This window comes from Aethalodelphis obliquidens, unplaced genomic scaffold, assembly GCF_003676395.1.
Source record: "Aethalodelphis obliquidens isolate GAN/ISIS:26980383/991018 unplaced genomic scaffold, ASM367639v1 scaffold55, whole genome shotgun sequence".
NCBI lineage: Eukaryota > Metazoa > Chordata > Mammalia > Artiodactyla > Delphinidae > Aethalodelphis > Aethalodelphis obliquidens.
This window is the reverse complement of record NW_020837999.1, coordinates 10436614-10580792: the sequence shown is the minus strand read 5'-3', so window position 1 is coordinate 10580792 and position 144179 is coordinate 10436614. Positions and strand designations below refer to the sequence as shown.

Below are 144179 nucleotides of genomic sequence, written 5' to 3'. Positions count from 1 at the left end.
TTTACTAGAATACATTGAACCTTCCCAACAAATTCTAGGAAGTTATAACCTTCCTATCAAAACTGGACAGTGCAAGCGCAAAAGTAAGAAACCAGTCTTTTGACATGTAGAAAAAAGAGTCCCAATTTGGAAACCCCACCTGAGTTAGCCACCCTGGCATTGCCTCTCTGTGTCTCGTCTAAACACGACAGTCATCTGTGTAAGACACAGGAGTCAGGGTAATAAGCCACATCTCCTTCATCTTGTTTGACGGTGTTACAGACTGAAAAGTTAATGTTTATGTGGGGCAGAGCAGCCATGGTGATGAAATGATAGATGGGGAGCTTGCATGCATTGTCCAGAAAAGAGACTGGAAGAAGAGTTGGGGCTGACTTTCAAAACGGAATTTCCTTGCTCTCTGGGTGTTGTCTTCCTTGGCCTTTGATGTTTAGAGATTCCTTTCGTTGTTCAACAATGTTGATTTTGGAGAGAAAACGGAGTTCAAAACCCCAGGGGTCACGTTCTAGGGAGTGTTACAGGAATACAGAGGGCAGTTTCACGAAGCCGACAAGGCTTCATCTCTGCTTTTAATAGATAGAAAGAGAGGAAGAGATGAGCAATACATTTTTAAGAAGCTCAGCTTTATCTCATGAAAAGATGCCTCCAGTCAGTCTGGATACAGGTAATTTGCATAGGCGCGTCTTTATGATTCTAAAGAGTGGAATGTTTCCCTTAATTAAGAGAGCCTTGTCTGACTCAAGGAAAATGAAACACTTTCTCAGATATGGGTGGACCATAATCCCCACTAATAAAACACAAATAAGGCGATTGTCTGGAATGTCAGAAATGAGCCATTTCCCCCTCTTGAAATATTCAGAAAATTGAAGCAAAGCTATTTTTGGATTTTCTTTGTCTAACAGATAATGTTTTTGGTTTATAAAATATAATTTAATTTTATGTTACTCTGCTGTTACATAGGGCATAACATTTTCACAAGGCTTTTTTGGAACTACCGTCAATGATTAGCAACACACAGTAGTGGTCCAACTCTCTAAACAATAATCACTAGACCACTGGACAACCTCTCACATGTGTACAAATCTGCATGGAAAAGTACTAAAGTTTTAGACTCAGACTTGCGTACTTTAGCTTATTTCCCCCTTTTAGTGTATTAGGAAATGACATGCACTTTAATTTGCCAAAAGCAATGCTTGTATTCTGACAGCAACACGTTACTTCTGTTATATGGTACAGTGAATACCAGGACTCCAAAGGCAGCAGGTGTAAGTGAATTTTTCTTGGGAAGGGAAGCCGTCAACTTAAACAGCAGCAAATGAAGAGCAAATAAGGAAACTCTCTGTTGTTATAGATACACAAGACCTCCATCATATATGATACAAGAGGCATCTCAGTTTGTGACTCTCAGCCCAGAAATGTCAAATGCTTTTTCATTCAATCAATACTTCTGGATTCCTACCAAAAAGGAATACATTAAGGGCATGGAAAGTTGCTTACTGAAAGGAAACCCTTGAAGAAGAGTAAGGGAAGGAATGTAGAAATTAAGAAGTTATGTAGAAAACACTTTACATTGTAGTTAATTACATTTTCATATCTTCACAGTAATGCAAAACACAGTCACTTACAGAACTGGTTCAGATTACTTAAATACCAGATACATTTTTAGTCCTCTACATAAGCGTTCGGAAGTTATATTTATATGAAATGAAGCTATTAATACTTTCTACAGCAGTAACTGCACACCAGGAAGGCCAAGACAAACACAAATCAAAGAGTTTTCCCAAAGCTGCGATGTGAAAAGACTACAGACAATTGATTCCACACACATGTATGGGCTTCTTTGCTATAGGAAATCCAAATGAAGTAAGGAGATGAGTACATTAAGTCCCCTACATACGAATGAGTTCCGTTCCAAGAGCGCATTCATTAGTCCAGTTATAAGTCCAACAAAGTTAGCCTAGGTACCCAACTAACACAATCGGCTCTATAGTACTGTACTATAATAGGTTTGTAATACTTTTCACACAAATAATACATAAAAAGCAAACACAAAAAATAAAGAAAGCATTTTTAATCTTACAGTACAGTACCTTGAAAAGTACAGTAGTTCAGTACAACAGCTAGCATACAAGGGCTGGCATCAAGTGACCAGGCAAGAAGAGTTACTGACTGGAGGAGGGAGAAGAGGTGGGAGATGGTAGAGGTGAAGGATCGTCAGCAACAGGAGATGCCGGGCAAGCTGCAATTTCACTCACACCTGACGCTGATGGCACAGGTTCTGGTTCCTTGCTGGATTCAATTCTATCTACCCTCTTGAAAAAGTGATCCAGTGATGTCTGGGTAGTAGCTCTTTTTTTCTCATCATAGATGACACAGTAGCACTGGATTGCACTCTGAACGGCTGCTGTAACCTTCGTGTACCATTCTACATCGGGGTCCTGTGCCTCAAAAACTAACAGTGCCTCCTCACATAAAGAAAACCCCCTTGCCATTTCCTGCGTCGTGAATCTCTTCGCTTCTTCACTTACTTCTTCCTCTTGTCTCTCCTCATCCTTCCTCTGGGCCTCCAATTCCACCAGGTCTTCATTAGTAAGCTCCTCATGTTGCACAGCAAGGAAGTTCAATGAAGTTGTCCTTTTGCAGATCTAGCTCTAGCGATGTTTCCATCGTTATCACTTGGCTCTTCTCAGCAGTACCAGCTACAATAACCACTGCTTTTACACTTGCTTCCAGACATCCTGGGCTTGAAATAAAGATACTGTACTACTGTACTCTATACAGTACTATACAGTAGAGTACAAAAAAGCACAACCACTTGTAGAGGATGCAGGCACGTCACAATGTACGCCAGACACGTGAACTAACTTACGCGACTGGACGTGCAAACCATGTGCGCATCTTTGAAGGCTCGCAACTTGAAGGTTCCTATGTAAGGGACTTACTGTAAAACGGTTTCTTGAGAGGAAGAAGGATGACACCCTACATGTACTTAGTTTTCTTCCCCTTCTGCCACATCACATTCTTCTCCTGCACTGTCTGGTGTCCATAAAATTGTCTCTTAAGAAACTGCATGTTGAAGGCACCGTCTTTACACGCCTCTCCTTCGTTCAGTGTATCAAGTTCTTCAGTGACCGCATCAAAAGCCATTTTAGCCAGTGTGCAGGCAAGTTCTGGGTTATTAAGGATCTCATAGTAAAATACAGAAAAGTTAAGAGCCAGCCCCAGGCAGATGGGGTGTGTGGGACGCATCTCTTTCTTGCTTAAGCCTCTTGGTAAGCTCCTAGGGAATTATCTATCATTTATTTCTGATCATCACCACATGAAACTTCAGCAAGGCACCGGAAGTAATCTCCCTTCATTTTCAGATGGAAGATCTTACTCTCTGGATTAGGTGCAATGGCTATTAAATGCTTGTCCAGCAAATCCAGTACCGTGGCACAGACGGACCTCAGTTTGGACTCCACCATCCCTCGACGGTTCTTAATCAGCTGCAACTTCTGGTCAGAGGTGTAAGTTTTCTGTTGGATGTTCAAGATGACCCTCCAGGCGGACCTGCAGCCCCTGACCACGTTCGTGTAGGCCAGGGATGGGAGGTTGCGCTCCGGCTTGAACAGCTCGGCGCCGCCGGTCCCTCATGGCCTTCAGTGCTGGTGACCATATCGTCATAGCGCTCGGCCAGCTCTGCCTTCTGGATCAGATCTGTCTTCTCCATGGGGCGGGGGAGAGGAGAGCTAGGGCGAGCACCCACCCACCTGGATCAGGAGGAAGCTGAGGAGGGCCTTCACGTCTCAGTGGCGTGAGTCTCACCACTTTGACCTGCTTTGGCTTCAGCCGAGGACCCTCTGGTCTCAGCTCAGCCCACCCCACTCTGGTACCTGCAGAGGGAAGGTCTGCCACTCCAATAGATAATTGGCTAAGGTCTCCGCTTTGCTAAATAACTGGGAAGCAGCATGAAATAAAATAAAAATTTGGTCAAATCAACAAAACAGACAGTTCTGGGTATTGCCACACACTGGCTGTGTGAACTTGAGTAAGGCATGTCTCTCTGAACTTCAGGTTCATCATCTGTAAAGCAGGATGGTATCTATAAGATGGGAATTCTTTCTATACTGTAAAGCTGTGGGTTTCTTTTTTTTTAAGTAAAAATTGATGACATAAAAGGAATAAAACGCTTGGCAGATATAGTCACTCAATAAATAGTACCATGTAAAATACTATTAAGAAATGCTAATTTTAGACTTAGCTATTCAGAGATGATCAGCCAAAGCTGGCTATGACAGATGGCGACTAAGAATTGGCCTGGTCTTTAGAATGGAAATAAATAATTGTTAGCAATGCCTCAATCCTAAAAAAGAGCCTATCAGCCTGGACAGGTGGGAAATTTCCAGGCTAGTGTCATGAAACCCATTCCTTGAGAAATAGATCCTGGATTGAGTGAAGGAAAATAAATAGGAAATGCTGCCCATAGCAAAGCACTAAGGCCCTCCAGAGGCTCTGGAGTAGGTAGATTACATTCTGGAAAATGAAGAAGAGCGGACACTTGACCTTCCCCTGAAATGGGTACCAAGATTTTACAGAGTTCCTAATTGTATAAATGCCACCACAGCAGTGGTTTACAAAATATGTTCTATGGAACACTACTTTCCAGAGATGTGAAAAGAATATCATAAATACGTTTGAAAACACTGCATAATATAGTTCTCTTCTTAAAGAATCTTAATGCAGGTTAGCATGTTAAAGGCTCTGAGAAGTCCTTCAGAGTAGAGCTGTGTTCCACATCTGTCTAAGTTGGTATTTTCCCAGTCTACTTGATTATGGATACCTTTTTACCCTACAATACCATTCTCTGATATATCTCTAAGAGTATGAAAATAATATATGCACAAGGTTATTCATTATGGTATAATTTTTAATAGCAAATATTGGGAACAATCTAAATATAAATGCACAGCGTTTACCTTTTCTCCATAAACTATGTGTGCATAATTAATACTTACAGAGTCCTAGAGAAAATGACTCCTTCACTCCCTGGGGAGCATTCTAACCAACATATATTTGCCTTTCTGTGTGCTGTGTATACAAGTTAAATTTCAGTCTCAGAAAAACTGCAAATTACAAAACGTGTGCCAAGGGCTCACTGTGTAGACAAGTGTTTCTATAAGCATTGGTTCTCCTCTAATAAAAATAGTCCTGTTGATAAAAATAAGGAAAACATTTTGTGCAAGTATAAGTTTCTCCCAGCCTCCTACCCATATAAGCAGAAATGTAAGCTGTTTTCCTGTCATCTTTTACATCTATCTTCCAAACTTTGGTGCTGGCTTGGACCTTCATTTTCCCTTTTGCAAGTAATCTTGTAAAAGTTCAAGGTAGGAAGAAATTGTATTGAGATTTGTTTTGCTGAGTGATTGGTTCCAAAAGAAATTTGGCTTTGCTTTTGTGAAGTTCAACATGATATAGTGTGACTGTTTCATAGCTCACTATTTTTAGGAATGTTTTTATTTGTTTAGGTGTTCTAAGAATATGAAGCAGAACCTCCCTGTCTTAGAATAGACTCATTGCAAATAAGCAGCCTCTCCAAAAATGTTGTAAATGTAAAAATTCCGAGGCAAATATGATATACTCCTAGTCTGCTCTATTTCTGGAGACTTAACGGAATCAAAGAAAGTCCTGACAAGGCAAAATAAACTATAAAGTTTATGAGAGGTGGGAGCAAGGAAGACAATAGAGACCATACGAGGATAAACCATGTAAAAGGGGGTCTCTTCAAAAGCTTGACAGCATACTCTTTTGGTGAGGCTGAAGGGAAGCATTCACTTCCATACATTGCTGGTGTGGATGTGAAGCAGTACCCCACTTATAGAAAGGAATTCAGCAATATCTAGCAAAACTACACATGCATTTATTCTTTGACCAAGCAATCCAATTTCTAGGAATTTGTGGTGAAGATACACTCCAACAATATAAATATATATATGCACAAGATTATTCATTATACTCTAATTTTAGTAACAAAATATTGGGAACAATCTAAATGGACAAAATAGGAGACGTTGAATAAACTATGGACCCTCTATATAGTGGAGTGCTATTCAATTACATTGTTAATTTTAAAAAAATCAAGGTGCTTATTTTAAAATAAACAGATGCATACCTTATTTATCTTATTTCCCTTTTTTTAATACTAAAGGAAGCGTACTATATACTCCTTGAGTATGCTACCTTCAGTATAAAAATAGGGAAATTAAGTAACTATGTATGCATCTGCTTATTTTGCAATAATAAGCACAAGAAGGATAAATCAGAAATTAATGAATTTGATTTTCTCCTGGTGTTAGGGAATAGGGTGGAAGAGAATGCGGCTTCTTTGGCTATATAATTATATATTGTTTTGACTTTTGAGCTATATTCGTGTTTACACATTAAAATAAAAATAAAATAAAAAATAAAAATAAACTAACATGAGTAGAAAAAACAAAAACGTAAAATTGAATGCAAACAGGAAATAATTGACCCTAACGGTATTGACAACATAAACTCAGAGGAGGAAAAAAAGAGCCAATCCAAGTACCAGTGGAGCATTGTACTCTAACTGTACATGCTCAGCAGATATATTCTAAGGACAAAAAGAAATGCAAAAAATTTCTTGAACTTTAGCCTGTAGGGTTTTATTGGTAGTGAAATTGATATACTAATCCTGAAATTGTTTTTCATGTGTTATAGGATTGAGTAAATGAATAAATATATTGATGTTATTGGGAACTAAGATCATCAGTATGGGAAAAGGGAAAATTAAAATATGGATTTGACAACCCTTATATGGTGAGATATCCATATAAGCTCATTACTTAATAAAATATATCTCCTAGCTCTGTCTGACAGGACCTAGATTCAGTGGCAATCCTAGTAGAAATATGCACACCTATTGTCAGAACTTAATTTCTCATTACTATTCTCCACTAAAAGGACCAAGGTCTCCTTGGGGAAATGACTGACCCCAGGTCTGGAGCAGGAAAAGCACAAAGTGAGCCTGGAATTTGTTGCTGTGCCAGAAGTAAGCAAATGCTCAAAAACTTATGGGAACATATCTAAAGGACATATGAGGCAGCTTGAAATAATCCTTGCTGGCCAAATATGGGGCAATTTGAACATGAGAAAGAATATTAAGAATAATGAATTATAGCATGTTGATTACAAAAGAATCCATGAGCCCATAGAGAAAGAAGGAAGATGAAGCCCTTGTTTACAGAAGAATATCAAAATAAATAAAGAGGAAGTGACAGAACAGGAGAAAAATTGTTTTCCAAACAATGATTGTAATAGTCAGTTCAGGCAAGTATTATTTTTAAGCATTTTGAATACATATAAAAAACTTTTTTTTCATAAAAAATAGGTTATACTACATACCAGGGTTTTTTTTGTTTGTTTGTTTGTTTGTTTTTGATGAGGAACCTTATTGTTATATCTATTGATAGATCCGGTTGACCACATTTTTACCTATTGATTGACAATCAGACATTATGTGCCTCTTGACGTGATACAGTAGGAAATATACAGCATCACGTACGAAATATCCTTGCCTAAATAAATGAACCTGAATCTAGAGTAAGTGTCTAAATCTGTCAGTTTATAGGAAATACAATCCCATACTCATTAAAATGATAAAACTTGGTAAGTCTGACCTTAGCAAGTTTGGTGAAGATGTGGATCATTGGAAATTCACACCTAGCTGGTGGGAGTGCAAATTGGCTCAAGCAGTTTGAATTTGACAGTACTTAAATGATGGGAAAAAAATCACCTTCTTTCAGGCAAGTGTTATTAATGGATGTATAATACTACTATTGGGTAAAGATGGTTGGAGAACAAGGTATTTATACAGTTTCAAGGTAACACCCTAAAGATAACTTATTCATTACAAGTGGGTAAAGGTGCCTTTACAATGGAGAAATCTGACAGATACCACCTTACTCTAGTGATCAAACTTAATGTCACCAATAATGTATCGAATTGAATCATGTGTTTCTTAATATGATACAAGTATCATACAAAGGAAGGATACAAATCATCAATGTGGTATTCTTCTGTGTTGAGCAGTACCCAAGGTAAAGGAGAGCTTTAGTACTTACTTTCCAGGGTTATTGGTTTTAATCCATTTTGAGGATCTTAGATTCTGTATTTTCTTGTCAGTTCAGTAATTAATTTAAGAAAATGGCTTTTATATTTTATTCAATATCTTGGTTGTTTTAATGTGGAGAGTCTTTCAAGGTTCCTAACTCATCAAGTGGCCAGGAATGGAAAACAGCATGGTTTCTTTTGAAAATATCTAACTCTGCACTTACTTATGTGTGTCACTTAGATTAATAGAGTCCTTTTGCCTAGTAATGTGGTACCATGTGGGAAGAGCTATAAAAAATGTTTATACCCTTTTATTCAATAATATGGCTCTTGAGAATTTATTCTAAGGAAATAATTTAACAGTAACAAAACGCTTAGCACAAAACATAATTTGATTTGGACAACCAAATACTGGAAACAACCTAAATGTCCATGGGGAAAATCATTTACTCTGCAACCACTAAAATGCTCATTATGAAGATAGTGGTAACATGGAAGATGGTTCTGAGGCTAAATTTTATAAGTGAACATAAAATTTGCATATATGTCGATTGCAAATTCTAGAAAAATGTATGCACGTAATAAGACAGTACACAAAAGATAGTTGTGTTAGATTGGTGGAATTATCTTTGATTTTGCTGTTTTAATTTTTTCTTTAGCATTTGATGCATCGTTTTAGTTTTAATATGCAAAAGAATCTGCCACTCGTCTTTGTCACTTCAAGATGAAAAGAGACATGTTTGACTATTCTGTTCTTACTGGAGTCTTGACAGTTTCCTGACATGTAAAATGGGCATACGAATCCCAGTTTAGGTGAGATAATATTAAAGAATCTAGCCCAGTAATTGGCACGTAGAAGGTAGTTAATAAACGGTCATTGAGGTTTTTCTCTCATACTTAATCATGGTCAGGTGAGGGGTGGGAGGGATCAGTGCCCCCCTAGAGGTTCAGTGTTGAGGTGGCAACATCAATCCCTGTGAGAGAAGATCTTGGGAAGGATGGTGGTTCCAGAGCAGACAGCAAGGTGAGAATTCAGGAGCAGATACCTATGTAAGAAATAACTGTTTACCAATTTCTTCCCATGCAAGGTACCCCTTTCCACTGTACTTTGCTTACTCTTACATGAATGAAGGCAGAGGAAAGGAAGCCAAGTTTACTCTTAGCTATTCACCGTGCTGTTTAATCTGCCTCAGTCTTTCTTGTCAGCTCAAACTGGAATGTAGGTCTGAGTTTAAGTCCCTGCTTGGCCACTTACAATGTGACCCTGGGCAAGACACTTGTGTTCTCTGAAACTCAGTTTCTTCATTTTTAAAATGGGGATATTAATCCACACCCCACTTGTCTTTCAAGTGTTTTGTAAGGTCTCTAATCTAAACATAGACAAGTTTTTATTATCATTATGTTGGTAAACTATTTTGAGATATGATACCAGAAGTGTTTGGTTTAGCTCCACTGGCATGTTTCAGTTCAGAATATGGAATTAAAAGGCTTTATCCTCAAAAATGACTTCCATCCTACTTTTATATCCCCATTCTCTACCACCAAGCCCTCAGGAAATGGAAAACTTTTCATGGTTAAAAATAAATCTTGTTGAGTGTTTGACATCCATGTGTTCAAACCATATATTGAAAAACTGGATATATTTCTGTTGTCTATATAGAAATTGGGGACATATTGTTGAAGAGAGAGAGGACAACACATTTATCAGCAAATATTGCATCTTTTACAGAATGTCCCAGACAGTAGACAATCCCCAGGGATTGGTGTCTACAAAGAGTATTAAGATGTGGATGAATGAGGCAGTCAAAATGGAGCTCCTACAAGTTTGCATGAGGACAGGTGGATGGTCCAAATGAAAAGATAGGAGGTTGTGAAAAATTGGTGGGTGTAAAAATTGTTACAACATATTCTGGAGGAAATTTTGTCAATAGTTATCAGCCTTTAACCCATTGACCCAGCAATGCCATTTCTTTCTTCAGAAATATCCATGTAACTCCCTCTTGCGAGAGCACTGGAATCACAACTAACTGCAGAACAATCATTGACAGGAAGACACTGGAACTCACCAAAAAAGATACCCCACATCCAAAGACAAAGGAGAGGCCACAATGAGATGGTAGGAGGGGCGCAATCACAATAAAATCAAATCCCATAACTGCTAGGTGGGTGACTCACAAACTGGAGAACACTTATACCACAGAAGTCCACCCACTGGAGTGAAGGTTCTGAGCCCCATGTCAGGCTTCCCAACCCGGGGGTCCGGCAATGGGAGGAGGAATTCCTAGAGAATCAGACTTTGAAGGTAGTGAGATTTGACTGCAGGACTTTGACAGGACTGGGGGAAACAGAGACTCCACTCTTGGCAGCACACACAAAGTAGTGTGCACATCAGGACCCAGGGGAAGGAGCAGTGACCCCAGGGGAGACTGAACCAGACCTACCTGCTAGTGTCGGAGGGTCTCCTGCAGAGGCAGGGGGTGGCTGTGGCTCACCGTGAGGACAAGGACACTGGTGGCAGAAGTTCTGGAAAGTACTCCTTTGCATGAGCCCTCCCAGAGTCTGCTATTAGCCCCACCAAAGAGCCAGGTAGGCTCCACTGTTGGGTCGCCTCAACCAAACAACAAACAGGGAGGGGACACAGCCCCATCTATCAGTAGACAAGTGGATTAAAGTTTTACTGAGCTCTGCCCACCAGAGAAACACCCAGCTCTACCCACCACCAGTCCCTCCCATCAGTGCACAATCCTCTTGGATAACCTCATCCACCAGAGGGCAGACAGCAGAAGCAAGAAGAGCTACAGTCCTGCAGCCTGTGGAACAAAAAACACATTCACATAAAGATAGAGAAGATGAAAAGGCAGAGGGCTATGTACCAGATGAAGGAACAAGACAAAACCCCAGAAAAAAAACTAAATGAAGTGGAGATAGGCAACCTTCCAGAAAAAGAATTCAGAATAATGATAGTGAAGATGATACAGGACCTCAAAAAAGAATGGAGGCAAAGATTGAGAAGATGCAAGAAATGTTTAACAAACACCTAGAAGAATTCAAGAACAAACACCTAGAAGAATTCAAGAACAAACAAACAGATAAATAATACAATAACTGAAATGAAAAATACACTAGAAGGAAGCAATAGCAGAATAACTGAGGCAGAAGAACGGATAAGTGACCTGGAAGACAGAATGGTGGAATTCACTGCCACAGAACAGAATGAAGAAAAAATAATGAAAAGAAATGAAGACAGCCTAAGAGAACTCTGGGACAACATTAAACATAACAACATTTGCATTATAGGGGTCCCAGAAGGAGAAGAGAGAGAGAAAGGACCAGAGAAAATATTTGAAGAGATTAGAGTCGAAAAATTCCCTAACATGGGAAAGGAAATAGCCACCCAGTCCAGGAAACGCAGAGAGTCCCAGGCAGTATAAACTCAAGGAGAAACACACCGAGACACATAGTAATCAAACTGACAAAAATTAAAGACAAAGAAAAATTATTGAAAGCAACAAGGGAAAAATGACAAATAACATACAAGGGAACTCCCATACGGTTAACAGCTGATTTCTCAGCAGAAACTCTACAAGACAGAAGGGAGTGGCATGACATATTTAAAGTGATGAAATGGAAGAACCTACAATGAAGATTACTCTCCCTGACAAGGATCTCATTCAGATTCGATGGAGAAATCAAAAGCTTTACAGATAAGCAAAAGCTAAGAGAATTCAGCACCACCAAACCAGCTCTACAACAAATGCTAAAGGATCTTCTCTAAGTGTGAAACACAAGAGGAGAAAAGGACCTACAAAAACAAACCCAAAACAATTAAGAAAATGGTCACAGGAACATACATATCCATAATTATCTTAAATGTGAATGGATTAAATGGTCCAACCAAAAGACACAGGCTTGCTGAATGGATACAAAAACAAGACCCATATATATGCTATCTACAAGAGACCCACTTCAGACCTAGGGACACATACAGACTGAAAGTGAAGGGATGGAAAAAGATATTCCATGAAAATGGAAATCAAAAGAAAACTGGAGTAGCAATACACATATCAGACAAATTAGACTTTAAAATAGACTATTACAAGAGACAAAGAAGGACACTACATAAAGGATCAATCCAAGAAGAAGATATAACAATTGTAAATATATATGCACCCAACATAGGAGCACCTCAATACATAAGGCAGCTGCTAACAGCTATAAAAGAGGAAATCTACAGTAACACAATAATAGTGGGGGACTTTAACACCTCTCTTACACCAATGGACAGATCATCCAGACAGAAAATTAATAGGGAAACACAAGCTTTAAATGACACAATAGACCAGATAGATTTAATTGATATCTATAGGACATTCCATTCAAAAACAGCAGAATACACTTTCTTCTCAAGTGCTCATGGAACATTTTCCAGGATAGATCATATCTTGGGTCACAAATCAAGCCTTGGTAAATTTAAGAAAATTGAAATCGTATCAAGTATCTTCTCCAACCACAACGCTATGAGACTAGATATCAATTACAGGAAAAAAAATCTGTAAAAAATACAAACACATGGAGGCTAAACAATACATTACTAAATAACCAAGAGATCACTGAAGAAATCAAAGAGGAAATTTAAAAATACCTAGAGAAAAATGCCAACAAAAACACGATGATCCAAAAACCTATGGGATTCAGCAAAAGCAGTTCTAAGAGGGAAGTTTATAGCAAGACAAGCCTACCTCAAGAAACAAGAAAAATTTCAAATAAACAATCTTACCTTACACCTAAAGGAACTAGAGAAAGAAGAACAAACAAAACCCAAAGTTAGTAGAAGGAAAGAAAGCATAAAGATCAGAAGAGAAATAAATGAAATAGAAACAAAGAAAACAATAGCAAAGATAAATAAAACTAAAAGCTAGTTCTTTGAGAAGATAAACAAATTGATAAACCATTAGCCACACTCATCAAGAAAAAGTGGGAGAGGACTCAAATCAATAGAAGTAGAAATGAAAATGGAGAAGTTACAACAGACACAGCAGAAATACAAAGCATCCTAAGAGACTACTACAAGCAACTGTATGCCAATAAAATGGACAACCTGGAAGAAACAGATAAATTCTGAGAAAGGTATAACATTCCAAGACTGAACCAGCAAGATATACAAAGTATGAACAGACCAATCACAAGTAATGAAATTGAAACTGTGATTAAAAATCTTCCAACAAAATAAAGTCCAGGACTGGATGGCTTCACAGGTGAACTCTATCAAACATTTAGAGAAGAGCTAACACCCATCCTTCTCAAACTCTTCCAAAAATTGCAGAGGAAGGAACACTCCCAAACTCATTCTATGAGGCCACCATCACCCTGATACCAAAACCAGACAAAGATACTACAAAAAAAGAAAATTACAGACCAATATCACTGATGAATATAGTTGCAGAAAAGCTCAACAAAATACCAGCAAACAGAATCCAACAACACATTAAAAGGATCATACACCATGATCAAGTGGGATTTATCCCAGGGATGCAAGGATTCTTCAATATACACAAACAAATCAATGTGATACACCATATTAACAAATTGAAGAATAGAAAACATATGATCATCTCAATAGATGCAGCAAAGGATTTTGACAAAATTCAACACCCATTTATGATAAAAACTCTCCAGAAAGTTGGCATAGAGGGATCCTACCTCAACATAATAAAGGCCATATACAACAAACACACAGCAAACATCATTCTCAATAGTGAAAAACTGAAACCATTTCCTCTAAGATCAGGAACAAGACAAGGATGTCCACTCTCACCACTATTATTCAACATAGTTTTGGAAGTCCTAGCTATGGCAATCAGAGAAGGAAAAGAAATAAAAGGAATACAAATTGGAAAAGAAGAAATAAAACTGTCACTGTTTGCAGATGTCATGATACCATACACAGAGAATCCTAAATGCCACCAGAAAACTACTAGAGCTAATCAATGAATTTGGTAAAGTTGCAGAATACAAAAGTAATGCACAGAAATCTCTTGCATTCCTATACATTAATGATGAAAAATCTGAAAGAGAAATTAAGGAAACACTCCCATTTACCATTGCAACAAAAAGAATAAAATACCTAGGAATAACCCTACCTAGGGAGAAAAAAGACCTGTATGCAGAAAACTATAAACCACTGATGAAAGAAATTAAAGATGATACAAGCAAATGGAGAGAAATACCATGTTCTTGGATTGGAAGAATCGATATTGTGAAAGTGACTATACTACCCAAAGCAATCTACAGATTCAATGCAATCCCTATCAAATTACCAATGGCATTTTTTACAGAACTAGAACAAAAAATCTTAAAAGTTGTATGGAGACACAAAAGGCCCTGAATAGCCAAAGCTGTCTTGAGGGAAAAAAACAGAGCTGGAGGAATCAGACTCCCGGACTTCAGACTATACTACAAAGCTACAGTAATCAAGACAGTATGGTACTGACACAAAAACAGAAATATAGATCAATGGAACAGGATAGAAAGCCGAGAGATAAACCCACGCACCTATGGAGATAAACCCACGCACCTATGGTCAACTAATCTGTGACAAAGGAGTCAAGGATATACAGTGGAGAAAAGTCTGTCTCTTCAATAAGTGGTGCTGAGAAAACTGGCCAGCTACGTGTAAAAGAATGAAATTAGAACACTCCCTAACACCATACACAAAAATAAATGCAAAATGGATTAGAGACCTAAATGTAAGACCAGACAGTATAAAACTCTTAGAGGAAAACATAGGAAGAACACTCTGACATAAATCACAGCAAGATCTTTTTTGAACCACCTCCTAGAGTAATGGAAATAAAAACAAAAATAAACAAATGGGACCTAATGAAACTTCAAAGCTTTCGCACAGCAAAGGAAACCATAAACAAGATGAAAAGACGACCCTCAGTCTGGGAGAAAATATTTGCAAACGAATCAACGGACAGAGGATTAATCTCCAAACTATATAAACAGCTCATGCAGCTCAATATTAAAAAAAACAAACAACCCAATCAAAAATGGGCAGAAGACCTAAATAGACATTTCTTCAAAGAAGACATACAGATGACCAAGAAGCACATGAAAAGCTGTTCAACATCACTAATTATTAAAGAAATGCAAATCAAACCTACAATGAGGTATCACCTTACACCAGTTAGAATGGGCATCATCAGAAAATCTACAAACAACAAATGCTGCAGAGGATGTGGAGAAAAGGGAACCCTCTTGCACTGTTCATGGGAATGTAAATTGATACAGCACTATGGAGAACAGTATGGATGTTCCTTAAAAAACTAAAAATAGAATTACCATATGACCCAGCAATCCCACTACTTGGCATATACCCAGAGAAAACCATAATTCAAAAAGACACATGCACCCCAATATTCATTGCAGCACTATTTGCAATAGCCAGGACATGGGAGCAACCTAAATGCCCATCAACAAATGAATTGATAAAGAAGATATGGTACATATATACAATGGAATATTGCTCTGCCATAAAAAGGAATGAAACTGGGTCATTTGTAGAGACATGGATGGATCTAGAGACTGTTATACAGAGTGAAGGAAGTCAGAAAGAGAAAAACAAATATCATATATTAAGGCATATATGTGGAACCTAGATAAATGGTACAGCTGAACAGGTTTGCAGTGCAGAAATAGAGACACAGATGTAGAGATCAAATATATGACACCAAGGGGGGAAAGCGTCCAGGGGAAGTGGTGGTGTGATGAATTGGGAGATTGGGATTAACATATATACACTAACATTTATAAAATGGGTAACTAATAAGAACCTGCTGTATAAAAAAAATAAAATTTAAAACTTCCAAAAACTAAAAAAGATATACATACAAAAATTTGCTCATTGCAGTACTATTAGTAACAGCAAAAAGAAAAAATCAGAAACAACCTAAACTATGGTACATATAGGTCATCAAAATACTACACCACCACTAAGAATGTTAATATAGACATACAATTTGGTGAACTTGGCTTAGGTCTTAAGCAACTGACTTCTTAACATTGCACCTAGAACTGGACTTACCCACTTCATCTCTGACCTCACATGTCAAACACAAGTCTTCTCCTGAAGGACAACACCTTATACCACATAGCACAGAGTAGGACACAAGTTCTCTGTGGGCAAGCAGATCCCAAAGAGAAGGGAGGGAGGGACTGAAACACTGTGGGATCAACTCCTTCTCCTGATCTCTCCAGTGTAAGGAGGTGGACAGTTGCTGAAAGAATTACTCCAGTGAACCTCTCATCATAATAATACAATAGCCTTTTGCCTGCATCTCTAGTGTAGCACTCATTTCATGCCCTTTCAAGAATAATATCCATTTCATCTATTTTCTACAGCAATTAGCACAGTGGCTGATACAAGGAAAAAAGGCTCCATAACAGCTGGGTGAATTAACTAATAAAAACCATTGAAGATGGGAATAGCAGGCCTCATAGAAAGAAAACTATAGCAGGCCTCATAGAAAAATATTGACATCATCCTGAAATCAGATTTAGTATATGCAAATAGCATGTATTTAGAATGTGGGTTTTATGGTCAGTAAGAAAACATCTTTGTATTATCTTACCCAACCACATTATCAGTTCCACATGTCACTGAACCTTTTTTTCTTTTTCTTTCTTCTTTTTTTTTGCTGTATGCAATCTTTCTGTTCTTCAGATTCAGTAATGCTTATTTAGCTAACTTGAAGTTCAATAATTCTATTTGGTCATCGCCAATCTACTGTTAAGTCCACCCAGTGAATTTAAAAACTTTAGACACTATATTTTTTAGTTCTAGAATTTTCACACTTTTTTGTAATTTCCATTTCTCTGCTGAGATTTCCTATTTGTTCATTAATTATGACCATATTTTCATTTACATTTTTGAGCATAATTATAATAGCTGATCTAAAATCTTTGTCTCAGTTTCCAACACCTGAGTTATTTTGGGGTCAGTCTCTATTACATTGCCTTTTTTAAAAGTGTGGGTCACATTTTCTTGTTTATTTATATGTATAATAATTTTTTTGTTGCCACCCGGACATTTTGAACTGCTAATTGTGGAGATGCTGGATTCCCTGAAGATTATGGAATATTTTTTCTACCAGGCAGGTAACTCAACTGAACTCAAACTCTAAACTCTAACTCCTTCATAATGGACAGCAGCAGAAATCTTTGTTCAATTCTTTGAGGCTTAGCCATATGCTTGACCTCTACCATCCACACAGCAGTTCATGAGCAGCTAGAGATTTGGGCACATTATATACAGAATTTGGGACTCTCTTTCTCTGGAGTTCTCCTTTTCTAGATTTTTTCCCTCTAGCTGCTATGGTTGCCCTGAACTTTGCCTTCTGATTCTTCAGGTCAGTAAGATTTTGGATTTTCTATCTAAGTTTTAGCCTTGTCTGAGGCAAAAATTTGACAAAAATGGGAAAAATTTTCATCTTGGTGCTATTCCCTTCTTCCAAGTATAGATGACCTCCCTCCCCAATGTCTACCTGCTTTGGGTTGCTCTCTGGAGTCCAGAGTTTATGGTTGTTTTCTCTTGGAGAGTTGGTTTGTTAGGGACTACTTCCCTGTAGCTGGAATTTGGAATCTTCCAGATATAATTGGCCTTTGAACAGCATTCTTCTCTGGAAAGGACTTTTAGCTACTTACTGTGTACCTCCTTATTTTCCATTTTTCTCAGCCATAATCTTTTTATTTCCTTACTTCTTAGTCAGGTATTTTTTCTGCTTGAAGATTCAGTGATTGTTATCATGTCCTCCATATTGTTAAATATAATGCCCCCCTTGTATTTATAAAAAGGAATATATAGTGTTGTTTATTAGTGAAAATGATATAATGAAAAAAAGTACAGGTCTTTGCAGCCAGGGAATCAAGGTTAACATCTCAGATTCTCACTTATTAGCTGAATGACCTTGACAAACTCATTTATTCTGGACAAAAAACAGTTTTCTAATTTGTAGAATAAAGTTAATAACACCTATTTTATGGATTGCTGTGAGGACAAGAAATAGCTAACATAGCCCGGCCTGGTATCTGGCACAGAATAGGTGCTCAAAATATAGTAGCAATAGCATTTTTAAAAATAGGGTTTATTTTTAGAGCAGTTTTAGGTTCATAGGAAATTTGAGCAGCATGTACAGAGCTCCCATATAACTCCTTACCGCTCCCCATGCATAGCCTACCCCATTATCCACAGGCCTCACCACTCTGGGGTACATATGTTACAATTGATGACCCTGCATTGACACATCATTATTACCCAAAGTCCATAATTTACCTTAGAGTTTGCTCTTGGTGTCATACATTCTATGGGTTTGGATAAATTTCTAATGAGAATGGACTTGAGGATACAGGGAGGGGGAAGGATAAGCTGTGACAAAGCGAGAGAGTGGCATGGACATATATACACTACCAAACATAAAATAGATAGCTAGTGGGAAGCAGCCGCATAACACAGGGAGATCAGCTCGGTGCTCTGTGACCACCTAGAGGGGTGGGATAGGGAGGGTGGGAGGGAGGGAGACACAAGAGGGAAGAGATATGGGGACATATGTATATGTATAACTGATTCACTTTGTTATATTACAGAAACTAACACACCATTGTAAAGCAATTATACTCCAATAAAGATGTTAAAAATTTTTTTTTAATTTCTAATGATATATATCCACCTTTGTAGTATTATACACAATAGTTTCACTGCCCCGAAAAGCCTCTGTGCCTCCAAACCCATGACAACCACTGAACTTTTTTCTGTCTCCATAGCTGTGATTTTTCCAGAATGTCATGTGGTTGGAATCATAAAATATGTAATTTTTTTATTAATTAATTTATTTTTGGCTGTGTTGGGTCTTCGTTTCTGTGCGAGGGCTTTCTCCAGTTGCGGCGAGTGGGGGCCACTCTTCATCGCGGTGCGTGGGCCTCTCACTGTCGCGGCCTCTCCCGTTTGCGGAGCACAGGCTCCAGACGCGCAAGCTCAGCAGTTGTGGCTCACGGGCTTAGTTGCTCCGCGGCATGTGGGATCTTCCCAGATCAGGGCTCGAACCCGTGTCCCCTGCATTGGCAGGCAGACTCCCAACCACTGTGCCACCAGGGAAGCCCCACAATATGTAATATTTTAAGGGAATTTTATTATTTTTTATTTATTTATTCTTGGCTGCGTTCGGTCCTCATTGCTGTGTGGGTTTTCTCTAGTTGCTGCGAGCGCGGGCTGCTCTTCGTTGCAGAGCATGGGCTTCTCACTGCGGTGGCTTCTCTTGTTGTGGAGCACGGGCTCTAGGCACCCAGGCTTCAGTAGTTGTGGCATGTGGGCTCAGTAGTTGTGGCTTGCTGGCTCCAGAGCACAGGCTCAGTAGTTGTGGTGCACAGGTTTAGTTGCTCCGCAGCATGTGGGATCTTTCTGGACCTGGGATCGAACCCGTGTCCCCAACATTGGCAGACGGATTCTTGACCACTGCGCCACCAGGGAAGTCCCGGTCCCTGATTTCTTGTTTTCTGTCAGCTGAGGGCTTTTCCCAGTTTCTTGAGGTTACTCACATTCCTAGGTTTGTGACCCCCTTCCTCCATCTTCAAAGCCAGCAATAGTGGGTAAACTCATTCTCTCACTTTGAATCTTTTCTCTTTTTTCCTCTATCTCATCCTTTTATAACCTAACCAGGAAAGGTTTTCTGCCTTTAAGGTCTCATGTGATTAGACTGGGCCCACATGGGTAATCCAGGATAATCTCACAATCTCAAGGTCTGTACCCTTAATTACATCAGGAAATTCCTTCTTGCCATGTCATGCAACATAATCACAAGTTCCAGGAATTAGAGTCTGGGCATTTTGGGAGGTCCATTACTGTGCCTACTAAATTATCTAAAGGTAAAAATTCATTCATTGACTTATTCATTTTTTTCAACAAATATTTATTTAGTGCCTACTATATACCAGAAAATTTACGAGGCATTGGATGTTCTGTCCTATTTCACTTGTGAACTGTGAGAGGCGATAAAGAATTTGTGCATTGAGCAAATTTATCTGCTGAATTTTCTCTTGTGCCACATATTGTCTACAAGGAGAAGAGGCCTGGGAGGGAACTGACAATATAGGAGACTCTCAGACAACCGTAACTGTGGGGCGTGGTCATCTGTCTCTAACTCCTATGCTGATTCAGTTCACTTTTCACAGATCAGGGGCTGGGTGTGAAATGAGGAATTAATGATGTGGATGTACTACTGTGAGAGTTATCTTTAATTCAGAAAGAATCAATTCCTGTAACAATACATAAAGGCTTATGATGTGTGCTATGGTGTCACGCTAGCATTCATAAATACAGGTTTTTCCCTACAAGAGCTTACAATTTAATTCGGGAGATATGGCACTTCAAATAGTTTGATAACAATGCAATATTGCATTTCATTAAAGCAAAAGTCATGCTTCACTTACAGGGAGCTTAAGAAGGGCACAATCAGTGAAGGTTTGAGATGTAGGAAAACTTCCTTTCCTTCTTGTGTATGTCACCAGCAGGGGTGGTGCTGGAGGTGGGAGAGAAGGATCAGAGTTCTCAATACCAACTGTGGCCAGAGCATCTCATTAATTGATGGACTACAAATAAAAGATAGCATTGTCATTATATATCCTTTCTCTGTTATCTGTTATCTTCCTTGAAAAAGAAAATCTAGGAAAAATTACACAAAATATGATACTCAAACACTGACAATACCAAATGCTGGTGAGGACGTAAGAGGGACTCATTCATTGCTGGTGGGAATGCAAAATGGTACAACCACTTTGGAAGACAGTTTGGTAGTTCCTTACAAAACTAAATATACCCTTATGATATGATCCAGCAATGCTGCTTGTTGGTGTTTACCGAAATGAATTGAAAACTTATGTCCACCTAAAAACCTGCACACAGATGTTTATAGCAGCTTTATTCATATTTGTCAAAACCTGGAAATGATCAACGTGTTCTTCAGTAGGTGGATGGATAAATAAACTATGGTACACTTGGAAAATGGAAAAGTGCTTAAAAGATAGGAGCTATCAAACCATGAAAAGATATGAAGAAAACTTGAATGTATATTACTAAGGGAAAGAAGCCATCTTTCAAAAATACATATTGTGGGCTTCCCTGGTGGCACAGTGGTTAAGCATCCGCCTGCCAGTGCAGGGGACACGGGTTCAAGTCCTGGTCTGGGAAAATCCCACGTGCCGCGGAGCAACTAAGCCCGTGTGCCATAACTACTGAGCCTGCGCTCTAGAGCCCGTGAGCCACAACTACTGAGCCTGCGCTCTAGAGCCTGCCTGCCACAACTATTGAAGCCCATGTGCCTAGAGCCCGTGCTCCACAACAAGAGAAGCCACCGCAATGAGAAGCCCACGCACCGCAACGAAGAGTAACCCCCGCTCACCACAACTAGAGAAAGCCCGCATGCAGCAACGAAGACTCCAACTCAGGCAAAAATTAATCAATTAATTAATTAATTATAAAAAGAAATCAGGGACCTTAGTCCTAAAACCACAAGGAGCTGCATTCTGTCAACAGCTCAGATGATGGACTTCCCTGGTGGTGCAGTGGGTAAGACTCTGCGCTCCCAATGCAGGAGGCCTGGGTTTGATCCTTGGTCAGGGAATTAGATCCCACACGCGTGCCACAACTAAGAGTTCACATGCCACAACTAAGGAGCCCGCCTGCCACAACTAAGGAGCCCACGTGCTGCAACCAAGACCCGGCACAACCAAATAAATAAATAAATATTTTAAAAACTAATAATAATACTCAAATGAGCAAGGAAGTGAATCTTCCCCTAGAGCCTTCAGAAAGGAATGCAGCCCTATGACACCTTGATTTTAGCCGGGTGAGACCTGTGTCAGACTTCTGACCTACAGAATTGTAAGATAATACATTTGTGATAATTTATTACTGCATCAATGAAAAGCTAATACAGAAAGACTTAAGCAAGAGAGAGTGAGCTCTTCCCTGAAAACTTTGCAGTTATATGGGCCTACACTGGACAAACTTCTCAGAAGATTAGCTGATTCTATGGTAAACTATTATGTCTAGTCCTCCAGCCTCACTTTCTTAGACTCACTGTATGTCCGGTATATCCACAGGGAAGTCCAAGCTGGACCCTGAAGAAAAGATGGGGATTGGAAATGAGCTGTGCTCCAAGAGACAAGACAAATGGTCAGAGTCTGGCCTCTCTTTCTCATGTCTAAGGCTGAAGTCTTGTGAGTGTTTCCCCTTCACGACTGCTGTTGACAGTCCAGTAACCTGATGGAACTTGGATCACATGAAGGATATGACAGTGATAATGGCTCTGACTTCCAGGGATTCCAATGTCCCATAGCACTCGTTGAACAAATCTGGTTGGAAATGAGCTTAAATGGGGAATTTCCTGAACATACTCCCTATTGTTACAAAGCCAGGTTGGCTTCCTCACCTACAGTTATACCAAGCAGTCACTACACAGTCTCTAGGGACATGGTATTAGTGATTCCTTTCAAACTACCAACTTCTTAATAGACATTTATACTAAATGCAAAAAGAGTCGATGGCTTTTCCACCAGAAGTGGAATTGGCTACCCAACTGGAAAAGAAGACAGGGTAATCTCCAAGAAGCCACTAAATGAATTGGCACCTGACTCTGCATTGTACATTTCCTTATTTTACTTCTCAGCACTGACAGGGCCTTTATTTCAGAATATCAATTTGATGAGTATTAAGTCATGTCTCTGAGAATTTGATCCAAGGAAAATTTGTTCCTTGGACAAGAAAGACCTAGTTTGGGGTCTGGAGTCATGTGGTTGACCTAACTAGATAAGTATAGTTAGTAACAACTAGATAAGTATAGTTAGGTTGACCTAACTAGATAAGTATAGTTAGTTAGTATAGTTAGTATAGTCATGTGGTTGACCTAACTAGATAAGTATAGTTAGTAACCACAGTGAGTTATGACTCTCAAATTCTGTTGAACAGCCAGAGTGCTGACCAGAAACAAGTGTGCTCTGGCCCATCTCACAAACAACTTGAAAATTTCCTTCAAAAATTTTAGATGTAGACACTTAGTAGCTAAGTCATCAAGGCACAGTTATGATTAACTAGACCCCTTGGTGACTTTAACAGACTTTTACACATTATTATAACTAACAGTGGATCCAAGCCAGCAGACTATGCCATATATGATTGACAGTCTCCACACTGCTAAAATCCTTGTTTCATAAATACAGTAGAACTCATTTGCAGTTTTGACCCAGATGTTGGGCTAGAACTCTGCCCCCAATAAATCTGTTTTCTAATCTGCTACTACATAGAGGGATTTGAGTTCACTTGTCAATTTAGACCTGCTTCTATGTGACCGGCTAATCTATTTCACTTCTCCATGCCTTAAGCATGAATGTACCAACCAACTCTAAAATACCTGCTCTTAACTTGACAAAAAATACCCCGAGCTAGGACATCATTATGCGAATGCTTAGATAGTTATAATTCTTGGTGGATGACAAGGATCTGTCTTCTCTGGTTGAGAGATACGAGATAAAATGGGCCTATCCAAGTGATGGATTTAATGTGGGAACAGGTGAGAGAGAGGAATCTAAGGTGGCTCTCAGTGTCTGGATTGGGTAATAAATGGTTATATTAGTGAAGACAGAAAATAAAGGAGGATGACTGGTGTGTAGGGGAAGATAATGAACTCACATTTTAGCATACTGAGTTCCAGGATGTGAGACATCCAGGGCAACTCACCCAGCAAACCATTGGAATCAAAGGTCTGAAGCATAACCTAAAGCTGGTGGGATTGTAAATGGAATATAGTTTGGCAGCTTCTTAAACTAAACATCTACTCGCCATACAACCCAGGAATTGAAGTCTTGAGAGCTTATTTATTCGCTGAGCATTTTTTATTCATAAAAAACTGGAAGAAATCCAAATGTCTTTTAGCAGGTGAATAGTTAAGCACATATGGTATATCCATTCGATATATACCATGGAATATTTACTCAACCTTACTTAAAATAAGGAATGAAATTTTGCCACTTGCAACAACATGGATGGACGTGGAGGGCATTACACTCAGTGAAATAAGTCAGACAGAGAAAGACGAATGCTCTATGTTATCACTTACCTGTGGAATCTAAAAAATAAAACAATTGGATGGATATAACAAAACAGAAACAGTGTACCTGTACACAGGTACAGTGGGGAGAGGGAAGGAGGAGGGGAAGATAGGGGTAAGGAATTAAGAGGTACAAACTATTATGTATAAAATAAATAAGTTACAAGGATATATTGTACAGCACAGGGAATATAGCCAATATTTTTTAATAACTTTAAATGGAGTTTAAAGTTCTTTCACAGATGAAGAAACGGAGGCACCAAAAGGTTAGGTAATTTGCCCAAGATCACACAACCAGTAACTGGTAGAGTTGGGTTTCTCAGGAGCCAGGAAAAACTGGACTCAGCCCCTCTTCCTGTCTACCAGCTGTGTGACTCGGAGAGTCCTCAGTTTGCTCATTTGTCACATGGGGACAATAATCCCCCTGTGAGCACTAATGACAGACTGGCAACAAAAGCTATGAGTGCTGTACCAGGGTGCCCAGGACTGCTGCTCCTAAAACCCCTCTTGATGATATATGTGTGGGCTGTCCCCCATACTCCCTCAGAATGCTGTGGAAATGTCTCTTGGCCTCTTTTCTGTACTGTGGATGTTTGGGTGCCCATTCTCATCCCCATCTCCTAGAGCCAACAGCAAAAAACATTTATCGAGTGCCCACTTATGTGCCAGGCACTGTGCTGGGTCCTTTACTCATATTATCTCAACTTGATCCTCACAACAACTCTATGGGGTCTTGTCTGACTATAGACCTGGTACCAAGGTTGAGCCCCTTTGGGCTCCTTGGCTCTCAGCAGAACCTTGTGTCTTTCCACATGTGGAGTAACAGACCCAGCAAAAGGAAATGACCTGCCCAAGGACACCTAGCAGGTAATGGCAGAACCAGAATTCTGCAGATCTTCCGACTCAGTCTGCTGACTTTTCCACAGCACTAGCTCGCCGTTTTCCTTCCTTGGCTCACAAAACTTGCCAAGGATGAGCAGAGGGAAGTGGTGCCTGAGAGGCTGCCTTCTCCATCTTCCTCTCCAGTGCCTGGAACCTCCCCCTCCCCAGACCACCCCATTCCACTCCCACTCTCCTCCCAAATGTGAATAAAAGGAAGTCACAAAGTGTCAAAAAACAAACTATAAAAATATTGAATCACTATGTTGTATACCTGAAACTAATATAATATGTAAATCAACTGTACTTCAATTTTTTTAAAAAAAGGAAATGAATTGTAGTTATGAACTATAATTTGATTAATACACGCAAGAACATGGATGATCTTAAGGTCATTCTCAAAATGGTACATGTTGTATGAGTTCACTTATATAAAATTTTCAAATAACAAAATCATGGAAATAGAGAACAGATTGGTGGTTACCTGTGATTCAGGATGGGGAGTGGGAAAAGTGTGGGTGTAACTGTAAAGAGGTAGCAAAAGAGAGCCTTGTGGTTGAAGAGTTCTGTATCTTGATTGAGGTGGTAGTTTCATGAATCTACACTAGAACAAAATTACATAGAACTACTCACACACACAAGCAGGTAAAACTGGTGACATCTGAATAAGCTCTGTGTATTACACCAATGTCAACATCCCAGTTTTGATATTGGACTATAGTTATACAAAATCAGTTGATTTTAAGTAAAGGAGATTACTTTCATTAATGTGAATGAACCACATCCAATAAGTTGAAGGTCTAACTTAAGAGGAAAAACTGTGGTTTCCCAGAGAGGAAGAAGTTCTGCCTCAAGAACAATATCAAGTCCTGCCTGAGTTTCCAGTCCACTGGCCTCTGCCCTACAGATTTCAGACTTGCCAGTCCCCGTGGACACATGAGCCAATTCCTTAACATAAATCTCTTTGTACATGCTGGTACAATGAGGATTATAACAGCTTCATTCGTAAGAGCCACAAACTGGAAACAACCCAAATGTCCACCAATAAGTGAATGCATAAACAAATTATGGTTATCCGTAGAATGAAATGCTACTCAGTAATAAAAAGAATTAAATTATTGATACACAGCAAGGATGGATCTCAAAACAATAACAAAGGTAAATGAGAAAGAATACCTACTGTATGATTCCATTAATATGAAACTCTAGAAAATGGAAACTAATCGATAGCGACAAAAAGCAAAACTGTTGTTGTCTAGGTGGGGATAGGGGTGAGGTTTGCAGAATTTGTGAGGAGGGAAGATGGATTAAAAAGGGGGCACAAGAAACTTTGGGGGTGATGGATGTGCTCATGATCTTGTTTGTGATGAGGTTTCGTGGCTGTACACATGTGAAAACTCACCAAATTGCAGACTTTACATTAAAATATTCAGTTTGTCATATATCTATTCTTCCGTAAAGTGGTTGGAAGGAAGGAAAGAAGGCAGGAAAGAAGGAAGGGAGGGAGGAAGGGAGGAAATTCCTAATCTTAAGAATTTTAGAGTCTTGATTTAGAATTGATGAAGGGCGTTGAGACTTGGTACGTATAAAGCATATAGGGAGAAGAGTCCACAAAGGCACCAGAAGTCCAGCACATGTACTCTTTTAAGGAAAGGACTTATGGACCGTCTCCTCCCTAATGTGTTGCATCACCACCACTGGTGGCTGTCCTTCTCCTCTGAATACTTTTTTCCAAGCTACTTGCCTAATCTAAGCCTTCCCCTTACTACTACATGAGAGACTCCCAGCTAGTTTCTTTCTTTTTTTTTTTTTTTTTTGGTACGCGGGGCTCTCACTGCTGTGGCCTCTCCCGTTGTGGAGCACAGGCTCCGGACGCGCAGGCTCAGCGGCCATGGCTCACGGGCCCAGCCGCTCCGCGGCATGTGGGATCCTCCCGGACCGGGGCACGAACCCGTGTCCCCTGCATCGGCAGGCGGACTCTCAACCACTGCGACACCAGGAAAGCCCAATCAGCTAGTTTCTCTACCTCCAGTTCCTCCTCCTTCCAATACACCCTGCATTCCATGACAAGATAAATTTACCTTAAATTGAATTTGCAGTATATTACTTGTACAGTTAAAGATTTTTAACATTTTCCCACTATCTGTGGGTAAAAGGCTCTGACCCCTTAGCCTGGGCATCAGAGCTCTCCCTAAGCAGATCTCAAGCTGATTTCATGGCCCTCATTCCACTGCAGTACTTATCCACTCACTGGTCCTGTGCCTCTTGCTTAAGTTTGCTCTGCCACTGACTTTCTAGAGTAGTGTCCTTTCTCCATCTGGGTTACTCAACTGTATTCAACCTCCAAAGCCATTTTCTTACCCCACCTCCTACAAAGCCTCCCTTGACTACTTCTGCCTACAGTGATTTTTACCTGAGCTTTGGGACATTCTTCTGACTCTTTGATTCACATTTGCCCACAGATGATCTTATGATATTCCATGTTGACCTGTTTAGTTTCAATTTTCATTCAATAACCCATACATTCAACAAATTCAACAAGTATGTATTAAATTCCAAGTCAGAATAAGATTACTGCCTTTAAGTAGATTACAGACATGTTTGAGATTTTATTTGCCGACAAGTAGAAAAATAATTATAACGTAGTAAGTTTTGTGATAGAAGTATTAATGCACAGAGCAGGGGAAACAGTTCAGTCTGGAAGCTGAAGATACTTGTAAGATTAGAGTGCACTGGTGTATATGATGATATTTGCTTGTTTTTTTTCCTCCTCAGTTGTCTTCCCTGAAGAGATGTCCCATTCTTAAGTTCAAGGATATTTCCTGGTTTAAATTAATCATATGTCTGACTTTGACTTAGAAATATGCTCATGAAACTTGGCAATTAAAGACCAATTCCTGAAAACGACCACTCCTTAGAAAACATGCAGTGAACAGCAAAGGGGCCCAAGGGCAGAGGGCTAAGGAATTAAAACCCATCAATTTGCATAGGAAACAACTTGCTCAACCTAACCTTCAAAACTTTTATTACTATATTAGTCACTACAACTATTTTCTGATTGCTATGGTAATAGACTATTTAAAACAAGCCTTCATTAAGAATTGTTACAACGGACTTCCCTGGTGGTGCAGTGGTTAAGAATCCGCCTGCCAATGCAGAGGACACGGGTTCGAGCCCTGGTCCAGGAAGATCCCACATGCTGCAGAGCAACTAAGCCCGTGTGCCACAACTACTGAGCCTGTGCTCTAGAGCCTGTGAGCCACAACTACTGAGTCCACGTGCCACAACTACGGAAGCCCATGTGCCTAGAGCCCATGCTTCACAACAAGAGAAGCCACAGCAATGAGAAGACCACGCACTGCAATGAAGAGCAGCCCCCACTCGCCACAACTAGAGAAAGCCCACGTGCAGCAACAAAGACCCAACACAGCCAAAAATAAATAAATTTATATATAAAAAAAGAAAGAATTGTCACATCATTGTCTCAGTCAAAACTATCAACATTTTTCTTGTTATTGACATTTATGGAAACATTCATTTCCAAGAAGACAAGGAGACCTCTGAACTTTCTAAATGAGGACTCCAAGCTTTCTGGTCTGAATAGGAAGCAGTTTGGCAAGATTATCAACCACCATCACCAAGGAAATGAACTCTAAGCTAAGACTTAAAAGGTAAGTAGAAAGGAGTCAGGCAAAGATGAATATAGAGGGGGTAGAGCATCCAAGGAAAGAGAACAACATACGTGAAAGTCCAGGATTGGTGAATAGTTGACAGTACATGGTCAAAGTCAAGAAGAGTTCAGGGAATCTGGGTAGTGAAAGATAAGACTAGATAAGGAAGCAGGGACCAGCTTGTAAACTCTGTGAAGTACCCTCAACATAATCCTAAATGCCATAAGCAGCAGCTGAAGAGTTTCAATCAGTTGCTCAACAAATATTGATTGAAAGCCTTTTATGTGCAGGCACACTCCTAAGCACTGAGGATACAGCCATGAATAGGACAGATAAAGTCCCAGATCTCACGAAACTGACATTCTGAAGAGGGAGAGGAAGACAACAGATAAGTAAACATATAATTGAACAAGGTGATTTCAGGCAGTGATATCTATTGTGAAGAATATAAAACAAGGCTATGGACAATGAGAAGGTGAGGGAAGGAAAGCTACCTCTCTTTGGATAGTTAGAATAGGTCTCTCTGAGAGGGTGACCACATTTGAACTGAGACCCGAAGGATATCAAGAAGCTATGTGCAAAGATGTGCGACAGACATTTAGAGTGAATAGTAAGTGCAAATGCCCTGAGGTGGGAGCAAACTTGGCCTGCTCAAGGAATAAAAAGAAGGTCAGTGTGCCTATAGTGTAGTGAGCTAGGAGGGAAAAAATTGGATGCAATTATTTGCTTAGAATTTCAAAAAGTGATCATTGATATTAACATGTTTCTGGTGGAAAAGTTTTGGTGTTTCATTGGTTGTGGTTAATATCTTTCAAAGTTGTTTCCTGTTCAGGATAAAAAGCTGGAAGTACCATTTGGAAAGTCCCAAGGTTCACCCGGGTCCTTAGGATTAACTGTTTCCAAAACTCTGTCAGTAACAAGAAAATCGTTGATATTCTTGACTAGTTTAGACAATGGACAGATAATTCTCAAACAAGATTTGTTTTAAGAAGACATTTTCCATAGCAATCAGACAATAGTCCTCAGTGACTAATATGGTAAGACAAAGGGTGTTAGCTGTTTCCCCCAACCTCTTGGCTTGCTATATCTTACTTTTCCACCCTTTGTTCCTGAAATTGTCAAATCCATAAACTTACCAAAGGTTGACTAGCCTCTGGGGAACTGCTGTACACTCAGCAAACTGACAATGGACAGATTTATACACCATGGATAACTAATAGGAAATAGCTTGAATGGAAAATAAGAGTTTTTCATTTGCAAATGGGTTCCTTTTCTAAGAGCAACTACTGGAGAAACTGTCATGCAAGCAAAATTAATCTTTGGAGTCCCCTTTCCCTTTTTTTGTGTGTGTCTTCTCTTTCTATAGGCGTCAGAAGTATTGTGGTCACTGAATCTCACCTTTACAGAAAAAAAAGTGATTTGATAAAATAATTTACATGAAAGTATTATTGTTCTAATGTAATTGTATTTTCAAAGGGATCCCAAGGAGAGAGACAATCTAAGTGTCCATCAATAGATGAATAGATAAAGAAAATGTGGTACACACGTGCACGCATGTGCGCGTGCGCGCGCGCACGCACACACACACACACACTCACACTGGAATACTACACAGCCATGAAAAAGAAAGGAAATCCTGCCATTTGAGACAACATAGATAAACTATGAAGGAATTTTACTAAGTAAAGTAAGTCAGGCAGAGAGAGAAAAATACTGTATGATCTCACTTATATGTGGAGTCTTAAAAAAAAAATCTCATAGAAAAAGAGATCAGATTTGTGGTTGCCAGAGGCAGGGGTGGTGGGGCGGGTGGGAGAATTGGATGAAGGTGGTCAAAAGTTACGAACTTCCAGTTTATACCTACCTGGAAGATAAGATAAATAAGTACTGGGGATGTAATGTAGGACATGATGTTTATAGTTAACACCGCTCTATGGGATATTGAAAAGTTGCTAAGAGAGCAAATCCTAAAAGTTCTCACCACGAGGAAAAAAAATGCTTTTTTCTTTCTTTTCTTTCATATTTATATGAGATGATGGATGTTAACTAAACTTGTGGTAATCATTTCCAAAAGGATGTAAGTCAAGTCATTATGCTGTACACCTTAAACTTCTACTGTGCTGTACGTTAATTATATCTCAATGAAACTGAATGAAAAAATAAAATTTTTATAAAAAGAGAGAGAAGGAAGCCCAGGTAGTCATAATGGGGTAAGTAACCTTTGATAATGAAAGATTGCTTTATGAGGAATAGTTATAGCAGTGTTCTAGAGACACGATGCAAATGGTAGTTTTGGCTAAATTAAGGAGAGTCTTGAATGTAGACTAAGAGATTTGAACTTCACCCTTGAGATAATAAACAGTTACTGAAAATTTTTGAGTAAAGGAGTGATGTAATAAAATACTGACCCATTTCTCAGGCACTTAGGCCTTTCTCCAGAAGTCTGGTAGGGGGAGGTTGCCCTTGGAATAATCAGGGCTACCAAAGTAAGTTCTCAAAATTTCCCCCAGAAAGTCTTCTATGGTGACCCCAATTTTACCACTTCTTTATGAAGACATCCTGAGTCCTCTTTTCCATACACTTGGTCCTTATGGTTCTGAGACAATGTAAATAAAGACAGAAACGGTTATGCTGACAGAGTATTACGAGATTATGGTGAACTCCTGGTGTGTTTTATGCCATAGGAGATAAATCAAGAATTAATTTCTTTCTTATGTTTTAGATTTTTAAAAAATGAATGCAAATGTATGGTCTAATATTTTCTTCCTGTCTCCTTACAAGGAGGGGTCTTATATACCCACTTTGGAGACCACAGTCTTTGAAAATGGGAACCTATTAAAGATTTTAATGAGGGGAGAGACGAGAAGATTTAATCAGGTGTGCTATGAAAACTATTATCTGGTGGTACGGGTTGAATGGATTAGCATTGGTCAAATTAGCATTGGGTGAATGGGGGAAATCCTTGATTAGAGAAAAACAAAGGAAGCAATTAACTAAATAATGGCCGTGGCAGCTCTAGAAAGTTTGTTTTAGCCAAATAGGGGTATGAAAATGAAACATGAATCAAGAACAGTGGTTTCAAATAAGACCAATGTCACATGTTTATAGGAAACTTCAGTGTACAATATTACATTTGAAACTCAGAGCTCAGTGGGGATAAACAGAACAAATACCCAACATTTTACTGAAGAGGAGATATGAGAGAGATCTTGGTCATTTGCTGAAGGGCATGTTCACAGTTACTCAGGGCAAGGGTCAGGTCCAGGACTCAGGTCTGTCTGACTTCTATTCCAGTGGCCTTCCCACAACACCATGCTACCTGCTGCTTCCTTGGATGTGTGTCTTTGCTGTGTGCTCCTGGCTCTGAGATGTGCTTAGTGTTTAAGAAACAACAGAAAGTCACAACACTCTGGTATGAAGATGCCCCCAAGAAATATTCAGGCCTGTAAGGTTTCTATTGCTTTCCCTGAGAATTTTATGGATGTTTGAATGAAATAAACACATCTTCACAGATTGATCATTATGTGTTATAAGAAAAATCCAAGGGCTTATGCTCAGAGGTCTGTTACAGGCTTAACAGATAGGAAGGGCGACATTTTCCTTGAATCTTGGGTGTAGGTTGTTTTAAAAAAACCCACTCTCTAAAATATTTTTTTCTCAACACAATTTAAAACTAAAGTACTAAACTGTATTAGCTTATTTTAAAAGAATGCCAATTTGTAATGTGCCCGTAGAACATGTAATTTAGATTGGTAAAATGAAGTTTTGAAGAAATATAATTGATGGCAAATTTTAACAGGAAAAGCATTGAATTTAAAAAGCTTTTACCTGGGGCTTCCCTGGTGGTGCAGTGGTTAAGAATCTGCTTGCCAGTGCAGGGAGCACCGGTTCGAGCCCTGGTTCAGGAAGATCCCACATGCCACGGAGCAACTAAGCCCGTGCGCCACAACTACTGAGCCTGTGATCTAGAGCCTGAGAGCCACAACTACTGAGTCCGTGTGCCACAACTACTGAAGCCTGCGTCCCTAGAGCCTGTGCTCCGCAACAAGAGAAGCCACCACAATGAGAAGCCCGCACACCGTAACGAAGAGTAGCCCCTGCTCGCCGCAACGAGAGAAAGCCCGTGCGCAGCAATGAAGACCCGACGCAGCCAAAAATAAATTAATTAAAAACAAAACAAGAAGAAGCTTTTACCTGTTACCATGAGTCAGCTTCACATCTGACTGAGGTCATGTAGCGCCATGATTTGGAGCTTTGCTTCCTATGGTGCCAGCCATAGTCTAGCAGCAACAGCGCCTGAGCTTGTTAGAAATCCAGAATCTCCCCCCGCCCACCTCCCGCAGCACCTAGAAATGTGCTTGCCAGATAGTAGGTGCTCAGTAAATATTCAATGAGTCAAGGAATTAACATATTCTCAGCGTTCAGTGCTTTTTCATGGACCAGTCCTTCTGCCCTCCCAACCCCACTCCTCTAGCCATCTGATAAAAATCTACTTACATTTGAGTCTGAGATCAAGTGTTATCTCTTCTGAGAAGTCTTCCCTCACAGGCCCAAAGGAATTTCTCCTGTGTGTTAGCCCTGGCTCAAGGGTGACTGCCAGTATTGCTTTCTCCTCTTGCATGTTAATTGTTTGTTTGCATGTCTATGTAAGGAAACTAGTAACTTCCTCTAATGAAGTAAAACCCCTATCCTTTAGAATTGGCAATGGGGAAACTCTTAATTAAGAAGCGAGGTAGTACTCACCCCACATTCCCCTTATGAGATCTAGCTTACTCATCTTTAGCCTATGGTCCTCCTTTTCTTTTTCTTTTTTCTTTTTTTTTGCGGTACGCGGGCCTCTCACTGTTGTGGCCTCTCCCGTTGCGGAGCACGGGCTCTGGACGCGCAGGCTCAGTGGCCATGGCTCACGGGCCCAGCCGCTCCGCGGCATGTGGGATCTTCCCGGACCGGGGCACGAACCCTCATCCCCTGCATCGGCAGGCGGACTCTCAACCACTGCGCCACCAGGGAAACCCCAAGGTCCCCCTTTTCTTGCCTCCACTTGGAAGAGGCTATCTGTCCCTGCAGGACTGTCTCAATTTTTGAAGGTAAGATTTAAAAAAAGAAAGGCAGAATTTCCTAGATCTGTGACCGATCCTGCAGCTTCTGCTTCTATCTGAAAATCTAATAAGTCACTATCAGATGATTGACACCAGGAAATATCCACCTATCCTCTTCCCCATCCACTTTCTCCCTTATACACCCCATTACAGGCATATGGTCTTAATCTAGAGCTTGAAAGGACAACCCTGTCAGAAACCCCCACAGTATGTGTGACATTCACACAAGAGGTTCCCTAGTTGTGTTACTATTTCTACCGCAGATTGGAAGCTCCCTAAAAACACAGAATGTATCATTTTATCTTTACATCCCGTTGTCAAGCTCAGTGTCTGACATATGATAGGAAGAGGGGCATTTTTCTTGATTCTTGGGTATAGGTTTTTTAAAAGACTGAACTTGGAAGTTAATACTGATTTATTGAGTGATTCTTTTTCGATTGTGACTTATTCCACAAAATTATAAGGTTAAGGATAGTGCTACCGAATTGGTATAAATGGCTAACCATACAATTATCATCCAAATCAGCAGACTTTTGAGAATGCTAGAATGTTAAACCAGATGGGACACTGGGACAACAGGTATGGACCTGGGACTGTCTCAGGTAAACTAGGACGTATGGTTATTCTAGGTTTGAAGCTTAGCAGTGTTGCCCCATAAACCAAATCTCCACCTGGGATGAAATGCTAGGGGTACAGCCAGGTCACTTGGGCTGCCATAAAATGCTTCTCCTTGTCCTCTTACCTTGGTCACGTGACCCTGTTCCTTCAGTGTCTTCTCCGCTGTGAGTCACCAGCAGTTCCACTTCTAGTCACTTGTTTAAAGGTTCAACTCTTGTGCAAATTCCAGGAAATCTCTTGACTCCCTGATTGGTCTTTTTCCTTGGGCTCCAACATCTTACCTTTCCCCAGACTCTTTCTAGTGCTCTAAATTTTAATTGATATAATTCCATATATGTCTCTCTATCATTCTTCATTGCTCTCCTTTCCCTCTTACCTTCCCAGCTTTGTTTGTTTTGCTTTCATACATCTCTCTTCTTCTGAGGCTTGAATCCTATCAGTTATCTATGTTCTGTTTCCCATTAGTTAATATCTGACCCTTCATAAATTAAATTTGACAAAGTCTCTTGATTAACAAAGGAAATGCACAAGTCACAGTAAAGGGGGCACGCAGAAGTCAAATATAATTGGGGACTTGTTTATTCATCACACCATTTCTATAAAGATCCAGGAGAAAAGGGGGGTAACTGGAAGTGTGTTTGGTTACCAGAGAACCCAAGAGTAAACTTTTCTTAGAAGTATTACGTGTCTTTGAGAGAAATTATTAAAGATGGAAATAGTCTTTTCGACATACAATAAGTACTTGATGAATTCTTGTTGGCAAGAGAATGCATTTGGGCTTTAGCATAGTACAGAATTCCGTTTGATTTGTTAAGTATTGGACAAGATTAAACATGAATGGACTGGCACCTAGGAAGTGGCTCCTAGCAGGGGGCTCAATTCTTCCTCTTACTACAATACTCCTGAGAGGTAAAAACTTCCCATGCATGTTTATGTGTGACCAAACGGTGGGACCATACAAGATGTCTTTATTTTTTAATTGAAATATAACTGACATACAACATTATATTAGTTCCAGATGTAAAACATAATGACTCAATATATGTATATATTTTGAAATGATCACCACAATAAGTTTAGCTACTATCTGTCACCATACAAGGTTATAAAAATTTTTTCTTGGGATGAGAACTTATAAGATTTATTTTCTTAGCAACTTTCAAATCTGAAATGCAATATTATTGACTATAGACACCATGCTGTATATTACCTCCCCATGACTTATTTATTTTATAACTGGAAGTTTGTACCTCTTAATCCCCTTCACCCACTTCACCCCAACCCCCTTCCCCTCTGGCAATTTTGTTCTCTGTATCTATGAGTTTTGTTTTGTTTATTTGTTTGTCTTTTTTAGATTAACAGTGAACTATCAGAAAGAGAAATTAATAAAACAATCCCACTCACAATTGCATCAAAAAGGATAACATATCTAGGACTAAATTTAACTAACATGCCTCTTTAGACCAATTATGGGTAGAGCAATTTACATTCAGCCTCTGACATCTGGTTTTGTCCTTTATTATTAAGGAATTGGATAAAATGTCAATATGATAGTAATAGATGTTAGGAAACTAAAATTATCAGAGACATAAAAATATCTAATGATTTTGACTCTAAAGTTATTTCTCTTTATGCTGAATTATAGGATTATAGGAGACAGGACAGAAGAATTTCTGAAGTGTTTTGGGAAGAGAATTAGATATTAATTACAGAATAAGATATTTTTCCTACTCTGGAAAATGAAAAATATTTAAAATAAATTAAACATTTAATGTTTAAAATAAAGGCCGGAACACATTTCCTGTTAAAGGTACTAAAATGTCTCCACATTAGAAACATGTGGGCCACTCTTCCAAGAAAATGTTTCTCTGAGGTATTTTCCTTAGAAGAGAGAATCTTTTTGGTTCTTATTGTAAAAATCTTGGAGAAGCTTGAAAACAGCAAAGCAAACAGGAAACAGAATTCAATGTGTGGAAAGCTCAGAGAAGAAAAGCAAATCACTGAAAATGTAGCTCCCTCTGAAGATTCTTTAAACACAGAAGGTAGGAAAGCAATGATAATAAAAAAGCTGGCATAGAGATAAGTTAATGAGAATATGGTGTGCCAGTGACTGACTGGTGTTTTTCTAGGGCTTTATTCTACCCTTTTACACAAAGTCTCCTCTAAAAAATGCACCCCAAACACTCTTTTTCATGCTATCTAAAACAAGTTCAGAGTCAAGTTTATAAAAATTCACCAGAAATAATTTAGCCCAGAACAGCAAAGATCTAGAAGAATTTTGAGTTCTAGGACATTATAGACACACATAAAGAATGTGGTCAAGTCTTGACCTTTCCTACCTCAGACTTCCATTAATAGAATGAGGATGATACATTTTTCTATTTACCTCTTTGACTAAATAATTTTCTTAGGGTGGGTGGGTTTGTTGTCGACGGGTTCTGAGGCACTGAGTTCTCTGTCGCCTCAGATCTGAAAGATGACTGGGCTGGTTGAATGATGGTTGTTCATTACATCGGGACCAGGAGTTGAACCTCACTGACCTGCTGAATTTCAGAATAAGCTGAGAAAATTGCTAGAGCCATCCTCGTGCTATGTGGCTAACTGGATATGTTAAGAGGCTTTCAGAACTGTGCAGCTGCTATGGTGCAGCTAGGACAGCCAAAGCCCTCTGAGACTCCTGGATGGGGTGCTAGGGACAGGTCTCAGTAGCCATCTGCTTCCAGTTATCATGTTGATAACCTCCATGGCAGTGTCCAGTGTGCAGGGGGAGGTTACGTGGGAATTCTTGTCTCTGTAGCTCATACCGCAGTTCAAACATTCCTTCTGAGTTCACCTGCTGTAAAATAAGATCCCTAAGACCTTACTCCATAGAATTGTGCTGGTTGCTCCTGACAGAGAGACTGTAAATCACTGTGAGAAGAGAAAAGAAAAGCACCGTCTCTGACAGCCTCCACTTCCTGGATTTAGTGGATGTTACATGATCCTCTGGTGTTCATCAGTTTACTGACCATTTTCCAATATTTTATCAGTCAGAAAGTTGTGGAAGTTTGTAAGGCTAAAGCACAGGGCTACTAAGAAGTGCTGAGGGAGCAAATGGAGCTGAAAACAGCCCTGTTCTACCTGCCCCATCCTGTTCTCTAACCTGAAGCTGTGTCTGCCTGGAGGGCAGAGTGTCTTTTTCTTTGCACCAAGCCACCACAGTCCAGCAGCAGCATGGCCGAGGCACTGGGGGCTCTGTGACAATGAGTACATCTGATTCTACTGCAAAAGCTTATGGTACATACTGCCAAAAGCAAACCTTCACATCGACTTTTTCCATCCCATCAGTATACACCACAAAAAAAAGATAGCAGCAGCATTCCCTTCATTGTATTTTTAAAGATCATAACCTCCTCGGCCACTTATCCTGTTGTGTAAGGAGTAAGAGTTGTCCTTTTTGGGTGTTTTGGCATTGCAGAGCATTAAGGATCAAGAAGAATGCATCTTGTAAATTTGTTGCTAAAATTCAGTCACATGCAGGCTATGTTCTGCCTTTAAACTTTCCATTTCTCAGATGTGCCTGTACACTTAGTTCCATTTCCCTTGCCCCACAGAGGCTCTCTGCCCATAGCTCATAAACTGGGGAGGGTGACGGTGGAGGATGTCTCCATGCAGAACAGCAGCTGACACACTTCCTTTACAATACTTTCTTAGCTTACTAAGTTGTTTGTTATTATTGTAATTTTTACTGTTTCTTTCAAACAGAGTATTAATCCTTCTCCTGAAAACGCACTTTGACAACTTCCTGTATAGATGATGAAGCTATTTTTAAGGGTTATCTGAGTTCACTTTTAATTCCTTAAGAAAACAGCAATTGGAATTGTGAGATACTACCTAATGGTGATAAGGGTTCTGTAGCTTCTGCCAACCAACCTGGTTGACTAGAAGCTGCATCCCAGGGCTGCAAAAAAGTATTCTTTTATGGCACAGAGAGTTTCCTCTGCTGGGCTGCACCCAAGTTATGATGGTGATTTTGAATGTGTATTTTAACCCAAAGAAAAGACTTAATATCAGCAAGCTCAGTGCCACCATAACACAGTATGAGAAGTTAAGGAAATTCTAGCTGAGGTGTAGGCAAAGAATCAAGTTTACATTGTCACATAGTTTACTTGCTATTTCTTTTTTTCAAATAGCTATGTATTAAGCTATAATAAAACCTGAATAAAACACTATGGAGGGTACTGAAGAGTGAAGGCATATTTTCTCCTCTAGATGAGCAGCTGACCCCATCAGACCCCATCTCCCCTGAGGACAGTACAGCACATGTGTCATTGGCAACTGCATTTGACAAGGAAGTGTGTCAGCTCCTGGTCTGCATGGAGACATCCCCTGTTCCTGAGCTTCAGGCAGAGAGCCTCTGTGGGGCAGTGGAAATGGAACTAAGGGTACAGGCACATCTGACAAATGGGGAGTTTAAAGGCAGAACACAGGCTACATGTGAATGAGTTTTTAGAAAAAAATTTACAAGATGCATTCTTCTTCATCCTTGATGCTCTGCAATGCCAAAGCATCCAAAAAAGACAACTTGGAAACTGCAAGGTGAAGTTTGGGGAGGGTTGTGGAGGGAGAGAATGGGGTTGGTCTTGGGCAGTGAAAGTTCTGGAATCTATTTGTTTCTCCAAGTTCTGAACTGGGATTTGTAAACTGTAAAGTCACAAACCCAATTTTTAAGAAAAGTGAACAAGGCTTCCTATTTTATTGTGAAAACAGGATGACAGGATGAAAAATATTATGAGAATTCATGAACATAATAATTTCCATTTATACATAGGAACCATGTGGAAGGAAGCATGGTAAGTGCTCAATACTACTTTTTTTTTTTTTTTTTTTTTTGTAGTGAAGGAAGGTGAAGCATTTATTGTAAGGCACCAGTGCAAGGAGAATGCGTGACTCATGCTCTAAAACTCCAAACTCCCTGAAAGGTTTCCAATATTAACTATTATTCCTTAAAAGAATTCTGTTAGGGAGATATTACTATAAACCCCATTTTGCAGTTGGGGAAACTGAATTTTAACCCAAGTATTGGACTCCAAAGCTCATTGTCTTAACATATATGCCTCTTTAAATAATTAAGCTATTTACATGGGAAAGTGCACTATGCATCCTTCTCCTGGATTTATATCCATAATTTTATCTCAAGTCTCTTTTGCTGCCAGCTATCTTGGGTAGATGTGTCCCTGTTCGGCTGTCACCTCCAGAATTATCTTTAATGCCCAGGATTATCTAGTTCCTAGGACTGGGCTTCTGCTTTGACTCCTGCTGTTTTCACTGGACCCCCCTCCCGTTCAGGGCCAGTGTCTCTTCTACTCCTGGAGAGGCCTCCTAGATGACACCTCTTTGGGTATCTAATTTGTCATGGAGAACTGAGAGATACCTATTTGTCTCAAAATTATTGATGCTGACTATTGTTATTGGACTCTGTCTAATGCTTTGTACCTCCTCAATTAGCTAAAACTGCTGTCAGGGCCTATTCTACCTTATCTAGTAGGTGGATCTGGAATTGTAGCTGTGATACTTGCAGTAACAGTATCCTAGGTAAAAGCATCTGACTACTACATGTCCTCTCAGTAGCTACTCCTGTGCATTTACCTGATGGAATACAAATTATTTGATTATAAATGACTTTCTTCATATTATAGTTTTATTTATATATATATATATACACATACATACATACACACATATATGATATATATGCATTAGGGATTTATGTATAATACATATAATTTTTAATGATGTGTGTAAATAAGTTTCTTTAACAATGACTTTCATTTCGGAATAATAAAAGGGTGCTAAGAAATACATGTGATGAAAAATAGGCATTGTAAGACTGCTGGGGTGGTGAAGAGTGAAGCTTTTAAAAAGACTTCAGTTCAGATTCTGATTCTGAATGTCAGGAATGTGATTGGGATCAAATTACTTACTTTCTTGAGTCTCAATTTTTTTTGTTGTTGTTGTTCATTAATTTATTTTCGGCTGCGTTGGGTCTTCGTTGTTGTATGTGGTCTAGTTGTGGCAAGTGGGGGCTTCTCTTGTTGCGGAGCATGGGCTCTAGGCATGTGGGCTTCAGTAGTTTTGGTGCACGGGCTCTGTAGTTGTGGCTCGCGGGCTCTAGAGCACAGGCTCAGTAGTTGTGGTGCATGGGCTTTGTTGCTCCGCGGCATGTGGGATCTTCCTGGACCAGGGCTCGAACCCATGCCCCCTGCATTGGCAGCTGGATTTTTAAACACTGCACCACCAGGGAAGTCCCTCAATTTCTTTATAAAATCTAGATAGTAATTATAACCTAATTCAGGGCTGTTACGAATATTATATGTTAGTATATGTAAATCTCTTCTACCCTGCATATAGTAAATGCTGAAAACTGTTAGCTATTATGATCATTATTAAAATGGGGATGATATATACTTTATGAGGTTATAAATATTAAGCAAGATATATACAAAGTGCCTAGTTAACAGATGTCCAGTAAATATCACATTTCATTGAATCCAAGTCGTACCATTATTTTAGGTACCTTCAAGAAGGAAAAAAATACTGCCAGTTGTACAATAATTATTAGACAGTAAGGTAGACCCCAATTTTAGATATGTTAAGTGTGAACATTTTTGCATTAGAATCAAAATACTTTTTCTCCCCTTCTTTGCCCTACTTAACTAGTGAAGAGTCTTTACTCCCCAGAATCTGGAATTCTGTTTCCTATTCTTTTTCCTCCTACCAAGACCCTAGGGTCTCCTACTTCCTTGGCTAAAAAGGGCTACAAGCACTGTAAGTTTTCTGTACCATCTTTATATTCTCTATCATGATTCCCCTTATTTCTTCCATCTTAATGTTGAATTCAACTGCTCAGCATTCTAATTCTTATTATACAAGATAAATGAATATAAAAATAAAACAAAACAAAAACTTCTTCCTAGTTACCCAAGGCCTTCAATCTAATATTTAGATTCAGAATCATTTAGTGATGCATATGTATGCCTTTAGAATTAACAGCATGGTGATCGATCAGGCACTTCATGTGAACAGAAACTGACAAAGACTGGGAAGAAATTCAAACTTGAGGTAAAAAATGGCAGATTTTCCTGGGAACAAATTTATATGCTAAAGGTGGTAGAAAGGTCAAATTGAATGAAAGTGGAGAACGGAAAACTTTCCCACAAAATGATTTCCTAGGAGCTCTTTTCAAATGCTGAGGAGCACTATTTTTTCAGTCTCACTTAGCAAGTACAATGTCGCTAATATAGTTGGTCTCTTATTTGGATAAACAAAACTAAATATCATAATTTCAGAAAAAAATAACAGCAAAGCAGAAATCGAACATTCAAGTTTTGGTTATTTTGTTTATTTCACTTAGGACTCTCAGTGGGCATTAACTGGGGTACTTAAAATTCATCTCAATTAGGAATCTCTTTAGTCCTTCATCAATTATTTCGAGTGTTCTCATCTCAAATACATTCCTGTCTTCAACAAACTTCTGAAAGAGATGAGTACCTCCACCCACACCAAAATAATGTGCTTTGCTGGCCAAAAGCACCCGTCCATTTTTATCTAACAATCTAAGGACTGTTTGGTGCAGAGGACCATAATAACCTGGATTGTAAATGGTTTCTGAGGTAAGAATGAGATCATATTTTTCAAAACGTTCTTCACTGCTTAGTAAAAGCTTACAAAACTCAGACCACTCCCCAGAAAAGAACCGGAATTTACATAGTGCTTGTGCTACTTTTGATTTCCTGAACCTTTTCACATCTGGTTCGTTTACATCATTTTCTTCATCTTCCAAAGTGGAGTTAGCCACTACATTAGGTAAGGTTACTTCATCAATCACCACACTGTTATAATCTTGAAAATGAACTTCTTTGGCACCTCCCTTGAACGCCATTATACCCAGCAACCCTGATCCACAACCAAGATCCAACACTTTTTTCCCAGCAAATTTCACTTTGGCCTTTGTAAAATATGCCAGGAGGTCAAAGGTACATTCCCAGATTTTTAAACCTCCTTCATAAACACCTGTAATCAGATCAGAGTGAGCAGAAAAGCTTTTTGAAATGATGTTTTCTCCAGGGAAGTTCTCTTTCAACAAGATGGTTTTCACTACTGATATGTTCATATGCTGGAGACCTGGTAATGTTTCTCTGACTTTATTTTCTAACACTTTCTTTAAATCTTTAGGCATAGCATGCTCTTTGGCAACTCTAAAGCAGGGCTGCTTTTCATGTGGCTCCAAGCTACTTGAACTGTTAGCTGCATTGAGTGAGCTGCCTGTGTCTTGAGAGGGACCTGCATTTCCTGCTGACTTATGCTCCCACAAATGATCCTGAAGCAGGTCAAACTGTTCTGTAGGACGTTTTTTGTCTCTATGTGTACCTTTTTGTCTTTCTGAGACTGAAGACTCTTCTGAGGAATCTAGGGCCAAAGCTCCATCTCCAAGGGATGTTAATTCATCTTCCAGATGGTCTTCTATAGTGAAATTAAATTGAAAAGTCATTCTCTCATAAAATGCACACAATCGTTAAACTCAAAGGAAGGTTCTTCAACTTCTGGATAGAACTGATGACACACACGTAAACCTGCTTCAATTATTCTGTTAGTTTTGCTGGAGATCCATTTCTCTTTAGCTGCTTATAAACAGTTACAATATTCAGAGATATTTCCAAATGACTTTTAAGAGGTCTTTGCTCTTTTTTCAATTTAGCTCTGGAGAAAAAAAAAAGAAAATTGTTATTAAAAAGCAAAATGACACATTTTACGTAAATGTAATATTAAACAGTCCCCTGCTCCACCCCCAGCAGCTGCCTTTTCTATGAAAGCGGTGGAGGGACAGGGAGATAAAGAGACTTGAAAACACACACACCCTTCAGGTTTCAAAAGCTGCAGAAGAGGGCTTCCCTGGTGGCACAGAGCTTGAGAATCTGCCTGCTAATGCAGGGGACACGGGTTTGAGCCCTGGTCTGGGAGGATCCCACATGCCGCGGAGCAACTAGGCCCGTGAGCCACAAGTACTGAGCCTGCGCGTTTGGAGCCTGTGCTCCGAAACAGTGAGAAGCCACGATAGTGAGAGGCCCGCGTACCGCGATGAAGAGTGGCCCCCGCTTGCCACAACTAGAGAAAGCCCTCGCACAGAAACGAAGACCCAACACAGCAAAAATAAATTAATTAATTAATAAACTCCTACCCCCGACGTCTTAAAAAAAAAAAAAAAAGCTGGAGAAGAGAATAAACCGTAAAAACAAACAAAATAACAGCAGCAGCAACAACTAGAAATAAGGTAAAGTCCAAAATTCTCAGGCAGGAAATGACAAGCCTAGCTATTTAGTGTGTTTCATCTGTCACGACCCTGCCCAAACATATTAACCTCCGAAACTGCCAGAATCTCTTCAATCTGTTACCGTTTCAAGTAACAGGACTTCAAGATTGTATTTTGATAAATGAACATCCCTTTAAAAACAGGCACAGGTATGCTCTGATGTGTGTAAATTCATTCAGATGACCTCACTACAAACATTTCGTGGAGGCCTGCAGCTCTAAGTGTACTGGGAGTGAGGTAACTGTGGAGTAATTAGTAAAGATTAGCTTGACACAGAATAAGGGCACTGAACTGTGCGGGGAGATCCGTAGAAAATGGAAGCAACTTAATAAAGAGACTCTTCTCTGGATCTACTGGCTAGACACTTAAAATATACCGTCTACTTCAATTTGCACAACAGTTCTGGCAGGTGGGTCTTTATCCCCATTACATAGGACGTACAGAGTAGGGTCAACACATTAAGTGGGTAGGAAGGCGCCTGTTTCTATCCCATTTCACAGCGGGGCTTGGAGTCATTTCTGGCTGTAAGTCCCAGGTCAAACCCGACACCAGATGTGCAACCTCAAAGCCCCAAGGGACGGAGTGTAGCAAATCTGTGGATTCCCGGCCCTCACCTCCCCCAAAGCGTCTCAAAAGCAACGTTACAGCGATCCAGACCTGTGGACGCTAGCTCCCCGGCAGGTTCCCAGCTCCAGAGTAATCCGGCCAGACCCTCCCGACTGAAAGCGCGCACCAGTGTGTCGAGGCCTCCGCGGGCCAGACAAGCCCGGCTTTATTCCCAGTCGTGTGGGGCCCGGGCTCACTAAGGAAAGCGGCGCCCTTCCTCTCTATGGTTTTGGCTCGCAAGGCCTGCCGGGACGGTGGGAGTTTCCGGTCTTGGCTCCGGCGGGAGTGTTTCGAAGCTTTGGTCTTGGGCGAAAGCATGTCTCAGGAACGCGCTGTCCCGGCGAGCGCGGTTCCCCTGGAAGAATTAAGTAGCTGGCCGGAGGAGCTATGCCGCCGGGAACTGCCATCTGTCCTGCCTCGGCTCCTTATATCCTTCATTGTCACTTCCACCTAGAGAGGGCTGTGGGGCCTGTCTCCAACCTTCTCTCCTGTCTCATCACACCCGCTGCAGGGCCGTGTTGGGTTCCTGCGGCTTCAACCCTCTCCTTTCTCTGTTGATGAGCGAGATGAGTAAGCGAGGGGAGGAAGGGCGTGCGAGAGCCGTGGGTGCCGAGACCGAAGGCATGCCTGGCTTTGGCATCCGAAGGGCTTGCAGAGGTGTTCTGCCAGTGGTTTTGGCAGTGGATGTGGCGTTTTCTGCCATTTCTCTGGGCCTTTGAGTTGCTCTGTACGTGCAGTTAAGCGTGAGTACTTTTCCATGGGGCGGCGGGAGCGGGGAGAGGCAAGGACTCAGACTTGAGCTGTAAGGTGAGGTGACTGGATGAAGTAGACAGAGCGAGGTACTCTGAGCTCTCATCTCTAAAATGGGTGGTGAAAATGAATACCTTCCTCACTATTTTGAGAATCTAAAGGACGTAGTTCTGACATGGTGCCAAGTCTGTAAAAGATGTTCAGTAAATACAAATGTTCTTCCCCTCCCCTTTTTGAACCTCTTTCGGTTTATTGCTGGTGAGAAGGAGTTGCTTCCTTTGCTAATTGGCTTTCATCTGCTGGGTGTGAGGTACTTAACGTCTCCGTTGTCCAGATGCAGGTCATTTAGAAGTCGAATCTTTTTTTGGTTGTAAATGTACCTGGAGTCCTAGCCCTTCATGTTAAAGGGTAATTTTTTTTTTTAACAGCTTTGAGCACATAAAACTACACTCAGAAGAAAAACAAGACCTTCACTTGAGAGAGTCTGAACACTGCAAAAATAATTTTTTACAGCTGAAGCCAAATATAAATATTACGATCACATAGAAATCATTCACCTGGGCATTGGCAGGTGGTCCCACTTAGGTACCAAAGCGCTTTCTTAGTTATCGTGTAGACATGGAACTGCTGTCCTCAAGGATTTTTGATTTTGGTAACAAAAAGCCATCCTCCTCCTCAAAAAATTTTACTAGGTACAGAATATTATATGTACCAGGCAGTGTTAGGCTTCGGGGGAACAAAGATAAGAAACACGGTTCCTCTTTTTCTTCTCAAGCTTATAGGGGGATTTCAATAATTGAAAGTCAAGCTTGTTTATTTATTTATTTTTATTATTATTATTTTTTTTTGCGGTACGCGGGCATCTCACTGTTGTGGCCTCTCCCGTTGCAGAGCACAGGCTCCGGACGCGCAGGCTCAGCGGCCATGGCTCACAGGCCCAGCCGCTCCGCAGCATGTGGGATCTTCCCGGACCGCGGCACGAACCCGTGTCCCCTGCATCATCAGGCGGACTCTCAACCACTGCGCCACCAGGGAAGCCCTATTTTTTTTTATTTTTTATAAATTTATTTATTTTTGGCTGTGTTGGGTCTTTGTTGCTGCGCACGGGCTTTCTCTACTTGTGGCAAGTGGGGGCTGCTCTTCATTGCGGTGCATGGGCTTCTCGTGGTGGCTTCTTGTTGCGGAGCACGGGCTCTAGGCGCACGGGCTTCAGTAGTTGTGGCACGTGGGCTCAGCAGTTGTGGCTCGCGGGCTCTAGAGCGCAGGCTCAGTAGTTGTGGCACACGGGCTTAGTTGCTCCGTGGCGTGTGGGATCTTCCCGGACCAGGGCTCGAACCTGTGTCCCCTGCATTGGCAGGTGGATTCTTAACCACTGCACCACCAGGGAATTCCCAAGCTTGTTTATTTACATTTTAAAAAAAAATCAACATTCTCACCTGGTTTTGCATCTCAAACTTAAAATTCAAAAGAACCCAAACCTGTTCTTCCCGCCAGTCTTCTTCATCTAAATAAATGGTTTTACAAGCCAAAACCTTCAGTCCTCTCTCTCTCACATCCAATCAGCAAGTCCTTTTCTTTCTGACCTAGACTATATCTTGAATCCAAATGCTTATCTCCATCCTGGTTGCTACCATTCTTTCAAACCTCCATAACCTCTCACCTGAACTATTGTTAATAGCTCCCTTGCTTCTACTCACGTCCTCTTATAATCCATTCTCCAAAATAAGTTCACAAAAAAGTGAAAAACATGTTGTTTACTTTTTAAACCACTCCCTCCACCCCAGTGGCTTCTTAACAAATTAGGAATAAAATCTAAACTTTTACCTTCAAGGCTCCTCATGTTCTAAGCCTTTTCCTTGCTTACCTAGCTCACTACACTCTGTCCACATATACATGAAGCTCACCTACCTCAGGATCTTCATTTTTGCTGATCCTTCAGCGTAGTTCTTCTCTCAGCCTTTTGTCCATCTCATTATTCAGATCTCAGCTCAGATGTCACGCCAGCAAGCCATTTTCAGTGTCCTCAGTCTTAGGTGGTTCTCCCAAACCCAGTCTGTAATACTTATCTCATTGCCCTGTTCAGTTTTCTAAAGAGCAGAAGCAACCTTAATGGAAATTATCTTATTTACTTTGTTTTCTTTTTACTTTTCCTCACTGTACTGTAAAGTTCATAAAGGCAGGAATTTTGTTTTCTCCAGCACCTAGAATAGTACCTGGCACATAGTAAGCATTCAGTGAAGGGCTAAAAGATATTGTCATGTTTTAAAACTGCCTGAAAATCTCATTAGATAAATTTTTTTTCAGCTTTTGGTTTTACTTCAGCACTTTTTCTACAAATGAAAGAAATTTTCAGTAACTCCATCACCCAAACATAATTATTTTCATGTTTTGCATTTCACACGTTATTTTCCAGTCTTTCTTTTTTTTGCGGGGCGGGGGGGGCCGCGCCGCTCGGCCTGCGGGATCTTAGTCCCCCGACCAGGGATCAAACTTGTGCCCCCTGCAGTGGAAGCGCAGAGTCTTAACCACTGGACTGCCAGGGAAGTCCCTTATTTTCCAGTCTTTACCTGCATGTCTGCATAATTATAACTTATGTTTAATTTTGGAAGAGGCTAGAATTTTTTTGACCTTTACTGAAATTGATCCACGATGCAAATTCTACCCTACTGAACTAAAATGAGTTAATGACTATATTTCATTTTGATTGCTGCTGTAAGATGTATATGCAAAGTAAGATTTCAGAAAAAGAATCAATTCCTGTATTACTGTGACAGAGTTATGGCTTATTCATTTTTCTTATTGACACATATTTTAATAATTTGTATATTATTTTTACAGGAAAACATTTCTAACAATTATTCTGAATGGTAGAAAAGTGTATAGTTTATAATGTGATTACCATTAACGTTTGTAATGAACAGCATAATTTATTATGACGTATTTGTAAGCTTCTATGTGCAGAAGAGTTTCTGTCTGATAAGGTGGTAAGATAGATATGCTAGTAACATGAAAAGATAAGAGTTGATCAGTGACTTAAGACAGGTGCAAATAAAGTACTATAGAAGTGCTGAGGAGGAAGAAATTTCTGTTTCAGAAACCAGAAACCCATGGATCATTATAGACTGTTTCTCATCTGTCAGAAATAAGTCATAACTACACATAATTTGAAAAGATAAGTTTATCCCTGAGTGATTTTGAAAACATTTCCTTAAAGTATTTTCATTATATTTCATTATACCTAGTAAGCATTACATTTTTTACAGCAAAATTAAGCCAGTAATTTGAGTCTCATTTCAATCTCTTACTGATCATTGCTTAAACTTCAAGAAGGGTCCTCTTAAAATCTGTGCTCAGTAGTGAATATCTTACTACTGATACTAGTATCTTCCTTAATTTTTTTACTCTATGTATCAGCATTCTGACAGTTGGCTTGAGCATATTCGTAAGTAAAATTATCTTAATTGTACGATTACTTTGATGTCTTTAAGGCCTGAGTCCCACATATCCCAGTTTCGTATTCCCTTTAAATTTAAATATAGTTTTGTATACCCTTTAAGTTTATTCTTCCTATTGTAGTGTTACAGCCTTTGTAATCTTCAGTTACTTAAAATGACCAAATTACTTCAAATTACAGTACTTAAAGTTTTAAATTCCATTTTGGATAGATACCAAAAGTGTTCTGTTTGATAATGTGTGTATAAGCACGTTGTAAATTTTATTTTATTTTATTATTATTGTTTTTTTGCGGTATGCGGGCCTCTCACTGTTGTGGCCTCTCCCATTGCAGAGTACAGGCTCGGGATGCGCAGGCTCAGCGGCCATGGCTCACGGGCCTAGCCGCTCCGCGGCATGTGGGATCTTCCCGGACCGGGGCACGAACCCGTGTCCCCTGCATCGGCAGGCGGACTCTCAACCACTGTGCCACCAGGGAAGCCCCACACTGTAAATTTTAAATGTTAGTTGTTAAACTGGTTAGACCAATATAAAACATAATTTGCAGCCTACTTAATAACTTTCAGCCTCTTAACATGTTTAGTGTCAATTAGAAAATACTTTCTAAGTTACAAAAGGCTGATTGTTTAGGCATGACAAATTTGTCATTTGGAAAAGTTGACTTTCTTCATCTGTCTTCATTAATCTTACTTGACGTAATTTATTTATTTAGTTAGGAGGAGAGGTAGAGAGTTAAGTCTATCTGCAGAGTTTACTCATATATTTTGAGTTTTCTATTTACATTTCACCTGGTTGTGGAATATTTGTTTATAATCTTGGATCTGTGTGCTGCCTGTGGGGTCTGATTTTTTTAAGGAACAGTTACTTTTTATCCTGTGTATGAGAGTTGTACATATTCATTATAGAAAATTTGTAACATGCAGAAAAACATAAAAGATAATAAAACAATCATTAATCTGAAATGTTTAAGATTTTGGCATAGGATATTCTCATCTTGATTCTATATATTCCTGCCAGCCTATCGGTTATTCTTTGTATATACATGTTTATATATATATTAAGATTGGAATTACACTATTTGGAAGTTTTTTCATTTTAGCTTAATGTATTGTGGACATTTTATCATGGTTTTAAACGATCTCTAACAATCATTTTAATGATAGCAGATCCTATTCAGTAGATTTACCCACATCCATTAACTGATCTTCAGTTGCTGTACACATACATTGTTTTGTTTTGTTTTTTAAAATTTTTCTATTATTTCAGGTTGTTTAACTGTTAATAGTTTCTCTACATAGAATATGGCATTTTGAAACTGTACAAAGCTTTTGATTGCTAATACTTACATATTCTCAAATCTGGGAAAGGGTAGTGACCTTTGTTGGCTGACATGACTTAATATTGCTACAAAATATGTTACTATTTTCCTTTATAGAAATTCTGAAAATTATTGTAGAAATGTTTTTACCTCATATGAACCATCTGACATTGGAACAGACTTTCTTTTCACAAGTGCTGCCAAAGGTATAGTACTATTATTATCTTAATCAATTTACTTGTTATAAAGGCTGTTAAGATCTGGCCTCAGTTTTAGACTATTTATTCTTAATTTCTTAATGTATCACTTTTTTTGTTTTTGGTTGCGCCGCGAGGCTTGTGGGATCTTAGTTCCCTGACCAGAGATTGAACCCGGGCCCACAGCAGTGAAAGTGCCAAGTCCTAACGACTGGACTGCCAGGGAGTTCCCAATGTATCACATATTTGAAATACAAATAAAATAGTTAAAAATAGATCTTATGTGAGAATATGATGGTGTCATTATGATGTCAGGTGATTAAAAAACATATTTTCAGAGACTATGGATCCTTTACTAATTGAATTTACATTATTTGTAGTTGGTTTTAAATACTCTTGTATTTTAAAGCTATTCATTGAAAATTGGGATGGATGATGAAGTTAGTTAAGTCTCTTTCTTTATCTTCTCTGTAGAATTTATTAATAATTGTTAAATTTCATTTTCTGGAAAAATGGAGCCAAAATTTATTAAAGAAGCCTAAGAATAAAAATGGCTGGAATATTGGTAAAATCAAGTAACTTAAAAGAAAATATCAGATTCACCAGCTGCATTGTTACCTTTTAGATATATGTGGTATACCTTTTCTCTGAAAAGCAGAGTCATAACTTTTTTTTTTAATTGTGGAAACTAAACATACTTTGGTGACAAAATGAAACTTTTTTTTTATGATAACTTATCTCTTACTGGAATGGATTTCTAAGTTTAGCTTTGAAACAAATAATTATCAGAACTCCTTTTACTCATATTCACTCGATTGTTCTCTATCTAAAAAGTTTCTTAAAATTTGTTCTTGACTGCCAAAAAAAGGTCCAGCTAGTATATAGATGAAAACGAGATGTTGAGTGGTAACAGGCTTATGGGAAGCAGTACCCTCTTTAGTTACAGTGTGTTGCTGACTATGGTTATTCTTGTAGTGTAGTGTTTAGGCCATTTAACTTGTTGAGAGTATTAAGATCTTAGGTTGGCTAATGTTTCACAGACAAAAACACTTAGTTCTGAGGTCACGTACTATGTCTCTAACCCAGGAACAGTATTTTGAGTTGGTCAGAAAGGGAAAGTGAATAGGTAATTCAGCACAAATTCATTACCACTACCAGAAAATATCCTTGTAAATGTTCACATGGATGTTGATTGGTTAAGATGTCATCTTTTATTTATTTAAGTGTAAGAGTAGCACTTTTGTTACATCACCAAAAAATGAACTTTGAGTGATATTTTTTTATGGATGTTATTAAGTAGATTCAAATCACAGAAATGGAAGACAAATCAATTTTTGTTGGAGGCTTTTTTTTTTTAAGGAGATTCTATTGTAGAAAAATAGTATACAAAAAATAGAAATACTATAGAAACACTATACAAAATATATATTTTATTAACTTTATTAGGTGCAGTTGTTATACTAGACAATATCCCGTAGCTGTTAATAATGCAAAATCAAATCTAATTTATTTCTTTAAAGATACGCCTTTCCTTTTTTAATGACTTCTGTTACTACTGTTTATGACCTGCTTTGTTTTCACAGACTGTGAGATTATTTGATGACATGATGTATGAGTTAACCAGTCAAGCCAGAGGACTATCAAGCCAAAATTTAGAAATCCAGACCACTATAAGAAATATTTTACAGGTATGTCAAATATATTAGAAAGGGGGGTGGGAGAGCTTAAAGAGTGTGAAATATTAATTAACTTTATATTCTCTATATAATGCCCCAATGCTAGAATTAAATTTATAGAATTAAAGATATAAAGATACTGCAAAAAACATAAATTCTGAATTTCTTATACAATTTCATGCTTAGTAAATACCTAAACTCGTATAAGAAGCCAAGTAATCAAGATAGCATGCCCTGCCTGTAATTCTAAAGCATATGTGTAGAACACCTGCCATATACTTTAATGTTGTGGGTTAGGATTCCAACTTCTTCTTTTTTTCTTTTTTTTTTTTTTTAATCAAATGGCTAGCCAGGTTTTTTTGGGGGGGGGGGTTCCCTAAGATTTTTTTGATGTGGACCATTTTTAAAGTCCTTATTAAATTTGTTACAATATTGCTTCTGTTTTTTCATTTTTGGTTTTTTGGCTACGAGGCATGTGAGATCTTAGCTCCCCGACCAGGGATCGAACCTGTACCCCCTGCGTTGGAAGGCGAAGTCTTAACCACTGGACTGCCAGGGAAGTCCCTAGCCACTTTTAATATTTGTAGTTCTGACAGACTGTAGTTATGTGTAAGGAGGAACAGAGAGAGGGTCCATTTTGCTCACTGCTGTATCCCTAGCACTCAGCATATTGTCTGACACCTTTTAGGTACACAGAAAATATATTCTGAATGAAACTTCTTTCCATATTTCCAGACAATGGTACAGCTATTAGGAGCTCTTACAGGATGTGTTCAGCATGTCTGTGCCACTCAGGAATCCATCATTCTAGAAAATATTCACAGTCTTCCCTCCTCAGTCCTACATGTAATCAAAAGTACATTTGTACATTGTAAGGTAAGTGATGGGTCTAAGTACACTTTACTTTTTTTTTAACATTTTAAAAATATTTTTATTTATTTTTTTCTGGCTGAGTTGGGTCTTTGTTGCTGTGCGCGGGCTTTCTCTAGTTGCGGTGAGTGGGGGCTACTCTTCGTTGTGGTGCGCAGGCTTCTCATTGCAGTGGCTTCTCTCATTGCAGAGCACAGGCTCTAGGCACCCGGGCTTCAGGAGTTGTGGCTTGCAGGCTCTGGAGTGTAGGCTTAGTAGTTGTGGCGCATGGGCTTAGTTGCTCCGTGGCATGTGGGATCTTCCTGGACCAGGGCTCAAACCCGAGTCCCCTGCATGGGCAGGCGGATTCTTAACCACTGCCCCACGAGGGAAGCCCTAAGTACACTTTAAATGGCCTAAAATCCATGGGCAAAGGGGCTGAGTTTGTGGTGCTTACAGTATTTGTTCATAAGTTTACATTTTTTTTTTTATTTTTTTAAACATCTTTATTGGGGTATAATTGCTTTACAATGGTGTGTTAGTTTCTGCTTTATAACAAAGTGAATCAGTCATACATAAACATATGTTCCCATATGTCTTCCCTCTTGTGTCTCCCTCCCTCCCACCCTCCCTATCCCACCCCTCCAGGCTGTCACAAAGCACCGAGCCAATATCCCTGTGCCATGCGGCTGCTTCCCACTAGCTATCTACCTTACTACGTTTGTTAGTGTGTATATGCCCATGACTCTCTCTCGCCCTGTCACAGCTCACCCTTCCCCCTCCCCATAACCTCAAGTCCGTTCTCTAGGAGGTCTGCGTCTTTATTCCTGCTTTACCCCTAGGTTCTTCATGACATTTTTTTTCTTAAATTCCATATATATGTGTTAGCATACGGTATTTGTCTTTTTCTTCCTGACTTACTTCACTCTGTATGACAGACTCTAGGTCTATCCACCTCATTACAAATAGCTCAATTTCGTTTCTTTTTATGGCTGAGTAATATTCCATTGTATATATGTGCCACATCTTCTTTATCCATTCCTCTGATGATGGGCACTTAGGTTGTTTCCATCTCTGGGCTATTGTAAATAGAGCTGCAATGAACATTTTGGTACATGACTCTTTTTGAATTTTGGTTTTCTCAGGGTATATGCCCAGTAGTGGGATTGCTGGGTCATATGGTAGTTCTATTTTTAGTTTTTTAAGGAACCTCCATACTGTTCTCCATAGTGGCTGAACCAATTCACATTCCCACCAGCAGTGCAAGAGTGTTCCCTTTTCTCCACACCCTCTCCAGCATTTATTGTTTCTAGATTTTTTGATGATGGCCATTCTGACTGGTGTGAGATGATATCTCATTGTAGTTTTGATTTGCATTTCTCTAATGATTAATGATGTTGAGCATTCTTTCATGTGTTTGTTGGCAGTCTGTATATCTTCTTTGGAGAAATGCCTATTTAGGTCTTCTGCCCATTTTTGGATTGGGTTGTTTGTTTTCTTGTTATTGAGCTGCATGAGCTGCTTGTAAATTTTGGAGATTAATCTTTTGTCGGTTGCTTCATTTGCAAATATTTTCTCCCATTCTGAGGGTTGTCTTTTGGTCTTGTTTATGGTTTCCTTTGCTGTGCAAAAGCTTTGAAGTTTCATTAGGTCCCATTTGTTTATTTTTGTTTTTATTTCCATTACTCTAGGAGGTGGGTCAGAAAGGATCTTGCTGTGATTTATGTCATAGAGTGTTCTGCCTATGTTTTCCTCTAAGAGTTTGATAGTTTCTGGCCTTACATTTAGGTCTTTAATCCATTTTGAGCTTATTTTTGTGTATGGTGTTAGGGAGTAATCTAATCTCATACTTTTACATGTAGCTGTCCAGTTTTCCCAGCACCACTTATTGAAGAGGCTGTCCTTTCTCCACTGTACATTCCTGCCACCTTTATCAAAGATAAGGTGTCCATATGTGCATGGGTTTATCTCTGGGCTTTCTATCCTGTTCCATTGATCTATCTTTCTGTTTTTGTGCCAGTACCATACCGTCTTGATAACTGTAGCTTTGTAGTATAGTCTGAAGTCAGGGAGCCTGATTCCTCCAGTTCCTTCTTTCCTTCTCAAGATTGCTTTGGCTATTCGGGGTCTTTTGTGTTTCCATACAAATTGCAAGATTTTTTGTTCTAGTTCTGTGAAAAATGCCATTGGTAGTTTGATAGGGATTGCATTGAATCTATAGATTGCTTTGGGTAGTAGAGTCATTTTCACAATGTTGATTCTTCCAATCCAAGAACATGGTATATCTCTCCATCTATTTGTATCATCTTTAATTTCTTTCATCAGTGTCTTATAATTTTCTGCATACAGGTCTTTTGTCTCCTTAGGTAGGTTTATTCCTAGATATTTTATTCTTTTTGTTGCAATGGTAAATGGGAGTGTTTTCTTTATTTCGCTTTCAGATTTTTCATCATTAGTATATAGGAATGCCAGAGATTTCTGTGCATTAATTTTGTATCCTGCCACTTTACCAAATTCATTGATTAGCTCTAGTAGTTTTCTGGTAGCATCTTTAGGGTTCTCTATGTATAGGATCATGTCATCTGCAAACAGTGACAGCTTTACTTCTTCTTTTCCAATTTGGATTCCTTTTATTTCTTTTTCTTCTCTGATTGCTGTGGCTAAAACTTCCAAAACTATGTTGAATAAGAGTGGTGAGAGTGGGCAACCTTGTCTTGTTCCTGATCTTAGTGGAAATGCTTTCAGTTTTTCACCATTGAGGATGATGTTTGCTGTGGGCTTGTCATATATGGCCTTTATTATGTTGAGGAAAGTTCCCTCTATGCCTACTTTCTGCAGGGTTTTTATCATAAATGGGTGTTGAATTTTGTCAAAAGCTTTCTCTGCATCTATTGAGATGATCATATGGTTTTTCTCCTTCAGTTTGTTAATATGGTTTATCACATTGATAGATTTGCGTATATTGAAAAATCCTTGCATTCCTGGAATAAACCCCACTTGATCATGGTGTATGATCCTTTTAATGTGCTGTTGGATTCTGTTTGCCTGTATTTTGTTGAGGATTTTTGCATCTATGTTCATCAGTGATATTGGCCTGTAGTTTTCTTTCTTTGTGACATCCTTGTCTGGTTTTGGTATCAAGGTGATGGTGGCCTCGTAGAAGGAGTTAGGGAGTGGTCCTCCCTCTGCTATATTTTGGAAGAGTTTGAGAAGGATAGGTGTTAGCTCTTCTCTAAATGTTTGATAGAATTCGCCTGTGAAGCCATCTGGTCCTGGGCTTTTCTTTGTTGGAAGATTTTTAATCACAGTTTCAATTTCAGTGCTTGTGATTGGTCTGTTCATATTTTCTATTTCTTCCTGATTCAGTCTTGGCAGGTTGTGCATTTCTAAGAATTTGTCCATTTCTTCCAGATTGTCCATTTTATTGGCATAGAGTTGCTTGTAGTAATCTCTCATGATCTCTTTTATTTCTGCAGTGTCAGTTGTTACCTCTCCTTTTTCATTTCTAATTCTATTGATTTGAGTCTTCTCCCTTTTTTTCTTGATGAGTCTGGCTAGTGGTTTATCTATTTTGTTTATCTTCTCAAAGAACAAGCTTTTAGTTTTATTGATCTTTGCTATTGTTTCCTTCGTTTCTTTTTCATTTATTTCTGATCTGATTTTTATGATTTCTTTCCTTCTGCTAGCTTTGGGGTTTTTTTGTTCTTCTTTCCCTAATTGCTTGAGGTGCAAGGTTAGGTTGTTTATTCGAGATGTTTCCTGCTTCTTAAGGTGGGCTTGTATTGCTATAAACTTCCCCCTTAGAACTGCTTTTGCTGCATCCCACAGGTTTTGGGTCGTTGTGTCTCCATTGTCATTTGTTTCTAGGTATTTTTTGATTTCCTCTTTGATTTCTTCAGTGATCACTTCATTATTAAGTAGTGTATTGTTTAGCCTCCATGTGTTTGTATTTTTTACAGATCTTTTCCTGTAATTGATATCTAGTCTCATGGCGTTGTGGTCAGAAAAGATACTTGATACAATTTCAATTTTCTTAAATTTACCAAGGCTTGATTTGTGACCCAAGATATGATCTATCCTGGAGAATGTTCCATGAGCACTTGAGAAAAATGTGTATTCTGTTGTTTTTGGATGGAGTGTCCTATAAATATCAATTAAGTCCATCTTGTTTAATGTATCATTTAAAGCTTGTGTTTCCTTATTTATTTTCATTTTGGATGATCTGTCCATGGGTGAAAGTGGGGTGTTTAAGTCCCCTACTATGAATGTGTTACTGTCGATTTCCCCTTTTATGGCTGTTAGTATTTGCCTTATGTATTGAGGTGCTCCTATGTTGGGTGCATAAATATTTACAATTGTCATATCTTCTTCTTGGATCGATCCCTTGATCATTATGTAGTGTCCTTCTTTGTCTCTTTTAATAGTCCTTATTTTAAAGTCTATTTTGTCTGATATGAGAATTGCTACTCCAGCTTTCTTTTGGTTTCCATTTGCATGGAATATCTTTTTCCATCCCCTTACTGTCAGTCTGTATGTGTCTCTAGGTCTGAAGTGGGTCTCTTGTAGACAGCATATATAAGGGTCTTGTTTTTGTATCCATTCAGCTAATCTGTGTCTTTTGGTGGGAGCATTTAGTCCATTTACATTTAAGGTAATTATCGATATGTATGTTCCTATTCCCATTTTCTAAATTGTTTTGGGTTCGTTATTATAGGTCTTTTCCTTCTCTTGTGTTTCTTGCCTAGAGAAGATCCTTTAGCATTTGTTGTAAAGCTGGTTTGGTGGTGCTGAACTCTCTCAGCTTTTGCTTGTCTGTAAAGGTTTTAATTTCTCCATCAAATCTGAATGAGATCCTTGCTGGGTAGAGTAGTCTTGGCTGCAGGTTTTTCTCCTTCATCACTTTCAGTATGTCCTGCCACTCCCTTCTGGCTTGTAGGGTTTCTGCTGAGAGATCAGCTGTTAACCTTATGGGGATTCCCTTATGTGTTATTTGTTGTTTTTCCCTTGCTGCTTTTAATATGCTTTCTTTGTATTTAATTTTTGACAGTTTGATTAATATGTGTCTTGGCGTATTTCTCCTAGTATTTATCCTGTATGGGACTCTCTGTGCTTCCTGGACTTGATTAACTATTTCCTTTCCCATATTAGGGAAGTTTTCAACTATAATCTCTTCAAATATTTTCTCAGTCCCTTTCTTTTTCTCTTCTTCTTCTGGAACCCCTATAATTCGAATGTTGGTGCGTTTAATGTTGTCCCAAAGGTCTCTGAGACTGTCCTCAGTTCTTTTCATTCTTTTTTCTTTATTCTGCTCTGCAGTAGTTATTTCCACTATTTTATCTTCCAGGTCACTTATCCGTTCTTCTGCCTCAGTTATTCTGCTATTGATCCCATCTAGAGTATTTTTCATTTCATTTATTGTGTTGTTCATTACTGTTTGTTTCATCTTTAGTTCTTCTAGGTCCTTGTTAACTGATTCTTGCATTTTGTCCAATCTATTGTCCATTCTGTCTCCAAGATTTTGGATCAACCTTACTATCATTATTCTGAATTCTTTTTCAGGTAGACTGCCTATTTCCTCTTCATTTGTTAGGTCTGGTGCATTTTTATCTTGCTCCTTTATCTGCTGTGTGTTTTTCTGTCTTCTCATTTTGCTTATCTTACTGTGTTTGGGGTCTCCTTTTTGCAGGCTGCAGGTTCGTAGTTCCTCCTGTTTTTGATGTCTGTCTCCAGTGGCTAAGGTTGGTTCAGTGGGTTGTGTAGGCTTCCTGGTGGAGGGGACTAGTGCCTGTGTTGTGGTGGATGAGGCTGGATCTTGTCTCTGTAGTGGGCAGGTTCACGTTTGGTGGTGTGTTTTGGGGTGTCTGTGGCCTTATTATGATTTTAGGCAGCCTCTCTGCTAATGGGTGGGGTTGTGTTCCTGTTTTGCTAGTTGTTTGGCATAGGTTTTCCAGCACTGTGGCTTGCTGGTCGTTGAGTGAAGCTGGGTGCTGGTGTTAAGATGGAGGTCTCTGGGAGATTTTCGCCGTTTGATATTATGTGGAGCTGGGAGGTCTCTTGTTGACCAGTGTCCTGAAGTTGGCTCTCCTACCTCAGAAGCAGAGCCCTGCCTCCTGGCTGGAGCACCAAAAGCTTTTCATCCACACGGCTCAGGATAAAAGGGAGCAAAAGTAGAGGGAATTAGTAGAAGTATGAGGAAAGAAAGAAGGAAAGGAGGGTAGGAAGGAAGGAAGAAAGAAAGAAAGAAGCAAAGAAGAAAAGAAGGCAAGAAGGAAAGAAAGAAGGGAGGGAGGGAGGGAGGAAGGAAGGAAGGAAGGAGGGAAAGAAGGAAAAAAGACAGTAAGAAAGAAGATACAGTAAATATAAAATAAAGTATAATAAAGTTATTGAATTAAAAAATTCTTATTTAGAAAAAAAAAGGGACGGATAGAACCTTAGGACAAATGTTGGAAGCAAAGCTATACAGACAAAGTCTTACACAGAAACATACACATACACCCTCACTAAAAGAGGTAAATGGGGAAAAATCATAAATCTTGCTATCAGAGACCACCTTCTCAATTTGGGATGATTCGTTGTCTAAAGGAGGGAAGGAAGGAAGGAAAGAAAGAAAGAAAGAACGAAGGTAGAGTATAATAACGTTATTAAAATTAATTATTAAGAAAAAAAATTAAAAAAAAAAACAGACGGATAGAACCCTAGGACAAATGGTGGAAGCAAGACTATACAGACAAGATCTCACACAGAAGCATACACATACACATTCACAAAAAGAGGAAAAGGGAAAAAATCATAGATCTTGCTCCTAAAGTCCACTTCCTTAATTTGGGATGATTGGTTGTCTATTCAGGTATTCCACAGATGCAGGGTATATCAAGTTGATTGTGGAGCTTTAATCCGCTGCTTCTGAGGCTGCTGGGAGAGATTTCCCTTTCTCTTCTTTGTTCTCAGCTCCCAGGGCTCAGCTTTGGATTTGGCCCTGCCACTGCGTGTAGGTCGCTGGAGGGCGTCTGTTTTTTGCTCAGACAGGATGGGGTTAAAAGAGCCGCTGATTCGGGGGCTCTGGCGCACTCAGGCCGGCGGGGAGGGAGGGGCACGGAGTGCGGGGCGGGCCTGCGGTGGCAAAGGCCGGCGTGACTTTGCACCAGCCTGAGGCGTGCTGTGCGTTCTCCCGGGGAAGTTGTCCCTGGATCCCGGGAACCTGGCAGTGGCGGGCTGCACAGGCTCCTCGGAAGAGGGGTGTGGAGAGTGACCTGTGCTCGCACACAGGCCCCTTGGTGGCGGCAGCAGCAGCCTTAATGTCTCCCGCCCGCCTCTGGGGTCCGCGCTTTTAGCCGCGGCTTGCGCCCGTCTCTGGATTCCGCGCTTTCAGCCGCGGCTCGCGCCCGTCTCTGGGGTTCGCGCTTTTAGCCGCGGCTCGCGTCCGTCTCTGGAGCTCGTTTAAGCAGCGCTCTTAAACCCCTCTCCTCACGCCCCAGGAAACAAAGAGGGAAGGAAAAGTCTCCTGCCTCTTCAGCAGGTGCAGACTTTTCCCCGGACTCCCTCCCGGCTAGCTGTGGTGCACTAACCCCTTCAGGCTATGTTCAAGCCGCCAACCCCAGTCCTCTCCCTGCGCTCCGTCCGAAACCGAAACCCGAGCCTCAGAGCCTCAGCTCGCAGCTCCGCCCGCCCCGGCGGGTGAGCAGACAAGCCTCTCGGGCTGGTGAGTGCCGGTCGGCACCGATCCTCTGTGCGGGAATCTCCCCGATTTGCCCTCCGTACCCGTTGCTGTGCTCTCCTCCGCGGCTCCGAAGCTCCCCCCTCCGCCTCCCGCAGTCTCCGCCCGCGAAGGGGCTTCCTAGTGTGTGGAAAGTTTTCCTCCTTCACAGCTCCTTCCCACTGGTGCAGGTGCCGTCCCTATTCTTTTGTCTCTGTTTTTTCTTTTTTTTCTTTTGCCCTACCCAGGTACGTGGGGAGTTTCTTGCCTTTTGGGAGGTCTGAGGTCTTCTGCCAGCCTTCAGTAGGTGTTCTGTAGGAGTTGTTCCACGTGTAGATGTATTTCTGGTGTATCTGTGGGGAGGAAGGTGATCTCCGCGTCTTACTCTTCCGCCATCTTCCGCCTTCCCTCCATAAGTTTACATTTTAACCTATATTATTGCAGTGCATTTTTCCATAGAACAAAAAGGATGTATGTAAATATTTGTTTCAAAATAAGTAGTTATAAAGAAATCTTAAAAAGGGGGCTCTTGCAGTTTTGTTGTTGTCTTATTCTATTTCCTCTTGATAAGGAAAGAAGTGATACAGATTTGTGTCAAGTCGCAGGGATCCTCAAATATTTCTGTTATGGCATTGGTGGCTCAGATGAATTGCTTAACAATTAGGTGCCTGTAAAGGGACACTGACCTTTATTTAGTCCTGAGACAGCTTTAAAGCACAAAAGCTGGCCTAGGATTTGTGGGTCACAGGAAGTTTTGATAATGCTGTTTGTTGGATGAATGAAAATTGCTAGTTAACTAATGCTTCTCTTTGGTGACAGGGTCCTGAAATGTCATGCACTGGACCTAATGTTATTTAGCTCCCTTTTAGTTCTATATTTGTAAGATCTTGGAAGTCAGAAATCATATTTTATACATACCTGCATCTCTCAAAGTACACTATGTATAATGGAGGTTCACTAAACATTTGTTTAATGAATGAATATGTCATTCACTAAGAATCATTAAATTTTTTTTTTTTTGCTGGTGAGAATTCTTTTCTTTAATTGAAGTACAGTTGATTTACAGTGTTGTGTTAATTACTGCTGTACAGCAAAGTGATTCAGTTATATATATATATGTACCTTACTCTTTTTTACTATTCTTTTTCATTATGATTTATCATAGGATACTGAATATAGTTCTCTGTGCTATACAGTAGGACCTTGTTGTTTATCCATTCTATATATGAAAGCTTGCATCTGCTAACCCCAACCTCCCACTCCATCCTTCCTGCAACCCCCTCCCCCTTGGCAACCACCAGTCTGTTCTCTGTGATTCTGTTTCTGTCATAGACAGGTTCATTTGTGTCATATATGTATTTTTTTTATTTTATAAATTTATTTATTTATTTTTAGCTGCGTTGGGTCTTTGTTGCTGTGCGTGGGCTCTGTCTAGTTGCTGCGAGTGGGAGCCACTCTTCATTGCGGTGTGTGGGCTTCTCATTGCAGTGGCTTCTCCTGTTTCAGAGCACGGGCTCTAGGTGCACGGGCTTCAGTAGTTGTGGCTCGCGGGCTCTAGAGCGCAGGCTCAGTAGTTGTGGCGCACGGGCTTAGTTGCTCTGCGGCATGTGGGAGCTTCCCAGACCAGGGATCAAACCGATATCCCCTGCATTGGCAGGCGGACTCTTAACCACTGCGCCACCAGGGAAGTCCCTGTGTCATATTTTAGATTCCACATGTAAGTGATATCATATTGTATTTGTCTTTCTCTTTCTGACTTCACTTAGTCTGATAATTTCTAGTTGCATCCAGGTTGCTGCAAATGGCATTACTTTGTTCTTTTTTATGCCTGAGTAGTATTCCATTGTATATATGTACCACATCTTCTTTATCCATTCATCTGTCGATGGACATTTAGGTTGTTTCCATGTGTTGGCTATTATGAATAGTGCTGCTATGAACATAGGCATGCATGTATCTTTTTGAATTATAGTTTTGTCCAGATATATGCCCAGGAGTGGGATTGCTAAATCATGGTAATTCTATTTTTAGTTTCCTGAGGAACCTCTGTACTGTTCTCCGCAGTGGCTGCACCAACTTACATTCTGATGCTATTCTGCACCCCATGTTTTGCATATGCTCCCCACCCACCTACTCTCTAAAAGCATTACATTTATGAGCTCTGATAGAATGAATTAAAATAAATTTGGCTCTTGAGTTTTTTATGATTTGCTTTTTCTCTCGTTTTTATTCCTTTGTGGTCAGAATAGCGAATCTGTTTATTCTGGGCGTTTACACCTAGTCTCAGACCTTCTGCAGGCTCTTTTCAAGGAGGCCTATTCTCTTCAAAAGCAGCTAATGGAACTGCTGGATATGGTTTGCATTGACCCTTTAATAGATGAGAATGATGACATTTTGAATATGGTAGTAGGTGAGTGAAAAAAACTTACTACTTAGTATATGATGTATATTGACTATAAACTGTACATCAGTTAAATTATTGAACCCAGTATTTCTAATGATTCATTATATCATGTGTAAAAAAAATTTAAATCCTACCCAATAAACTTTTAATCTCTTAAATTTTAGATTTTGTAAAATTGATATTTGATGCATTAACATAGATTTATATATTTAGTCAATGTTCAAAGTAGGTTGTTACTCCACAGTGATTAACAAAGAAAGTTATGCAATTTTATACCCTCTAAAGTAGTCCACATTCTGAAGCAGTAGCTTTCAGTGTTTTTAAACCATAACTTCATAGTAAGAAATGAAGTTTGCATTTCTTCCCGGAACACATATAATTACGTACTTGTATGTATGTTTGTGAATGTGTATGTATATACTACATTTATTTATTGTACTTGAAATAATGTACTCTATTATAGTCTATTTCATTTTTAAAGAATTGCTGATTGCTACTTTATTAATTTCATCACTTACCAATGGATCATGGCCCAGAGTTTGAAAAGCAGTACTCTAATAAAAAGATTGCATTCATAGCTTCAGCATAAAGAGAGTAAGGTGGTTTTGTGCAGTATTATCAGGCATCTTTTGCTCTGTAACAAACCAACCCAAAAATCTATTACATTAAAGTAACTACTAGGGAGTTCCCAGGCCGCCCAGTGGTTAAGACTCGGTGCTTTCACTGCTGGGGCCTGGGTTCAGTCCCTGGTCAGGGAACTAAGATCCTGCAAGCCGCGTGGCATGGCAAGAAGGAAAGAAAGAAAGGAAAAAAGAAAGGAGGGAGGGAGGGAGGAAGCAGAGATGGAGGGAAAGAGAGGGAGGGGGGGAGAGAGGAAGGAAGAAAGAAATCAAGCAACTACTGTTTCATTTATTCATGATTCTGAGTTAGTGTTTTAGGCTGGGCTCAGGTAGAACAGCTTTCTCTGCTTCACGTGGTGTAACTGGCTCACTCAGTTTGTGGTCACTGACCTCACTCACGGTCGTTTGTCGGCAGAGGGAGAGATAATGTCCTGAGCCAGTCCCATGTAGCCCATCATGCAGCAGGTTAGCCCAGGCTCAGCTACCTGCTGATGGCCTCAGGGGTCCTAAGAGCAGCAAGAGAGGGCAGGCCCCAGTGTGCAGGCACGTTTAAAGTCTCTGCTTGGTTTATGTTTATTTTTGTCCTGTTGACCAAGTTATGTCGCGAAGCCCAGGGTCTGTGGAAGCGAACTGACTAAGAGCGTGGACACAGAAAGGGGGTTTATTGTGCCCATTGTAACAAATAATCTACCTCAGGCAAAGTACAAGCCTTAATGAGTACTGTGCAAATTCATTTGATTCTTCCTTGTTAGGTTTTCTTTCCTTAGCAGTATATTTTGTCATTTTTGATTTGAATATCTGTGGAATGTTTCAGTTACAATAGGGCATAATTTTTAGTCCACTGAACATTTTTAGTTTTATTTAGGTCATAGAGTAGGTATAAACATCAAACTTAATTTTCTATAATTTATAAAAACCCTAAATCAAAAGCGTGACACTTTCACTATTTTGAGATAATTTTTTTCAAATTGTATTGCCTATTTTAGCAAATGTCAAAATTGTTCAGTAGGTATTTTTAAATATAGAAGAAACTCACCCCATATGACCTTTGAATGTCCTAAGAGTTCTGTTATCTTTCTTTGTAGTTATTCATTCATTGCTGGATATCTGCTCTGTTATTTCCAGTATGGACCATGCATTTCATGCCAATACTTGGAAATTTATAATTAAGTAAGTTTCTGTTTTGTTTTGTTTTTACTTTTTGTAATATATTTTCCATATCCAAAAGTCTTAATTATTTGTAAGTTTTCTTAGATTGCATTTAAAACATTTTGTATGGGTGTGTACAATGTTTACTGACACTGCTCTCTTATAATCCAAATGTTGTACATGTAGCTCCCAAACTAAATCATACTTCTTTATTCTGCTCTCTCTAAAATTAAAAAAAGTTCTACTCAGTTAGCTAGTACATCTGAAATAATGGGCCATGGGTCTTAACCATGTGCCTACTGCTACTGTTGTTTAACTGACTATCAAGTATCCTACTTCGAGGCTTAGATAAATTAATAATCATAATTAGAGTTGAATATAATCCCCTCATTATATACTTTTGAGTTATTCAATTTTAATTCCATTTATAATTTTAACTAGAGCATTATGAAGGATTGCTAGGGAGAGTGTCCACAGCATTCATCAGATTCTTGGGGGTGGGAGGAGATATAGTTGAGATGTAAAAATGGTTAAGAATCTCTACTTTATACATATGCATAAAACATTAAAGGTAGTGTAATACTTTCAGGTCTTAGGTGTTTTTCTTGCACCACCAGGTCATTACGTTGCCAACAAGTAATAATGCAGTGATTCAAAGTGTCAACTCAGAGCCATACCACATATGCTTGAGTCCATTCTGAAATCACTTACCCCTCTGGAACTCTTAGGCAATTTGGTTAATTTCTCTGAGTCTTAGTTTGCTCATCTGAAAGTGGGAGTTATAACAATAGCACCTTCTTTGTGGGGTTATAGTGAGAATTGAGTTTATCAGTGTGAAATGCTTGCAACTCTGCAAGTCACACAGTGAGTGCCCAGTGAATTAGCCACACCACACCACACCACACCACCGCCACCGCCACCGCCATCGCCATCGCCATCACCATCACCATCACCATTGAATATCTTCCAGTCTTGCCCCGCTCTGATTCATTTTCTATCCAGCATTCATACTGATCTTCTAAAAATGTAAATCAGATCATGTCACTCTACTGCTTAAAATCCATCCCAGTTTACTAAGAGTAACAACCTAATCCTCTCTGGCTCCCGCCTTCTTCACCAGCCCATCTCCATTGCGCTCTCCCTGTTCTCAGCTCCTCAAACATAACAAACTCTCCTGTCCCAGAGCCTTTTCACAGCTTTTCCCTCTGCCTGGGATGCTTCTCTCTTGTACTCTACACCTTGCTAATTCCTGCTTATCTTTCAGTTCTCAGTTTAAGTGTTACGTCTTGATGGTAGCATTCTTTTCATCCTCACCCTGAGAATCAGTTAGATTAGATCTCTCTATTGTAGCATCCTGGACTCTTCCAGCTTAACATTCATCACAGCTGTAATCAATTAACTATTCTTACACTATTTAATGTTCTCTTTTGTGCTAGACCACAAATTCCATGCAGACAGGGCAGAGATTGTGTCTTTTCATTCACCCCTCTATCTCCAGGGCTTCACAGAGTGTCTGGCATATAGGTAAGAGTTCAATTAATATTTTATAAGGAGAAATAAAAAATTATCAACTTACTCAAACTAACATGACAGCTTCAGAGGTAACGTCAGTACATCTTAATTATGCCGTGTCTGTTATATATGATGCATTTTGATTTTTTACATGTTCTTTCAAGTCATATTTTTATGGTCCTAAGTTACTTGATATGTTACTTGTGGTGATTATATTCTTTTCTTTTTATTCATTTAGGCAGAGCCTTAAGCACCAGTCGGTTATAAAGAGTCAGCTGAAACACAAAGATATAATTACTAGCTTGTGCGAAGACATTCTTTTCTCCTTCCGTTCTTGTTTACAGTTAGCTGAGCAGATGACACAATCAGATGCCCAGGTAAAAATATGGTCTAACAACACTGTGAACTGTAGCTCTTTTTCTTTTGGCAGTTACTAAATCTCATTTAGATCTATGGATCAGTTTACCTAAAAGGGTTTTAATTTGTTTTGTTTTTGTTTTCAATCTGTGGGATTATTTACAGCCCATAATTACTTTTCACTCAGAGCATTGCATTAGACCCCTATGTGCTTTCGTTCCGTCTATAGTCTATCTGTCCCTGCCTTTTTATATACTCACTGGTTGGTCAAGGCATTCTCCTCAGAATCTTTTCTACCCTTGGACAAAAATCTAATTCCTTAGTCCTGTATTTATTTAAGGTCGTGTTGATGATATAGCCACAGTCAACCTTTTCTTCACCAATCCATTACAACCTGTAGAGATGCAGTATACAGCTGTGTGTATACTTGGTGTATACTTACATTTATATTGATTTCAAAAAGTTACAGTGTTGAATTGGCACCCCTTTTATAAAACAGATTGTATTCTAAAAATTTTTAATATGCTTATTGGGAATTGCAGTATATTTTCCTATAAGAGTGTTTATACATAGTGCCTTCTGTTCTCACACTAGCTCTTTAAAGTTTGTTTAACTCGTAATAGTCCTAAATTATAGGATTAATAGTAGTCAGGACCTCACAGTTATAAGCAATAATTTCAGTGGGAAAATGAGTTAAATATTTCTCCGTAGAATAACAGTAACATCCCTTCCTGTTGTAGACCTGCAAACTGATACAGGGTATTCCTCTGTACCTGTGCTCTTCCCTGCCCAGCAGCTATGGGGGTGGACCTGTAAGGATTCATCCAGTTCCTAAACACTGATCACAACTCATGGGGCAGGGATGATCTGGAAAGACAAACCCGAGAGGAGGGTGGAAGTTTGAAAAGGGGCCCTGAAGTTGGTAAGAGGGAGTGAGGAGTAACTTTAGGAAGGGGCACACCCTTTCCTTCTTGCTTCTCTTCTTTTTCTCTTTATCTATCCTTCCCTTACATCCTTTTTTCCTTTTCTTTTCTGTCCCCGCTTCCTTCATATACCCTTTCTGATTCCCCTCACCTTCCCGAAAGGAGAAGGCATTTTGTTGGGTATCCTGTGTCAATGGCAGGAAGGATGTTCCCCTATCCGCCTTTATCCTATACCTCTGTATCCTCAACCTCAACCTTCTCTTTTTCCAATTTCCATCTTGCTTATCTTGACACCACAGATCCCCCAGTTAGAGTTACTTGGAGAGTAAGATTAGACAGAGATTCCTGGACAGGAGTGAGATGGGGAAAGCCCAAGCCACAGTATAGTCTATAATGGAAGAAGAAAGAGAGATCCCGAGGGTACCTGACCAGGATAGCTATTTGTACATGAAGTATTGAATACACAAGTTCAGTGTATATAAACTGCTTGTATATGAAAATCAGAGAATTTAAATAGTAAACTTTCCAAGCAAATTTTCATGTTTTGCCTTACTTGTTTTTCTTTACTTATTTGGTACTGATAAATGTAACTAGCACTACTTACTGTCCATTGCCTGAAATGGAGCTTTGAGAAGGTCTGTGTAGTTTCTCCATTCTTAACTCTAAATTTTGATTAGCATCGCCCTCTGCTGTTCACTATTGATATTTATTGAAGAATCAAACTATTTCATTAAATTCTTCCAAGCAGTTTTTTCACCTTGTTTTTAAAAACATCAGAATAAAACCTCTAGATTTCATAGGTAATATGCTATTTATGGAAGCATGTAGATGTATCAGTCCCTAAATTAGGTTCCTGAGGCTGCTATAACAAATTACCACAAATCAGGTGGCAAATTTGTTTGCTCACACTTCTAGAGGATAGAAGTCTGAAATGTGTCAGCAGGGCCCTGTTCTCTTGAAGGCTCTAGGGGAGAGTCTGCTCCATGCCTTTCTTAGTTTCTGCTGTCACTGGCATTCCTTGGCTTGCAGCTGTATAACTTCAGTCTCCGCCACCATCATCACGTGGTGTCCTCTCCCTGTCTCTTCTTATCATCTTCCTAATAGGGACACCAGTCATGTTAGATTAAGGGCACATCCTACTCCAGTATGACCTCATCTGAACTAATTGCGCCTACAATGTCCCTACTTCCAAATAAAGGTACTGGGGGTTAGGGCTTCACCCTGTCTTTTTAGGGGACACAGTTCAACCTGTGACAGCCTCTAAAATTGATATTTATTCTCTCTTAAGTCTTGAACGTGGTTTCAAAATGAGATTGTTATATTAGACTTTGTAACAAGCTTTTTAGCCACAAATAATTTAGTTTTTCTATAAAGATAGGGAAATTTATTTGTAACACTCTTAGATATAAATTTAATTTGCACTGTAATTCCTACTTTTGTTCGTAGAATGCTTACTGAAAGTTATATTCAGAAAATAAACTCATATTTTTATATGTATTGCCTACACTTAGATTCATTGCTCACTACCTTCAGATTTTATTGGTATTTTTCTTGTTTTATTTAAAGAAAGGAAGACTGAATACTCAATATTTTGAAACATTAAAAATGGTTTTCCTTGTTTATATCCCCACCCCCCCTTTTTTATTGGCATTGAGATGCAAACTTTCTGACTTAAACAGTTGAGTAAATCAAGGTGGGATAGTATTTGTGTTGTACACTTGCTTTTTGAAAATGTGAAAATCAGCTCTAGATTTAAGTGGTATGCTATTTAGTAATGAAGTAAAACCAGAGTCTTCAACCAAATCTTATACAATTTCCTCTTGAATGAGAAAGAAAAATTTAAAATAGGTGAATATGATAAGTTGTGTGTCACCATTTATTCATTTAATTCATTTACCAGCTATCTCCAGAGTCCTTACTGTGTGCCAGAAAATGTGCTGGGTACTAAATCAGCCATATCTTTCTGCCTCCAATAACTTATAGTCTAGGTTGGGAGATAGTATAAGCAGGTAATTAGACTAGTGTGATCTTCGGAGAATTGCGGGTTGGCCTATGTGAGTAAAGGTAGGAACCCAATCATGAAGTCAATAACAGTTTCTTGTGATGTGACATCTAAGCTGAATAAAATTTCTTATTGAGTATCTTATAAGTATCTTAGATTCATTTTTAATCTCTGTCCTTTTAAACTTCCATAGCAGTGTATGAGAGAGTTCATAATTATCAAAGAGGTGAATTTTCACCTAACTTACTCTTGCTGAGGAAAATTGACTATTTCCAAATATTTTTATAAAAGGTAAAAATGAAGCGTCATACTCAATTAGTGGATCATTCAATTCCACTTTGATTGGTTTAATTAAGGTTTTGATATATTTTTGTAAAGAGATTGAACATACACAGTTAATAAAGTTATTTCATTTGAAATTATTCTCCAAATTAAAGATAATAATGTATCTGTTTGACTTAATTTTAAGGTACTAATTTAAAGCTCTTTGGAGTATAGTGTGTATTACACATTTGGATGACATGACAACCAATATTTATTAAGCTAAGTTGCCTAAGTGTCAGACACTATTTAAACCTCACAGTAACCTTAGTGTAAGCCACATTGCACCCTCATAGAGAGGCTTGGTAACTTTCCCACGATCATGCAGATGTAGTGGTAAAGCCAGGATTTCAATCCAGGTAGGGTGACTCCACTGTCCTCTACATCCCCTGTATACACATAGATATCTTGGCATTACCCAGTGTTTTATCAACTTACAAATGTAATACATGCTCAGAAAACCCTCACACATTACACAAATACCTAACATGGACAGTGAAATCCTACTTTAATCTGCTACAAAGAACCACAGGTAAGATTTCGATTTATTTTGGGAGGGTTAGGGAGGAAATATTAACACATAACACACATTTAAAAATAATAATAGGATGATATTATACATATTGTTTTGCAGCATGAGTTTTTACTTAATCTGTCTTAGGGCTTTCTGTATTCATGAAGGTATATCTACCCAATTCCTTTTAATAGCTCTATGCTACTACATTTTGTGAATATACCTTGAATTTTTTTTTTTAATAATGAATCTCTATGTATTCATCATCCAATTTTATACCTTGAATTTATTTAACCATTCTCCAGCTGATGGATACTGGATTTATTTCCATTTTCATTATATAAGAAAGATTGCATTGCATACCTGTGCTGGTATTTCTATAGGATATATTTCCAAAAGTGGGATTGCTACTGGGTCAAGGAATTTATAACACTCTAGCTTTTAATAATAATGCAAAGAGTGTATTATTTTATGCTCCCATGACTGTTAAAATAAAGTGCTTGCTACTCCACTTCCTCAACTCTGGGATATTATCAGTCTTAAATCTTTGCTAATCAAATAGTTTTCTCCCCTCTCCCTTCAAAAGATATGTAATTAGGTTGTAATTTAGAATTTTTCAATTTTAGTTCATTGGAAATTTATATTTTCTGTGAACTGCCTTCTCATGTCTTACCTGTTTTCTTTTATATCTCATTCTTTTATTTATTTGTAAGACCTTTTTCTTTTGACCATCTACTGATCCCCATATAGCAAAGAACAATAAGGTATTAAAAGTTTCTTTCACTTTCAGATCAGTCAAAAATGATCACCTCTTTTGCTGTTATAGATTAAGATTTCTTTTCAGTGATGTAGAGTTTAATTTTTTGACATATTTTATCATTTGGTGTGTGTTTGTATTGCTTATAACAACTCAGAGAAGAATTACTTTTTTATGGAAAATGTTTACACTCTGTTTATTAAGAGATCTTTTTAGAAAATATTGTCTCATTTACAAGTTTAGCTAATTTCATATTCTTTTCCCATTCATTACGCTTTCTTATTTCCTTTTTTTGGAACAGGATAATACTGACTGCAAATTATTTCAGAAAACACTCAAATTGTGTCATTTCTTTGCGAACTCCCTTTTGCACTATACTAAGGTAAGGCTTATTTTTTTAATAATGAGTGAATGTGAAATCTACAATACATTGTAAGTTATCCTGTTTTTATCATTCCTGCCCAAAACAATCTTTTGAAGTTATTTAGTCAAGAGTATATTTTGTAGGGTTTTTGGTTTTATATTGTTAATTGTTAAATATTGAGCATCTGTTATTTAAGTTGCTACCATCATATTGTTACTGATTTGTTTTTTTTAATTTTTTTTGAAGATTTATTTATTATTTTTGGCTGCATTGGGTCTTTATTGCTGCGCGTGGGCTTCCTCTAGTTGCGGCGAGCAGGGGCTACTCTTTGTTGCAGTGCATGGGCTTCTCATTGCGGTGGCTTCTCTTGTTGTGGAGCACAGGCTCTAGGCACATCGGCTTCAGCAGTTGCAGCACACAGGCTCAGTAGTTGCGTCACACAGGCCCTAGAGCGCTCAGGCTTCAGTAGTTGCGGCGCATGGGCTCAGTAGTTGTGACACGTGGGCTCTAGGGTGCACAGGCTTTAGTAGTTGTGGCACGTGGGCTCAGTAGTTGTAGCTCACGGGCTCAGTAGTTGTGGCTTGTGGGCTGTAGAGCACAGGCGCACAGGCTTAGTTGCTCTGCGGCATGTGGGATCTTTCTGGACCAGGGCTTGAACCTGTGTCCCCTGCATTGGCAGGCAGACTCTTAACCACTGCGCCATCAGGGAAGTCCATATTGTTACTAGTTTTATTCAATTTTCCGAAAAATTTATTTCTGTAAGCATAAACAAAATTATTTCTATAAGCCCAGATCAGTTTTCAGAAGATAATTCAATTTGTCTTTAAATACTGTTTATAAATTATTTCTACCATATTTCTAAATTAGGTTGTTGAAGTTTAAATGTTCAAACTTATGACAATTTTAAGAAGACCTGTCTATTTGGGACTCATCAGGATAGCATAGTGATTGTTGAAGATATATGAATAGAATAGATAAGCTGTCAAGGGAGATTATTTGGAAAGAAGAGGAGAGAATACTTACAGCAGCCAGTGAAAGAAATACCAATAGTAATAAATATTTGTAACTAAAAGAAGAAAACTATTGTCCATGTCGAATTTGTTTTTGACCTTGTCTTCCTCCTTTCTGAGGAAAAGATAAGGATCTCTGATGACTGTTTATTAGTGAGAATTCCATGGCAGGCTCACTGACTACTGACACATTGCCATCCTTGTTGGTGTGCTGTCCGAGTTCATCCTTCGGGGCCACTACCACTTACCGTAGCTGGCTGCTCTAACACCGGGTTCCCTACAGCTCGCAGGGTGTGTATTTCAGTGGCAGAGGTACAGGGTGGGAGGGTCCTGGCGCCAGTGGCACTTGTTGAGCAGTTACCCATCTGATATTTGCCGGAGTTGTTAGGAGGCAAAATTGTGCCTAATTATTCCATTTTTAAATCAATCCTTTTCTTTCAGGGGAATTTAAATTTTTTAAATAATTAGCTATCAGCTTGTTTTCTATATCATATAATACAATTAAAACTATTTCTTTGACATTCTAAGAGATAGCATAGCCATAATGGATAGAGCAGTCACAACTGTACTTGAATCCCCGCCCTACTGGTTTTTAGCTATGTGTCTCAGGTTGCTTGATACCTTAGCTTCAGCTTTCTAGCCTATAAAATGGGGGCAGTAATATGTCATAATATTTTTGAGAGGACTAAAATAATGTACGTAAAGTCACTACACGTCTACTGAGCATTTGGAGATATTCAGTAAATGATAGTTCCTAATTGTGGTTGCGTTGATAGTTTTAACAGTAAAGAATTTTAGGTGCTTTTAGCCTCATCCCCTTTTTTATTCTCATCCAAGAAAATTTTTTTCCCTATGTAGCACATCTGGGATTTTATTTTATTTTGCATGCCTTTGATGAGAGGATCTATTTTAGCAAAGCACATTGTGTATAAAGAGTGAATAGAGTTCCTTTATTTTTAGGAATTTCTTCCTTTCCTGTCTGATTCTTGCTGTACATTGCACCAGCTTTATCTTCAGGTACACAGGTAAGAAGACTGCTATATGACCATTAAAATGTAGTAGAGCCATATGAGCCATGCAAACATTAATGTATATCATTTAAAAATAAAATATCACAGTAATTTTTTCTTAATGTTTTAGTGAGTTTTTGTCTGCTTGCTTAAAATTAATGGAGATGGAAGCTTTTAAGGAATAGGTTCCGTATGAGTTTTACTTATCTTTATATTTTTAACTAGTACTTTATATCCAAGTGATGAATATTGGTATGATGATAAATACCAAAGGAAAAAAAAAGAGGTTATATATACGTGCATACATTTTGTATCAGCATACCGTTTTTTATCTTTCTTAATTTTTATTTTACTTCTATGAGATTTAATTCAAGTAGTAGTTGAATCCATCCCAGAAAAAAAGTGAGTTACAGAAAGGGTGTCATAATTTAGATGAGGGCTAAATGACATCTAAAATTGATAGTAACCTCAGAAGAGCCCTTGATTTGACACTAAAAGACTCTGTCCGCTCATTCATCAGCAACCCTCTTATACTTCCTTAATCCATTTAGTCTCCCAGACAACTTTTCATACCTCTCCCTCTTCAAACATCCTAAATCTCCAGCACCACCTCCCCATTTCTCATTGTCAATTAATGTCCTCACTGTGTGTGTCCCTGAGAAAAGTGGAAGCAATTGAAAGAGAGCTTCCATATTCTCCTTCTGACACATCAACTATTCTATCTGTATCTAGGCCCATATATTTGCTTGTCCCATGAGTGAAATGTCTGTGTGCCTATCTAAGGCCAGCGTCTATTCATTCATTGAATTTCACCCTCTCTCACATGCTCAGGGACCTTACTTTAGAAGTTGTTCCTTTTCCCACTTGCATCATCAGTCTTCCCTGCTTTCTCAGTCATTCTCATGAGTATACCAACATGCTGTTATTTTTCCCATCTTAAGAACAATATAAAACAAAATCTCGACTCTACATCCTCCTCCAAATAAACACCTTCCCATTTTTCTGCATGTGTTTAGAAAGAGTTGTCTTTACCACTGTCTCTACTTTCTTTTTCAAAGCTACTCCCGTCAGGCTTTCTATTCCACTACTTCATCAAAACAGCTCTTGTCAAGGTCATCAGTGACTCCATGTTGCTACATCTAGTGGGCAGTTTTAGGCTTCATCTTATGTAACCTGTCAGCAGCACTTAACCCTTTCATTTGGACTCTTTCTTCTGTTGGCTTCCAAGACACCTCTCCTCAGCAGGTTCCTCCTCATCTCTCCAGCTACTTTAAGTTGGGTGTGCCCAGCACTCCGTCTTCAGGCCTCTCCTCTCCTCTATGGTCATTTAGTCTCAAGACTTTAAATTTACGTCTCTCCCCTTTAATGACTGCCAATCAGGACATGTGTACTTAAATTGACGCAAACCAAAATCCTGATTCCAACCCATTTCATCATCCGCCACTCCCCAACCCCCAAAATCTGCTCCTCTTGTCGCTTCCTCATTTCAGTTTAAGTGGTAATTTGGTTCTTCATATTGATCAGGTCAAAAAACCTTCCTGTCATCTTTGATGTTTGTCTTGCTCTCATACCCCTCATCTAGTCCATCAGCAAATTCTGTCAGTATCACCTTCAGTATAAATATGTATATGCCCTGTATATAAAGAGAATCCAGCCACTTCTCACCACTTAAACAGCTACCATTCAATCTCATCCACTATTATTTTCTTGCCTGCATTTTTGCAAAAGAACATCGTATCTACTGTCTCTGTTTCCACCCTTGCCTTGCTCTGGTCTGTTCTCCATACGGTAGCCGAAGTGAGTGATAAAACATAAATTAGATCATGTGACTTCTCTGCACAAACTCTCAAATGACCCACATTCAAACAGAATTCAATAGAATTTCAAATAGAAATTCAATGGAATTTCCTGTCCACCTTAGCACTTATTAACATCTACTATATTGTGTATTTACTTACTCACTTACTTGTTAACTTCTCCCCTTCATTAGAGTATACACTAGGTAAAGGCATTAACTTTGTATATTCTGTTTACTACTACATCACATGCTCCTAGAAAGGTACATGACATATACATAGGCACTTTATAAACATTTGTCAAATAAATTAATTTAAAAATGTATCATTTGATTGAAAAACACACTTGCTTTGATGTTCAGTAGCTGTAGTTCAAATCTGTGGAGTTTCCTTACTTTTGTTGTATTTTATATGTCTTTCACCTTATCATTTCACTTATAATTTAGTCCTCACAACTCTGAATCAGTGTTACAAGTGAAGAAAGTGAGGCTCAGAGAGGTCGAATGAATGAACCAAAGTCACATAACTAGTAATTGACAGACTGGTGCTTCTTCCATCACACTACAAAGGCCTCAAGTGTTTATATTAATTGCTTCCTTTTAAATGCTGTCATCCCCTGCTAGACAGGGTTTTCTCATGTACTATCAAGTTTGCCACAGTTAAAATAACATGGCAAAAAATACTGAATACATATCTTATTTCACATAGGTTTTTTTTTTTGGCGGTACACAGGCCTCTCACTGCTGTGGCTTCTCCCGTTGCGGAGCACAGGCTCCGGACGCGCAGGCTCAGCGGCCACGGCTCACGGGCCCAGCCGCTCCGCGGCATGTGGGATCTTCCCGGACCGGGGCACGAACCCGCGTCCTCAGCATCGGCAGGCAGACTCTCAACCACTGCGCCACCAGGGAAGCCCTCACATAGGTTTTGATTGAAGTTTAGTTTAAACCTCAGTTGCTGAGACATTTTCCATGAAATTCTTTGCATCTCCCTTCAGTGTTAGTATACAGTTTGTTCTTATAAAACTCTTGCTTCTGAGAAACTGAGCATTAAATTCATAGTAAATTCAGCATTTTACCTATTTTAAAATAACTTTCAATAGAAGTAATTACCCCAGAATTTATCAGAAATATCTTTTTTACATATGTTTTTACTAGTAATTTGATTCATATTTTTACAGTATTTTTTAAGAATATCATTGTGAACAATGTATTAAAATGCATCAAAACCATACCAGCATTTTCTTTAAGATTATAAACTTTTAATTTTATAGAATTATAGCCATGTTATTTAGTTCGGAGGTTCTTCATAGAATTATGATATCAGTTCAGTACTTTGAATTTTGTTTTATGAAACACATGCTACTTAATTTTTAAATATATTTTCACTGCTGGAAGAACATCAGTACTTACCTCTACCTAAAATTCGAAAATAGTTATTAATGAATGAGTTTTTTCCCTCCCTTCCCAGTAAGTTTCCTCCAAGCCTGTATGCTGCTGGGATTTCTAAAGCACAACAGGAGGAAATAGCAGGTGCTTTCCTGGTCACACTGGATCCACTTGTCAGTCAGCTTCTCAAATTCCAACCTTTCGTGGAAGTGGTTTTGGACAGTGAATTGGGTAAATTTCAAAACAGATTTAGTGTTAAATCATCTCTTATTAATTATTACATGTTAGAGACAGGGTAATCTTCTCTTATGAAGTTATCCTGTTTCTTTATTTATTTAACTTTTGGCTGCATTGGGTCTTCATTGCTGTGCACAGGCTTTCTCAGTCGCGTTGAGCGGGGTCTACTCTTCATTGCGGTGTGCAGGTTTCTCACGGGTTCTAGGGTGCACAGGCTTCAGTAGTTGTGGCACTTGGGCTCAGTAGTTGTGGCTCATGAGCTCTAGAGCACAGGCTCAGTAGTTGTGGTGCACAGGCTTAGTTGCTCCACGGCATGTGGGGTCTTCCCGGACCAGGGCTCGAGCCCGTGTCCCCTGCATTGGCAGGAGGATTCTTAACCACTGCACCACCAGGGAAGTCCCAGTCATCCTTTTTTTAAGTTTTAAAAATTTTATTTAAAATTACTTCTACTTTTTTTTCTTGGAACATAGTTCTGCTTCTTAAAAATTATGCCTCTAATTTTTTTATATATCACAATCAGATTTCTGCTGAAAGTATGTAGAGTATGTGTTTACTAATTTGTTGTAACTTAATTTTACCACCTTCAGGGCTGCCATGTGAACTACAGTTTCCACAGTGTCTACTGCTGGTTGTCATCATGGATGAGCTGCCCTCTCAGCCTGAGGACGTGCAGACCCTGTGGTGCACAGAGACCCAGGTCTCAGAAGCTACAACCAGGTAGTAAACGTGTTGTTGATATCCAATCACATTACGATGGTTTAGAATGCCCTATTTGTTTGCAGTGACCTTGAAATTAAGTTCTTTGTTATGTCACATATTCTAATTAATAGTTACTGTGTAGACCTCATGCATATTGCTACTTAATAAAAATATAAAATACATAAATCTATGATAGGCACGGAAATAATTTAATTTTGTTCACTCTTTTAGAAGGTATTGCTAATAGTGTTATAAGCATTGAGTGTAGCAGACTAGATGTAGTTAGTAACATTTAAAAATGAGCTCTGTTAAATAGAGTGCTTAGATACTATAAGTTATTTCCTGGGAAATTTCACTTGTATTCCTCTTCCTTGCCAACACCAGGCTCTAGTTTCTTACGTCCTGGGTTATTGTTGTACTCTAGTTTTTTATCCTATCCTTTAGTGGCATCCTGTGTACCACTACCAGCTAGTCTCCTTACACCCCAGCTCTGAGCTTCCTATTCTCCTGCTCAGTAACTAAAGCATAATATCCCAGCTCCCCAGCTTTGCATTTAAAACCCACCCATTCTGTTTTCATCATCTACTTTTGCTCCTTATCATGTCACTCATTTTCTATACATATACCTTGCTCCTGTCAGACTGGTGATTCCTGTCTACCTTATACTCAGGCTTTGTCTTCTTTACCTATTATAGTTTGCCTATTTTTAATTTGTTATCTAAATCCTCTATGAAGAATTCTTAAATCATTTAAATCTTAAAATAACCCCTCCCTATCTGAATGATAATGCCTAGTTTCTATTTTATATATGATACCTAGCTTAGCTATTTAAGTTTCAAGTTCCTTGATGAATTTTGTCTTAGACTTTGTATAGTTCTGTATTTTGATAAACACTTGGTAAATGATAAAAGATATATATGAAAATTCTTCTCCTTTAAGGGATTTCTCTAACTGTGTTTTATTTTTACGGATACATATTCACAAATATTGGAAACTGTTGTTGATATATACATCTTGAGACATTCGGCTTTGCTAACTAAGATAAACCTCTGTATGTCATATTATTACACCTGCTAATTGTTAAATGTTAATAATCTTGGGTTCAATGTTCTCAATTTCCCTGCAGGGTGTCTCTACTCAAAGCCATTTTCTCCAGTTTTGAGCAGTGTTCTGGTGAACTGTCTCTACCTGTTCATTTACAGGAAGTAAAGAGTAAAGGGCAAACTGAGGTTGCTGTCACCTTATATCAGCATGTTTGTGTTCATCTGTGTACATTTATTGCTTCCCTTCATCCCTCACTGTTCCCTGAACTGGTAAGTTTGTTACTTGCTGAGCTAAGCTGAGATTACACTTTTGCTTTCTTTTCATTGAAATTGTGATTCAGATATAGAAGAAAGTGTGGGGTAGTAAATGTGTATTTATTTTTGCATGTCATTCCCTCAGCTTGCACATTTTACCCTTTAATTCAGCTGGCTCCTAGGAAATGGTAATCCTAGAGTCCTATAGTATTCAGATGTAATATTTAGCTAAAATATTTGAGGAAACATTTTGGGTGGGAAGGTATGGAAAGACAGTGTGAGAAGAGGAAAAATGGGTAGGATTTCACCTAATTCAATTTCATAAAAAGAAAAGGAGAAGTAAATGGTATGTAGTACCAAGTCTCCTATAGATAGATCCTAGGCTTAATGTGGATTTTTTTTTTTAGTGTAATTGGATTAGAAAAGATGTTGATAAAATTTTAGGAAAAACATTCTTAGAATTTACTTAAGGATCAGTATCATTTAAGATATTATACAATGGATAATATTCAGCACATATTAAATATCGTATTTGAATGGTTTAAGGCAGAAACAAAAATATAGGCGTGTGTATTGTATATATTGTTTTAAAAATTTCAGCCTACATAGAGAATTTCTGTGGAGCCTTGTGATTGAGTTACCACACTGAAAACCACTTTTGAATCTCTGTAGCCTAGGACAATGCTTAACATGTAGTAAGTGCTCAATAAATGTTGAGGGAATGGCAACATAGGTTCTTTCAGATACTAGAAAGTAGAGCTTTCCTACTGAGGATCTGTTGTTTTTTGGATTGTGATAGTATTTTGTTGTTTTATTTTGAGAAATGTAATATTAATGATAATTTATCATAGCTTTTTGTTTTTCATTAGGACACTGCTCTGTTGAATGCTGTGCTTAGTGCTAATATGATCACCTCTTTGCTAGCCATGGACGCATGGTGCTTCCTTGCTCGGTACAACGTACTTACTTTTTTTAGAGTTTGGATTGATTTATAGTAGTGATTGACAGTAAATGACTTTATACTTGTAAGTTTATAGAAAAATTCTGTCTTGATAATCCTTTAACAGCCCCCCAAAATGGTTTGATTTCATATCATAGCACTAAATTAGAGACTGAATTCCCTCTTTCCTTTCTTTGGTTCAAGTCAGTAGAACCTATTGCTTAGGTAGTTTTGTATATTATGATATTCCTTGGCCATGGAATAACTGCAGTTTAGAATATTTAGTGCTTTATGGAAGTCATCTCCTTGCTTTTCTGAATAATTGTATAAATAATTGTATGAAGATTGCTTTCTCTTTAAATCACAGATATGGGACTGCTGAACTCTGTGCCCACCATGTCACCATAGTGGCTCATCTGGTGAGTAGAATTATAAGGCCTAAAACACTCACTTTCCTTGCACTTCCTTTGGGGATATGATATCTTAAAGTGAATATCAAAAGGAGAAATAGCATGGTAGCTAAATTGTTTCGACAGTTTCTTTGCTCTTCATTAATGCTGATGCTTTGAGAAAGATATACTAGAAAGAGTGTAACACTGGGGAAATTGTCTCATATTTTCAAAATTTTATGGAGCTTCATTGATTGTTCTGGGAAAGAAAGACTAGGTTGATTGAGGATAAATTTTAAATTGAATGTAAAGTAGAAAATAGGAGTTAGCTTTAATGTTGATAACCAAGAATTCTTCTTACTGTCTCCTCCCCCCGTTTCTCTCTCTCTCTCTCTCTCCCCCCCCAACCCCCCTCTCTGAAATAACTTAGACAATCTGACTCTTGATTTTGTTGTATCTCTTTCTGAGAGGGACTAAATGTGATAGTGATCGATGCCTTTTGGGAAAAGAAGTAATGCTTTGTGCAGAAGTAAAAGCACAGACGTAGAGAACAAACATATGGATACCAAGGGGCGGGGGGAAGGGGGCAGTGGGATGAATTAGGAGATGGGGATTGACATATATACACTTGATACTATGTTTAAAATAGATAACTAATGTGAACCTACTGTATAGCACAGGGAACCCTACTCAGTGCTTTGCGGTGACCTAAATGGGAAGGAAATCCAAAAAAGACAGGATATACGTATACGTATAGCTGAATCACTTTGCTGTACAGTAGAAACTAACACAACAATGTAAAGCAACTATACTCCAGTAAAAATTAAAAAAAAAAAAAAGAAGTGATGCTTTGTGAATGGATACAAAGAGAAAATTATTTAATGACAACTTATGTTAATCTTTTCAATGTTGGTCTTTTTTTGCTTTTAAATTCCAAGATGTTTATGTTCCGTATAAGATGGTCATGACCTGTTTGGTTTTTCTTGTCCCTGGCCTTTGATAAAGATCTTATGTGGGTCCATGTGTCTTTTGTCTTTTAGTAGAGTCATTGTGTCATATATTTCTTGGTTTACCTCATAAGGATATTGTAGACTAAATCCAGTGAGGTGTATGATAACCAGACAGCCTGACATCTGTATCTCCATGGCTAATGGTCTGGAGCACTTACCTACTTTACTAAATCTTCAACACATCTTGCACAAAACAAAGAGTGATTTTTATGTTTTGTGTATTGTATCTACTTTAAATAAAAGCTCTCCTAGTACATTATGATAGGAATTTATAAAATCTTTTAATGAAGCTTCCATCTTATAGAGATTTACCTCTGCACTTCTGTGCTTAGATCTAAAACAATTCCATGAATTATCTTTGAGCAGGGGAATTAACATATCAAGTTATAATCAAAATGGTAATTAGAAATAGAAATTCCAAAGTATTGTTTTTAAGTAATACCAAAATTGTTTTCTCATTATAAAAGTAATCTAGGTTCATGGAAGGGAAAAAATTAAATAAAGAAAAGCTCCAAGTTAAAAATTAAAATTACCCAGGTTATTTCCCAGAAAGAGCTGCTGTTAATATTTTGGCATATAAAAGCTTGTAAAAGCTATGAGTTTAAGTCAGTCAATCTCTCCTCTCTCTCCTGCCTTTCCCAGATAAAATCTTGCCCTGGAGAATGTCATCAGCTCACCAGCCTATCAGTACTATTGAGGCGCCTCTTCTTCTTCATGACCCCACCCCAGCAGGCAAGGATACCATCTGCGTCACTGTCTTTGAGCACCTGAGGAGAATTGGATCCAGATACTTTGGAAGGCTTTTTGACCCCCATTTGTTCTACATTTAAATGCTGACATGATCTGAACATAAATTTTTAATGTCTTCATTGCTTTGGTTATTGGTTTTAGGTGTGTTTAGATTTTGATGTTAAAGAAAAGCCAGAGCTATACAGTAGTTAAAGTGATAAAAACAGATTTTATTTGGAGCTGTTGCAATAGGAGCAAAGAGACTTCAGTGTAGAACTGGGCTTATGTCTGAATACAGCATAAACTAGTGTGGATCTATAATCAAGGAGCAGGGTGGGGGTCAGTGGATAAAAATTACTAAGAAGCAGCATCAGGAGTCAGGGGTGATTCTGGCTTGACAGGATTCTTGCTGAACACAGACCAGGATGATCAGATACCAAGGGTGAGGGATTTTTTCTAAATTGACTTAGCAGGATTCTTGCTAAACTTGGATGATGCAGGCCCAAAAAAGATGGACACAAGCTGGAGGTCAAAGGCTACTTGAGAGGAGGGCTAAGAAAAGCCTGACTTAAGTTTGGTCAAGGAGAGAGTCCTTATTAATGTCTTTGCTGCAAGTTACAGATAATCATTCTATTGGTAATTCTGTCTTCTTTCTCCTTGTTTCTCATAAATTTAAGATACTTGAAGTGGTTCTATATCCTCTGCCCCTTTTAACTTATTTTGAAGAACTAGAATATTAATTATGCTCTTAATGATAATGATACCTTTTTTTTTTTTAAGTAAATAAGTTGAACTTTTTGGGGAAAACAAAGTATGATGAGCCTTAGTTGTTTGCTACTGTGAGGAAAACAAACTCTGCTGTGACAGAGGAGATTGTACAGTTACAGGAACCTGTGTAGCCTTGCATAGTCCCTTGGACTAGTCAGTTTGGAGCTCCTATGGGAGCTTTTTAAAAAAGACAGGTTCCGGAACCTAAACCTGTGAATGGAGTGGGTATAGAGTGGTGGCTGTGAGGTGAGGCTCATTAACTTGTTGTTGTTATTGTTATTATTAAATTCCTACATGATTCTGACATGGATACAAGCTGGGGAAACACTGGGTTAGTGAAGGGGGTTACAGGCCTTGGTGCCTTGGCAAGTCATCCTATCTGAAACTGTTTCCCTGTCTACAAAGTGACAGATATGTGTAACCATTTTGAAAAATGTTGTAAGGACTTAGTGATAATATATACAAAACACTTAGAATAGTACCAGGCTTAGAGGATGCTCAATAAATGCTGGGAGTTACTTCTGACTAGAGTGTTTACCCCAAGCCCATGCCTGCTTTCCTGCCTGAGAGAGGTTGGCCAGGCACCAGAGGAACCACACTGACCTCCTAGCTTTCTTCCTTACCGGTGTCTCCAAGGCAAAAAGCATACCAGGCCCACCTCACAGCCCTCTAGAAAACATGTTAGGGTTGCTGTTCTTCCCTCCCAAACTCCTCAAGAGTTGTCTGCTCCAGATTTCTTAGAATTTTAATACCTTTCTCTCCTCTGTCAAATGTCCTACTCCTGGTTTCCAGTACACTGTTCTTCCTAGAAGCCCTGTTAACTGGGAGGCCCTTCCTGAAGAAGTGGGGTCTGGAAGAGATCCTCAATTTTTTCACTTACAAAATGGGAATAAGATCCTTTTCCCAGGGTTGTGAAATTTTAATTTTTAGGATAATACAACTCAGAATGAATTAGCCCTGAGTTCTAGAAGCTTTGTTATAGATAAACTCCATGTTTAGAGATCTCTTACATACTTCTCAGTTTTCTAAATTTTTCCAAATAATTGCAGCTATCAGATATGTAAGTTATAGATAAATGAGGGGTTACTTTTAATTTTTTCCTTCAGTTATCAAATACTGATTTTTCCTTCTGTGGTCAAGTTACTGTACTAAAAATTGAGGGACAAACCTGAATTTGAATCCCTGTTCTGAGAGTCCTTGGGAGAGTTAGTTAATCCTAAAATTGAAATACTATTACTCAGATGGCAGTTGTGAGACCGGAGGAGATAGGGAATGTATATATATTATACATCAAGTGAGCATTTAACAAGTGTTAGTTCTTCTGTCATGCTCAGCTCTTTTTCCTTTTCTCTTAAGACTTGATCCCTCTTCTTCAAGTAGGCAGGGAGGAAACCTGTATTTTTTGAGACTGAAATATGAACCAGGCTTTGTACTAGGCACTTCAATTCTTTTAGTCCTTACATCAGCCTTGTGGGATAGATGATGATATTATGTCCATTTTACAGATGAAGAAATAATAACTCAAGGAAATTAAAGAACTACCCCAAACTCAAACATAATAAATGACTGAGCTGGGATTCCGATCAGATCTGTCTTGCTCGCAGATCTGTGCTCTTTCCACAGCTCCAGTGTTCTTTTCAGTCTTCATGCAGCTACTTCAGGGGCCTCCTCTGTTTGTGGGCTGTTGACTCTGCCTCCTTACTCCCTTTTACCCTAGGAAATCTGCTTTTATTTAGACATACAAAGCTTGCTCACAAATTTTCAATAGTGTTTTGTTGCTTAAAATAAAAAACTTGGACTCCACTGCACTATATCATGACATCTCAAGGAACATATAACCTAGTAGAAATTATAAATTTATAAAAACACTCATAATAAAAGGTAGTACGTGATGAGTGTCAAGACTGAGGTGCAAATCAGGTTTTGTTGGGTGTTTATTGGGGACGTGTGGTGTGGGAACAGGTAGGAATGGTGAAGCTGTTGGAGATGGCATTTGAGATTCATGCTAAAGGAAGGGTGAACTGGGAGGGAGTGGGCAGGAATAGAGAGCAAAGGTGAGAGAGCACATGCTAGGGGAAAAGGAGAGGCAGGCAGTGTAGCTGGAAATAATTATTCTTTTGCATACAAGATGGTGTCTTTTTAGATAGTGAAATAAAAACCCAGATTTTGGATCTATGATGCAGCATTAACATAAATGAAAATAGTTAATCTCAGTATAGCGGTGTTTTACTTTAAAAAGTATGGTGTCTGTGATAGATAATAATTTGGGGGGGAATGCAAGTATATAAGGTGATTAAGATGTATCCACTGTTTCAATATGGGGAGTAATTACTGCATATCCTATTGTTCTTTTAGTGTGTGAAATTAACAATATTCCTGTTTTAGAGGAACAAGGAAAAGCACCAGGAGGTTACCTGAGGGGAAAGGATATAATATGCCTGATTTAAGCACATTAGTTGTTCTACCATATTTATGTACAGGAAAGATTACTTTATATATTTGCATTTTAAGCCCACTGGTGTGTTTTTTCTCTTAGTGTTAAGGAGGGAAGTCATAATGCTCTGCGCATCATCCCCTTATGCTTCATTCCTTGTGAACTGTCAGCACTCGCAGTTTTAAATCTTGGAAATTGTGTTGAGGCCAAGGTTTTCAAACTCAGAATAGTAAATCAATCAATCAGTCTTTGTATGTAACAAATCTTGGCAACACCTACCCTTTAATATTGTCCAGGATGTTATTATTTATAGTTCTACTTTGGGAAGGGAACTCAGTCACTCACTGGACTTCATTATTATAAAGAAAGGTCTTGTTTGAACACGTGTTTATTAGTTGGCACAAGTCTCTTGGCTTTCCTGGTGCAGTTTGGTTTCATGAATAAAGCTGCTTATTATAATAGACACATAGCTCATGAAGGGATCCATTTTTCTGGCTTTATCAGCTATCCCAAAAGGTAGCCACATGAGTTTTCCCTTGTTTTGACAGCTAAATATTTTCTCTAAACAAAATAACATTCAAATATATAACGTAGAAGAGTTTCTCAGTCAAATTTAATATAGTGGGTTTTTTTTTCATTTTTGATGTAGGAAAAATTTCATTCAACGAGGAGATTTTGGATTGTAAATTGAATTATTCTTCTAAAAAAATTACATTAATATTCCTAGTTAGAGTATACCTAAATTAGTAAGTGTACCAGTTTTTGCTGTTTTTCCACCAGAAACTAATTTAATATTTTAACTTTTTTTTTAGAACTTTTGTTTTCCATTTTTATCTAGTCTGTTGACAACACGTTTTAAAACAGTTCTGTTTTCCTATTAACCTGGCAAGCACTTTGAATTATTTCAGTGGTAGAATGGATTTGCCAACCATACTATCCTGAACACTTGTGAGTGAGTTTCATATGCTGTCTAAAGTAGAACAGAGCTGGCGGCTAGCCCACTGGAAAACTGAACCTATGACCTTTGCTTCTTTAAGTTCTCTATGATCATCAGCTGAGTAGTAAGCCACAAAAGTTGGCTAAATCAATCTCATTGGCATATTTGGGAATATTACTTTTGATTGAGCTGTGCAAGGTGATGAGTATACAAATTCTTAGGAAAAAATAGAATTATTGGGTAGGAGCATGTAAAATAGCTGATGTCACTAATAATGAAATACATTATTTAACATTTCTTAATGCATTTATATTGTGCTCCACTTAACCTGTGTTTTTCATTTTGGAAACAAATGCAGCAACAACAAGAATAACGGCTAAAATGTGTGTTCATTTAAGCTACCTTGGTCTGGTACCTTGTGATACTGCTATTCAGTTAAGAACTTTTAAAAAATATTAAATATGGAAGCTAATACTTAGCTTTGGTGTATCCATTCACTAGACTGTTTTATGTTACTTTTGTTTCTTTAACAATTTGTTTCAGGTGGAGTTTATCCAGAAATTTTCCCCAAAAGAAGCAGAAAATCTGCTTCTGTGGCAATATATTTCCTTTCAGGCATTACCTGCTGAGCTTAGGAAACAAACTGCACTTGAGGTCAGCAGATCAGGCACTGCACAGTGCAGGAAGTGGCTAAGCAGCAGTCGAACGTTGGGAGAACTTGAGTCTCTGGTAAGATAATTTTGATGGCCTTGATTCATTCAGTAGCTGTTTATTAAGCTCGGTTACTGGGGATGTAATGTTAAAAAGACAGACAGTTTGTGCCCTCAGGTTAGAATCTAGCAAGAGGTTCAGATTTCTACATTGTACGAGTCTTTGAGAAACTACTATTATCTTGATTGATGTAAATGTTAGCGGGGGAGAGTGTCTGTAGCTCAAGACACATTGGAACAACATGAAACACATTATGAAATACTTTCTTTGTAGTATTTTTGCTGACATTATCTCTGGATTAGGCAGACATGATTCTTCTATTTGATGTACAACCCTCATTTTATGCAAACCTCTTCAGAGCTTTTATGTACCTTTCTATTTAGAATGCTCCCTCTTAAAATAATGGAATAAAAAAGAAATTCATCTGTAAGTAAAGAAAAATACAATTTAAAAAACTGAATATAGTACATGTAGTTAAGTGTTTATTTGCTAATTCTTTGATTCATTCATTCATATTTTGAATGCTCATATGTGTCAAGCTCTGTTTTAGGCATTGGAAATATATCAGGGAACAAAACAAACAAAAATTCCTGCTCTCATGGACTTACATTCTAGCTTAGCTGTGGACAGAGAAGTAATAAATATATATATATTCATAATATATATTATATATCAGTTTGTGATGAGAAGAATCAAGCAAGGATGAAGACAGGGCATTCAAGGGGATGAGGACCTATTTGTAGTTTTAAATTATGAGTTCAGGGTTTTCTCAGGACTTATATTTCTATAATGAGTGTAAATGTTCTGATACTCTGTTACATAATGGCACTTGACCATAATCATCAAGATAATTTAAAACATTTACATACATTGAAAGGGAATATAAATTTTTATGTGCCTTTATTTTGGGAAAAGTATTAATTACCTAGTTAGGAGTAGGTGAACTTGTTCAGATGTTGCAGTTATTGTGCACAGATTTCTATAGTAAAGACAAAACGTCTTTTGTATTAGATAAAATAAAAGCACCTATTTTCTAAAATTCAGCAGATTTTTGCTCTATGACCAAAACTTTAGTTCAGCAGGTCACTTAACATGCTTATTTGTAAAAGGAAATAAGTAAATCATAAATTAAAAGCTGTATGGTAATTACATAAAATTAAGTGTGGTTGTTGACGTATAATGGATGAAAGGCAAGGTTACTGATTGTTACCACGCCCAAACCAACCCCATTCCTGGCCAGTCAGAGAGAGATGTGATATATAGATAAGAGCGAATCCAGGGAAAATGGTCTTTAGTTTCAAATTCTAGATAGTGTACTTAGGTACTATATTTGTTTATTGAATGCAGTGTTGCTGAAAAATTTTAAAGTTTATAAAACAGCAGCAACAATAATCTGGTAACTTTAAAAGACTGCTAAGTATATAATGTAAAAATATAAAATTTTTAGTTGATGAAGATTATAAATTAGCTTGACCGTACTGGCCATTTGTATCAAACCTATTTATTAAAATATGATGGTGTTTACATTTGTTAAATTTTCAACCTAAAAGGAAAAAAAGTTTCTTTATTTAGAAAAATGAAGCAAATGTTTCTGTGTATAAGGAAAATTAGTTTTAGCAAAATATACATGTATTAAAGAAATCGCTGAAGAGATGGTTTTGGGTCTTAGAAATATAACTCTACATGGGTTTTTATGAAGAGTTGTAAGTAACTGAAAACCTCCAGGTAATTGGGTTCCAGCTTCTTTAGACTGGTATCTAAACTCAGGTCCTTTCCCTGTCTCTCCCCTTTAGAACACAGTGCTCTCTGCTTTGCTTGCTGTATGTAATTCTGCTAGTGAAGCTCTGGATATGGGACAGCAAACTGCAGTTAAGGAAGTTGGGAGTCAGCTTTGGGCTCTTTTAAACATTAAACTGGTAAGGAAAGCAACTAATCATTTCCCTGAAAAACAAATAAAATATTGAAAAAAGAATAATACTGAAATTTCCCTGTAGAGTAAAATGTATGTAATTTATTTATTTATTTTGCGGTACGCAGGCATCTCACTGTTGTGGCCTCTCCCATTGCAGAGCACAGGCTCCGGACGTGCAGGCTCAGCGGCCATGACTCACGGGCCCATGTGGGATCCTCCCGTACCGGGGCACGAACCCGTGTCCCCTGCATCGGTAGGCGGACTCCCAACCACTGCACCACCCGGGAAGCCCTGTATGTAATTTCTTTAGGTTCTTCGTAGAACTTGTGATTAGAACTTAAAATACCTACTGGTACTCTTTCAGCCAGTTGTATTTAAGAGTGTGATAGGGCTTTCCTGGTGGCGCAGGGGTTGAGAGTCCGCCTGCCGATGCAGGGGACATGGGTTCGTGCCCCGATCCGGGAAGATCCCACATGCCGCGAAGCGCCTGGGCCCGTGAGCCATGGCCGCTGAGCCTGCGCGTCCGGAGCCTGTGCTCCGCAACGGGAGAGGCCACGAAAGTGAGAGGCCCGCGCACCGCGATGAGCAGTGGCCCCCGCTTGCCGCAACTGGAGAAAAAGCCCTCGCACAGAAACGAAGACCCAACACAGACAAAAATAAAAAAATTTTTTTTTTTTTAAAAAGGAAAAAGTGTGATAGAATTATATTAGTAAAACTAGAACCTACTGAAGTGAAAGTGATGTTCTAGCTATTTTCAAGACCAGTTTGATCCTATTTTTTAAAAAAATCTCTTCTATTGTTTTCTTCTGTCTTTGGTTGGTATAGCTTGTTTGTTATTCCAGGGTCTTTTTATAAAATCTTTTGGGCAGTGGAGAGTGGTGTGGCTTAAAGGTGGAAGGGGCAAGTAAATGCATGTGGCTAATTGGTATTACTCTTTTCCAGAAAAGCCAGAAAGCCAAGTGATGATCAGGCTAGAATTAGAATGATGTGTGTTCCACAGATCATTGTAGTTTAGAAATCATATTTAGTTAAATATCTAAATATGACATTTAAGTTGAAATAAATGTGTGACCTCTGGTTGTCCCGGTCAATGGAAGCTGAAGGCAACATTCACACTTGGGAAATAATAGAAATGGTTTTGCAGATGATGTTTTATCATTAAAGTTTATGTCTAAGGTCAGATTTCACTACTGCAGCATTTTGACTTCAATGAGTACTTTCCTCTGATCCTTAAAAATCATTCAATAAATATTCACTGAGGACCTCTCTTGGTGATATAGCTTACAATATCATGATAGAAACAATTATGGAGAGGAGAAATGGAATTCTAAGGAGACTAAGGAATAAGCAAGCTTTTTTAGTGACAGATAAAAGTAATTAGATCCCCATCTGAGTTAAATCTTGGTTTGAAACATGGCTCTGCTTTTTCCTAGCTCTGTGATCTAGAGCAAATTATTTAACCTTTCTGCCCCTTTTTCTTATTAAAGTGATAATACCTATCTCACAGTTATAAGGAATAAGTGAGGTAATAAAGTGCTTAGCATATATAATAAATGCAAATGTTGCTATTCTCATGTAATTGAAAATTTTCACCAAAATTATTTTGTGCTTCTTATTTAAGGTAACAGGTCAACCTTATGTTCAACAGACACTCTGCCTTTTACTTCCACTGCTGGGATTTTTCATTCAAACTCTAGATCCTCAGCTGATAAGTCAGGTAAGAATAGTGAGCAAGTTATCTGTTCTTCTCTTATCTGCTTGATGCTGAGTAGTCAGACCTTTTTCATTGTTGCTGCTAACTGCTCAGGAAAAATCCCTGAGGTTAGGAGTCATAGTTTACGTGTGAACCCTGCATTCATAGCATTTTCAAAGGCATGCCAGCAGCTGTGGGAGTGTGGAATATAACCACCATGGACTTAAGGATAATCCTCATTGTTTCTTTGAAGAAATAAAATGACTAAGGAGGAGCACTACTGAATTTTCTCTCTGGCCCCCAGCTTGCGTGGCAGAACAGGGGTCACTGGGGGATCCGTGTGGTGTTGCCTCAGGTATGCCTCGCTTTTGGAGGTTCTAAGCAATGGAGAGAGGGAAAAACGGAGAAAGCCTTCATCTTACCTGAAGTGATTTGAGGCTTTGGAATGAGTCCATACTAGACAGACTTGATCCCCAAATTCAGGAGTGGCTTAAGCTTACAGTCACTTAAGAAACAAAAACTGTCCCGAGGTAAAGCTAACCTTTCCTATTCAGGAGGATGACAGAAGAAGTAATACCCTGTCACAGCATATTGCAGAGTGAGACTAGCAACACTTCGTTTTTAGTAACTCTGTTTTCTGGTTGTGCACATGAAGAACTTAGCATTAACAAATATTTACTAATTAGGTATATTTTAAATTACCATTATGTGTAATTACAGAGAATGAGAATATACTAAAATAATTGACTCAAATTATGTTGATTCGGAAGATTCTAGTTGTTTTTGAAAAATTAAATAGTGATCGTTTTAATGTAAATAATTTTGCCTATCTTCAAAAACTCCAAATAACATTTTAAAATTTCAACATAATTTTTCATTTAGATATTGCCTCCTTTATAGACTAGCTCAGTGCTCCTTTAAACCAAGGGTTGGCAAACTATGGCCTCCTGGCTAGATTCTGCCCTCCTGTTTTCAGCACAAGTGCTAAGGATGATTTTTACATTTTTAAAGGTTAAAAAAAATGTGTGTGTGTGTATGTGTATGTATATATATGTAACAGGGAACACGTTACCTGCAAAGCCTAAAATATTTACCATCTGGCCCTTTACAGAAAGTTGGCCAACCCATGTTTTAAATAATGAACTTATCTCTCTAGAATTTAAAATACAAAATAATTTTGAAGATTTAAAAGAAGAGCACTGGTATATCATTTTTCAGAAACACATGGATTTTTCATTTTTTTTACAGTGGTTGGTAGGACTGATGTTGTAATGATTGACTCAGTCATTTTGTTTTATTAAAATTCCACCTGTGAAGTGTAGGCTTTGTGGAATGTTCGACTGTCCTGGGTTTGGTTTTGTTTCCCCGCCTACATACCCATCAAAATCTTAGTCATGTCTCTACAAAGCATTTGTTTTCATTTATAACTGTTCTTTGGTCTTTGTGCCCTTAGGTAATAACTTTGCAGACCTCACTACTCAAATCAGAGCCTCCTGACCATGTTCGTTTGGCAGTTCTTGATTTTCTGTCTTCCCTGGGAAAACTTTTTATACCTCAAGCCATCCAGGTAATAATACTCTCTTAATTCTTTTGTTCCCATGTTAACAAAATCTCTAAGAATTACTGATGGATTTTCAGGCTTTAATTTCTGAAATTCTGTGGATTGTTGACAAAGAAAATTGGGGGGAAAATATATTTTGTGAAGAGAGGGTAACTGTCAAAATAGAACTCATTTTATTTACTTTTAGAAAAATGTATGTTGACATACAAGTAATTTATAGGGTTGGCTATGGTGTGAGATTTATTCTAGTCGGGCTCTAGCACACAAAGTTCCTGAGGAAGGAAAACATATTTATGTCTTCTAGAGAGTGGTGTATAATGAGGAAATGGGGTGATTTATAAAAGTTATTCTCTTGGTTTTATATCCATGAAAGGCAGCCTGTTTGTTTAAGACGGTATTTTTGAAAATGTTGCAAAGTATATACAGAGTTGACAAATGGATATTTATTTATAAAACTGTAAAGGCCTGGCAATACACTTCTACTGAACTTTAAGACATGCTTCACAGCAAAAGGAGGTCTTCCTCCTAAATTGAGTTTTTTCTTCCTTATTACTGTCTGTGGTCAAAACAACAATTCTAGACAGTTGACCTTTTTTTCCCACCTCCACGGGAGATATTACACTATAAAGAGTTCAGTGATGAGAACTTTTTACGTTAACTTGAGCAAAAACATGATGGACGGACATTATCTCAGTACGTGTTGATTAAAACCTTTGAAACCAAAAATTGAACTGGTTAGTTTCTAAAGGGCTCTCTTGTTCACAGGTAAACAATACCATACCGTTTGTTTTCATCACGTAAGGTGTCTCATAAGTGTGTACTCGCCAGCTTCTTTTCAACTCTCTGGACAAAAGTATTCAAAGATACTTGGATTTGAGCTATCTTCTTTTTAGCATAAAACGAATGTATTCTAAAATGCTGCTTCATTAGTGCATAACTACTGACCCTAATGGGCCCAGAACCTATGGAACAAATGTTTTATTAGGAGACATTACCTTACATATTCCCAGGAGTGAAATTAAGGTGTGAAGAAATTTTGGGGATTCATCAGCATATGAGAGGCATTTGAAGCCACATGATGAAATTGATTCATTCAAGAAAAAACTTGAGTTCTTGCTATGTGTCAGGCACTATTTTAATCACTGGGGGTTCAGTAATGAATGAAACTAATAAATACTGACTCTCAACTGTTGTGAGGCAACAGACTAATAAAGTGGGGATATATGTAGTGTACTAAATGGTGGTGAATGCTACGGAGAGAAATAAAGCAGGGAAGGGGAAGAAAGAATGTGTATGTTACGGGGGCAGAGTCTTAAATTGAACTTTGTCACTGGAGTCCTCACCACGGTGACATGTGGGTAAAACCTGAAGCTGAGAGAGCAAGCCAAGCAGGTATCTGGGGAAAGCATTTCCAGAGCAGGGGAAATAGTAAATGGAAGTCCCTGAGATGGGAGCACGCCTGATAGGAGAGCTAACGCAGAGGCAGTGGGGCTTTGCAGGCTGTGGTGAGGACTTTGGTTTTTACTCTGAGGGAAACGGGAAGCTACTGGAAGGATTTGAGCGAAAGAGTGACATGATTTAACATGTTTTAACACGTGTTCACCGGGACAGAATTACGGAAATTTGACAACGTTAGAATAATCAGTGTACTCTGCTGAGGTTTTCCTCTATTTAATAAGGTTTGGTTTTCTTTTTAGGACAAAATTCTGCCCCACCTATCTTCTGTTTTTGCCTTACTGCTAGCTGACAGGAATTGGCTACTAGAACAACATTCCTTGGAGGCGTTTACTCAGTTTGCTGAGGTAATTAGAAGGCCAGTCTATCACAGTGACCTCTAAAATAATTTAGTATCTCAGATATTCCAAAACATTCCAAAAACATTTATTGAGCTGCTTTTGTATCTCAGTCATAGTATTTTCTGCTGGAGGATATATTACTAGTCATCTATTTTACAGGACCTAAAAATGAGACCCAGAGAAGTGAGGTGACTTTCCTAAGGTCCTATGAGTAGTAACAATCAGAACAGGCATTCAGACCAGGTGTACTAACTCAGACACTATTTTGGGGTCGATTGAGAGTACATTTCATCTCCACCTATCACAGGGGCTAGAGTTTGATGAACACAGACCTGTTAGCTTGGTTCTGTAGAGAAGGCCACCCTGCCGTTGGGTTACTTTTACCCACTGTAGTGCAGCGTGCCTGTGGTCATAAGGGGGCCCAGAGATGTTGGGATGACTGGGCAGAAGTCCTTACAGCTTACAGCTCCACACTTGTGCAGAATATTGTATTAATTATCCTAAGGCATCCTGAAATAACTATGAGCTTATTATCTTTTGAGTATCCTCTGGCACTGAGTATTTTCTTTTAAAATGCATTTTTAATTAAGGTAGCTCTTAAAACTCATGTACTTGTCTTTGCAAGCTGTTGAAATATATTGAAATTAGTTTTGTCAAATCTTTTAATAGGGAACAAATCATGAAGAGATAGTTCCACAGTGTCTCAGTTCTGAAGAAACAAAGAAGAAAGTTGTATCTTTTCTGGAGAAGGTATTTTATTTATATAGAATCAAAATAGTAGTGGCACATATTTTGTTCTTTATCATGTTACTTTTTTTTCAAATTATAACCAAGTTGAATATCTTTGTTAGCTCCAATTTTTCACAGTGCTTATTAACACAGTGGTGACCCACATTATTATTAAGCAGTTGGGACCTCATTACAAGTCAGAAGTAAAACACTTTGGAGTTGCTCTGCCTGTAGTTTGGGATACTATTGCATTGATCATTCAGGCAGTGAGATGAAGAATGAGGATCCCTCACCTGTTACTCATCATAATTAGATTCACATGTAGAATCGTAGGCCTGTGAGGATCATGTTCACCCCTGTAATTCAGTCATGGCTTTTCCAAATAGTGACTTTCCAAACTGTTGAATCGTATGGCTCCCATATTTGTGCATGCTTTGAAACGTATATGGAGATAGTGGTAGGATGTAAGTTAAAGGTTAATTGAAGCACTCATAGAACAGTTACACCACAAATTTAGAATGCTAGGAGAAAGTGAATTATGCTTAAGTACTTAATTTTTTAATATCTCATTATTGAACTGGACTGTGTCTCTTATTATTTTTATATATGCATATATTACATATCAGCTGGATGATAAGTAAGTGTGTGCACATGTTGCTTTCAACAATTTCTCACCCTATTCAGTAAAGGCTATCAGACTATCATTTTTCTGTAGGGAAGGAGAACACTGTGGAATAATTTTACCCCAATTACACTGAGGATACATTTACAGATGACTGCAACTTACTTCCAAAATTTGCTTAGTTCACAGGCTAAACCAGAGCAGTTTAACATCCGGCACTTAAACACGCAGGCCTTTTCACCTTCTGAATATCACACCATTTTAATATTGAGTAGAGAATGCTAATGTTGATGTTTGCTTGGTTTTTCATGGTCTCTGGCAGACGGGGTTTGTAGAGGAAACTGCAGCTGCCAGAGTGGAACGTGTCAAACAGGAAAAAGGTACCTTCTGGGAGCCCTTTGCTAAAGTTACTGTAGAAGAAGCAAAGAAGTCAGCTTTACAGGTATGGACTGCTTTTCAGTGTGGATCAAGCTTTAATAAGAAATTCTGCCTTATTACTTACTGATAAAACAGAAACTAGCATGGTTCTTGGCCTCATACTGAATATCAAAATAAATAGATCTAGACATGTAAAATTGTTTTATGGTAGCTACTCTTAAAAATCACATTTCTTCTTCTGAAAGGTTATCAACACATAGAACAGAGGAGGGACTACAAAAAAAGTTTTAAAAATCATACAGAATATACTCTTAACATAACTGTCAATTATTTGTAGTAACCTTTGGGAAAGTTATGTCTTTGTACCAGTGATGCTACAAATGCAGTAGTTTCTGAACCACAGAAGAAAACCAATTAACTTACCTTCCAAAATGTTTACTTTGATCCTTTGCCTCATTCATCAAATCAGCCTAAGAGTTTTTGGCACTGTCTAGAAATCACATCTACCTATTAAAAGGCAGAAATCTGATACCTCTAAGGATATTAAACTTGTTTTGAGCAGTAATAGTATATTTGGAACGGTAATCCATAATGGTAAATTTAAGTTACAGTTCTCATTAAAAAAAAAAAAAAAATTGTTTTTAAGACATGTTAACTTTTATGCCTTACATCTGTAAAGTTAAATATATCAGTAGTATAAATAAGCCCTCAAGAATTTATATGTTATGAGCTTCCTTAGGAAGACAGGGATTATAAAAACTGTCTTGGCCCCAATCCTTCTTCCCCTTCCTGGTGCGGTGATGTTAGAAACCCTGGCAATTTACTGAACTGGCTCCGAAAGCATCATTATAAACTCAGCATTAAAAAGAAAAACAGCAGGCATTTAGAAAATTCATATTTGGAGCTTTTTTGTAAGGACAGATTATATGGCTAAAGAATACTCACTGGAAGTTACTGGACAAGGCAGCACTTCTTAGTTTCCTTCAACCTTGAGCATTAATGGTAGTAGCAGCCTGAATCCCTGTGACAAACCAAAAATGCCTTCACATCTCTCTCCAGACGCTTGCAGGGGGCGGGTGCCCTCCTGCGCTTGTGAACCAATAACCGGAATAAAATTTTCATATAAAACTTTACAGCTTTAGAATTTGTCCTTATAAGCTTTACTCTAGTCCAAAGGAAAGTTCTTTATTTTTACAGTTTTGGAATGGGTATCATGGCACTACTTGTTTTTCTCATTTGCCAGCCTTCTGCGAAAAGAGCCCGTCACGAGCTCCCCTTGGAAGAAGAGTACAGGTCAGCACTGCAAGCAGCAACAGCGGCCTTGGAGGCAATCGAGTTATTACTCCAAAAGTCTCCTCCTCCAGACTGGCTTCTGACAAAAATGGAGACACTCCAAGAAAGGATTGATAAGCTAAAACATCATGTATTCTAGGGTGAAAACTGAATGGACTGGACCATATTAATTATCGCTAGGTAAGAGTTGGATGATTTTTTCTGTCATCCTACAGTGCATTTCACCTATAGATGAAAATATTGATGTAATTATATGTCTGTACATTTTCTAACACATAAAACTTTTCTAAAGTTGATTCTAGTTAAAATAGTCTTTATTGGACATTTAGAGAACAGGATGGTGGGGATATATCTCATGAAGAGCTTTGGTACAAGGTAATAATACAGGAACAGTCGGTAACTCACTCAGATAGTACATCTGTAAACAAATAAACTGCCTAAGGAAACCTTAGCAATTTAAAATCATTTATATACTTTATAGCTAAAATTTTTTCAATAAGTTGATTTCATAATAGAGCTTACTCTTCTGACAAAGAAATAGCACAAAATTAAGCTAATCAGCTTGAGTTTTTGTATTTATTTTCTTTACTTCCAGAATTGTTCTGGAAAAAAGCAGTAAGGTCAACCTTTCCACAGCCACTTGCTCTTCACAGAAACTGGCCTCAGTCAGACACACAGCCTCTTCCTCTGAGAAGGGCTGTGAACCTCTGCACCGCCCAGGGCTCCCCGCCAGCACGCCAGGTCTCACACTTCTGTTGGCACTGACTGGAAAAAGAGCTCCTGGTATGAGAAAAACAGGATGCTTTTGGGTTTTCTTGTCTGCAGAGCCTGCTTTTGAGGTATTTGATTTTTTAAAAAAGGAATCCATTTTCCTAAAGATTAACTCACACCCGTTGTCACCAGGTATTGTCTTCCCAGTTCAGGTCGCCATCTTCTCCCCAACCTGCAGCCTCTCCCTGCAACAAAAGAAAGCAAGCCAAGGGCAACCTGCTGAAACAAATCATGTTCAGATTTGAAAGATCAGGAATTTAAAAGGGGCGCAACGCGTGTCTTTTGATGCCAGAATACATTTCCTTGAACTAAGTAAAATAATTTACTGGACTAGGAAGCTGAAAAGTAGAATTACTTTGGTTCCAGAATTACAAAACCACAGTATTGGGAAATAACGTTCCAAGGACCATATAAGCCAGTAAAATCAGCTTGATGACACCACATTCTTGGTTTAATCCCTTTTCCAGACAAAAAAGATTATTATTGTAAAAAGTGGCCCATTTATTAGCCCAAGCACTGCTACATTTTTCTAGGGAACGAAAGATGCCATTTATAGGAACTGATCTTATTCATTTTATGCTTGATCATGTTACCCAATTGTGGACATCAGTCTTTTCTCTCACTGGGAAAACAGCATGTTTGTTATCAATGGGACAGTGCAGCTGCTACCTGTGAGGGAAGCATAAACTATTATGCACAATTTAATAATCCTCACCTCAGTAATTTCTGCTGCAGCAAATTTTGAGGAAAAGTGCATCACTGATGAGACGTTACCCTTGTTGGGAGCTACCGTTTCTGTCCTCAGTTCAGGTAAAATAAGAATAGCAGCTGAAGGCTTAATTTCTGGGATCATATCAGCAAACCAATCCAACTCTGGGTCTTTTACTGGCTTCTTTTTCACCTGTATGGTAAACTCCTCTCCTAAACCAAGTTCTGATGGAGCTTTAAGGCGCCTTTCTTGTGACGACACTTTTGGTGGCTTGGTTTGGTCTGGGTCATCCCTGCTTCGTGCAAGACTGGTCTTTTGGGGTAGGCTTGATTTCAAAGGCTTGGCCTCTTCAGTGAGTGGACGCAAAGTAGGAGTGGCCTTTTGCTCCCCTGAGGTGACAGGTCTTGCAGCCGTGATTCCACCTCCTGGGTTTATTTCAGTATCTACACCGCTGGGCTCAAAGTCATCCCAAGCCGCCGCCTCTGCATTCAAGTCGGTGAATGGCGACCTGGCAGCAGCATGGGGGTCTGCAGGGCAAATCTCTGTGTCGACAGGTTTGTCCTCAGGCTCCTCAGGCTCGCTCCAGTCAGGCCACTCCTCAGACTTTTTAGAACTCGACGGGAACTTCTCACTGTCTCCTGAGGTGATTTTCACATCTGAGATTCCGTTGATGGGAAATTTAATAGGCTGAGAAAACTGATCGCCTGTGGGAGATAAGTACAAGAATTATTCTCATAAAACGTTGGTTTTAAGAACAAGCAATATTTAGGAGAAAGTTAACAGATCTATACAGAAACGTATAGATCCAATTCCTTGGAAATATCTATGTACACTGAAGTATGAGATATCCCAGCAGAACATAAATCAACAAAGATGTGATGTAAGTTAAACAAATACTTAAATCGTAATTTGATGGAAGCATCGCAAGCAACAACTAACTGGAGCATCTAATCCTTTACTAAATATTCAGATATACTGTTTAGTGGCATAACTACAAACAAAGATAAAAATGTTCTAAGCCAGGCGATGTTACCCTTGAGATATTAATTACGTACACCCTGAAAAAGTGTTGTGTGCTCAAATAAGTTTGCCTCGCCCAACATATCCTCATTTTAAACAGATTTTCTTAAGTGCAGTCAAGTCACTGAAGTCTTGTGCAGTGTGGTCTGATTCTGTGCTCAACTCCCCAAACTTATTTAACCACAGAACTCCTCTTTCACAGCACGCCTATTAACATCTTCCAGAACTATCATTCTTTGATGATACAATTTGGAAGAAGTCCCAAAGTAAAGTATCTGGTGCAAAAAAGAATTCAAGCAACGTCTTCACCAGTTATGAAGAAAAGACAGGTATATACCCTATAGTCCAGGGAAAAAAGACAGACCCAAGCTGACTACATAATTACAAATAATAAGAAAAATCAGTCTCAATATTCCCAAAGTGCCCTTAAGGTTCAGAATTTAAACTTATTACTCAGGAAAACATTCACCCAAGCAGTGGAACAGCTATATAAGTTTAATGAATCTACCTGTCTGTAAAAGAGTACTGTAGTAATCTCGCTGTATGTGCTTCTTGCTGGTGATGGGCACGTTGCCAGAAAAACATTTAGGGAATATGCTAGAGGAGGGGTTCTTCAAGACAGGTGAGATCTGACTGCGCTGGCTGCAGACGACGTGCGTGGGAGAATCTGAAGATAAATAAAAAAACCCCAAAAATGAAAGGGGTAGTAAATTGCTTCTTTTCCTATCACATGTTAGGTGAGCAATGGTTAAGGGAAAAGGGTATATTTAACACAGATAAAAGATAAGTTGCAGAAAGAGGGCACCTCCAAATATTTGAAGAAACATAGTTACTAAGGAAGGGACTGCCTGTCCTAGAGGCATTTAAGAACAGGCTGTGTCCACATGGTGGTAATGGCACAGTAAGGTTTCAAGCATAGGTGAGCAGTTGAAGTAGACAGAAAACAAAACCTTTAGGATACCTAGTTATAAAAGTTAACAGCCTTTAAAAACATCTTATTGGTTATTTAAAATCATACTTGATTCTACTTACTTTCCTTTTAAGAAAAAAGAGTACAAACACACCAATGTGAATGTACTTAATGCCCCAAGACTGTACACTTAAAATGTTTAAAATGGTAAACTTTGTTACAGACATTTAATGCCCAACTGGGAAAAGGAAAGTGTTTTAAGAAAATGTTGTCTTTAACAGCTTATCAGAAAGTTCATACTCAAGAGTGGGTATTGCGCAAAAGGATCCTAGCAAACTTTCTGGCCGAATACTTCCTCTGCCTTGGAAAAGTGAGGGTGAGGGGGATGGCCTGGGCTAACTCATCACAGGCCGCAGCTCCCCTCCTCAGCGCAGCCTGACCTCTACAAGCCCTCCACCCTCTTGCTTATTTCTGCCACTCTCCTCCCTGCTGAAGTCCTACTCATTTTTCTTACAAAATGTCCCCTTCTCTAAATTGTCCTCCCTAACTCTTGTTCATGCAGACTTATTTCTCTTAGGTACACTTTTCACTAACCTCCATATTAGCCCTTATGTCTGACCATGCAGGTAAACTGTAAAAGAACAGAAGGAAAAAGATAAAAGTCTAAGAGTACCTCTTTTACATACGCCCCTTCCCCAGCAGTCCCCCATGTCCTGTAGAAGAAGGGCCTCTCTTTTCTATAAACTTGGAATGTAGGCTGCCACCAGGGCTCCCAGCCATCTTGGATGAAAAGCCTAACATGGCAAGTCAGTGGGATTAGTTTCAAAGTTTTCAGGAAAATCTATTTTAGTAAAAACTTATCTGCTGTAACGTCTAGAACCAGAAGACACCATCCAATAAGTAAAAAGGATGTTCGGAGTGGGGACTTTTACTAATTGAACATGTAAATCTGCCCCCAGAGACTGACCCCTAAGCCTTATCTCAAAATTACACATACCCTCTCCTCCTGCCAGAAATTCCTCTGGGATGAAATATAAATCTTTCATCTGCTCTTTGTGCACTCTGCTAAAAGAAAAACTGGTAACAACAGACCTCACTCAGTTTGGTATGGACATTTCATGGCTGAAGAGGAGGCGACAGCTTCTCCATCGCCCTCTTTAAGCTCCCTGGAGCCACACTGACACTGATTCATTAGCACCGAGGAAGAACTGAACTCTCTTCAAAACGTCAGGAAGTCAGTGTCGCTTTAAAAATTCTCTTGGCATCAAAATGAGAGAGCAGTCTATCTGACAGTTCCTTTCTACTAATAACTTTCCATGCTATCTACTCACTATGACCGAGAACCAGATTAGAGATCCAGAGCTTCATAACACGTCATCATCCTTCAGGGTTATACAAAGGAGCAAAGAAGCAATGACACTGTTGATAAAAAATTCTTATCCTTGACTTTTATAGCCTACAAAGATCAGAAACTACTGCTACTTCCACGTAACATCCAATGGGAACATACCAGAAATAAGGGTATTTTTTTCTCTTGATTTCTTGAAGTACCTAAAAATCAAGAGCTTGTCACCTAACAGGCCATCAAAATCAAAAGAACTTAAACATCTGGTGTTGTTAAGAGCTGCTACAACCTTTTTGGAAACTGACACTATCTATTAAAATTTTAAATATTCAATATATTCTCTGACTCAGAAGTCCAAAAATGAGTGCAATAGCCATCAATAGGGCAATCACTGAATGAATTATATTCAATGAAATATTAGGCAGCTGTCAAAAAACAAAATAAAACAAAACTATTAGGCAGTTATGTACTGACCTGGAGACAGGTCCCTGATAAGCTGCTATGTGAAAAAAAAATCAAGTTGTAGAATTGTGCATAATATATATATTTTTTAAATCCTATGTGTGTGTGTAAACATACATTTGTGTGTCTTTGTGGGCTTAGAAAAAAGGATGAAAGAATTCCCACTAAGCCATTAAAACTGGTTACCTTAGACGCCCCAGAAGGAGCTGGGGGAGGGAAATCATTAACTTTTTCCTTATGTATCATTTGAATACAATCTATCTGCATTATCTGTATAATGTTTAAAATCTAATAAATTAAAACAACAACACACTAGGCCTTTTAATCATTCTTACCTTGTGGGGAAAGGTCCATAGTTTTAGTAAAACTTGGTGCAGTGCATTTGAAGACCTTGGTTCTTTCTCCTCCCACAACCACCTCTGGTCCAAGTAGAGAGACCAACACTGCCAGGCTGTGAAGAGTAATTGCCACAATGGAATCGCTGGTATCACGCAGGCCCAGTAATACCTAGGAGTGAATTGGGTAATAAGTGTATGCAGCCATATTGCCTGTCTCTTTCTCCCCTGGTAAACAAGTAGTTGGGCTGCAATCAGTTTGTGCTTGTTCAAGTGAACTTCATTTCTTAGATACGCGTTCTAGGTCAGTAGCTCGCAACCTATCTGGTCAAGGACCAATATTTTCTCCCAATCCATCACAGCCTGATACTTTTCCAAAAATCAAACAAAAATGAAATTAAGTAGATAAATACATTAGAAATATATTAGGAATAAGATGACTATGTTAAATTACTATAAAAGGTTTTAGATTTGTCCACGATGCCTGTTGACTCTTGCCTCCAAACCAAGGCCACAGAGTCCTCCCAAGAGCTAGCTCAGCACTTTTAAGCCTACAGCACCGAGTATTCCCGGGTGGTCTTCCATCCAAGTACTAACCAGGCCTGACCCTGCTTAGCATCTGAGATCAGATGAGACGGATGCATTCAGGGTGGCAAGGCTGTAGACAATTCCCCAACCAAATTCTTGGTGAATCTGAATACTCCAACTGAAAGACAAAGTTGCTGAATGGATTAAAAAACCAAGACTCATCTATATGATGTCATAGGAGACTCACTTCAGGTGTAAGTACATACATAGACTGACGGTGAAGGAATGGAAAAAGATGTTCCATGCAAATGAAAACCAAAAGAAGGGTGAGGTAAGTTATACTTGTATCAGACAAAACTGACTTTAAAACAAAGACTGTAATAAGAAACAAAGCAGGCATTACATAATGATAAAGGGGTCAAATCCAACATTTATAACATTTATAAATATTTATGCACTAAACACAGGAGCGCCTAAATATACAAAGCAAATATTAACAGACCCTAAAGGGAGAAACTGAGCAATACAGTAATAGTAGGGGACTTTGATATCCCATTTACATCAATGGATAGATCATCCAGACAGAAAGTCAGTAAGAAAACACTGGCCTTGAATGACACATTAGATTAGATGGACTTAACAGATATACAAAGAACATTTCATGCCAAAGCAACAGAACACACATTCTTCTCAAGTGCACACGGAACATTCTCCAGGACAGATCATATGTTAGGTGACAAAACAAGACTTGATAAATTTAAGAAGACTGAAATCATATCAAGCATCTTTTCTGACAGTAAAAACACTAGAAATCAATTACAAGAAGAAAACTGGAAAATTCAAATATGTGGAGGTTAAACAGTATGCCACTGAACAACCAATGATTCAAAGGAGAAATCAAAAAATACCTTGCAACACATGAAAATGGAAGTAAAACATACCAAAATCTATGGGACACAGCCAAAAGCAGTTCTAAGAAGGAAGTTCATAGTGATAAGTGCCTGCCTGAAGAAACAAGAAAAATCCCAAATAAACGACTAATTCTATACCTCAAGAAACTAGAAAAAGACGAACAAAGGAAGCTCACAGAAGGAAGAAAGTATCACAGCAGAAATAAATGAAATAGAGACTAAAAAGACAATAGAAAAAAAATTCAATGAAACTAAGAGCTAATTTATTCAAAAGGTAAAATTGACAAATCTTTAGCGAGATTCACCAAGAGAGGACTCAAATAAAATCAGAAATGAAAGAGGAGATGCTACAACTGATACCACACAAAGGACCACAAGAGATTACTATGAAAAATTACATGCCAACAAATTTGACAAACCAGAAGAAATGGATAAACTCCTAGAAACATACAACCTATCAAGACTGAATCATAAAGAAATAGAAAATCATCTGAACAGACAGGTCAAGTAAGGAGATTGACTCAGTAACCAAAAACCTACCAACAAACAAAAGTCCAGACACAGATGGCTTCACTGGTGAAGTCTACCAAACATTCAAAGAATTAATACCAATCCTTCTCAAATCCTTCCAAAAAATAGAAGAAGAGGGAACTCATTTTTAAAAGGCCAGCATTACCCTGACACCAAAACCAGAGGACACCACAAGAAAAGAAAATTACAGGCCAATATCCCTGATGAATATAGATGCCAAAATACTCAACAGAATTAGAAAACAAATTCAACAATACATTAAAAGGATCACATACCACGATCAAGTGGGATTTATTCCAGTGATGCCAGGATGGTTGAACATATGCAAAAAATCAATGTAATACACCACATTAACAAAATGAAGGATAAAAATCATATGATCATCTCAATAAATGCAGAAAAAGCATCTGACAAAATTCAACATCCACTCATGATAACTCTCAACAAACTGGGTATAGAGGAAACATACTTCAACATAGTAAAGGCCATATATGACAAGTCCACAGCTAACATTATACTGAAAAGCTGAAAGCCTTCTCTCTGAGATTAGGAACAAGCCAAGGATGCCTGCTCTTGCCAACACGGTATTAGAAGTCCTAGCCAGAGCAATTAGGCAAGAAAAAAAAAGATATTTAAATCAGAAAGTAAGAAGTAAAATGGTCACTTTTTGCAGATGACATAATACTATATGTAGAAAACCTTAAAGACTCCAACAAAAAACTTTTAGAACTAATAATGATTTCAGTAAAGTCACAGAATACACAATCAATATACAGAAATCTGTACTATTTCTATACACTAATAATGGACTGTCAGAAACAGAAAGAAAACAATCTCATTTACAATTGCATCAAAGAATAAAATACCTAGAAATAAATTTAACCAAGGAAGTGAAAGACCTGTACACTAAAAACTATAGGACACTGATGAAAGAAACTGAAGAAGACATAAATAAATGGAAAGATATTCTGTGCTCATGGACTGGAAGAATTAGTACTGTTAATAAACTGCCCATACTACCCTAGGCAATCTACAGATCCAATGCAAGCCCTATCAAAATTCCAATGGCATTTTTCACAGAAATAGAACAATCCTAAAATTTGTATGAAACCACAAAAGACTCTGAAGAGCCAAAGCAATCTTCAGAAAGAAAAACAAAGCTGGAAGCATCACACGCCCTGATTTCAAACCATATTACAAAGCTATAGTAATCAAAACAGTATAGTACTGGCATAAAACAGTCACACAGGTCAATGGAACAAAATAGAGAGCCCAGAAATAAACGTATACATACATGGTCAACTAATTTATGACAAAAAGAGCCAAGAACATACAATGCAGAAAGGATAGTCTATTCAATGAAGTGTTGGGAAAACTGGACAGTTACATGCAAAAGAATGAAACTGGACCACTATGTTATACCACATACAAAAATTAACTCAAAATGGGTTAATGACTTAAATGTAAGACCTGAAACCATAAAGCCCCTAGAAAAAAACATGGGCAGCAAGTTCTGTGACACCAGTCTTGGTGATGAGTTTTTGGATCTGACACCAAAAGCAAAGGTTACAAAAGCAAAAAACAAAGAAGTGGGACTACATCAAACTAAAAACCTTCTGCATAGCAAAGGAAACCATCAACAAAGTAAAAAGGTAATCTACTGAATGGGAGAAAATATTTGCAAATTGTACATGTGATAAGAGGTTAATATCCAAAATATACCAAAAAACTCATACAACTCAAAAGCAAAAACAGTTTGATTAAAAAGTAGGTTGAAGATATGAATAGACATTTTTCCAAAGACAACAGAAAGATGGTCACCAGGTATGTGAAAAGATGCTCAACATCATTAAACAACAGGAAAATGCAAATCAAAACCACGGTGAGATATCACCACACACCTGTCAGAATGGGTATTATCAAAAAGACAAGAAACAACAGGTGATGGCGAGGATGTGGCGAAAAAGGAACCTTTGTGTCTGTTGGTGGGAATTTATATTGGTGTAGCCACTATGGAAAACAGTACAGAGGTTCCTCAAAAAATTAAAAATAGAACTACCATACCATCCAGTGATTCTACTTCTGGGTATTTCTTTGAAGAAAAAACTACTAACTCAAAAAGATATATGCACGCCCATGTTCACTGCAACATTATTTACAATAGCCATGATATGGAAATAATTTAAGTGTCTACTGATGGATAAAGAAAATGTAGTACACACTCAGTAAAACTATTCAGCCATAAAAAAAGAATAAGATCTTGCCATTTGCAACAACATGGATCGACCTGGAGGACATTATGCTATGCTAAGGGAAGTAAGTCACACAGAGAAAGACAAATACTCATGTGTGTGTGGTGGTGGGGCAGAGGACAAACAGAAAAATGAGCTCACAGATACAGAGAACAGATCAGTGGTTGCCGGAGGTGGAAGTGAGGAGGTAGGGAGGAAATGAAATGGGTGAAGAGGGTCAAAAGGTACATACTTCCTGTTACAAAATAAAAAAGTCATAGAGATATAATGTACAGCATGGTGACTATAGTTAATAATACTGTGTTGCATATTTCAAAGTTGCTAACAGAGTAATTCTTAAAAGTCATCACAAGAAAAAGATTTTGTAACTGTGTGGTGACACGTGGTAACTGGGCTTATTGTGGTGATCAGTTGCAATATATATACATATACACACATATCAAGTCATTCTCCTGTATACCTGAAACGAATATATCAATAATGTACCTCAATTTAAAAAAAAAACGTTTTAAATGTTAATTTTCCGTATCTGTACTCACCTCATTGCAGAACCATAACAAAGAGTACATGGACTGGCAATATTCTGCAGAGCTCACTTAGAAACACTCATCTAGGTCACTAAGAGCTATGTTACCAGTCCTTGGCCTCTTCTCAGTTTTATACACCCATAAGGATAGGACCTTGAAACCTTCTTTATATCTGATGCATATAACACCTGCCCCAAACTGAGCCAATTATGATCTCTTTCCCGGTAACAAAAACTGGAATTTAGAGAAACTGGTTATCTCTGAGGTTTGCTTAAAATGAGGAGAGTGAACTTAGAAGCTATGGGTCAACCATGTTTGTCCATGTGTACACCAAATAATTAAAGCTGGTCTTCAAAAGTCAAGAGAGAAAGGAACGCAATGAAGACCATATGGCTGAGTCCCAGCTGCACTTGATTTCCATGTAAGGCAGAATGACATCCTTTGATTAAAGTCTCTCTTTTTTTTTTTTTTTTTTTGCTTTAGCTTGTTTAAGTGGGTTTCAGTTACCTGCAGCCAGAAGAATCTTGACTAAGACATTCACATGGAGCTATGAGGAGAGATTTTGCTCTGAATTGGCAAACACGTATATAAGGAAGATGGCAGGCAAAGCATGTGCACCAGCCAGACACAAGGCTATCAGGAGTCCTGGGCTCTGGTCCTTGCTCTGCCAGGGGTTCTCAATATGACTCGGCCAATTAATCGCTTCATTATTCTGGTCTAGTTTCCTCATATATCCAAGATGAAGGTTTCCAACAGGACTCAATAAAATAACTAACAGGTCCAATGCTAACAAACCAGGCACTTTCTCGAAACAAAGCTGTACAAGTAAACTAAATCATGGTTAGAATTCTATCAACTGAATACGGTAATCATAAAATAAGAAACCACCAAAGCCAAAAACCCAAGAGTCATCCTCAAAACTCTCCCATCTAGTGAGAAACTGAGTCCTACCCCTTCTACCCTTAATCACTGCCGCCATGTTTTCCCCAGTCCTTGTCATCTCTTAGCAGGACTATTCTAATAACTTCCTAGTTGAACTCCCTTAGTCTATCTTCCACTGCTCCCAAAGTGAACACTGAAATCAGTCAAGTTATTCCCCTACAGGGGGAGTAGCTCCACTGAGAGTTTTCACTGCCTTTCATATGCTGAGTATCTACTTATTATTTGACCTCAGCTCAGTGCCAATTCTGAGACCTGTGATGGTATCTCTATTTCAGAGTTAGAGTGCTTCATTCCTCTTCTAAATTTTCAGACACAAACAACTACAAGTAGGGTGACAACTACTGCTGCAGATGTAAACACAAAATGCTATGTTGTGGTAGCTAGGCTCTAAAGCCAGCCCCCAGTGAACCACACCCCCAGTATCCACACCCTTGTATAAAACCACCCCATGGTGAACCTGGCCTGACTTCTGTGACTCACTTCAACCAAGATAATGTGACAGAAGCAATGTTGTCAGTTTCCAATCTCTGCCTTAAGAAGGCTGCTTGGGCACTTCTAGTAGCCTTCGGCAGCCATGGAAGAAGTCCACACACCTTGCTAAGGAAATCATGTGGAGATGTCACATGGGGGAATAGGGGCCCTGAAATGTCCTGAGGCTTTATGGAGAGGGAGCCCCAGCTGTCCTGATGCCCCAGGTAAGCCCACCTTTCAACCTTCCCCTCCAAGGTGCCAAGGGGCTATTCTGGATGTGTTATGGGGCCCCAGATGACTGCTGCCTCAGCTGACATCATGTGGAACAACAGAACCCCCAAGCTGAGCCCAATCAATCCAAAGAATCGTGAGAATTAATAAAATGATTGTCATTTTAAGGCACTAAGTTTTGGGGTGATTTGCTACACAGACAACAAACACCTATTATTTCCGATCTACTCTCTCCTTGAAAGCAGGAAGTGTGTTACATACCTCTAGGGCCCCAGCACCTAAGCACAAGAACTGGCATAAAACCAGGCCTTATAATTTGTAAATAAATTAATCTGATAGAAAAACAAGTTATTTGAAAAATACCATGTGACCGATAAAATCTTTTAAAACCTTGTACCGAGTTGAATAGCGTCTTCCAAAAATTCATGTCCACCCAGAATGTGACCTTGAAATGCGTCATACTGGGTTAAATCCAATGACTGGTGTGCTTATAAAAAGGCCGTGTGACAACAGAAGCAGAAATTGGAGTGACACGGCTACAAGCCAAGAAACGCTAAAGGGCTACCAGAAGCTGGGAAGAAGGCAAGAAGAATTCTCCCCTAGAGCCTTCAGAGGAAGCCCTGCTGACATCCTCATTTTGGCTTTCTGGCCTCCAGAACCATAAGAGAAGAGATTTCTCTTGTTTTAAGCCACGCAGTTTGTGGTAATTTTGTTACCTCAGTTACAGAAAACCGATACAAACCTGGAGCCCTGGAGTGGGCAAATCTAACAGGCTCCCTGGTGGCTGACTGATAGGCTGAAAACCACTGACAGGAATCATCTCCTGTTCCTCTCAGTTATAATTTAATTATTTTATAGTAATTTAATTATGATACTTGCACTTTATGTTCACAAAGCATCCCACAAACGAATCTTGTTAGTTTTCCCCCAAAGAATTAGCAAACAGAATTACAGTTTTTCAGGTTATAAACAGGTGAAAACCAAATATGTTAGTTTAACTGATTTGCCTGTGTGACTGGCCTGGAAATGCAACTTTAATTCCCGCCCTTTGGATCCCAGGAGGCGTTTAAACTGAAGTTCTGCCTCAGGCCTTCTCAGCTGTTCCCCAGACGCTCCAAAGACCCCCTCCCTCCCAGCTCCCCTGCCCCCAGCACCCGCAGCGGGCCCTGGCTCCGCCTCCTCCCCTGGAGAGCGCTGTGGGCGCCCGCCCCGCCCCTACCTGGGGCAGGATGACTTTCTTCAGCTGCTCCTGGGTGAAGTGCCCCACGTAGGCCTCCAGGTGAGACAGCAGCACCGTCCGCACGTGCTCCTCGTGCACCTCAAACAGCCGCAGCAGCACGGGGATCACCCGCGCCTGGAACAGGGCTGGTGAGAGCAGGCGGGGGGCTCCTCCCCTCGCACCGTCTTCTCCCCAGGTCAGACGAAAGAACAACGCGTCACTTTGGTGAAAGGAGCACGAAGCCCAGCGCAGAAACTGAGCCCAGAACTTCACACACGTTCTAAATGCTCTTCTAAATTCCCAAACCAAAGGGAAGTGCTTCTTTTGACCCCAAATTACTCAAGGCTTAACTGTCTTAATCACACTCCACCTTGTAGAAGTGTTTCTGAAATACTCTATCATACTTAATGTACTATTTACAAAGAAACCTTATGTTCTAATAGAATCCTGAGTCGACAGCTCTTTATATACTTACATCTAATCAATGAGGAATTTCATATACTAGATTCAACGGATATGATTGTTGCAATTTCATCCGGAAAGCCAGGAAGTGTGTTAAATGCTACAACAAGAGTTGGCGCTGACGGTCCTCTCCTTCCTAGTAGTTATGGTAGGTTATTCAACAGAGACATGCATCAGAATCATTTGGGGACCTTTCAAAATACATATTTACCCATCCTTGCTCTGTCCCAGAACCAGTGGATCAGGCACAGGCAAATTTTTAAAAAGCTCCCCAGGTGATTCAGATTACCATGAAATAATCTTGCACTGCTCAAATATGGACTAATAACTCCCAAACTCCATAATTACCAATAATACTTTGAAAAAAATTCACCTTTTTTGGGGCCAAGGAGGTAGGGAAGAAAACTCTTAACAGCTACTGGCTCTGCAAACACCAACTGATTAAGCAGAAGAGGCACCAGCCGTGAAGCTATTAACTCCTCTGACAGGCAGCTGACTCTGTCCAGGAGGAACCTGAGGGCAAAGAAGGAAAGCCTGGGACACTGTATCAACTCACTTGTACAGTTTAGACGCATGCAGCTTTATTCCACTTCCATCAAAGTGATGAACCTGAAATGTAGCTAGAGAAACTGTAGCTAGGTCAGTCCCCAGGTATTTAAGAAAAACACAGAAGGTGTGAGGCAAGGCCAAACAGTCAGTACATACACAACCTCCAATCCAAGCTAGGAAAATTTTTTCAAAAAATGGCCCCTCATTAATAGCAAGAGTGTCTTCTCTCCCCGCTAATAAGCCAGAGGCTTTCTGGTCAATAAAAGATACTTTCTCAAGTTTAAAAGACGTAGGATATTACATTATCTAAAGTTTCCACGGTAAACAAAATACTAGCTTTTGTTACTCAACTTATTAAAACAAGCTATGTACAAGCACTTAGTTAGGAAATACACAGATATCAGGTGTTGGCAGTAGTAAAACGCCACTATACAATCACCCTGAGCAGGTAATCCTGCCTCCTCCTTAATTGGGAAACAGGCCCCACCATGCTTTATCTCCTGCAAGCCCCTCGGCCACTATCGACAAACCAGTCCACACCCAAACTCACTCCCAGCTCCTTTTCAGGTTCCATGGATGCGAGGGCTTCCTCTTATTGAAGGTCACCCCCACTGAGCCATTGCCCCAACTCCCCCTTCTCCCCCAGGGCCATGCACCGACAGCCCCCCAACACAACTGCATCTTCAACTCCTCCCTCAGTCCCCCACCAGCTCCGTCCCATCAGCCTACAAACATGCTCCCGTCTCTTCCAGCCTTAAAAACATCCTTCCTAAAAAGAAAAAAAAAAATCCTTCCTTGACTCCATTAGCAATTCTTTAGTAATTCTATGTTCCTCTTCTCCGAGCTTTTCAGGAGATTTTACCCAAAGTCCACTTTCTCACCTTCCACCCATTTCTCAATTCACTGCAGTTTGATTCGCTCTGCTGAAACAGCTCTGAGACAAGGTCATCAGTGCTCTCCTGACTGCTAAGTGAACAGGTATCTGTTGACTGCTCCTATCTTTCTGAAATTTTCTACTCCTTTGGAATACCAGCCTCCTGGCTGTCTCTCAATCTCCTCCAACCACTGCTTCTGTCTCATTCATCAGCCACTCCCTCCCCACTGGCCCCCTTACAAGGTTGTGTGCCCCAGGGTTACATTTGGGCCACTGTACTTTTCATGCTACCCACTTTCTATGGGGCAATGTCACCAACTACAGGCTGATGAAGCCTCACATTCGCCTCTAGCTCATCAGCTTAAGACCTCTCTCCTGAGCTTCTGACCCATCTGCCCAAATGCCCACGTACATCTCTACCTGAAGTCCCACAGACACTTCAAACCAACACACTGAATGCCAAATTCTTCATTTTCTCTGCATGTAGGTTCTCTCCTCCAGTATTCTCTAATTCTTTTGGTGATAATCACTAAGGCTTGTCAGTCTGTTTTAATATTTCTTATCTGTGTCTTCTTCACTGTACCATCACTGCCCTTACATGAGGCTTCACATTTACTACCTGGCCTACTGCAGTCTACCAACCGATCCAAGTCTTATGTGAAATAAACCTGTGCCCTCCATAGAAAACAGAGCGATCCACCCAAGGGGAAACAGCCATCTCACAGCCCGTTTTCACTCCTTTGATGGTTTCAAGGCCTGAAGTCCACTGCTTACCAATAGTGTCAATACTCCTAAGTGCCACGTCCAAGGGTGCCCACCCCTTACCCTCCAGCAGGACCCAAGCGCTCATCATTCCTCGCACAAGACATACTGTGTCTTGCCTCTGTGCACCGGTTCATGTTGCTCCTCTGCCTAGAATACCTCTTCTCTAACCTCCTTCTCCCCCGTCCTCTGTTGTTTTCAGGACGACCCCCTCAAGCTCCATCACTGTTTAAGGGTTATCAGTCTGTATCTGTTTCCCTCACCAGAACTGTCCATGCCAGGGCCTAGAAAAGAGCCTGACGTATAGGAAATGTCACTAAACTTTAAGAAAACAAATGTCTGACTCATCCTCTCTAGGACACCTGAAGTGATTACATGGACTTAACCCAAGTTACTGAATTTTAAGGCCTGAATTTTCTAAACTTACTTGAAAAATTCAGCTTTTTCCTCTTCACTCTTCAATGTTAAACTTTTCAAGAAATTCACAACTTCTAGAAAATCATTCCTAAATGCCAAAAAAAAAAAAAAGATGCAGGACAACAGATTAAAGATGGCGTTGTCAAATATTGAAGCAATAACCGCAGACCACACCACAATAATATTCAACAAAGAAACATTCCCCTGTGCCACTTGGAAGATTCTATTATAACTAAGTAGCTTATAAGACAAATACTATGGAACAAGTCCACAAGGAATTTAATATTTTAAGAATATCAAAGAGATCTGTCAAGAGGATACACGCTTAACCACACACACATGTGCATACACAAACGCTAACAAACACTGTGGTTTTAATCATCATCATAATCATCCAAATGTTTTGTTGTAATAGGATGTGGTTACATGAACTATCCTGGGAGAAATGGTATTACCATTACAAAATAGTTGCTAATTCTCAAGTCTCCTTTGGTGAAAACTATTAAAGAGGGCTGGGGAAAGAGGAATTTCTGGTATAAGTCATAGCAATCTTCTCGGTTCTCCCGTTGTAGTTGTCTGGTCACTTTTGCAGCCAGGCAGGGAAGAGGGTGAGAGGAGTGGTCAGTTTCCTGCAGGGTCTCCAGAGAGCCCCGCGGCCACTCTGCTCCAAGCCAACGTCGCCCCTGGAAAGGAGGCTTCAGCAGCAGCCTGCAGCCCCCTGCCAGGACAGCTGACCTCCTGGGTCTCCACTCCTCACATTGACACCTGTTTCCCTCTGGCTCAGCGGCAGAGAAAAAGCACAAAGCCTTAACCGAAGTGCAATGAGGTTGGCTTGGCTGCCTCAGCGGAAAATGCTGGCCCTCCTCCTCCTGCTGCCGCCTCTGGCCGGGCTTTCCCCTCTCGTGTAACAATCAGATTTGGGGGACAGGGCGCCGGTGTGTGGTTTTGGCTTCCCTCTCCCATCTCTGTTTAACACATAATTCTTACTAAAGAACTCTTATCACACACAGTAGTGAGAGCATCTATTTACTATACAGGATTCTGCTTTGTAGAGATTCTATACCAAGATAAAGTATCACTATGAATCACCCAAAAAGACATGGAAATACCTTGGTTAAAAGACTTATACTGGGAAAGGTCTGAACAGTTTCCCTGGAGCATAAGTGACAAAACCCTTGTAACTACAAGGAAAATACCCCCTCTGCCTTGTTTAATAATATACACCCCCATCCTCAGAGGTAACTGTCCCCCTCCAGGGATAATATTAGCTTTCCCTTCACTCTGGTTTCTCTCAGGCTTTCTGACTGCAAACACATAGGATTTTTAGTTTCACAACTGACATAAAACTGATTTTGCTAATAAAAGTCATGAATGTGGAGTTAACCTGTGCAGAAGTTCTGCAGTCATGGAAATTAAAAAATAAAGGACACATAATTAAAACTAACCTGGAAGAGAGGTTCAAAAACATCTGAATCCAGCGACAGTATTAACAGCTACACTGTGCCCTCCCACTAAATTGACTTCTTTGCTCTTCCATCACGTATCACTAAACAAAGAAAACAATCTTCTGCCTGAAGAAAAATAAGCTCATTTCCACACCCCCACCCAACTAAAATTCAACAATAACAGACTCGTATCACAATGGCAGCAAAAAGGAAAGGCCATGTTTATTAAGTTCCTCAATTAACTTCCAACTGTAAATCACTGGACATAGCCTAGCTTCTTCACATTCAGAAGCCCTAAGTAATCCAGCTATAATTTCTAGACCCAGGCCTCCATGACAATTAAAGAGTTCGAAAACTTCCTATCTGTGATAGGAAGCTGAAAGGCAACCCAATTTCTCCCTCTATTTTCCCATGTGGACATGATTCACTCTCTTCTAATAATGAAGGACAACAACAGCAGCAAAAGGACCGCAGCATTTGGTCCTCCAACACCCACCACTGGAGCATAACCCACAAGAGAGCAGGCGGGCATCAGTGGGGAGCAGCCAGCGTGTCACACCAGGCGCCCTCACCTGAAGAAGTCATGGGACAGGAGGGTGCAGAGCGCTGGCCGACAGTTTGGAATGGGATTCAGCAAAGTTGAGTGCAAGGTCTGTTGAAAGCTGGAGAGAACATCCGCTGAAACTGAAATCCAGAGCGACAGTTAGTTTCCAATGCCGTCTCCCTCTTTTCAGGACCTCTATAGCTGGAGACTGACGAGAGCAAAAACCAACCTGTAAAAGCCCAAACAAACAAAGCCCTGGCTGTTGCTGAACAGCTTCCTGCTTTCCTGAAGCCAAGCTCCTTGACAGGTGTAGAAAATTGTCCTGACAACACATCCAAGCCCCTGCTCACGTACCTCCCCTCCTTGGAAGCCCTCTCATTTCCTGACTGTCAGTTTAACTCAGCTCAGGCCCAGAGGAGGAGGTTTAATAAGCGGCAGGTTTGAGGGCCTTTTCAACCAGGTCTCCTCACCCACAGAACACAGGAAGTTATCTGAATGACTATATTTTCAATTCTCTCAGGGGTGGTACATAATTGCCACCATTCTAGACACAGTGAAGAACAGTGAGTTCATCATCCACCAAGAATGCCTCAGGGTTTAATTCTCAAGTGTTTAGGCTGGGACAACTCAGAGCTGACAGCTGAATGGTGCTCGTGACTGCAGAGCACTGCGTGAACCGGGAAGAAGAAACTGCGTTAGAGCTGCAGCAATGTGAGATATAGGCCAGTAAGGGGCCTAAAGAGACATGGACCCCAGTACACTTAAAGGGTGGACAACTGAAGGCCTGGAGTGGCTGGAGGAGAGTGTAGCAGGCTGCCAGAGAACTCAGAAGAGACCTATGTGTTCAGTGGCCTGGGCTTTGAGGGCCAACAAAAGAAAAAAGTAATGAGTAAATGAAATCACAAAGAAAAAAATCAAAAGAACTTTGAAAAAAAGATAAACGTTAATCTTGATTTAGAAATTAAGAAAAAACTTTGAATCTTACTCTATTCTTCAGATCATTACATATACATCAATAACAGCATTCACTTACTTTTTGGCTGCCTTGATAAAGAATCGTCTTTAGACCATAAATACCAATACCAATTAATAAGATAATAACATGATATTCATAGCCATAGTTCAAAGTGCTTCCTACTTAAAACTTTTTTTTTTTTTTTTTCCTGCGGTACGCGGGCCTCTCACTGTTGTGGCCTCTCCCGTTGCGGAGCACAGGCTCCGGACGCACAGGCTCAGCGGCCATGGCTCACGGGCCCAGCCGCTCCGTGGCACGTGGGATCTTCCCGGACCGGGGCACAAACCTGTGTCCCCCGCATCGGCAGACGGACCGTCAACCACTGCGCCACCAGGGAAGCCCTAAAATTCTTTTAACTATGCAAAGTAAAGAAACCCGAAGCTTCTTCCCTCCCTGCTATTAGGATCTGCCCTAAACAACTTTCTTGGTAAGCAACAGCTCCTTACTATGATCAAAGACTGCAGTTCTCTGAATACACACAGAACAAGCCATGGATGATTTTCCTACTTATTCTGTGGATGCAGCAGCATAACTCCAACTCACCCTGTTCACTTAAGATTGTGAGCAAACTTTCCACCAATGTCCCAAAAGAATAGGCATCCCGAGCATGTCCATGTGACTCTGGCAGAGTTGTGAATTCTGGAAGCTAAAAGCAGTAAAGACCATTAAAACCAGAGGATCTGCTTTACAAACCATTTCTACTTTTCTCTGAAGCACTTTCTCCCATTTTTGCATTCATTATACTCAAAGCTAACTACGTATTACCACACACTAATTTATAGGCTCTTAAAACTATTAGTGAATAGAATTTATCAATGATACTAATAATATCAAACAAGGGCAAAAAGAAAAAAGGTCAGAATATATGTCTGTGGCTTTCAAAAATATTTTTGACTGCAAACCAGAGAAAAAAAATTATCATAATTATCATTATCAACATATTCACATACATGTATAAATACACATCAGAAACAAAAGTTTCAAAAGACAGTACTTAGCTTTACTACCCAAGATGTCCAATGATATTTTCTATTTTATTCCTTTCTTTTTCTCCCTTAAAATGCTGGTCAGGACCCCTAAATTGATTCAAAACCCACAAATCATCAGTTTGAAAAACACTACTATATATACATAGTACTGATTTGAATAAACCTGAGTTATTTCAAGTCTTAGGTTTATACTTAAGTTTATAGTTGGGTTTGTACTTCCTGTAAAGCACACTAAATATGTCTTTAGGGGTCAATGTCTATAGTGGTTAAGAACAAATTTAGAGAAAGCAGCTGCTTTTGAATTTACTGGTAAATATACTCTTTCTTTACCACCACCATAATATTAATAATTGCCCTTCCTTACATCTTGGAATCCCAACTAATGGCCAGATAGGCAGATGACTGGTTGGGTGAAGCACAGAAAAGGGCCAGGGTCTTGCTTCCTCAGCTCTCATGGCTTCCAATAATGTACAAAGACTTACCATGAAATAGCTATGAAGCACCAACCCTGCTCACACTGAGGTACCTCTTATCTTTAAGCACTATCACGGGTGTCTATATGACCAAAAAATGTAAGCTGAGTGTCAAGAAAAAGGCTTTCTGCTGTGATGATACAGTAAGTCTTAGAAGCCTTCAAGGCCAGAGGAATTATGAGGCGTCTATAACTTAGCAAAGAAAGAGGTGGGCAGAGGAAAGGTTTTTTTAAAGTTTCATACTCAGCTACACAAAGAAGCCTTCATTACGTCTGAAGCGTATCCTCTTACCATCTCTTCAGGAGGGATAGATGCTGGGTCTCTTACTGACTGAATACTCCTCAGAAACTAGACAGAGAAATAAATTAAGGAAAGTAATTCAAGCATATGTTTGGTGAACTGATCTCTTACATTAAGTTACAAAAGCAAAGAGCAATGGAAACAGCATCAATGAAACCTTCAAACCAATGCCACACATTAAATGCATAAATTTAAAATCTTGATAACTAAAAAATGCAGATATGGTACCTGGCATGGCGCAAGGCTTAGTGGAAAATAAATTACGAGTTCCCTTTCCTTTCCCCTTCAGCTGGTTTAACAGAAACCCTCTGGTGTTCAGAGGCATCTCTGTAACTGATTTCCTTATAAGGAAATTAGAAATACTTCTTTTTCATCCTGCATAGATATTAACAAATAAAAGGCTTCTCCAGCAGAGAACAAATCTATCATTAATCTGCTCACTGAGTCAAGTCAATCATAAGGTTTGCTGTCACATGAGATATATGAGGATCTTATAAACTACAGAGACAAAGCCAACATCCACAGAACAAGTACATTCATTCACTGATTCAAAGACTATTTTTCAAGAGCTTATGTGTCCCAAGCACCATTTAGGGCACCAGGAATACAAAATGAATGCAATAAATCCCCGTCCCCAGCCAGGTGCTCACAACCTAGAACTAAACTAAGAACTTAGATAACGTGTGCTGGCTGAGTGCCACGGAAGCCTAGGAGGGAACTACTCTTGTTGGGTAGGGAACGCCTGGGGGAGGGCTTCACAAAGAGGAGACTTAGCCAGATCTAGACTTCAGCTAGGCGTCAGCCGGATCTTACATCCTGCAGAGAACCCAGGGGAAGAAAGGCATCCCAGCAACAGAATGGCACACAAAGAAAGAAGAGGGTGAAAGAGGACCACCCATGAGAACACAGCTGAGATGCGTGCAACAGGATGCAACCGGAGTGTAGCTCAATAACTGAGAGGTATACGGAGCTAAAGGTAGGCTGGGAAGGAGACTGTGAAGGGCCTTGTATGCCACGGTAAAGAATCTGGGATGAACCCCACAGGAAGAATTACATCCTGGTATACTAACTAGATGTAAGCTGACTTCTGAGAAGAAAGCGATCAACAGGGGCAGAAATAAAAAAGGAATGTCTTCGTGGTGGAAGGAGCATTTGAATTGAGCCAGAGCCCCTGAAGGTGCACATGCAACAAGGCCCCCATGTGGAAGCTGCACACAAGGGAACACGGGAAATTAGGCCGAGCCAGGAAGTCGGGGGAGTCACCTCATCAGTAAGTCAGGGAGCCACCCTGTCAATAGGGAAATTATGACGGGAGTGGTATTTCTGTTTTAAAAATAGTTAACTCTAGTGGCAACATGCAAAATGGTGAAAACAGGAAACAAAACAGAGAAGAGCAAGGTTGCTCAACCCAGGAGGGAAATATGTAGATCTCTGTCAGACAAAGTTACTGTTCAAGAAGTACCACAGGCAGCAACAACACAGCGCGGCACTAGGAGCAGCTGCGATGCACAGCTCTTAAGACGTGGTGTATGACTCTGGACAACTTGAACGACTGTTCAGTGAACATTTCTAATGTACCTAATATGTGCCAGGCACCATTCTAGGTGGATATATAAAGGTAAGTATACGAGACTATCACCCTCAAGAAGCTCAGCCACTGGTGAAGAAGACAGACACATGAAGGTAATTTCAATATTAAACATTCAGTGGGAAAATTAAGTACAGGCTACTACAGGAGCACAGAGGATGGGCATTTAATTAAAAATTTGACCAAGCCACTCGACCTCTTTCAGTCTGATTCCTCAAGTATAGAATGAGGAGAAAAGAATAAATGACTCCTAGTCCCCCCCTGGAGAGTAAAATCCCACAATTCTATGGATATGAGCATTGACAAAAAAGTCAAGTCTCTGAATCTGAGACCACACTAACATTGAAGGAAAGTCCCTAGGGGAGAACCACACACCAAAATGCTACCAAATTCTGAATAACAAAGAGGGCCTGTCACCTGGCTTACCTCTGGTGTGGCCTGAGGAACCTTACAGACCGTTTCCATTCCTCCCAGCTTCCAGTGCCCATCTTCACTCACAAACACAGATGATAAACAGACATTGTTGTGTGTGAGATGTCCCTGGAAAAAAAGAACAGGAAGAAGATTGCCACTCCAATTTTCTGAGTAGAAGTTTTAAAAAACTAAGTACTCATTACCAAAAAAAAAAAAAAAAAAAATTATGGCAAGTCTTCCTACTTGTGGCATAATAAACAGAACTACAACTTTAAGGAATGACAAATTGAATGAGGCTGCTTAAACATTATGAGGTTAGAAAAAAGGGAAAAAACACAATAGAAAGGCTTATCTCCCCCTGCCTGGTGAGGCAGGTTAATAAAGACATAAAAGCCACTGCACAGATATTACACAACCCCATCTCCATTGGAGTCAGGAGATACAAGTGTCCTTAAACATAAATTTGCAAGTCTTTTTAACCTACATTGTATGCTTCAAATGCCTTTAAAGGTACAATTTATCTTTGCTCCCACAGGTTACTGTATTAATTTTCTCCTCTAAATTCTTTCTCACCTACATTCTATCACGAACCCAGATCCACTTCACCTGAAATCTTGTCAGTAGGCATTAAAAAAATTCTGCCTGAAGAAGAGGAAAATGGAATAAGGACCACCAGAAATATCCCACAGACCACAAAAGAGCCAAATTTAAAACTATAAAAAATAGTACAGTCAAATAAATGAGAGGGAAGAAGAAAAAGAGAACAGGGTTGAAGTATGTTTTTCTCCAAACCAGAAATTATTCCAGTAGATAAGTGCATTTTAAATATTCTACCCACCAGATCAAATATGTACACATTTTTATATAAAACACTCCAAGTTATATATTTTTTAAAGGAAAGCTTAAAATAGTATGCAGGTGTTTTTCCGCTTGCGAAAAAGCAAAGGAGAATAAGCACAGAGATGTCTGCTTTATACACACAAGAAATATCTCTGGACTAACACACTGATCATGGTTGTCGATGGAGAGAAGTAGGGCGCTGGATTCAAGGATGAGGCAGGGACTTGTTTTTCCCTATCTGCACTCTCATACTATTCAAACTTTTTACCACGTTCATGCATTTCTCCAACAAAGAAAATATTCCTCCACAGTGGGGCATTAATAATTCTACTTATGTGAATCTTAGACATACTTTAAGAGATGATAAATCCAAAGTGATATTTCGAGACTCTGTCTCCCAATAACAGAAAATGTTTTAAAAACACATTAAGATGAGTCAAATTCAAGTGCTTCTAACTTGTAACTGGTGTTTTTAAATCTCGGGTGGGGAGGGGGGCTGCCAAAGGCCTTAATACTTCAGAATGTAAATTCCATTAACAAATAGTAGCTCAATAATACTGTTAAGAAATAGACAAGAAGTAAACAAAATACTCTATCCCCTTCATAGCAAACACTGCCACAGTGTTAGGGGCTATCTCTCTTTGGTACCACCTACTTGAACGGAAAGGGGTGTGTAAAACTCTGCCTCTTTCTAAGAAATGCTGATTTCTTTCTTTAAAATCTAAAAAAAAAAACAAAACTCCTGAAAACAAATAGGAAGGTTGGTCCATCAGCAGCACTGATGTTACTAAACTTTTATCTTAATAACAAATACCAGCTGTAGCTATTTTTATATAAAGACTTATCCAAAACTAGAGAGAGACTATAGTAAACTGAAATAAAGTTCTACAAATAACTGCCCAGGGACAAAGAACTTGTTGCCTGTTCCACAAACCACTTGTCTGTCTGTAGCATCTTGTATGCTGTTTTCCCTCAGGAAGCCTTCTGATAAGAATAGTAACTTCTGATTTCTACAGATACCGTAATTCACCAGCACTACCCCATACATCAGCCTCCTCCCACCACCCCACCCCTGGTCTACATGAAAGCCTGTGAGGCAGACTGTGTCCAGGTTACTTACTCTGTCATGAAGGAAGATAAGAGCCAGCAATATATCATAGATCCCAGCACAGACCTCTGCAGAAGACAATGTTTCCAAAGCCACTTCCAGAGGCTGCACTCGCTCAGTGACAAGATGAATACCATCTGCTTCCACAGTGCAAGATAAAAATCTTAGCAAGCAAGGGTGACGAAGTGTCTTCAAATGCTTTAAAAATATAAACAGAAGAGTTGGTGAAGTTAATGACTCAAAACAAGATTAACTATAGTTTCATTAACATTGTAGTCAAGTCAGAAAATGTATACTTACATTCAAGGTCTTTTCCAGCTCCTTACCTCTCTCACCTACCCCCCCAAGTTTCAAAAAAGGCAGAGAAGAATACGTGACTTGTTCTGACAGTAGTCACTTTACCAACATTTACATTACTCTACAGAGAATTCCAGTTCCATTATGGGAGGGTAAGCCCCCCAAGAGCCTAGATCTCCAATGATTATTGCTATAAACTCCTAACGAAGTGCCAAAAACAACTACCTAAGAACTCTGAAAAGTAAACAAAAACACGTAGATTACGGAGGGGAGTCACACATTGGGGGGAGTTTCCTGGTTCAGGGAATGTCCCTTCTCACAGCTGTGCACTGAAGGCAGTCCCCAGGTGCAGAGCAGTGCAACAAACGTGGCTAAAACTCTGAGAGAAACCTTGCCATCTTTCTGGCCAGGAGAACCAAAGCAGGGCTGAGTATGAGGAAGCTGTCCCAGAGGAGAGAGAGCTAAGGGAGGGAAAAGGAGATGCCCTAGTTATCTGTATACCTACGCAGGTCTCAGACTAACCCCTGAACCAAACACTCATAGGACAGACCCAAACTAGCATGGCAAAGTTTTGAGAAATGAACTAAGGTTTGAACTACCATGCACAGGAAGGCTGGAAGGAGAGTAGTTAAAAAAAAAGGAGAAGAAGCTTGAACCCAAGGGGATTGACTGCCTGCAAACAAAAAACATCAATATTCTCCAGAGGACTACAGCAGAACCAAGGTCTATGCAACAGGACATTCAAAATGCCCAGAATGCAATCCAAAGTCACTAAACTGACAAAGAACCATGAAAATGTGAAAAGACAACCAACAAATATCAAACCCAAGATTGACCAACAGATAAACCAGAGAGAGAATTATCAGAAAGAATTTGAAGCAGCTACTCTAACAATTCTCCCTAGAGGTAAAGGAAAGAGTTGTAAGTGGTAAGATAGACGTTCTCAGAAGAGATATGAACGTTACATAAAAGAACTAAATGGAAATTTTGGAAATTAAAAATAAAATATTACAAATAAAAACTTCAATGGATGGACTGAAAAACAGAATGATGATGACAGAGGCAAGAGTCAGTAAACCTGAAGATGTTAACCAATCTAAAGAAGAGGAAAAAGTATTACAAAAAACAAGATCAGAGCTTCAGAAACCTGGGTGACAATAACAAAAAATTTAATGCATATAATTGGAGTTCCAAAAAAGAAAGAAGAGAGAATTGGGGCTAAAAAATATAATGGCTGAAAACTTCCCAAATTTGGCCCAATACTTAAGTTTACAGATTTAAAAACTTCAATGAACACCAAATAGGATAAATAGAACTACATTATGATCAAACTGCTGAAAATCAAAGATATATTAAAAAATGTTGGAAGCAGCTAGAGAAAAACACCACTGGTGGAGAGAAATAACGAACTGAATGATACTAATTTCTCATAAGAAAACAGAGTCCAAAAGACAAAGGGGAACTATCTTTAAAGCAATGAAAGAAAAAATAAAAGATCAACCCTGAATTCTGTATCTGGCAAAAATATCCTTTAGGAAAGAAGGCAAAATAAAGGCATTTTTGATCATGGAAAATAGAAAAGTTGTTGCTACAAGATTTGCCCTACAAAAATGTTAAAGTTCTTCAAGCTGAAGAGGAAATGATATCAAAGGGAAACTTAAATCTTCAGGATTGAAGGAAGAGCATCAGAAATCAGAAATAATAAACCTCAGGATAAATTTGAAGGCTACTTTTTACTTATTTAAAATATAGACACCTACGTAAAGTAAATATTGTAACACTGCCTGGTGAGGTTTTCAGTGTGTGTGATGTATATGTATGCCTGTGTGCTAGTGTGCACATACAGTTGATATATATGTAACCAAAGAACGGCAGGGTTGGGGGCTGGAGACACCTATATGATTCCAAGGCTTCTACATTTTATTTGACTGTGGTACAATACTAACCTAAAGTAGACTATTAAAAGTTAATTATGTATACTGAAGTCCTTAGTGCAACCATTTAAAAAAAATAAAGAAATACAGACCCCAAGTCAAGATAAATTAAAATGGAATACTAAAAAATACTAAAATATTTAACCATCTTTAAAACTTCTTTTTACCATCTAGAAAAGTGATCATCAAAGGTTTTTGTTCACACACTTCACACCAGTAAAAAGGTTAAATTTGTAGCTTATGCATAATATATATGAATGTGTAATATATATTTTGTATATATACGTTTATATATAAAATACATATACTACTATAAAACACCCACAAAATAGAAAGTACCAGGACTTTCTTGGTGGCGCAGTGGTTGTGAATCCACCTGCCAATGCAGGGGACACAGGTTCAAGCCGTGGTCTGGGAAGATCCCACGTGCCACAGATAAGCCCGTGCACCACAACTACTGAGCCTGCGAGCCACAACTACTGAGCCCTCATGCCACAACTACTGAAGCCTGCACACCTAGAGCCTGTGCTCCTCAACAAAGAGAAGCCACCGCAATGAGAAGCCCGCGCACCCCAACGAAGAGCAGCCCCTGCTCGCTGCAACTAGAGAAAGCCCGTGCGCAGCAATGAAGATCCAACGCAGCCAAAAATAAATAAATGGAAAAAAAGATAAAGTACCAAAATAAAAGATTAAAGGTAAACTTAAATAGACATTCTTGATATATTTTCCCCAAATGGCAATGAATCATACTGCACAATCCCTAGGGTATGGATAACCCACTTTAGAACCTCCTAATATGGAGTATTCTCCCGCAAAACACACACCGTTTTCCTTTGTCCTATTTTCTTAGCAAAGAGTATACACAGATGGATGACAAATATAAAACAATTTTGTGTCTGAACCCGAGGTTAATTCTGTTGAGTTGCTTTCCTTCCCTGGTTGGTTTTATAACAGACTTAGCAGATCGATTTTTCCAATCTCCACCCATGCTGTTTATCCCCTAAAATTTGACATGAGTAACTTAGGAGATCCATAAGCCAAAATTCCCAACCCAGGTAATAATCTTATCATGTATTTACAGCAAAACTTAAATGCTGGACTGGTGGTTTTCTTTACAAATCACCCAGTTTTTCTAAAAGAAATTACATGACTTTAAATCTCTGAGCTGTACCCTGTACAATCCACTGGACATTGGGGAAGCCTTGTAAACCAATCATCGAATTGGGAGGAGACTGATGGAAAATTTCACTTGGAGAACAGCCCCCAATATAATATCAGGTTTCATTTTCACAAATAAGCACTTAGTTTGGAATGTTCCAAAACATCTCAGAAGAACATGGGATAGTTTAAGAGCCCATAACCCAGCACTGGTGCAAGTTTTATATCAGTCACCTCACACTTGTCTATTAAACTTCTCCCAGGTAAGATCATAGGAGAATCTTCTGAGTGGATTCATTTGCCCAATTTATTTTCTTATCTCAAATTTTGCCAACTCTGGGGATAGCCCCGATAGGATTTTTTGTTTATTCTTAAGAAGGAAGCGTTACCCTCCCCTGATTTACTCTAATAAACAACAAAGAGTTAAGAAAATTTTTTAAACTAGCAATTATAAACTATTAATTTGTATATCAGCTTTTCAAACAATCCATACATACCCATATAAATACAGCAAAGGTCCCGATAAGCCAAGAATTGTGCTAGCAGGTTGGCTGAATGCGTGTGTGTTAAATGAAGAGAACTTCCTACAGGTATCTTTGGAGCTGTGGTTTCTAAGTAAAATTATGCAGCCTCTTTCATATTTTCATTATAAGAAACATTTCAAATAATTTGCAAGCCAAACATGAAATACTTCATTTTCGCCTGTTCAGGAAAAAGTCTTCATTCAGCTTTTGTGTCCTAGGGCTCTAATTATTCTTTGGTTTTAAATCTTCTTTTATTCTCCTTCTAATACTCAGGGCGTACTAGTAAGTCAGAAGAAATGCTACCTGGTTCAGTGCTGGCATGAAAATACACAGTCAATAAATGTTCACCTGATTAATAAATAATATGTTCCATTTTGCTTCTGTTTATCCTTTTAACCTTACATGACCAGCAAAATTCTTTATCCGAAGTGACTTCTTCTTTGTTGAATGAAGAACGGGATAACTCTTGCATGATTCTGAACAAAGCTCTTAACTTAGCAAAAACCTTACTTGTCACTCCCCTTTGGCACACACAATGTTATGCAAAAATTATGCACAGGGCTTCCCTGGTGGCACAGTGGTTGAGAGTCCGTCTGCCAATGCAGGGGACACGGGTTCGTGTCCCGGTCCGGGAAGATCCCACATGCAGCGGAGCAGCTGGGCCCGTGAGCCATGGCCGCTGAGCCTGCGCGTCCAGAGCCTGTGTTCCGCAACGGGAGAGGCCACAACAGTGAGAGGCCCACGTACCGCAAAAAAATAAAAATAAAAAAATTATGCACAGATTCACAGGAAAGGTTAGCAGTTACTAATCAAATAGATCCAAGCTTCTGCTGCTCCAAAGAACAGAGGGAACAACAAGAGGTATCTGCTAAGTGTAACTAGGATATTTTCTCAATGAACATCAATTAAAGACATAAATCGCTCTTGCTCCGGTGAAGAAAGGTGACTGTTGTCAGATGAGAGTGACTTGAAAGCATTTGTCCCAAAGTTACTGAATGCCTATCACATCTCATTCACTGTACTAGGTGCTGGTCTTTGAAAAAGGATTCTGAGTAAGGACCTTTATTATTAAATATGAGTAGTACTAGATAATGTGCCAATATGTATACTTATCTATGCCCACACAGAGATGTTAAGTGTGTGACTCTAGTTTTGAATATGAACTATCCCTACTTTGCAGGAATCAGTTATGACTCAGCTACCCAGAGAATTAATTCAAGCCTTAGGGGCTTAACTTTTCATCGCCATTCTACCTCTAATTTGCTACTTCACTTTGAAAACAACACAAAGTAGTAGTTCTTAACTATAGCTCAAATTCACTTGCAAGTTTTAAGACAGGGAGAAAGCCTTAATTTTACTCTGTTAAAGAAGTAATGACAAAATAACAAGATGCCTATACTAGAGGGCAAGAATCTTCAGGCAGAAATATTCTTCCTTGTACCCCTAAGATGCAAATCTGAGATAAAGATGGTAAGTATGCTCTGTCTTTAAATGCCCACTGCCTGTAGGTTAGATCATAAACTAGGAGTAAAATGCAGAAAGGGAAAGGAATAAAGAATTCTACGTTGTTCCTTAAAAAACTAAACACAGAGCTACCATATGACCCTGCAATCCCACTCTTGGACATGTATCTGGAGAAAAACATGGTCCGAAAGGATACATGCACCCCAATGTTCATTGCAGCACTGTTTACAACAGCCAAGACATGGAAGCAACCTAAATGTCCATCGACAGAGGAATGGATAAAGAAGATGTGGTACATATATACAATGGAATATTACTCAGCCATTAAAAAGAATGAAATAATGCCATTTGCAGCAACATGGATGGACCTAGAAATTGTCATACTGAGTGAAGTCACATGGAGAAAGAGAAATATAGTATGATATCCCTTATATGCGGACTTGGAAAAGAAATGATACAAATGAACTTATTTACAAAACAGAAACAGACTCACAGACTTAAGAGAACTTATGATTACTGGGGGGGGAAGGGATAGTTAGGGAGTTTGGGATGACATGTACACACTGCTATATTTAAAATAAATAACCAACAAGGACCTACTGTATAGCACAGGGAACTCTGCTCAATGTTATGTGGCAGCCTGGATGGGAGGGGAGTTTGGGGAAGAATGGATACATGGATATGTATGGCTGAGTCCCTTTGCTGTGCACCTGAAATTATTGCAACATTGTTAATCGGCTATACTTAGATATAAAATAAAAAGTTAAAAAAAAAAAGATTTCTATGTTGGAAAGCCTGCATTTGGGTGCTGCTGGAATACCCAGGTGGAGATATTCAATAGGCAGGTGGAAATATAGATCTGGAGTTCAGACAAGAGGCCCTGACAGATATTTAAAGAAAGGATGAGACTGTGAAGTCTGAAAACTGTGGTGGGAGCTGGCAAAGGGCCAGTTCCACCTGGTGACCCTATCATACCTGAGGGAGGGGGGGAATACTTCCCAAGTTCTTCTGAGCAGCTGACGCTTAGAAGCCTTGTAAGAGAACCAGATTTTGATCATGAGGGGAAGGAAATCATTTTTTTAAAAGCTGACGATGTAGGGAAGTTGATTTACTGGAATGAGGGTTGTAAATAGCATAGAAAAGGACTGGAGAGGGAAAGGAACAGAAAGAAAATGTCAACTTAAGGAAAAGCAGTAAAGCATTTTCCAAACAGAATGCAAGCACAGCATTCATCCCTTCTATTTCTTTCTCGTGCCCACACAATGTGGTTCTCAAATATGTTGACCAACCTTTCCACAAAGCAGCCTGAACCCATCATGGAGAAGAGCATAATGTCTCCTAAGGCACTAAACAGAGCACTGACATAGCATCTATATACCTACTGCGATGTGGCTGCTTGGTATAAAGACACTCAGGAATCATTCTTTGAGCCTGTACTCACCATGAAGCCCTAACTAAGCACTTAGATTATATTATAGCAAACCACAGTAACCAAGTTCTGACTCAGGATTTATCATTCCTTATAGGCTATTGGTTAGAAATGAGTCATAATCACCAGTGAGAAAGTTATATACTATTGTAGCTAATGAATTCAAGATAAGATGAGAAGATATGATGGACTTGAAGTATTTCTGATGTTGTTTTGTGGCCAAAGGTTATACTTGCATTTCGTCCTTTTTCAGAGGTTGAACAGTGTGCTGTGATTGTTAGTTTTTATTTACAACAGTGGAGGAAGAGTATAATCGCTACCTAACAATATTTGGTAAGGAAAACACTGCTATACCTGCTTGAAACAGTCATTAGAACTATCAGTGGTAGAACTAGGAGCCTGAACTCTAGAGAAAGTGAGGCAAGCTACCTATGGTGTTTTAATACTTCAGGTATCTCAGAAATCAAGTTCCTAAAACCTGACGCAATGCCATACATTTCTCAAGTACTGTAACCTACATCTAAACTCCTTATCGTTTTGTTGCCATTTCAAATTTCTCAGATTCATGGCTCAGGTATTCAAAGCCACATAATGGCCTGAAGAACATAGGAGACAAGTATGAACTACTTGAAAAGGCTCAGTCATGGCTCAGAAGAGTGTGCAGATACCAAGGGGGTAAAAATCCTCCCTCTCAAGCTCTGCAATTCCTACAGCACGGAAGTCCTCAAACATTGAGCGCAGGTCTTTGTTTTTTTCCTGTAGAAACTTTCTGACCTGTGTTGTTCTACTTTCTTGGTACATACACCATAAAGGTTAATGTAATTTTCAAAAATCTTATGGTCTTATGAAAAAAACCCTAAGAATTGTAAATCGCTAGTACTTAACTAGTAACAGTCGCTCTAAATTATTACTAAAAAAAGTGCAACCTTATCAAATAACAGGAAGTATGTCAGATATTAACTGTACATACAGTTAATAAAACAGGGAGGCAAGGCATTTTATCTTTTGCAAAATCACAAAAAAAATTATTAACAATTCCTAGTTGGGATGGAAAAGAGACAAACATGTAGTCTTACCAAAAAGCACAATTACTTAGCAATACAACAGCCAGCTATACTTTTTACCACAGTCCATTAATGGAAAATGCATCCTGAGAGGAACGTTTTCCTCAGGAACCACCTTACAACCGTTAACTTCATGCCTGATCAGAGACATCAAATAATGAACCGGCGTGACAAACAAAATGCCAAAATTATATTACTAATATTACATAGTATAACATAGCCCTTTATAATCATAAAAAAAGGTACAAACCATTTAAACAGACCTATGAAATAGATATCAATGTTTCATTCTTGTTGATAGTACAAAGTGACTCAAGGTGCAGATCATAACTCTAACAAAATAAAGATACCAAATCAATCTGAAAAGTATGCCTGCCATAGTAAACAAAGAAGAGTTAATTAATGCGTGCCTTTTTAGAACCTTCCTGAAGATAATCTGAATGCCTGAATACCCAAAGAAGCAGCTAGCTATCCAAGGAAATATCACCTAATACCTTTGTTTTCACTAAATTTGAAAAGACACCTAGGGCTGTTTTCTGGAATTATATTCCAAAGAGGAATCACTTTTTCTAATAAGAGGCCAGGGCCCCCTGACAGCAGGTCAGCCAGCATGGCACTGGCACCCTTTACCCCGAGGAGCACTTAGGAGGTGTGAGGCAGGAGGAAACTGAAGCCACCAGAAGTTAACGCTCTAAGCTCCCTCAGCAAGAACTAGAGCCAAGGTCACATTCTTTCCGGGGCATCCAGTCCCACATTCCAGTTTCACATTCTTTCTGGGAGCATCAAAATGCCTCAGGAAAAGAAAAAAACAGTAGCTACAGTTCCTAAAATATTTCATTTCCAGGTCCATCCTCAATACACCAATTAATATGTTGCCCATACTTAACAGCATTTTTCCTAAGCTAGATTAAGTCCCTTTATCTTCTATGAGCCATGTAAAATCACCTCCCAAACTTTCTCACTAAAAAATAGGATGATAAGAGCTATCACGCTGAGTTGCATAAAGCTTTTGGCTTACCTATGGTACTTGACCTTGTCGTGCAAGTTGGAGACATTCCGTGAAGTAAAAGCAACTATATTTTGAAAGGACATGAATAAAAATACTATTCCTTATGACCTACCCCCTTTGAAGTTTATTAATTTCATATTTTAATAGAAAACAAGATGACAGTAAAAAGTACTAACTATTAGGTAGTCACCTATTACAATACCTTGGCAGCTTTATTAACCTTGTCTTCGTTTTCTCTCTTATACACAAAAACCGAAGCGAATTTGCCATCCTGCAATACAGCGGGGTAAACAGCAAGTCCAGAGGGTAAGGTGAACGGTGGTTCCTTCAGGGCATAGCTCTTCAAAGCGCTGTTCTCTGAGCCCATCCCTTAGGCTGTGAGGCAGGGGTGCTGCAGCTCCTCCTCAAAGCCAAGCAAACCTGAAAGAAAACAGAAAACATTTCCTAACATTGAGTCTCTATCTGATACATGAGCCAGAGATAGCCGAGTACCCAGACCCAGGCACTCAAACCTACTAGTTCCTACAACCCTCATAAAGTAGGCTGTTTGACAACAGAAATAGTAAATGTTCAGCAAATTACCTGCAATGCTTGTCAATTAACAACTTTCAGCTCTAGAGAAAATACACTTAACCAAACAGACACACGCGGTTGCTGCTGCTCCCAACCCCCTACTGCGCACACACAGAACCGTCGCAGTGGAAACGCGATCGAATACAGAGTAAGAGCTCTCCTGCTCCCTAAAACCACTCATGTCCTGCCTCGCAGAGGAAAGCGTCAACAAAACTCGATCACTCAAAGATGATGAACTTCTGCATGTCTAAAATAACCTACAATTCTAAGGAAAACAATATGAACTGGAGAATATTTCTAAAATGATGAAAAACATGTTAACAAATGGAGAGTGTATATAAACCAAGAAAACACTAGAACACCTGTGGATTAATGGGAAAGGAAACAGACTACTCACTGAACGCAAATGACAATAAACAGCAGAAAAAGTACAATCCCGTAACTGTCTTCAGAGTTAGGCTAAAAAGGGGAAAATGCAAAATTGTATAATCTCAAATGTTAAAAAGACAACCCACATGTACATGAGATTCCAGAAAACGCAAACTACTATATAATGACAGAAAATAGATCAGTGGTTGCCTGGGGTGAGGGTAGTTAGAGGGGCCACAGGAGAGGAAAGGATTACAAAGGGGTATAAGGAAACTTTGGGAGAATGGATATATTCAGTATTTGGATTATGATTATAGTGATGAGTGATCTATAGCTATAGCTATCTATATATATACATACACATGCATACACACACACAAGAAAAAAATATGTAAAGTATCAACAGAGGTTTGTTGTGGGCATCAGATCATGGATGATTCACATATATATACAAACATAGACATACATTTGCCTGCACCTCCCAAATCTTCCATAAAAGAGCATATCTTTCTTTACAACAGGGATACAAACTCACATGGTTACAAAAGACAATGCACAGCAATGCAGCAGTATTGGTGGAATAGCAAAAGGCCTACTGTGCGCACAGGCACCTACTGACTGGGCTTGCACTCTGACGGGAGCCACCATCACAAGGTTCCAACCAGGACTGCCATTTCAGAGTTGGCAGGTCACACCATTTACCATAAAGAGCCATGAGCCTGAATAGTTATGTGGAAATTTCCTATTTTCCAACATTGGCTCAAATGTTTTTAAACCTGTATAGTCTAAACAACACATGTCTGAAAAGTTTGTGGCAGTCAGTTTTCAGTTCTGGCTTTACCATTATTTAAAAAATAAAAGATAAAAAGAGTTCTTACTAACTCTGGCAGTGTGGGAAACAAGTTGCTAGTTCTAAAAAACAGCGCCAAATTCTATGTGGATCTTTAAAAAAATTCAGTTTAAAATCTGTATCCTTTGGGTAAATATAAACCTAAGAATCATTATATACTGACCTTCTATTTGGATTTTTTTTCCACTTTGGTGAAGTTCCATACAATGCTTACTAGGTTATCAGAGTATATAATGCTGCTCAAAACAGATACCCCAAACAGAGAATTTCAAGGGCCTACAGACCCACATACGTCACTGAATAAGGAACACAACACGTATAAGGGCTAAAGCTACCTAAAATTGATGGGTTTTTTTTTAAACCCAAGAATGTTTCTGAGGATAAGAACTAAGCTGGATTTGTAACAAATTCACTGATTTCCTACCTGCCAAGCAATTTCTCTTTCTTAAGAATGATAAAGTAAAAAAAAAAACCAAACAAACAAACGAAAAACAGTATTAAAAAGTATCTCAACTACAGTTGACCCTTAAAAAACGCAGGGGTTAAAGGCACCAACACCCTCTCAGTCAAAAATGTGAGTATAACTTTACAGTTGATCCTCCACACCTGCAGTTCCACATCTGTGGATTCAAACAACGCAGGGGATTCAACTAACTGCAGATCATGAAGTAATGCAGTGCATATTTATTGAAAAAAATCTGCGTATAAATGGACATGTGCCGTTCAAACCCATGTTGTTCAAGGGTCACCTGTGTATGTAACACTCACCTTTCTACTGGGACTACAAATAAAATTAGCATTTATGTAGGATCTTGGAGAAAAGCAATTACCGTTAATTCCCCTATTCTGGAGATGGTGTGGTACCTGCAGCAACCTCCCACTCCCACCCCAGTCGGGAGGGTCATGTTTAGCACCTGCCTTGTTCTTGGGCACACTTTATGGGTCAGGTGCCTACCCTGGGCCAAAGGGCAGTCAAATCACACGTTAGCCATCTCTAGGACCCATGACCTGGATGAAGAGCTAAGCTGGACAATCACTGTCTGCCCCAGGAATCTGAATGAATGTGAGATATTTTTGTCTGTTAGCAGCACAGCTGAAGGTAAAAGGATGGCATAAGGTAGAGTCAGGGCTATGGCAAGCCAAAGCCACGTAAAAGCAGAAACCTGGCAAGTACAGAGGAAGCCAGCTGGCAGCAGGAGAAGGAAAAGCAAACACTGGGAGAGTAACTTAGATTTAGAAAGTCACATTACTACTCCAACTCGGGGCTACAAGAAGCCCAGCTTCAAATCCACTGCCTCACTGCCACCCTTACAATCATGCGTAGCCTGAGGCACACCTGAGGTAGCCTGAATGGGTCCATGTTCTTCGAAACCAACTGCCATTTCATAAGCAGGAGTTCTTTTTAACTCCTCTTGTCTGAAAAACCAGTCAGACTAAAGGAAGGCACTAGAGAAATGCTACTTCGAAAAGTGTATATCTGAAGCTAGTCTAACTTCCTTCTCTCTCTTAGCCACAAAATACAGCTTTCCAAAATCCACACATAATTGCTGCAAGAAAATAATCTTCTTGGCAGAAAATCATGCCATTCACTTAGCTTTAATATTACTCTCCAAAGGAGATAAAATGGTCCCAAGAGTCAGGGACACGCTCTGGCTGAATGAATGGCAGTCAGCAGAGGTACAGCAATGGACAATCAATGAACTTAGTCATTTCTAAATAGCAAAATACCTTCTTGTGGGAATACTGGGCCTTACAACACCTATTAACCTTTCATTTAATATTCTGAATTCCACTATAAGATCATTAACAATTTAGGGTTATAAAAAATTTAGGAAGAGGTTAAAACTGGCAGTTTTTCTTAGCAGTATGTATTTGGGTCTAAGACCCCAAGAAATGCCACTTAAAAATTTAAAGGAATGAACCCCTTCCTTGTGAGAACTCAAAAGGCTGACATTTTATTGGTTTGAAAGCATGATTAATGTTGACAGAAGTCTACTGATACCATCCTGCAATGCTTACAGAGTAGCTGGGTTATAGCCTATGTCCAGTGAAAACTTCATTAGGGGGTAAATAAAAAGATGTGCTGTTGGGCTTCCCTGGTGGCGCAGTGGTTAAGAGTCCGCCGGCCGATGCAGGGGATACGGGTTTGTGCCCCGGTCCGGGAAGATCCCACATGCCGCGGAGCGGCTAGGCCCGTGAGCCATGGCCGCTGAGCCTGCGCATCCGGAGCCTGTGCTCCGCAACGGAAGAGGCCACAACAGTGAGAGGCCCGCGTACCGCAAAAAAAAAAAAAAAAAAAAAAAAAAAGATGTGCTGTTGACTGCAATCTGATGGTCTTAAAGCAGTAATTCTTAACTTCACAAAACTGTACCCTAAGAGGCACAAAAACGGTTGCTATTAACAGCGCTTTAAAAATGATAATTCAGCTAAATGGCCTTACTGAAATGCAATACTGATAAACAATAACACCTGGACTTCCAAAATACTATCTTTTTTGTTTTAAGGAGTAAAGGGGAAAACACCAAATCGTTTAACTTTGAAATTAAAAAGTCACAAAAAGGCAGAAAAGGATATTTTAATATTAGCATGGGTATTTTGCAGAATTTACCATCTCCACTCTCTATAATAAAATGTGGGGTACACAGTTTCTGACTTGAATACGCATCATGATCTTCTCTTTAAAATGTTGTTCACCTATCTTCCTCCACCCTTTTGCTTCCTTGGGCAGCACATCAAGTTTCTGGGCCACCTGTGGGATTAAAAGCTCTTGTCTAGGTCACTGGGCAACTCATACACTAAACTAAGAAATCAGTGTCCTCTGGGGAACTCTCTCTACCTCTGTTCTTTTCACAGCAAGTAACTGAGATGATCGTTATCCTAGCTCCCTCAGCTTGGAAGTTTCAACGATAAGGGCTTGCACTGTGAGTTCAAAGGACACCCGGTATTGATTGGTATTTCGTTATCTAGTGATAACATGACTTCGGGCCCTTTGCTTTGATCTGTTTCACGTATATATTCCCTATATTGAACTCAGTCCGGCGATACATTATGAAGCCTTTGCGTACCGAAAAAACTACGTATGATTTCTGCTAAGACATGGGATGTTATGTGGGTATGCACACAGGGATTCCAAAATTCAGGACCCAACTCTGAGTATTCACACGGTTTCCTACATACGATTTTCCCAAAACTGTTTCATCTTCATTTTAAACAAAAAACACTACCCAAAGACAGGAACCAGCTGGGCCTCTGGGGGCCTGGCACTGGTCTCGGATCGAAAATGAAGGCAGCAACCCAGCGCGGGCGCAACCCCAGGCTCCCCGCGACTCGGCCCCGCCGCGCACACTAGCCCTCCCCGCGGCGAGGAGGACGGCCCGGGCGCGGGGGTTGGGGGCCAGCGGGGTCTGACCGCGACTCCCCGGGGTCTCAGAGGGGCGGTGGCGCTCCCGCTTAGCTGGCCCCTCACCTTCCACACCTGCCCGCGAGGCCAGGCTCCGCGGCTTCCTTCGACAGCTCCGGCCGCCAGCGCCGCCCCGGGCGGGGGTCGCCCGCGAAGCCCAGGTTAGCAGGGCGCCCCGCAAAAAGCAGGGGGAGACTACACTGAGGTGGGGAGCAGAGCTCAACCGGCAGCGACACCACGCCGAGCTCGCCCACGAGCGGGCCCCAAGCGCGGACCCGCGAGCGGGGCGCGCGTTCCCTACCCCTCACCCCCGCGCCTCGCTCCCGGCCCGGCCCCCTCCCCAGCGGCCCAGGCCCGCACGGACGGAAGACGCAGCGCAGGGCTCCCTGTTACCTGTGGGAGGGCGGCGCGGGGGGCAGCCGAGGATCTTAGCTTCGGTCCCCTCTTCGCCCCCTGTTGACACCAACCACCCTCGCCTCCCCCGTGATACTCTGGCCACTACCCCCACAATCTTCTGAGGTCCGGTCTCTCCGGCACCATAGAGACGGGTCCGGAAGCCGGACAGGATACCAGCCTTCAGCCCTACAACGCCACCACCGGGGCGAAAGAACCCGGAACCGAGATGGGGCGGCCTCGCCGGTGATTCTCAGGCCGGTGCCATCTTGAGTATGGGCGGCGGTGCCGGCCCAGCGGTTCACTCTCTGTCCCCAGCCGCCTAGTTGGTCAGTGAAGATGTCTCTTTTCTTGGGCTCTGAGTTGAACGTGCAAGTTTGCCTTGATTTTAATTTTCAGGCTTTTAACCGCACGGTCTTAACTGGATTTCCGCCCGAACCTAAAATGGCCGCCGGTCGCCTCTGACAAATAGAAAAGGGGCAGGACGGAGAATAGGAGTACTCTGGGAATTGGCGAGGACTTTTGGGAGAGTGACGTCGCTCACCCCGCAGTCCTGATTGGCTGCGCTGCGTGGGCGGAAGTCGTACGGATCCGCTACTGAAGCTGGCAGAGGTAGAAGTGATTCCAGCTGAAGCCCTTTCAAATGGGAATTCTGAAGTTATGCTTCAACCAGCGGAGAGTCAAATTGGGACTATTAATATTAATAGTTCTTATTATTAATATTGATGGTTTCTACTTAATAGGGTGTTGTGTGAATAGAATGAATATACGTGATAATTTTAAAACTATGTGGCTCAAACCCAGTATATTTTCTCTGTTATCTTGTATGTGAGCCTAGTAGTAGTCATCGCTACTATTTAATGCTTTTACAACCTCACAGTTCACAGCTGACCTAAATCATTTGATCACCTAAAAGTTTTAAATTCTTTCTGGTCTGTTACAGTACGGATAAGGATCCCACAATTTCTTCACTACATTAAGTGAAAGCAAATATCAAACCCAATTTTGTCCCTTATTCAGAAATGAATATTTATTAGAAAGCAGGCACAAATAGTATTTAATCTGTCCTATTAGCTTGTTGAAAGTCGAGCTCTCCGTCCTAGGTCAGCACTGTCCTATAGAAATAGAATTTGAGCCACATATGTAATTTAAAATTTTCTGGTAGCCATATTTAAAACAGTGAAAAGAGGGGCTTCCCTGGTGGTCCCGTGGTTAAGGCTCTGAGCTCACACTGCAAGGGGGCATGGCTTCCATCCCTGGTGGGGGAACTAAGATCCTGCATGCCACCTGGCACAGCCAAAAAAACAAAAACGACAACAACAACAACAAAAAAAAACAGTAAAAAGAATGAGGTGGGGTCCATTTTAGTATTATATTTTAACACATAGCCACAAGGTTGTCATTTAAACACGTACCCAAAATAAAAAATAATTAATGAAATATTTTACATTTTTTGTACTGTCTTCAAAATCTGATATGTATGTTTTACAATTTAAACTGACCATACGTCAATGCTCAAAATTCACATGTAGATAAAGATTACAGTGTTGGAGGGTGCAGTTGTAAATGGTTTGACCACCACCTTGCACTAGAAAGTTGAGAAACAGAAGTACAGGGCTGCAGAGGCAGGATTCTGTTATCATTATAGTTACTGCCAGCATCTGGCAACCAGAAATCTTCCAGACCCGTGGCAGAGCCAGGACCAATAGCGATGAAGCCTCAGGTGGCATCTCCAAAGTCTGAGGACTCGAATTTTTAGTGCTCACCCTGTTTATTCAGGAGTGGAGAGCATTCTTTTGAGAGCTCATCTCTAGTATTCATCATGATAATTAATAAGCTGTTATTTTTGCCAATCAAAAGCCATTTCTGGCACTCACTCTGATAATTAGCAAAACATCTGGTGTCATCAGAGATCAAGGTGACTAAGATATTTGTAGCTCCATCTCTGGAATGTGACCTTTCTGGTATGATGCTAGCTAACTACTCCTGGAGTGTGGATTCCTAATACTAGAATGCCAGCAACTTCTAGGGCATAGCTTCAACCAAATGACCCACACAGAATATTACACTGTCCTGAAGAAATTTAAAGTCAATCACAGACACCATGATACCCATGTTGTAAGGAATATTGGCCTGCTTTGTAAACTGTAAACACTATGCAAATGTTATAGAACTTACAACCTTATGTTACAGACTATGTTTATTCCACGGATATTTGACACACCTTTTCTGAGCCATGCCCAGTGCTGACCACTAAGAAAAGAAGGAGGAAAAAGATAACAGTCATTGCAGAAAAGTGGGTTCTTTGAGGGGCCCAAATAAAACTTTTCTTTTTAAGTGATTGAAGAGGTGCTAGTAGCTTAGTGCTAGGAATGTTACTTTCGTTTTTTGAAGTGCCCTGTGCCTCCACCAGCAAATAAGTTTCAATCTACTGTGTGTGAAGCTGAGTATGAGCTAAATGACTCTACACTTCTCTGGTTACTCTGAGGCTTTTCTGACAATTGTATATACTTTAGAAATGCTCACTATATGCCAGCCTCTGCTCTACAGACTGGGGAAATATCACAGCAAACAAAACAAGATAAATTTCCTGCCCTCACAGACCTCACGTCTTGGAGGGGCGGTGGCGGGTGGGGGCGGCCATAAGGGGAGAGATAGACGATATATAAACGAATAAAGATAAATTCAGATGATGGTAAATTCCATGAAAAAAATAAAACAAGGTAATAATAGCAGCTAACACGTGTTGAGTATTTACTGTGCGTTAATTCATTTAAGCTGTACATAAATCCCACTTTACCCATGAGAAAACTTATGCACAGAAAGGTTAGGTAAGCTGACCAAAGTCACACAGCTGGTAATGGCATAGAGTAGTTTGCCTACAGATTTCATTTTCTTAACCATTATGCAGTACTGCCACCCCAATGTGATAGAGAGTAATAGGGTAAGGGGTAAGACAGGAGAGGAAAGGGAGTTATTTTAGACGGATCTCCAAAGATGGCCTCTTTGAAAAGGTGATGTTTGATCTAACACTGAATGATAATTATGTGAAGATCTATGGCACAGAGACAGCAACGGAAAACACCCCAAGGCAGGAACTAGCTTGATGTGTTTAAGGAACAGGAAGAGGGCCAGTGTGGCTGGAGTGTAGTAAGTAAAGGGGAGAGTGTTCACGAAGAGGCCACTAAGACAGGCTGGGGCTTGAGGGTCATGGGAAAGCGTTTTTGGAAACCACTGAGGATTCTAAGCAAGAGAGTAACAATCTAGTCTACAGTTTTAAAAACTCACACTGGCCATTATATGGAGAATGGATCATAAGAAGAGAGAAGGGCAGCAAGGAGACAGGTTAGGAGACTTTAGCAATAGTCTATGTGGGGAATAATAGTGGCTTGGGCTACAGGACAAGGAATAGAGATGGACTGAAGTAGTCAGAATTATATTTTGGAATAGAGGGCTATGGACTGAACTGTGTACCCCCAACTCCACCCTGCAACTACCATCACCAAATCTAGATATTGAGGTCCTAAACCCTAATTCATGTATTGAAGCCCTAACCCCATTCTGGGATGGGCCTTTGGTAAATAGTTAGGGTTAGGTGAGGTTATGAGGGTGTTATCCTCATAATGGGATTAGTGCCTTTATAAGAAGAGACACTGGAGAGCGTGCTCTCTCTCTATCTCTGCCACATGAGGACAGGGTGAGAAGGCAGTCATCTGCAAGCCAGAAGAGAGCTCTCACTAGAACTGTGAAGATACAAATGTCTGGTGTTTAAGCCCCTGAGTCTATGGTATTTTGTTTGGGCAGTCAAGCCCACTAAGACATAGAATGAATGGTATTAGCTGGTAAGAGGAAGTGAAGTAAGGGATCAAGGTTGCTGCCTTGGGTTTGGCTCTAGCAATTGGATGCATGGTGAAACAATAACAAGTTTGCAGAACCTGGTAAACATCCAAGTGGAGCTATCAAGTCGGCTGATGGCTATAAAGGTTTGAAGAATCACTGCAGAGGCCCAGACAGGAGATAAAAATTGGGGCATCATGGTCTCATCAAGTTGTAAATATCCTAATATACTGTATGATTCAGCTATACTCAACACAGAGAAAAACAACTATAACACAACACAGTATCTGAACAAATGAATTTAGAGACTACTGCCTCTCTGTGTAAGATTCTTTGTCCATATATAATATTCTTTACTGTAGATTCCATATAACCAGTTGATTCTCACAGTATGATTTCATTGATTTTTGCTATACTCTTGTGTTCATGATCAACCTATGGTTGCAACTGGTGAATGAGTGTAGTTTTGATGTGAAAGGTGGTTACTATTTTCATTTATATTAAGAGTTAAGATGAAAATGAAACAAGAAAGACATATATTGGTTGTGAATTATCTTCTATGCTGAAACCAGTAATATTTTTGAATACTAGAAGGATATTTCCTCAATTTCTAATGTAGGTCAAGAAAGACTTTTAAGTTTAATTTGCATTGTTATTAACATTCTTCATCACTTTATTAACTCTAGACAATCAACAAAACATTAAACAAAGCCCTGATTTGTAGCATTTGCTGATTTCTGTAGTGTAAATATTCCCACCATGGCCAACTTCACAGTACCAATATGACATAACTGAATGCAGAGTTGGAAAGAAATGTGCTCCAACATTATATAGTATTTCCATCATAGAGCTATAAAAGATGTAAATAACCTCTGAGCATAGGTAATAATATAATACAGTAAACTAAGTTTTAAGTGATGAGTTCTTAGTCTTTCTTACCTTTAAAAATATAATGTATTTAATGACGAGTTTATGTAATTTAATGTCTAACAAGGGCTATGTTTAACAACTGGCTTCCAAATTTTCTGAACATTTAACAGTCGGCTCTCATGAGCCTACACGAGCCACTCTCATGAGTGCACGCTAACTAGGTATTCATACTTTCTGGTTCTACTTCTCTTTGTAAATTAATAAATTACTTCTTGCTTTTTAAAATTAATTTATTTTTTGCTGTGTTGGGTCTTCACTGTTGCACGCGGACTTTCTCTAGTTGCCATGAGCGGGGGCTACTCTTCATTGAGGTGCACAGGCTTCTCATTGCAGTGGCTTCTCGTTGTGGAGCTCGGGCTCTAGGCACTCAGGCTTCAGTAGTTGTGGCACACAGGCTCAGTAGTTGTGGCTTGTGGACTCTAGAGAGCAGGCTCAGTAGTTGTGGTGCATGGGCTTAGTTTCTCTGCAGCATATGGGATCTTCCAGGACCAGGGACTGAACTTGTGTCCCCTGCTTTGGAAGGTGGATTCTTAACCACTGCGCCACCAGGGAAGTCCCTTGCTTCTTGCTTTTATATGCATCAGTCTTTTTTGAGTTTATTATTTTTTTTCTCCTAGAACTTGATCATAGCTGGTGTCCAAACTCTCAATTCCAATCCAGCAAAGCTGAGGACCAGACACTAGAATCTAGTATGCACGACCATCTGTGGCCACCCTTCAGAGATGTGTCTTTCTCAGGTCATACGCTAAAGTCTCAACTGTGCATCATTTTCAAAATCACAGCACCACTTTCTGACCGTCTAGCTAGTTCCCTGTTTTGCTCTCACTAAGACTATTTTCAACCTCATTGCATACTTTCTTCCAATATGGCAGGTTCCAATGTTAGCAGATCTTGGTTTGAGCCCACTTTTGCTGCTCACTGTCTGGAGTATTCTTGGGCAAATTCATTTTACTCAACCTCCATGTTCTCAGCTGCAAAATAAGGATTAAAGTAGTACCTACTTGTGTTTGTGAGGGTTAGATTAGGTAAAGCACGTAAAGGGCTACCACATGTCAAACATTCAAACACTATTACATCCTGTTATTGCTGTTCTGTGACTGGTCCAGACCACGGGGGGCCTGGCTTTTTTCATCAGAGTTCTCATTCCTTTCATTCTTGAACCTTTGCCTTTCCATGGCCTTAGGGCTTCAAAGCCTGAACGTGTGACTCATATTTACCTGAGAGACCCCATTCTATCTTTTTAAACAATTATATTTAAATGGCTTCTTTCTCCTCTGCTGTAATATAAGTTCCACAAGGGAAATAATCTTTGTTTTGTTCATTGATCTAACCTTCATTGTAGGTTGTCAACAAGCATTTATTGATGAATGGTGAATGGAAGTGTGGAAAGATAGATACTAGTCTGTTTTGATAGTCACTGTGTGGGGTAGGGAGATGGAATTACTTTTTTTCATGATATATCTGCATGTTTTGTGTTTTTTGTGATATAGTGAGCATAGATTACTTTTGTAATTTTAAAGATAATTTAATAAAGGAATAAGGAACTGAAATGTAAACTTAGATTGGAAGCTCTTGTAGTCTTACATCAGTACAGTATTCAATAAATTACATGAGATACTCAACACTTTATTATAAAATAGGCTTTGTGTTAGATGATTTTGCCCAATTGTAGGCTAATGTAAGTGTTCTGAGCATGTATAAGGCAGACTAGGCTAAGCTGTGATCGTCAGTAGGTTAAGTGCATCGAATATATTTTCCACTTATGATATTTTCAAATTATGATGGGTTTATCTGGATGTAACCCCATGGTAAGTCGAGGAAGATCTGTGCTGACACATACTAGAACATACAGGACTGTGAATACTTTATTCTATGTAAAAGAAGCCAAACACAGAAGCCCATATATTATGATTCCATTTATATGAAATATCCAGGACAGGTAAATCCACAGAGACAGAAAGTAGATTAGTGGTTGCCATGGGTTGGAGGTAGAGGGGAAGGGGGAGTGAATGCTAATTGGTACAGGGTTTCTTTTCAGGTTGATGAAAATGTTCTGGAATCAGATAGTGGTGATGGTTGCACAACTGATGACTATATTAATAACCACTGAATTGTACATTTTAAAATGGCCTTTTATGGTGTGTGAATTTTTTCTCAATTAAAAATGCCCATATAATGTGTGAGCATGCACAAACCTGCACATGAAGGAGGATGGATATCATACTCATCAAGTTGTTGTCAGCAGTTGTAACAAAAGGGAACTCTGTATCGGTAGGTGCCTTATGTCATATTCTACGTTACTAAAAGTCAAGTGTGACAAAAATAGAAAATTAATTGGGGATAGTCATAAAGACAACATTAGGAATGTTAAAAAACAAAGCAAGTGGTTAGACTTAACTGATTTCAATGAGATATGATTGATAGGCTGGGCTTCCATTTTCAAAGTATTTCACTGCATTTCTGGGGTTTGCAGATCCCTTTGAGCTCCTTTCCAAAATTAGGGGTCTTCTTTCTGAAATCACTGAATTAAAATGGATTCCTTCAGCCCAGGATTGGAAATAAATGAGCCCTGAAAGTTAAGCTAAACTGAGAAGTTTCAATGCCTCTTTAACTTGCCCTCCTGGACTCTCGGCCTTAATGTGCAGCTCCACGTTCCACCTGGTGCAAACAATAATATTCATGCTCTCTGGGGTTCAATTTCACAATCACGCCCTAGCCCAGTGCTGATGACACAGCAGCAGACTTGAGACACTGGTAACTTGCCGGTAAGGAGGAAAAAGAACTGACCTCATAAGAGGTATTTATTTTGCTTTTAAGTAGCAGTTACCAACTTCCAGATTCCAGATTCACTTACTTCAGTTCCCCAAACTACCAGCCAAACAAGATTAAGAGGCCTGGAGGAGAAAAGAGTAGAGGAAGGTAAGTACGTGCTAAACATTTCTTCTCACAAGTTAATCAACTGCAGGGTTTCTATATTGAGCAGTCATGAGGATCACACACAAGTATTTTATACTGCAAAGCCCCGTATGTTGGACCTCTGGTAATCAAAATATTTCTAAATGGCCTTGAGAGATCATGATTTATAGGAATTGATAACTTTGCTGGGAAATGAATTAAAATAGTCACTCTACAGGGTGGTATGTTGTTGTTCTTGATTGTTCTTCATTTAGGTAACAACTCTCATGGACTCACAGTCTTCCTATCTGTGCAAAATACTAGTGCTGGTAGTAGATGTGGAGAGAAAGTGAAAGGTTTAAGGAAGTCTTAGTACTTGTGATTTGAAGCATTTTTATAGGCCTTTATATATATCACTCTCTGAT

At 39.4% G+C, this 144179-nt stretch overlaps 3 protein-coding genes and 2 pseudogenes across 17 annotated transcripts; 1 reads left to right on the top strand and 4 right to left on the bottom strand.

Moving 5' to 3' along the window:
- Window positions 1-2986: 2986 nt before the first annotated feature.
- On the bottom strand, window positions 2987-3709 carry LOC113609300 (14-3-3 protein theta pseudogene; annotated as a pseudogene).
- Window positions 3710-41892: 38183 nt separating this feature from the next.
- On the bottom strand, window positions 41893-44691 carry METTL18 (methyltransferase 18, RPL3 N3(tau)-histidine). The gene is made up of 2 exons (XM_027086370.1): window positions 44540-44691; window positions 41893-43272 (listed from the first exon to the last, which is right to left on the bottom strand). Exon 2 carries the CDS (start codon window positions 43061-43063, stop codon window positions 41942-41944), a length of 1122 nt encoding a protein of 373 aa, XP_026942171.1. The 5' UTR covers window positions 43064-43272; window positions 44540-44691; the 3' UTR covers window positions 41893-41941.
- A 64-nt stretch (window positions 44692-44755) lies between these two features.
- On the top strand, window positions 44756-96978 carry FIRRM (FIGNL1 interacting regulator of recombination and mitosis). Of its 7 annotated transcripts, none has more exons than XM_027086354.1 (24): window positions 44766-44915; window positions 48641-48680; window positions 50127-50215; window positions 51790-51894; window positions 52618-52758; window positions 62669-62834; window positions 64534-64618; window positions 66348-66486; window positions 71285-71365; window positions 73318-73382; window positions 76631-76779; window positions 77373-77502; window positions 78611-78797; window positions 79652-79734; window positions 80090-80141; window positions 81764-81853; window positions 86533-86718; window positions 88494-88616; window positions 90261-90329; window positions 91759-91872; window positions 93564-93668; window positions 94332-94412; window positions 95336-95455; window positions 96635-96978. In XM_027086354.1, the coding sequence occupies exons 1-24, from the start codon at window positions 44805-44807 to the stop codon at window positions 96821-96823; spliced, it is 2700 nt and encodes an 899-aa protein (XP_026942155.1). In that variant the 5' UTR covers window positions 44766-44804; the 3' UTR covers window positions 96824-96978. The 7 variants fall into 7 exon arrangements, with proteins under 7 accessions (XP_026942160.1, XP_026942159.1, XP_026942155.1 ...); XM_027086353.1 differs by having other exon boundaries at window positions 90234-90329; XM_027086356.1 differs by lacking the exon at window positions 88494-88616.
- Window positions 96979-96980: 2 nt separating this feature from the next.
- On the bottom strand, window positions 96981-136508 carry SCYL3 (SCY1 like pseudokinase 3). Of its 9 annotated transcripts, none has more exons than XM_027086360.1 (14): window positions 136093-136506; window positions 130710-130927; window positions 121641-121826; window positions 119693-119806; window positions 117670-117726; window positions 116460-116562; window positions 114930-115041; window positions 112923-113000; window positions 110684-110823; window positions 109849-110036; window positions 102237-102408; window positions 99693-99851; window positions 98171-98868; window positions 96981-97671 (listed from the first exon to the last, which is right to left on the bottom strand). In XM_027086360.1, exons 2-14 carry the CDS (start codon window positions 130872-130874, stop codon window positions 97564-97566), a joined length of 2280 nt encoding a protein of 759 aa, XP_026942161.1. In that variant the 5' UTR covers window positions 130875-130927; window positions 136093-136506; the 3' UTR covers window positions 96981-97563. The 9 variants fall into 9 exon arrangements, with proteins under 9 accessions (XP_026942161.1, XP_026942162.1, XP_026942163.1 ...); XM_027086361.1 differs by having other exon boundaries at window positions 109849-110033; window positions 136093-136505; XM_027086362.1 differs by having other exon boundaries at window positions 96981-97640; window positions 136093-136503.
- Window positions 102785-102902, bottom strand: LOC113609303 (uncharacterized; annotated as a pseudogene).
- Window positions 136509-144179: the final 7671 nt, after the last annotated feature.

Bases quoted from the DNA above. Each gene is read 5' to 3' on its own strand.
- METTL18 (XM_027086370.1), bottom strand. From the start codon at position 43,063: ATGACTTTTCAATTTAATTTCACTATAGAAGACCATCTGGAAGATGAA.
- SCYL3 (XM_027086360.1), bottom strand. From the start codon at position 130,874: ATGGGCTCAGAGAACAGCGCTTTGAAGAGCTATGCCCTGAAGGAACCA. The intron at 117,727-119,692 runs GTAAGCCAGGTG...TTCTCTGTCTAG, and splicing joins TTCCTCAGGCCACACCAGAG to TTTCTGAGGAGTATTCAGTC. The intron at 116,563-117,669 runs GTAAGAGGATAC...TACTGCTTTTAG, and splicing joins CTATCCCTCCTGAAGAGATG to CTTCCAGAATTCACAACTCT.
- FIRRM (XM_027086353.1), top strand. From the start codon at position 44,805: ATGTCTCAGGAACGCGCTGTCCCGGCGAGCGCGGTTCCCCTGGAAGAA. The intron at 62,835-64,533 runs GTGAGTGAAAAA...CTTTCTTTGTAG, and splicing joins CATTTTGAATATGGTAGTAG to TTATTCATTCATTGCTGGAT. The intron at 80,142-81,763 runs GTGAGTAGAATT...TGCCTTTCCCAG, and splicing joins TCACCATAGTGGCTCATCTG to ATAAAATCTTGCCCTGGAGA.